Raw genomic sequence first — 135043 nt, forward strand, 5'->3', positions numbered from 1 at the left:
GAACAAGAGCTGGATTTATCGCCTGTCATCCACAATGTAGCTAGCTGCAGCTCCTCTCTTCTCCATTGGGAACAATCTGTCTAGACTGTGTAAGATTTAATGAAACTATTGTATTGGAGCTTCATGGATTACTATGCCTTTTTCAACTGTTCCAGTACGAGAACTAATGCAAAAGAGAGCTGCCATTGTGATGGGTGTTTCATTCAGCAGTGCTACACGCTAGGCAGCAGTTGCATCTCTGTAAAAGACATAGATTGAATTGAGAATTGGATTCAATGATTGGATAGTGCAATTGCAGTACTCGTATTTGTTCTCTCTCTCCCACTCTAATCTTACACATATAGCAAGTTTAGATTGTGCCCTATTCATTTAATCTGTGGGGATCTTTTCAATTTCAGCAGAAGTCATCCATACATAGGAAACATTTGCTCTTAGATAGACCATATCCTACTCTAGAACATGGTACGCCATAGTAGATTAGGTCCATTTCCACACTAAACATGTAGAAGACACATTATAAGAAATTTCTGAAACTAACCATTGTATGTAATATTGAAAACTATCTAATATTTTCTGTAATAATTGATGTTGTTGTTTTAATTTTTTGGGGGGAAATAAACATTTATTTATTCATAGATGTATACAGATGGGTAGTATAGACTGAATTTGAAAATCTTTCCCATCTCGACCACAATAATCAGTGACTAAAACGGCCTGGAATGCTTGGTACCAAAAAAACTTGAATGGAATGTTTGTTTTCAAGTGGAAATTGCTTAAAATCTCACCAAATTGAAGGTATATTTATAACATTTTCTGGGGGAGGACCCCTGGACCTCCCTTTGGTGAGGGGTATTCCATGCCAAACACCCCCTGGTGTGCCCTCAAACTTTAAAGGTTTTCTACTGCTATTTTATATACAAAATTTTTATCTGGCTACGCCACTGAAACTTTATATTATCATTTATTTATAATCATTTAGGAAACTTTATAAATCATTTATGACTTGATGATACAGTATATCTGATACGAGTATCCAAAACAAAAGCGTCTGCAGCATTGTTGTCTTCTTAAGAACAATTTTTTTTCTCAATTGTGCTCTAAATTGTGCCATAATTTATTCTAGTGATTGGACAAGAGATGAAGCAATACACTTGAATGTGTGTATTCATTAATGATATTGCAGTTGTGATTTGGTGACAATAAGTGGAAAAGATTTGGAGATCAAACTCAATGTACAACTAAAAAACAAACCACAAATCAACTCAAACCGAAAAACTATTTCTCATGGTTGAACATAACACAGAAGTAGACTATTGCAGCAGTCTTCATAGCTTCACAATGTGAAGAATTTGGAATGTGTCATAAGAATTTGGAAGTTCTTCAATTTTTAAACAATTATTCACTTTCAGAATTCCAAAGGGATTACGAATGCAATGTTTACTGTAGCCGACAAAGTGGCAGTGCCAGAGTTGATTTTGAATCCCAAGTTATGATCTAAGTTGAAGTATCTTAAGATCAAGTATCTAAGTTATGATCTTTTAAACAAAACTTATTGATATTTCTTTTTCAAGATTTCAATTAGTACAATGGGCAAATCCATTTCTTTGACTGAATTAGTGTACTTGTTTAATTGAGTTTACTTCGTTGATTATTAGTGTACTGAAATCAATAATCAAGTAACTATCAGTTTACTTGATTATACTTGCTTACTGCAAGGTCACTTGTACTGTTCTTGGCGTTCACCACTCACTTGAGTAAATCGAAGGATCGAGCAGTTGATGACCTTTTCCAGTATTCAATCTCAGCAGCAAGCTCCACTAGACAACTTAATGAGATTGAATCAGAGACTCACAACCTGAATAATTATTACCAGAAGATCTATACTATGGATATCATCTTCCAATGAATATTCAATGGCGATGTTGGAAATGACGATTCAATGTGAATAATAATGCCATCACGTATGCAATCAGCGAATGGTCCACTTTGGAGGAGATCAAAGTCAGCTGAGAGAGAAATTGTTAGCGAATAAGGTGGAGGAAGAGAGAGGTACTCATGATCAGTAGAGTCTGGAGAAGGACAGTGCGTTGAGTGTAATTCAATTGACATGGCTTGTAGCCTACATATCCGTGTAACGTGAATCTGAAAATCCTTCCCAGATTTTTTTACATGTTATAGATTTTTTACTCCTACCATGCAAGTTGTGAACCTTTGTGAAATGAACTTCCTCTCAACATTCAAAACCAGAATAATGATCAATGCTCTCTGATCTGGTGAACTCCACCCGTCCAACATCTATGAAAATCAATTGTTTTATCTGAGTTCATTTCATATTCATTTTACAGTAAATCATCATTTACTTACTATTTTACGTGTAAAATGGATCCAGCAAAAAAGCTTGTGTTGCTATAATTGACCGAGCGAAGTGAGGTCTAAGATTCAAGCCGACAGTTTGGCATTTCTCTTAATGTTTAAATGTTTATATGTTTATATGTTGCACATTTACGGCGAAACGCGGTAATAGATTTTCATGAAATTTGACAGGTATGTTCCTTTTTTAATTGCGCGTCGACGTATATACAAGGTTTTTGGAAATTTTGCATTTCAAGGATAATATAAAAGGAGCCTCCTTCGTACGCCAATATTAGAGTGAATATCAGACTATAGAATTATTCATCATAAATCAGCTGACAAGTGATTACACAGATTTGTGGAGAAGCCAGTCTATTGCTGTATTTCCATAAGGTCTATAGTTTCAATCAGGTACTTGTGGATGAGAATACTGCGTGAGGTCTACTTACTGTTCATAGAACTACTAGTAATAATATCGAGTGACCTGGCTGGCTCAGGTCTGGTGTCAGAGTTTTCAGGTCGCAACTATTTCAGGGCCTCTGACATGCCCCAACGACTGCTTTAAGCTGCTATTTGAGAATATTAGCTTCACACTCTTTATTTGAACCAAAGTTGCTCCCATGATACTAAAACCTGTCTCCCTTTCATTTTCCAGTGAATTAAAGTCAACATACAATGATTTCGACTATAACCCGACGAATAATAGGAAGGTATCTAAGGTGCTCAGAGCAATTCTACTACGAATTATTGAGTTTAATACTCTTATTATTTCATGTGAATTGAAAATTAATTTATCGATACTTGAATGCATAAATCAATGATTAGTTGATTAAAAATGTTATTGAATCACAATCAAGTAGACGATATTACTTTTCATCCAAGGTTATTTGAAAATGAGAACGAACGGAGAAAATACTCACTCATCAATGATCAATGTCATAAACTAACATAACTTAAATTTTAAGAAACAACTCTTATTCATTATCTCAATGTTTCGTTACACATTTATTCGAACTTGGAAATATTATAGAAACTATGTTGAAATTCGGTGACTACACTGTGACTACGATAACTACTTTTCTTAAGGCTACTAAAATATTACAGCTCAACAAGAAAGTAAAATTATGTAAGTCACCTCAACTGGGGTTCTATTATTGCTTTTCTCTCCAGCAAAACCCTCGCATCTACACGATTCAGTTCCTGGGATCAAAACCCTAGTCGGGGAGTTCTTGAACCAATTCAAAGTTGCCTTCTCATTTAACCGATATTCCGATACATTAAGTCCCTGTGATTGGTCGATCGGTGGTCTCTTTCCAGGCTAGAAGAATCTACAGAGCTACACTCGAACTTCACAAACCTCTGAAGTTCTGTTAACTTCTTCAAACTTTGCGAATCTATATTACAAATATTACTGTGCTGGCTGGATGATTAATTCAATTACAGCTCCTTCCAGTTGATGAGAGATATCTAATTATCCGTACGTAATTTTTTATTTTCTCTTGTAAGCCTGCTGTTATCTGCTAGTTCTTCTTTCAATCTATTGTAAAAGTTCTTTCTTCAAATGGATGATTCTACGTTTATCAACGATCACATTATCAAAAATCGTCATGATAGCTGGAAAAGCCAGCCTAGACCTGACAAAGAATGCAATGTCTCTTATCATAACAGATTATAGACTACTAAGTTGAATCACCTACTAATCTTGCAGAAATTTAATCTGTTTATTTATTATTATTTATATATTTATTCAATAAATTTAGAATTTCAGAGGACTTATCATCATCATTTCAAATACAATGGTTGTAAACGCAATTCCAAATCAGATAGTAAACAAGTTAAAAGATCTTGATCAAAATTGATCGAAGGAAACACCAGGAACGTTCAGGGTATCCAAGGATAAAAAATTATTCAGTAGGCTACTGGAGATTCATAGCACTGATAAAGAAGTACTCAGTTTTTCTCATAGTACTCAGTTGTTCATTACTTTGTGGTCATAGTCTACATAGAACTAGTATCACAGTTCACACTTTGGATCCATTTTAACATGGAAAACTAGTGAACTGACAACTTATTCTTTAAATAATATTTCTTTATTTTTTGCTGTTTTGAAGCAGCATGAACGAATTCCAAAGACAGTTTCAAAAATGTATAAACTCTAAATTCAGAACTATAAAAATTAGTTTGAAACATCAGAGCTTCCACTCACACCGGTTTATATGTGAATTCCATGAGACTAGAGACACCGATGCAAAAAAAAGACACGAATGCAATGTATTGGCTATATTATATTGAATCAATATTCTCTCAGGGCACTTTTTATTTAGAGACCTGTAAGTGCAAACTCGTGTTTGAGTTATTATTGTGGCAGCTCATAGATGACAACCAAACAAACCTTTTGAATATTCAACAATACTTTTCCCAAATGTCAACAATATACCGATGAAACAGACATTGATTTCCGCACTGATTTTACAGCTCTGTTAACTTTTGAACAATAAATTGTCTGGGAAAACACACGTAGGTTATCTGGCCCATTTTCGTAAAACAATTGAGGTACCTTATTTTATGTATTTGGGGGTGGTTTTTACGTTCAGTGGTGATTTGAACGGATTCAACTTTCTGTTTTGAGTTGAACAAATTGTTGTGGAGAGGGGGGTCAAATGCCAGCTGCAATCATTTCCATGGGGCTCTCAGATTTCGGAAAGATTTACATAACCGAATTTTTTTGAAGTTGCGGAATTTCTTTTTGGAGCACGTAGCACTTTTTTGTGTGGTATAAACATTCGCAAACACTCACACCACCACACAATAGTCAGTTATGTTATGGTCTGTCTATGTGTCGATGGGTTTGCCAAGCACAGTGTGGACCCGACTCACAGTTTTGCCAGATTCTCTCTCTTCCTCCTCCTCCTCCTCATCCTCCTCTTCCCCCTCTTCCTCTTCCTCCTCCACCTCAAGTTACTCCTCCTCCTTCCATTACACAAGTTGCCAGCACTCACACTCACGCACATCCGCACACAATTTAATGCTTCCCGCAGGCTCACGTAATAAATCTTCGAGCTAAAATTCGTTTTTTATCATCTCGATCCAATTATGGTTTGTTCTCGTCCTAAATACAAAGCGGATCTCTGCTTGCCATGCTATCCATTTCATGCAATTGTACAGAGCCACACAACACAAATTGATATGAAATTGAAAAATTGTGTTAGGATAATAGTGAGTTGATAGAATAGAAACATTATAAACAATAGAAGAGAACAGATTTATTACCTAGGTTATATCTATGAATCTGACACCCAAATAGTCAGGAAATTTGTCATCAAACATAATTTGCTCTCATTTTTCGTTTTCCTGGGAAACTTTCATTGAAGAAAGTTGAAAAATCTAGTTTTTGAAAACCTAGAGCTCTTTATATAGTTTTATTCTACACGAAGTCCATTTTTTTTAACAGGAGACTATGAAAACAGCTAAAAAAAAGCTAATCATTCTATGCTATTATGAAATCTCACAATTTTTTGATACTTATAGAAGTTTGTCGTTTATCCCACTCGAAATTGCACTTGAAATAACAACCAATCAGGAAATTCTAGGAATCGAGAATCAGAAACTATTGCTTTCACAGAAACTAGTCGTTGTCTCTCCAAAGATAAGGCTGACATTCTGTTTTTGGCCACTATTTTCAATAATCGTAACATGCTTGTATTTGGTTTTTGATTGAGTGTCTGATACCAGACACAAATGAAATATTTTTTCTAATGTTTCAAAATAATTAATCAGTATCTTTACTCTATGCTTTTACTTGGAACTCTTGAACTAATCTCTCTTTAGTCGAATAATGAAAATTGCTTTGTTACTAAATGGTTAAATGTTGATTTTAGTAACTTGACTTCAAACGAATTTTTATTCAACTTAGATAGGATTGAACTTTCACCAATCAAATAACAAAAATGACTCTGTTCTTCGTTGATCCTAGTAGTCCTACATTGACTTCAAAAGTATAAAACTACATTTTATTTTTGAATTCATATTTATACTAATACAATCCTACTAGATATCCTTTTTTTAATCAGCAATATCATTAAATAAAATCCTTGAAATTATCATTATAAATAACAGTAGGGTATTCTACTTTATCAACAAAGAAGAAATGGATATTGAATTCTATCCTCTATCTATCGCCTTGATAGTCAAATTTTGATTTTTCAAAGGATTCTGAGAAATAAGCAGTTAGTTGATAATGAAGGTGCTGCAATCAATAATGATCATCGCAGTCGACTGGACACCAAATAATGGAATTATTCGGGAGCATTCGAACATCTTGAGTAGCCAAGAAAGTGAATAATCGAAAAGTATTGCTTCATTATTCACTGGAGCGATCTTTCTTTTGCTTTCTTTTGCGCTCGTTTACTGTTGCCAGTGCCTGATGGATTTATAGCAGGTCCACGCCGTAATTCTCGTGAGTGCCCTACTCTCCGTTTCACCGATGTTAATTAGCAGAGAAAGAGAAAAAGTTATGAGGGAGACGTAGGGAGTGAGAGAGACAGCATGAAAAGTTAGGGTTGGAAGAAGATGGAGAATGTATGTAAGTGGGTTGGATGTCAGAGAAAATCTGAGCATTATTTACTCGCGATAAAAAACAAATTCTATTAGTCTTCCTCACTGAAACTGATACTAGCTCGCTTGAGAAAAAGTTGGGGATAATTTCGGATTCAGTACCAAACCATGATGAGAAGCGAGAACAGTAATTTAGTAACTCTGTTTCTTATGTAATTTATCTTGAAATAAGTTGTCTGTACAAATTTTGAACTGAGTTGCTGATAATAATTGAACGATTAATTTAATAAAACTGTTTAGAATGCAATAGTATTCACTTCAATATTCCAATCGGAGTCACAACTGAATTTTGAATCTGAATTCATGAATTATCAATGATCAACTTCTTCATGATCCTACAGTTAAATATTGGAGCTTGTCATTCAAAAGTTATAAATTGATGTATCAAAAAATGTATCTTGAAGTTTTGTCTTGCAACGAATTGTAATCACATATAAATTTATTTCCTTCCTGGTAGAATTGATTTACTGTTTCAAATTTGAAATTAATGTGATAGTTCATTGTATATGGGTCACAGTATACAATATTGAAGACTATTTGTTAAAAAGTATGAAACTTGAGTAATTGAAGTAATTACTTAAGTTTCTAAGTATACTTAGGTTTACTTGATTTTTTTTAGTAAGTTTTCAATAACTTACTGATTTTCATGATTACTAATTAATGATAATTACTGATTTTAAGTAATTGAAGTAATTGAGGTGCTACGGTGCCACACGATTATGAACCATTTAATTGTGAACCATTTTTGATGAGTTGGTTAGTTTGTCAAATTATTTATGAAAGATTAGTCTAGTGATATTCTTCATAATGTAATTTAATTGCACTCCACCTATATTACAAAAGAGTAGCCCGATCTGTACTGTAGCAATATACTTTGTTCAGAATATTCCAGCCAAATATTAGAACATTAATTTTTACAATTATTAAGTGACGAACATAATCGTTATAGTAATAATAAATGGTATTTTGTATATTTTTGAATAACTCAATTTCTGTATTCTTCCAGATATGATAAAATAATATCTCAGTCTAGTGTAATTAAGTCAGTGAAGCATTGACTTGAAAAGAGGTTGATAGACAGAGTCGAATCGAAATAGCATCAAAAGTTTTGATTCATCTCAATTCACTGACACCAAACTTGGTTTCCAGTTTCCAATCAAACTAGAATGTTGAACTTGCTTCATGATAGTATACGTGAGCCAGTCAATAATCTTATCGAATCCAACTCAGACATTGACATCACAATTGGAGCATCATTCTCTGGACTCTTCAAGTTGCATTTTTTACAAATAATCGTGAATAATATTAATGTGGCATTATATTATGGGCGAATGGCAGCCATTCTCAATCTGTATTTGTATTACAAGAAAGAGCTATTAGAACAATTTGTAATGTGCCTGCATTAACTCACTGTAAACCGTTGTTCATTGGATTGGGAGTCATGACTTACCTTGTATTTTTAGGTTTAGGCTTATAATTGTCTGCATCTTGTAAAATTAAACCTACATTTATTCTCAGCTCATGACAACATTCATTCTTATAACAAAAGAAATAAATCGAATCTAAGGAATGAGTTCTGCTCTTACAAATTCAGCTATATGAGTTTTAAGACCTTTTCAATAAAGTTTAAAGTTATAAAGTTTTATAACCATTTACCACCAAATATTCGAAGTTTGACGCTCAGGGAATTTGAACAAAGAATTAAGTTTTTCTTTATAAAAATTTGTTTTTATAGTGTAGATGAATATTTTAATGTTAACATGGAGTCTATCTAGATTTTTAGGTAATTGCTGATGTGATGTATGATCTCTAATATAGTTTGTAATATTGACGTGGCCAATACAAATTGTAAAGTGTTTGTCGGTGGCAATAGATTGATTTGATTTGAATCACTCCTCAATCAGTGAAAACGTCTAGTGTGACAGGAGTGAAGTAGGCTATTTTGTAGACTTCTCCAATATGAATTTCACATTATTGATGCTCTCTCACAAATCACTATGTTTAGTATCAGTAATCAACATTCATTTGATGAATTATGAATTGATGTGGCTTTGTTCATTAAAAACTGAATCAAATATGACTGTTCCTTTTTTGTGATTAATGAACAGCCTCTCACACTTTCCGATGGAATATTAATAAATTGGCATTGTTAATGAGAATAATATTCAAATGAATGTGGGAGTAGCCGAGGCCAGGAGACGGCTTATTAAAAGAGAGAAACAAACGCGTCGTGTCGCTAAAAAGGTTTTTAATATAACTGAAACTGTACTTCCAAGTGGAATCCATTTATAACGCTATTGTGCCAGCGCCCGCGTCATACAAAAAGGCATTGACAGAGCAGAATTCTTTCCATTCAACACCAGAATGAAACACTATTAGCCTTTTCAAACAAAGCTTCCAAAAAGTAGTCCAAACCAAAGCGGTTGTGAGCTTAGCGCTACAAACGAGTGTTTGCCCCGAAATGTTTCAAAATCAAAGATATCACGCGAACGAGCCCTACCACTGATTTGTGGCATGCTAAATTGAAATTTGTCTCATAGATGAACTCGAAAGCACATTTTTCACATGCTTTACATTGCACTATTTCAAATGCAATAGTGACTTTTATCATTCTAAAAAAAATTGTCAATTCAGTCGTTGTATAATATTAGTTCTACTATTATAATTTATGGTATAAGCGAGTTTATTTAACAGCTCCAGCCGTTTCTCGCATCTGCCATTTATTCCGATTTTTCCAGTCACCCTGGACCAGATTTCTACAAGATACAGACATCATACCTGTTTGTTCCACAGTTCGGGCAGTCTACCTCTCCTTCTTTTTCCAGTGGATCCTAATTCAGTATCCTCTTGGGCCACCTCTCATCTCTCATCCTCTGTGTATGTCCTAACCATACAAGGCGCCTCTTTCCAATCTGCTCTACTGTCATGTCCAATTTCCCTATTCTGTTCCTTATCTCCGTATTCCTCACTCTACACTGTTATAATTATAATATTGTAATCAATATTATCTGTATAGAATTTAAAGTTGAATCAATGTTGATACTGTCCATTTTATTAGATAGATAGTACCTACACTTTGTTTCATTTTAGCCAACAGGCCGAGAAGCGATATACATTCTACTGTACATTTTAGTTTCTAGTTTTTTTAATAGAAAGATTGCATGAGAATTGTTTGTTGTAATATTGGTTAATGCAACTTCAATTAAAGTTCATATTATGATAGGAATAGTCAAATATACTCACTTTTTAAGATATTGATAGGACATAGCAGTTCCTAGTTTTTTTTCAGTGAAAATGATAACGTATTAACACAGAAAGAAGACGGTTAGTTCCCGTTTGGATAGTTTCAGCACAATATCATTCGAAATCCCACCTCAAAAAAACTAACACAATTTTCGTTAGCCACAAAACAGTTTAATACAGAGCTTGACAAATCATGAACAAACCTCCTCTGCAGATAATGAACGAAAACAAAAATATGAAACGAAATTTTACTCAAATCGGTTGTCTCATAACTTTTGATCTAATTCATATGTAATAAAACACTAGAGAAATTGAGGTAATGATAAATGACGAGGAAAACTCTAAGAACCATATAGAGTAGCTTTTTTTTATTAATTAGTTGAAGGAAAAAGGATTTGTATGTCCTTGGTGGTATCCTCGCATACAATTCTCACAATACAACTTGTACTCAAATTTCCCGCCCTTACTCAAATATTCGCATTACTAATCTATAACCACAGAAGAAAAGGAGTAACCACCATTTGTTCTTACCTCAGTGCTATAACTGACGCTTATTTCTCATATGATTAGATAGTCATTTGACTTTATTCAGATCATTCGACTCTCCAATGCTTGAATACCAATGAACTTAGAATACAAATTATGATTTGTACCTTGATACAAACCATTTGACCCCCATACAAATTATGACTCACATTCGAATTTCATCTGATGTCAAAGGATCACACAATAGTCATTGCCGGTTATTATAATTATTATTCTGTTTCTTTTAAATCGTAACGTGTGAAATTCGAGTCGCTGTGCCGTTGTAGTGAGGGGAGGGGGAAGGCACACGCCACTCCACACATCTCATTTGTAACTCAAATCCCAGGCGAATGGGATGAGATCTAGCAGCGAACAGCAAACAGAGATGAAACGTTCATAATTTATCACTTGAATGCGGATGTGTGATGTGTGATTTCTTGTCAGATGTCTGCTTGCGATATAACAGTGCGGCACTGGCTCATAGTCTTTCATCCCATCACATATTTACGTTACATCACTTGTTATAAACATGTATGTGTGAAATATTTATATATATTTTTTTGTAAATGTTATATGCATATGATATGTTTGTTTGTGTGTTATGTTATAATTAGATATGCTTTCGGATATATTGACCTATATATGCACATACTTACGCATGTGTCATAAATACGAGTTGTGTGGTTATGTATTATACATTATTTGTGATTGTGTGTTAAATATGTGTGGGTATTTGTAATGTGTGTGTGCAGCAGATTGCAGTAAAACAAATCTCCCCTTCCAGAGGCACATTCCCTTCCATTGTCATAGTACAATAACTTTACATTCAGGTCGGAAGCAGCAATCCAATTGACTGAGACAAAGGCGCAGGAAAGCGACGGCTTTATCTGGCTGCAAGGTGTTTATGATTGAGACGCTGCATTCCGATTCAAATTAGTATTAAGATAAGTAGCATGACTATCATTCAGTTCCATTTATTGTAGTTATTATGAATGTTTGACTGAACGTTTTGTTACGGTTGCAATTATTATGGAGAGTGTTAGTAATATAGCTATTATTCGGGATCAATAATTATGAGAGAGGTTGATTTTGATTTTTCTCATTGGTGGGACGTGGATATGAATACAGGGTGAGGGGGTTGCATGGGCTCAATACAGTAAAAGCAATTGGATCACCTTCATTGAAAGTAGAATACATAGATTTACTCAAAAGTTTAATTGCAAATTGTGCTTGCCTTGAACAGTGTGTGACCTTGTGACCTTGTATTCCTTTTCGTATTATGTGTATCTATCCAGTTTCGCTTTGACACAGATATACAGTGACACAACGACTCTTAATTTTACCTGTGACATTGCCAGTTTATCAATGTAAGATATTCTATTAAACCAAGCTACTCCAATATTACAAGCTACTAGAATATTTCACCTGTGACATTGCCAGATTATCAATGTGAGATATTCTATTAAACCAAGCTACTCCAATATTACAAGCTACTGGAAAATGTTTTCAATTATGTTCTATGGTAGTGCGTTGTAGATCTCGCAATAGAGACTGGGATTCTAGATCTTCCATTGGCTAGTTTGTATAATATTTGTCAAAGTAGTTGTGTGTTTCATCGATAATGGTGTGATGCAATCCTTACGTTTGACAATGTGATACCACAGAGTAATGAACAACGTCCTTTCATATTTTGTGGTGATAGATACAGAAGAAATATAATCCATTTTTGAATTTTCAAGCTCTCTCTCATTTGGATGAGATTTAAAATTTCAAATTTGATATTAAAACAAGTCTGCTCTCGTTCCCTTTTCAGTTGAATGTATGAATATGTAGAACATTAATGTTTATGATGTCAGTATAACGAAATAAGTTGAATAAATCACTCATCTCAGCCAGAAGAATCAACGACCATGTATATTTATAGAATTTGTTCTGATAAAAACCATTAATTAGAAACATGGAAGCAATATTTGATTGTCACATGCCAGTTTATCAATGTGAGATATTCTATCAAGCCAAGCTACTCCAATATTCCAAGCTACTGGGATATTTTACCTGTGGCATTGCCAGTTTATCAATGTAAGATATTCTATCAAGCCAAGCTACTCCAATATCCCAAGCTACTGGAATATTTTACCTGTGACATCGCCAGTTTATCAATGTGAGATATTCTATCAAGTCAAGCTACTCCAATATTCCAAGCTACTGGGATATTTTACCTGTGGCATTGCCAGTTTATCAATGTAAGATATTCTATCAAGCCAAGCTACTCCAATATTACAAGCTACTGGAAAATGTTTTCAATTATGTTCTATGGTAGTGCGTTGTAGATCTCGCAATAGAGACTGGGATTCTAGATCTTCCATTTGCTAGTTTGTATAATATTTGTCAAAGTAGTTGTGTTTCATCGATGATGGTGTGATGCAACAATCATTACGGTTGACAATGTGATACCACAGAGTAATAAACAACGTCCTTTCATATTTTGTGGTGATAGATACAGAAGAAATATAATTCATTTTTGAAATTTCAAGCTCTCTCTCATTTGGATGAGATTAAAAATTTTAAATGTGATATTAAAACAAGTCTGTTCTCGTTCCCTTTTCAGTTGAATGTATGAATATGTAGAACATTAATGTTTATGATGTCAGTATAACGAAATAAGTTGAATAAATCACTCATCTCAGCCAGAAGAATCAACGACCATATATATTTATAGAATGTTTTCTGATAAAAACCATTAATTAGAAACATGGAAGCAATATTTGATTGTCACATGCCAGTGGAGAATAGATGAGACTCATTTATTACAAAATAAAAAATTCCCTCATCCACAGGCAGCTGGAAGATGATGGGAATATTCAATTTTTCAGAGTTCTGGTAGCCAGGAAAAATGAAGTCGGATGGCATTTACAGTAGGTCAGATCTGGATATCGATTTCACAACTTTGTTTACAGCGACAAGAATGATTGCTCGTCGTGCCTGTTCAAAACAACCACCTGCCGGCCTGTCCATTCACTCTTAATAATCTACAATATTTCATTTTGTCGATGGTTTTGACGTCCTCAGACTGACAATCTCACAAATCCGAACCGTATAACATACCTACAATTAATCTTTTGGAACAAATTTCTCTTTTCTTTCCATGAAAATATCGTTTCTGTTTGTAATCATTTATATATCGTATGTAATTTTTTGTTTATTGTATGTAATGTAGTCTTGACGTTCGACATTTCGACATTTGACATTATTACATTTTAACAATAACAGAATGACAGTTATCAAACTCTATAACGTGATTTGAAACGTTTAACATAGTAAACTCAAGATCCTGAATGATCCACCTTTGAATAATTATGATCAGTTACTATCAAATCTAAATGAACATTGATATGAGAGATGATTGCTACAGACGAGTTTGGTATTTGAACATGAAGTAGAAAGTAGAAACATAATCTTGAAATGAGTTTTGATCATAATAATGATAACGCTGCACTGATGGAAAATGATTCGATGAATGATCAACATTTGCGATTTATTGATATGTGAAGACTGATCATTGAATATCACCTGGAATTGTATTATTATACTTCAATGCATCCAATGACTCAATCAATCAACACTCTAGTTGAAGACTTATGAAAAGAAGTTAGAGTTTACTCGTACTCACAACAGGATCAATTCAATAAATTAATGACCAATTCAATTACTGTAGTCTACCTCTCATTCTCCACTCATATTAAGTGTGAAAATGATATTAGAAATAAAAGAGAGCATGAATTAGGAAAATATATTTGAAAAAAGCTGATACCCTTGTCTAACGCCTTGTACATGCACAGCTAGTATTTTATAAACAATAATAGATTGTAATGACGTCTATGTAGATCCAAACCAATCGAATAATTATGTAGATCCTCTGGAAACCAAAAATCAAGTATCCCTCTTCAAGTAGTTGAATTTAACAATGAAAAAAAATTATAAGTCCAAAAGAATTTTAATTATAAGCCTATTCAAGTAGTTTTAGAGGAAAGATCTTACAATTTCAAATCGATGAGAAATTATGTGTACATTTGAAATGAGGAGTTTTCATCACGGTTGAAAATAAACCATTGGAGAACAGTGCTAACAGTTTAGAAACAAAGTGGAGGAATAACGATGGGAAGAGTAGGATTAAACAGTGAAGGAGCAGACGACTTATACGAATTTGCAAGAGAAATGAGAATGAGTATGCATTACAAATCGGTTTTTGAGGGTGAGATCGCGCTCCTTGCTCGAGGGATGAATTACGGCCCGAGATAACCGACAGCTTGCAATTGGGGTCACAAGTGAAAAGCCATTTTGCTCCCTGAACTTCCATATTTCTAGAGATTAATTGCTCGGTATAAATTAATATTGGGAATATTTCCAAAACAAGCCCTCCGTTTCCTGCCAGATCCTCTGTTCCGATCTTATCTTCCATTTCCGGTACAGATTGGCTCTTAACTCCGGTTCCATGCAGCCACAAATTTTTGTTATCCTATGGAAAAGGGTCGATTAACCCAACCCTAAATCGCTTAGGTTAATTGCGATCCTGTTGATGATCACTTACATGTTGTGGGTAATTGAGAGGCATCACTCAATATTGAGTCACTCAATCTTTGAATCAGCTCACTGACTGATTGGCAATATTTGAATCGACCGTTATCATTCAGCGTCTAGTTTTGGATGATATCTGTATGGCTTTCTTCAGTTGAGGGATTCTCACGCGTTTTTGTAATTCGGTGTTCGTTACAGAGAAAATGTTGATATGGTAACAATGAAAAATTGCTAAAAGAAACTTAGATGTGTTAAGGAAAAATTCTGAGAAATAGATTCAAAAAACTCAACTCGTGACGAGTAAATATCACTCCCGATTATTGAGATACTGCATATTACCTAGTATCCAAAGAATTATTATGTGGATCAAGTTACAAGATTTCTATAATAAGGAAAAAGCTTAAGAATAATGTATATAGATTTATCAAAATTTATCGCGTGAAATCTTAGAAAGCCCTAGCTTTCTGCAAATTGAACTATAATAATTGTTTCATCACCTTCAATGAAGATCGACTGAGTACGTAAACCAAAGCTGAAAATAAAATTTAAAGTAATGATACACAGGGGCGTAACGAGGGGGTGGGGGTTGGGTGGTTCTAACCCCCCCCCCCCATTGATAGGCAAAATCGTATTTTGCTTATTAAAATCTGCACAATATTTACGTAAACGTAATTGCAACTTAAGATAGTGCGTTTTTACTAGAATTCATCTTCAGCGAAGATCGGTTATAAAGTTAACAAACTATGATATCTGTCTCTATATTTGCCTGGTTCAGTGTCTGAAAGTGATATTTGGTTGGAGGTTTGGTGGGGGTCAGGATGGTGCGTGAATGAAGCAAAGCGATTGAGTGCGTGAGTGTACAGCCGCTTCCAAACATATTTTAGAGTTGCATTTTTTTGCCTTATTGATCATTTTTCAAATGAGTTGAAGTCTCGTTTTCTGAACCATAAAAAATCCTAGCTAGCTTCATCTGCTTGATGCCATAAGTAGAACTCCCCCAACAAGAAGCAGATGAAGAACACATGAGAAATCTTGTTGCCATTGGAGAGCTCCATCTTCAGTGGGAAACAGCTAGAGAATTAAAAATGAATTCAAACAAGGGAATGGACTTTTTACAGCCTGTAACAAAGACATTTTTCAGACAATCCATTCCCTGTTAAAGATTTTTATAACTCTGCCGGTATCAACCAGTACTAGTGAACGATCTCTCCACCCTGCGTAGAATAGAAACATACCTACATAATTCGATAGGGCAACAAATATTAAACGGATTAACAATGCTAAAAGTTCACCGAGAAATAACTATCTCTCCAGATGAAATGCTTGATGAGCTGTCTAAAACATCAAGACGTTTGAATTTAGACTTAGATGAGAAAAGTGTTTTGATAATTTATTTAATTTGTTTTGACTATTAAAAAATGTTAAAACTAATTAATATTCCTTTGTACATGGTTAGGCTAATCTTTGATGAAAAAAATATTTCTATTAAGTATGACTGCATTATTATTACATTGATTTCATCTCACTGTACAAGCCCTCCCCCCTTATCATAACTTAGCTAACCCCCTCCTCAACTAGATCCTAGTTACGTCTCTGATGATACAATCATATTCCTACATATTAATTGCTCGGTATAAGTTTATATTGGTGAGATTTCCATAACAAGCCCTGTGTTTCCTTTCAGATCCTCTATTCCAATCTTATCTCCCGATTCCGGTACAGATTGGCTCTTATCTTCGCTTTCATGTCAACTAGGCAAGCTGAAGAATAAGTTGTTATTGAAGTTCCTCTTTATAGAAGCTCTTCAATGAATCAGAATACGTTGTACTCAATGTAACTCAACTGATCAAACATCAAATATTATTGTTCGAAACAATCCCAATCATTATATGTTTTATTACTCCAAATACTATGAATGAGGCTCAGCATTTATCTATGCATCTGTATTATTTATTTTGACATTTTTCAGAGGCAGCTATATTATTCATTTTAACTTTTGGTTATTCATTTCAGCAATCATCCACTTATTCGACGTCATTCATAGAAGCATCTACATACTATGTGGTCAATACGTGTTTGAAGAGGAACTGGTATAAATATGGATGCAGGTGAAGAGAGCTGGGAGCAGATAATAGGGGAGATAAGGTAAGGAGCAAACTTACATGATATGGAGGGCAGTTTCGGAGCACGTGAGATGCCTGAGGAAGCTTGCTCATGCGCAGTGAACTTCGCCGAGTTGTTTGCATGATATAAACTGTTATAGGAGCCAAATAAAGTGCTCACAAGAAAATGAGCGGATAAAGTTAATTGCATCCACCCTATTTTCCATATTAAGTGCTACAAGATAAACTGTCGGAGTGGACCTTCTACACTGCATTACACCAGCGCAGCCAAGTAATTAACGACTGAACCATTTTTGACGTTCTTCCCCAAACAAGCTGTTTTATTACACATCTCCAGAGACTCAACCGCCAGGAAAGCTATCAATTTGCTGCTGGAGCTCAAGATGATTTGCGCTGTTTTGAATAATTGGGTGAGTGGAGACAATTCAACACCAATTGGTACTCTTTGCACTGATCATTAACTTCAGTAATAAGCGTGAAATTGAAAAAACTGACAGAGAGACTAAAATTAAGTTGGCGAGTGCAACTGTATTTGTACAAGTATTTTGCTACACTCGTGTAGAATGGATGAATCAATCGATACGTTCATAAAAAGAGTGCAGTACATCAGATGCATTACAAGCATTATCCATGGAATGAAACAACAATTATCGACAATCGCAATTGATAATCAGTGAAAAAAATATTATGAAACATGAGTAGATAGGGAATCATGACAAGTTTTCTATGTTTTACTCTTTCACTTGTTTTTTCGAAGTAAATCAATCATTCTATTCTTCAAAAAGATTTGAAAAATACAATAAATAATTATGCTACCGCTAAACCAAAGGAAGTTTTTAAAGTCTTTTCCATACCGTACCTACTATCAATTTAGTGCGGAATGCACTGACTAGTATAACCATTATTCTATACAAGGCTAAAATATCCACTATAGGTCAAAAATGTATTTTCGTATTGGTTTTGACCTTGGAGACAGATTGAAGAAACTAAGGCATTTAAGAGTAGTTTCTATTCAGCACCAAACGACAGTTTTAAGGGGATTTTGTATCGCCTTCTGCCAAATTGAAACATAAAGCCGATACTTGTTTTCTCCCAACCCCGATTTGGGAACCAGATTGACGGCATAAATATAGGGCAATAAAAGCGGAGAAATGAGCTTCATGAACAACAGACTGGAATGGATGATATGATGCTTGAGGGAATAAATGGAGAAACTTTTTATTTGTTTCTACTGCATCGAATATACACACCGAGTTAGGCGGAGTATTCAATGGGACTTGTAGGGCTGGATATTTTGTCGTTCTGCATAGCCTACCGTACTCTCTAAGCTTCTTCCCGTCGTGGAGACTTTCTTTATCTCTTACAACGTACATATATGCGGTATTGTATCCCTGCTCGTCCAAATATTAAAAGAGCTGGAACGAACTATGAACTCTGGGCTAAGCCTTGGATCCGAGTTCAAGCTCTTGACAGAAGAGTATCTCTTTATCATTCAGAATATCTCTTGTTACAATGGCTCCTGTGTTTCCTACGACTTATAACAGGAACTCCACCGAGTGCATAGTATCTATTTAATATAATAATTATAGAAATACACTAGTACCCTGGTTATATTTCTATATTAAGCATTAGTTCTCTATAATTAAACATTTGAGTAGCTCTATTAAACTATTTTATTAGAAATTTCAATATAGCTTTATATGTTTGAGAATGTAATATTTTTATATGCATGATTCGTATTTGATTCTTGGAACTCTTATTCAGGGTGGTAATTTAATTACATCAATGTGACTCAACTCAGTTGGGTTGTAATTCACATGCCTTAATGATCTTGTTGAAAGAGACCAATATATACATGTATATACATGTTGAGCTCGATTGCGTGCTTTTGGTGGTAGAATCCATCACCCCTGATACAAATTAGTAATGATGTAAATATTGACAGGAAATCCACTCAACTAAGCAAATTTATCATCAGGTTGAATATTGTACATGTTTGCAAACCATTACCGTTAGAAGATCAGTTATATTTCTTATAATATTATCAATTCAGTGCCGGTTGCACAAAAGCCGGTTAAATATTAATCATGATAAATTCCACGAAAACCAATCAGACAAGCCGTCCCTTCAAAAATTTCTTCTCTAATTAGTTCTCATGAAATTAATCACGGTTAAAATTCAACCGAATCTTGTGCAACTGGGCCTTAGTATTGAATGAATTAATAAATATCACTAGTTCATTATAAAGCGGTGTAATGGTTGGATGGTAGAGAAGCATGAAAAGCGTGAGCATGCTGCGATCTATTGTAAGTACTTCTTATTAGAGAAGAGCTCTCAGATTATTATATTAATCCTTGTTTGTTTGTTGTTTGTTTGTTTGTTTGTTGTTTGTTTGTTTTTTTTTAATTGTTTGTTTGTTTGCTTGCTTGTTTGTTTGTTATCCTAAATTCAAAAGAATACAGGCCATACCAAATTCCGCATTTCTCTCTTCTGCATCTAGAATGTCATCAGGAATCAAATAAGGATAAAAAAATACGAAAAGAGAGCAAAGCATATTACATAAGTTGTAAGCAGCTCTCTGATATGGTCAACGAAAGCCAGTCTTCACAAACTAATCTTCAGAAATTATTCATGAGCAAGGAAAGGTTTCCCAATGTTGTTGGAGTAGGACGCGTTATCTGCTTTGTGTCATTTCATGATTCATGGTTTCTACTATGTTTGACTTTGAAATTGTGTATTTAATTCAAAAAAGAAAAAATAATACACATTTTTTATATATCTTGAATGGATTTATACTTTCTTTCAACAACATAGCAGTCTAATTTCAAGTGAATTAATATCAGAAACTACTACCTACTAAGAACGCAGAGGATTGATTTTAATGTGCATCTTCAACACTGAAGATTGTGGTGAATATGAATGTAATGAATTATGAAGAACAACAAAACGTTCGAAAGCTCTTCAACATACAAGAAGTAAATTTGCTATTTTCCACTCAAAATTATATCGCTAATTTCATACACAAACTTATTCAAATTAATTCATTATTTAGCAGCTCAAAGTGAATGTGAAGAATTTACATTTTGATATTTACGATTTCTTTATTGTTTCATCATTTGCTTGTGAACTATGTTTATACACAATCCTATGCTGGTAGTTTATGATTTAGTGTTGCCAATTTTGAAGAAATTATTAATTTGAAGGCTGATTTGTTGATTGCAAGTACACCTTTTATTTAGCTGCTATGATATTTTAGTTGCAATATCATCATCCGTCTCTAGAGCTAAGCATTTTCCAAAATAATCAACTTGCTTTATTTTGCTTCCATTTTTATCTCCACTATCAGAATTTCATTTTATGAGCCAAGGCTTCCATTGCCAGTTAGATAATCTTAAGACTGCCTTTTGAAATAATCAACAAAACCTTCATTTGGCGAAGGGTTTGATGTTGGCTGTGGCACTATTTTCTTTCTATCTCTATCTCCAGATCGTTCCTATCTTTTCCTAATGGACCTCCTGACTGAGAAGTGGTCTTTATCCTCGTCCTTTCTTGATTTTTCGTCTCTCCTAATCGATCTGCGCTCTTTTCTTGTCGACCTTCTTCTTCTGGACGGAGTCTTCCTGCTTCTTTTGGGGGCTGATGATGCTATTGATGAGCTTGAGCTTCCTTCCTATAAGAACAAGAAGATTATTCTTCCTAATTGAATTCTATCAACAAAAAAAGGTAAGCGGATCTATAAAAAATAACCAAGTAACAATAACCCAAAGTAAGGAGTATATGAATCATTTCTTCAACAATTTCTTTATAACAAATTTTCAAATCAGAACTGGCTAGTTTCCTATGAACTGGGAAAAAATAAATTCTACAGTACATAGCCTATATAGTCAATGATTTACTGAATATTCTGTAAAAAATTTTCCGTTAAACTTCTTGATAACAATCATAATATAGTGTCAATAAACAGTATCTGAACAGTGAGAGTTTCTTGATTTATTTAAAATATTTCAAAATTCAAAATATCTAGTTTCTGTTGTTTTTGAGTGTGAAAGGACTAAGTTTCAGAAAATTGGAATCATAACCTCATTTCGGACTTCAGAAATATCTAAATTTGGGAGAGAAATAGTTCAAGGAGTATCCTTAGTTTTTCTCTCCAATTCAGAGCTTTCTTGTGAAAATTAAATTAATAAATAAACACGTTTGAATATAAATAAGTGTTTCTCCAACTTGAAAATATTTTGGAAAAGATGTAAATTATTTGTCTTTGCTTATTGAATAAGATACAATCGTTCAGGATATATAATTGCATCATTGAATGAATGTATCATTGAAGAAATTGAATAATTTTAAAACTATTGAAAAATTAATGTTTGTATTTAACATTTCTTTGATCATTTTATGAATTAGATTAATAAGCTCATAAATAATAAAAAATAATATTGATAAAAATTGAATAAATATAGCTCAATATTACTGAATTGGATTGTTTCATTTCCCATTATTAGAGAGAAGAAAAACATAATGTTATGTAAGAATATATTCTATTATTACAATAACTCACAAGCATTGATGCCGACATCACTCTTTCAGAGTTAACAGTGGCTGAAGGTCGGCTTTGGTTACTAAAAAAAACAGGAAACATTTTTTTACATATTTGAGAGTATTCGACAATAATTATTATCATCATTGCAGATTAATAATCAATTTATCACTACAACTCTATCTCAAAAATGTCTGTATTTGAAAAATGTTGAAATTTCCATCAACGGCTTGAGAATTGGATGGCTCCCAGATGATAATAATTTTCATCTGTCAATCCAAGTGTGCTTTTGATGATGTTTTAAAACAATGTCATATTCATGTGAATATAGGGAAGCATTCATGTAACTACTATAGAAGGCTAAAGAAATAAACGATTATAAAACTGAGTCGAGCGCAATTTCACTGAGATAAGACATTTTATTTATTGAGGGAACAATATTGCAATACATACCGCAGTAACAGTATGTTACTCTATGATACTTCTATTTCAGTAGAATAATTCAAATTAAAAAAATCGTTATTATTTTACTCACTCAGGTTTAAGTTACTTACTCATTCAGTGAGGATACGGCTGAAACAAAAAAAAACTGAGTTTTCAAATCTTTATCAAAATTAGAATGACATAAATATCAGGAATGAAATTTTGTTCAAGAATATATACAGTTATAGTCAAACATTATTAAAAGAGTTTAGCGTAACTAAGTTATAAACTGATAGTGAAAAGAGAAAGAAAACGAGAATTTGGTGAATTAACTTACTGATTTGAAAGGTCAATAAAAACAAAAGTAATTTTGATATTGTTTCAATCTTTTTCTTATATGAAAATACAATACCTCATTTTTTTCCATGCAGTATTGGAAATGACATCGGACCAATGGCGACCCCCATTGCGCATACACTGTACCTAGTCGATAAAGTCGACTTTTGAAATTTCGTTGCAGTATAAATCGGTATGTTGGCAACGGCATCACGAATGTTGTTCTTGAGGTGTGCTATGGTCCGTGGTCGATCGACATAAACCAGGGATTTCAAATAGCCCCGTAAAAAATCGCATTGAGGAAACGCATGTGGAAATGAGCCTTGTCAAATGACCGCGTCTTCTCAGGCAGGTTGTCAATCAGCATATCAGATGTATTTTGACGGGCAACAAAATCGCGTTCAGTCAATTCTTGAAAAATATCCAATTTATAGGGATGAAGTTGAAGGTCTTCATGGAAAATTCGTTGAACAGTGGATTCATAAATTGAAATAGCAGCTGCGTGTATGCGAGCCGAACGCCGGGAGAGCGCACAACTGACTGCCTCACTCTTTCAATATTTTCTGGCACTTATGACACTTCCACACTCCTGAAATGAGTCAACCCACGACAGAATCGAATTATGTCCAGGAACAAGTCTGTGGGGAGGAATTTCAGATCAAGCGCGGAAGGTGATCGACCATTGGAAAAGAAGCTCTCAACTGCGAAGGCCCGCTGCTCTCTAGACCGCAGCATGATGGCTATTTACTTGAGGGAGGATAAATTTGAGAACTTCCCCCTCCTGCTTCTCTACACGACCAATTCAACGCTATTTTTTTCAAATAAGTAAGTTTCTCTGACGCACCTTGTTCTTATAATAAGATAATTGCACATAGATACAGGTTGATATGTAGATAAATAATTACCTAATGTATGTGGAAAATGATCGATCTGTACCGTATGTGTTATTGCTGTTGATGAAATCAATCCTAATTGAAATGTGTCGTTTCAGATTTACTTTCAAATTAGCAGAGATACGGTAATTAGACTAATCATTATTTTTCCAATCCATTGAAACATTCATGTGATTGCATACATATATTCGACAAATTAATTTGCCAGTTAAGGATACAATTATTCCAATTGGACTGTATTTGTGCAATTAATGTAATTGATTCTGTCTACTCTATTCACTCTAATAAATTAATAATAATAAAGTTGGATAATCAATATGCTAACTAATTTTTTTATCAATAACTTACAAATCAATCAATCTAATTTATGGATTCCCTCGTTCAAATAATATTTTAAAATATTAAGTTAAAATACCTGAATAATATAGTTATTTGCAGTAGCAAATTGGATACCATTATGTATCTTGACAAAAATATGATTATTCAGTGTTAGGTGAATAAATAAGTAGATAAATGGTGTTAGATTTTAGAATTGGAATGGAAATAAGCATGAATAGAATGAGGATTGTTCAGTGATTACAATGAATATCAATATATTTGGATAATTATTATGAAGATGGAAGAGTACCTAATGGTTAGTTGGCAGTTTATATATTTGAAAAGTACCTACCGTAGCTATCGTACTTATTAGAAAGAGCAACTGTAGTTATGTATACCTATAAGAAATATTCTCTGAAATAACTCAGTAGAATAGAATAGAATAGAATGACTGCCTTTATTTTATACCTGGGAGGGCGAAGTTAGGGCGCAGTGGGCCCTCTCTTACACTTAACCCTCATGTACTTAACCCTACAGTACGTAGTATATGTAACATTTATAATAGTTATGTGTGAGACAATAACCGTATCTTGTCTGAAGTAAAATTTGATTACTCACTTTCTACACTCTTGCTATTTTCTGCATCAGAACTGGCTTTCATACCAATCGTCTGAAGACATTTGTAGTATAATGAAAGAAGCGGTGTTCGACCTGTGAACAATAAAAAAAGATTTTTACATGATATTCATTCCTGATAGAAAACCTTGTTAATTAAGCTTAAAAATTGAAAAAAACTATGTATATTGTATTTTAAGCCGTCTCACTACAGTCCAATTTTCACAGCGTGGACTACTCAACTTCGATGCCGGTAGGCCAGTAAACTGTTTTCCCGGATATTTCAACTGATCACCTTCAAATTAAATTGATAAAACACTTTTTTCAATCTTCTTTCAAACAGATGGAAATACTCTGGTAATAAATTACAAATTCCATGGTGTAAAATATCTGTGTTCGATTGTTGAATGGCTTTGTCAGTGATGGCATATTATTTTTAAGGATATTTCGCAAATTAATGACGATGCTTTTTGAAACAGATACTGAATATAAGCTATGGGCTATGAAAATACAATGCAGAGGATGAAGACTACTTTCACCGGTAAAGTAATTTTAAAAGTAAAATACCTATATATAAAAAGTATATTTGGGAGGAGCAGAAACAAATATACGGTAGTAAATTAGTCAAGTACACATTGGACTTTGTTGGAGTCCCATAAGATGTCAAATTATTAATCGATAACTTAATAAGTAACTAAACAGAAACAATAAAAACTAACTCTAAAAATTGAATAGAGCATTATGTGATGTCACACTGATGGATAACTGGTTTATTTCATTTCCCACTTTTTGATAAATATGAGTAATACTGAAATTGAGCTTATATCGACTGATATCTCATCATTTCATGGACCTCAAAAATTGATATGTTTCTACCCATTGATATTTGGAAATAATCACAGACTCTCACATTATTCTAAACAAGAGAGGTCCATATTAAATTAGGCCACCAATGGGACATAAAGTGTTCGAGCAAGTCGCTGAGCATTAGTTCTTATTGCGTTCATTGCACAATGGTGGCCAGCCGGGACACCACATTCAGGTGGCCGGCTGGTGTCAGTCCAGCCACCATTTATGATGTCTCAGTTTGCTTTACACACTGACATCTCTGGTGGCTTTCTGGTGTCTCACTGGAGACACAGTCTAGTGTCCTAATGTTATAAAGTAAGATTGAAATTATTCAACAAATACATAGACCCTAATCAGCGTGAGAGGTTTTTGTGAAAGATATAATCATGAACATAGGTAATCTACTCACTTGAACTACATAAGCCAGCTTTCCTGAAAAAGTAAGTAATACATCATGAAATTATTGGTACGAGATTTTAAACTATTTTAATAAAAATAGACTAAGAAACTTCTACTTCAGTAAAATATTAGAATATAGAATATAATATATTATATTAGAATCAGTTAACTATTAGAATAATAGTTATGATATATGTAGGCCTATTGAAATAAATCTGAATTATTATTGACTATATTTAAACATGAATATTATAACGGTACCTTGAAACATTGGTATTTCAACAAAATTATAACAAAATTAATTGCTCCTTTCTTGAGAACAACTTTTCAATAGAGCATCTAAATTAAATGTAAATTAAGTTATAACTTTTTACTTTTCAACAAAATTACTATAAAAAATTAATTGTTCCTTCCTTGAGAACCATTATTCAATAGTGCATCTAAAGTAAAAGTAAATATTACTTTTTACTTTTGATAGAGCATCTATTAGCTACAAATAGATGAATATAATAAGCATCAATTTTCATCTGACTACATTAGATAAATATTTATTTATTACATTGAGTACAATAATATTATCAATCAATTTGCAATGACTAGTAATTTCGATAGTGAATTACTAAAATTCAATAATTTACTACAGTAGACGCCTACCGTAGTATTCGTAAATGTTAGGGTATGGAACGTGATTTATCAGTCATCTCCATCCACATTTTTCTCAATATTAAGGAAAATACAATGGCCACCATAGTAGCATATATGTCACAATATTTATTTGACCGAAGTTTCATAATTCAATAATATTATATTAAAAAAATACTTTATATTTCGAATGAAGTTTCAAAAGATGAAGTCAATCGACTACTATTTCGAATTCATTCTCAGAAGTGAAACTAATTCTAAAAAGAGTCACAAATAGTGACCAAATTATAATCATTACAATGGAATACCTACATGTCATATTTACAAAAAAGTGTCGACCAGATTTTTTTAATTAGAAATGCGTTGTACTTTTCTTTCTAATGATCCTACAATGCTCACTCACTTGAATGGTATTTGAATCTTATTATATGATTGAAATTTGACCAACAAACATCCATACAAATTTACTTCACTTCTAATATATTTTAATTCTCAACAACTTACTTCTTTTCATCGTCCTTGCAGCAGTTTTTGAGACAAAACACAAGCAGAGCTAGAATAATGAAAAATCCTAGTAACGCTAGAATCGGATCGTATTCAACAATGTCTCCCACATAGGGCAAGCTCTTGATGTGAGAGACGATTCCATAGGCTGAGAAGCGGCCAGATCCCTCGCCTGTGCCTATGTCGGTTATGGCTTTGCCGAAGCCATGGAACCCGGTCCCGGATCTATGGCGGTGAATGGCACCATTGTGCATTATACCATAGTCACGGCCACGGGACTCGCCTGGAGTTAAACCTAAAATCGATTTGTAGAAAAATTCATTACTAAAAAATTTAACAAGTTAAACTATAATTATAGTGAATAGGCCATTTGAGTTTTACTAGACCGTAATATAAATCACATCAAATTACATACACTACATCTGTATCTACTGTATAACTAAAAATTCAGCTTATCGAATAAATATTCAGCTTAAACTGAATTCAAACAAATTTTGGCTTGAACTCAAAATGTAAAATATAAAAATATAACAAATGATACTTGATATAGATTTAATCCAGTTCAAGATGAAATTTAGTTTAAACTGGCACAGTGCAAACGGCCCTAAAGATCTCAAGATGGGCCGACATGAAAAATAAGAGGCAGATTATGGATCATGAGAGAAAAATCAAAGAAATACTAGAGTATAAGGTACCTAGTATTAGTTTATAAAATAGCAATGTTGGTGAGAAATAAAGAACCTAGAGTGAATATTATGATTTTTTCTTTGACAGATCCATTCTATTTTATTTGACTTTTGTTTATATAATTGCATTTATGGCAATATGTAAATAAGAAATATTCCTTTGTATTCTCTCATTGTTATATTTTTGAGCCATAGCATTTGATAAATTTGGCTAATAACTTAATATCTTTGTTTTGCTTTTTCTTGTAATATTGTATATTGTTGTTCATGAGAAGCAATAAATTCTATTCATTCATAATATTCATAATATTGTTATATTAAAAAACATTAATATAAAAAAACACATAATATTGTTAAAAAAACATTTATTTAGAGGCAAGTCACACCCGTTACTAACGAATCCTTGACACAGCAAGGAATGATTATTTACTAATTAAGAGTAAGTAGCCTAGAAGATTTCAGTAGAATAGACAAAATATCAATTTTTGTATGTAAAAAATATCAAATTTCTATATTTAATGTATTTTTGTATTCAAAAACATACATACGTGTGACCTTGTTCTAGTTTATGAGAATATAGTGATGTACAAAATTGATTGTAATGAACAAAATAAATATTGTACCATGAACTCTTACCATGTTGATGCATAGTTTCTAGAATTCTCATGACACTGCCGAAACCAGGAAACCACTCTGTTTCCATATGACACTGCGTGGGAGTGTGGAGGTGGGGAGCAACCTGCAAATCATCAAAAAACAATTTCAACTTCATGTTTATATTTCAAGTTCTTAATGGAAGCAATCCATACCAGTAACAGACTGGATCCATCATCCTAGTGAGATATATCCGAGAAAATGTTTGTTTTCTTTAAGAAGCTTGAATAGAGAATAGCCTACAGTACGGTATGCGTGGCTGCCTCACTGCAATGTCAAAAATTATGCCAATTGATTCCAAATAACACTACTGTTTTAGTTGAACTTCTGTTACTTATACTCTTTTACACGTTGAATCAGCGAGAACAATACAGTCTCAAATATACCGTACGGTAATAAACTATAACAGCCTACTTTCATTGGTGTAAAGTGATTAATTTATTCTTACCATCTTGATATATAGTTTGATGTAAATATTTTAGAAGTGACCAATCCAAAATAAGGGTGATACCGGTACCTACCACATATTTTTTTATTGTTGTTGTTTCCCATGACGAAACACTAGCCTATGTGTATCTTCGTAAATATTTTAGAAAACAACCATTAAAAAACCTCACTTCATCATAAAAAGTAAATTATTTATAAATATTCACGAATAAACACGTACAGTGTCCAAACTACAACAAAGTTATATTTCATTTATCGAGATCAAATGTGTATCACATACTTTTCTAACTGTAAAAGTCATTACGTACCGGTAGTCATAGCCTACTTATTTCAAGAAACTAACCCAGTAATATTTTTGTTACATTGATTGATTTCCATTGAAACTCAAACATAGAGCATAGTTCCTGATTGATATTTTGAAATACCGGTAATGCTATCTCATCTCAACCAGGGAATGAAAGTTTATTCAATTTCGTTTGCAGTCTTCATAGTTTGTATTTTAATTTTGCAGTCTTCATTGACCGAGCGAAGTGAGGTCTAAGATTCAAGTCGACGGTTTGACATTTCTCTTAATGTTTATATGTTGCGCATTTACGGCGAAACGCGGTAATAGATTTTCATGAAATTTGACAGGTATGTTCCTTTTTTAATTGCGCGTCGACGTATATACAAGGTTTTTGGAAATTTTGCATTTTAAGGATAATACAAAAGGAAAAGGAATCTCCTTTGAACGCCAATATTAGCGTAAAAATCAGACTTTAGAAAAAATAATGAAAAATGTCACATTAAATATTATCAAGTTAACTTGAGAGAGAATTAATTTTGTAGTTCAAACTTGTCAATCTCGTACCGCCAAAACAAAATTTTAAACTTGCCGCCTTTTAATGTCAATAAATCAGGTTGAATAAATGAACTCGTTTGAATTGTAACAATAGTTTATTTAATTTTTTATAAAGTTTTGACAGTGTACAAATTAAATAACCAGATTATAACTTAAATTTAACTTTTATTTGGTTGATACATTGAATTATATAACTCAGATTTCAGTAGCATTGAGATTTATTTGCTCTAGGTAAAGGAAGTTCATAATATATCCTGTTTGTTTCCGTACCTTTTTTCACCTGAGATTCCACGAGTTAGAACAAAAAATTTGGTTGCTCCACATTTATTGGTAAAATTTTAATTAGTAGCTTATTATTTCATTTATTTGTTCAATTAAACATGAAGTAGAAAATTTGTTTATTAATGTAACTTTTGAAAGTGTCAATTTAAATTTTTTAAGGTGTTTAAAATTAAAAGTGGAATCTTAGGCTAAATTCACGTGAGTAAAAATTAATTAATCTAATCTATTTTCAGAAAATCAGTAAAATTTGTTCATTATTTAAAAATTAGGTCTTGTCAAAAAGAAAACATATTTCAGAGTATAGGTTTGATAGTAATAAGTTTTTTATTGTGTAACATTCTTTTATTTTGTAAACTTGAAAAGTTTTCAATAAAAGTAATCAGATGCAATGTATTTTATTTATTGCCTACGCATTGTCAACTTAATGAAAATAGTAAATTTGTTAGTTTAGGATCCAGAGTAGAATGATGAATATTTTTATTAGACAAAGAGGCAAAATCCTTCTTGGAAAATAAGAGTATCAAATGATTCTATCTCTGAAGTGGGGTTTCGGTGCCGATACAATAAAAGTAGACACACGAAACGCCCCAAATGGCATCCCTGAATGGGGAAAATCGAAACAAAATATTCACAAAGACCACAAATAATAAATGTTGAAACTTGAAAAGTTCATGGTTAGGTTAGAATTTGATAGTGACGCTAAGAGATACTTTGAATGATTTTGAGTAGGTTAGATTACAAATCAGTTGAGTTCATTGAGTTGAAATGCGAGGTAAATTATAGAAAACATTGTAAATGATTATATCTGTATTCAAAATACTGCGTTCTGATGAACAACTATCTACTAAGAAGTAAGACGAAGACATCAACCAAAATGGAAAAATTGATTCATGAATCTGAAGCGTCCAAAGATACTATAATGGTAGATGAATTAGAAGATAGGGAAAGTACAATGCAAGAGTTTGATACATCCAATGATACTATTGTATTGAATTCAAGTGATATGGAGTCGCAAGAACAACTGAACTTAACCCTAGTAGAGTCAAATGAATCCTTAGGTGAAGATTTTGTTGGTTTCCTCGATCAAAACGATAGGAATTGTGATAAACCTGAACTACAAGAAGTTGATGATTCAAATTTAAAGATTTCAAATGATCAAGTCAATAATTCAAACAATGATGCTCAACAAAACATTGAAGATTCTATTGCTCAATCTAGCGATTCACTTTATAATGTAAATTCTAAAATGGATATCTTGATGAAGTTTCTTGAAGAACAAAACAAAAGTATAAAAAATGAATTTAAAAAACAAGATGAAGCAATAAATGAAATTAAAAGTGAAATTAAAAGTGAAATTAACAGTGTAAAAAATGAAATTAATGGTTTAAACCAAAAACTTAACAGACAAAATGATAGGTTTGATGAGAAGTTTAATGAAATAAAAGCACAGTTTCAAACAATAAATCAAAAAGTTGAATGCCAGGACAAGAAAATTGAGAAGGTTAGGTCAGAACTAGACAACAAAATTACAAAACAAGAAAGTAGGTTAGATCAATACTGTATGAAAAATAACAAAGAAATCGAAGAAATGCAGGTCAAAACTAAAAAACTTGAAGTACAAGTAGGTCAGGTAACCGAAACAATGAACAATAATACAAGTCAATTGAAAGATAAATTAATAATATTAATGAAGAGATGGAAAATGTTAGGGCTAGTGTTCACAAACAATCAACCATGCAAATTAATTTAGAAGATAGTATCACTAAGAATCTGAATATTTTTGAAGTTAAGCAGAACGAAGAAGCTGTCAAAGTCTGTACCTTACAGTTGAATGTAGAGAAAAACAGTGAAACAGTTGATAAATTACAGAAAAAAATCTCATCACAAGTGAACTTTGTACCGCAAGTAAATAATTGCTTTCCTTCTGACAAATACGAATTTCAAATGTCGATTGACAGGAGAAATCCTATGAACTTCATCAATAGCTTAACTGAATATTTATCTCGTAACCATATTACTGAATGGGGAAAAATAAAAAGTATTTTGGACAATAATTTGAATAAAACTTATCAACAACAAGAATGGTGGGATTTTGTAAAAACCGATATTGACAGTTTTGAAAGCTTCAAAAACAAATTCATCTCGAAGATGTGGTCGCAAGACATCCAGAAGAAAGCACGACAAGAACTTCAATTTGGAAAATACCTCATTGGTAGTAAGTTAACTTTAAGTGAATATTTTATTTCCAAATTTAACATCTGTAAAAATTTAATTCCGGCTATTGACAAAGACACAATTTTTGAAATGTTGAAAAATCATTACAATGAAAATATAATTACCGCTGCAATTGTTAGAAATGTAAAGAATGCAGAAGAATTTATTAAGGTGTTGGATGCATTCAGTTTATTAGATGAATATAGGGTGAACAAAAATCAAAACAATCAAGAAAATCAAGATAAGAATCAGTCAAATGACAATCGAAGATTTGATCAGGTAGGACGCAATAATTTTGATAATAGAAGAAATAATAACAACTTTCAAAAATCAGGTTATCAACAACGTCAGGAAGATCGTAGACAATCAAATAATTCAAACATGAATCAAATGAATCAAAACATGAATCAACCAGGTAATTTTCATCCTAGAAATCCAATGATGTTTCCGCAGCAGTTCAACTACCCGCCGCCTGGATATGGAGCATCACAAATAATACATCATTAACTGTAACTTTCATGAAACAACAGGACAGATTCCAGTAGAGATGATGATGAATAAAAAATTAGGTCATTTAGTTTTCAAAAGTATTAGATTTCCTCCTGATAATAAATTTGAACTAGAACCCGAAGAACTTAGAAATAGAAGAGTATTAATTAATATAAAAAATAAAGGAGTAATCAGAAGATTTAAACAGAATATGAGAAATAAAAATCCATGTAAAATCAATGTAGGTGATCAAGTCTTGATAAAAAATTACATTCTATCTAACAAATTGAAGAAAATATCTGCGAAACTGTGTGCAAAATATAAGGGACCGTATGTTGTAGTAAAAGATTTAAGAAAGGGTTGTTATGAACTTGAAGAAATAAAAACTGGAAAAATTTTGAAAGTAAATAAGTTTATGATGAAGCGTTTTTACCATAAAGATGATTAATTTTTCTAAACTTACGTGATCAATGGCTTGAGAATCATTCTAAAATAAAAAATATGCAATTGAATACTATAACACTTTGTTAAATCAACTGTAGAAAATGAAACTTTGTTTAAAATAATAATGTAATTCAAACAAATTTTATTGAGTCATGAAATCTATTGTATTGGTACTGTTGTTTAGTATTCTTGTTGGTATGTATTAGTATTAGTAATTATTGATTTATAATTGTATTTTGTTTGAGTAAGAAATCCTGACCTTGAAGTCTTAAGGGATGCTCATAAATTTTGTGTAATGTAATTTGTGCTTATGAATGACCATGTAGCTTGTGTTGGTAATACAATGATTTAAATGACTTGATGAAACGTATTTTGAAAGTTTTGGAAAATTTATAAGTAATATTTAAATTTCATTGTGTTTAAATTCCTACTTTTATAGTAAATTCATAAACAAATGATTGACATTAATGATTAATAAAATAATGAATGTTCAAATTAATTGAAAATAAATTGCTGAAAACCATTGAAACGATTTAAATAAAGGAATAAATAATATAATATTGTTGTTAATTGATATATTTATTCTATATTCACTTGTATTCAGTAATAATAATGTGTACGTACTTGAAATAATAATATTGTTTAATTAAAATTGATTCATATGCTATTGATCACTAATATCCTATCTAAATATTAGTATAACTCTTCTGTCAATATTTTATTTTATGATTTACTTGAAATTTGTGGATAAATTCATGAACTTACAATATTCATGATTCATTTTGTTTGAAATATGACTGACGATTTATCAACTTAACTATATTTTTGAGTAATAGTCAATTCTAAAACTTATCTTTAAAAAATATATATATTTTTTTATTCTTATTAAAAATTTAAATAGTAATTTTTATTCTTAAATGCTCATACATTCTTGACGTGAAAGTGACTACTAGTGCATCGAATAACACTGCAACGTATAATACAAATGTGAATGATATCTTCGAATCTTCAATATTCTACGACAACGAAATTGCTGAAAATAAAATGGTAGTGGTATGGAACTTCGTCGCAGAACTTCAAGCTGAGATGTGGCCTAACTCCATTCCACAGCGTAAAGATGTCATTCCACATAGAGAGTGTTCCAGAAATTATAGTCACAAGAACTTCAAGATTTTGCATTGCAAGAAACCTTTACCTAAAATTTACCTTACCTTAAAAAGCTATTCCTTTCTAGATATTGGCAACAGTGAATCCTTTCTAGCAACTCACTCCGTTCCTTAAGTTAATCCTTTCAAAATTTTCCACTTGCACATAATGCAACTACAACTACAAATAAAAGTGCTATCTAAACGAGTATGGACATGTAAAAGTGAGAAGTAAAAGAAATGAGTGATTAAAAAATAACGAGATGTATCTACGAATGTGCCTGCAAATGAACTTTCATCTTCGTCTAAATCCAAAAATGTTCCAGTTGTAAAAAATTGTTAAAATTGATCTTCGAGATTCGCATAAAACCAAGTTTAATGGATTTTTGTAACATCTTCATCTAAATCCAAGTCAAATGGATTTTTGTAAACAATGTTCCTGCTTTACAAAATGTCAAATTGATCTTCAAAACTCGTAATAACTATCGAATAAAATAGTTATTTCTACAAGAACTTCTATCAAATGAACTTTCTCATTGATGCTAAAAAAAAAAAAAAAAAAAAAAAAAAAAAAAAAAATCATGACTGAAATCTACAATATCTTCAAGTTATTCACGATGTATCTACAAGTTATTACTGCATAAGATGTGTCTGAAATCTGTATGCTGTTATGTTATCTTCGAGAATAAAAAAGAAAAAAAATCACTCCTAAAAAATTTTAGAAGCACTAAGAAAAATGAAACGAGATGTTTGCGATGTCTACAATTTGTGACTATAATTCTTCAATGATGACTGATGACTACAATTCCATGGTACTTCAAGAACGAGTTGGTCTACAAGAACTTCTAGAGTTCTATACTGCTACCATCTTCGCATTCATTGGAATAAAAACATTCTTCATCATCATTGATCATCACATAAAACATTTCATCGCAAAAAACATTCATCGACGTAAATATATTGAAAGTGTCTTCATATATTGAACTATTCTTCGTAAATAGACTATAATTGAGTATGAGTATTTGAGAATGTTTTTTATAACATGAATATATCCACTATACATCATTGATTTATTCTATATTTGTTTTGTATTCTAATAATCTATATTCATTTATTATTAACTTATGGAATTTTATTCTTACAGTTTGACATTTGTTTGTATCTATAAGGTATTCATTTTGATGAAAATTTTGACAATATACATTCTAGATTGTTATGCATAAAAATGTAACGGAAATAATTTTGTAATTTTCTTATATGAATTAATAATCATTTGAATATTTTTTGACATACTTAAATTTTGCTATGAGAATTTAATGCAATTGCTTTTTATATAAAAAAAATAAAATAATAATTATTTCAGTATATTCGATGTAATAATCTTGATTTAGAATTTCTATACTTTGTGTAATTACACTTATAAAAAAAAAAAATCAATTTTAATTTTTTCAAAATTGAAAATAAATTTTTTTTATTGTTGAAGGCGGGCATTTGTAATGTTAGAAAAAATAATGAAAAATGTCACATTAAATATTATCAAGTTAACTTGAGAGAGAATTAATTTTGTAGTTCAAACTTGTCAATCTCGTACCGCCAAAACAAAATTTTAAACTTGCCGCCTTTTAATGTCAATAAATCAGGTTGAATAAATGAACTCGTTTGAATTGTAACAATAGTTTATTTAATTTTTTATAAAGTTTTGACAGTGTACAAATTAAATAACCAGATTATAACTTAAATTTAACTTTTATTTGGTTGATACATTGAATTATATAACTCAGATTTCAGTAGCATTGAGATTTATTTGCTCTAGGTAAAGGAAGTTCATAATATATCCTGTTTGTTTCCGTACCTTTTTTCACCTGAGATTCCACGAGTTAGAACAAAAAATTTGGTTGCTCCACATTTATTGGTAAAATTTTAATTAGTAGCTTATTATTTCATTTATTTGTTCAATTAAACATGAAGTAGAAAATTTGTTTATTAATGTAACTTTTGAAAGTGTCAATTTAAATTTTTTAAGGTGTTTAAAATTAAAAGTGGAATCTTAGGCTAAATTCACGTGAGTAAAAATTAATTAATCTAATCTATTTTGAGAAAATCAGTAAAATTTGTTCATTATTTTAAAAATTAGGTCTTGTCAAAAAGAAAACATATTTCAGAGTATAGGTTTGATAGTAATAAGTTTTTTATTGTGTAACATTCTTTTATTTTGTAAACTTGAAAAGTTTTCAATAAAAGTAATCAGATGCAATGTATTTTATTTATTGCCTACGCATTGTCAACTTAATGAAAATAGTAAATTTGTTAGTTTAGGATCCAGAGTAGAATGATGAATATTTTTATTAGACAAAGAGGCAAAATCCTTCTTGGAAAATAAGAGTATCAAATGATTCTATCTCTGAAGTGGGGTTTCGGTGCCGATACAATAAAAGTAGACACACGAAACGCCCCAAGAGTACAGTATAGGTACTTCAGAAGTCTTTTTTGAGCTAAATATTTAGCCTATTATTTTGTCAGTTTATAGTTTCATATTGAAAACAAAATAAAATAATACCAAGTATAAGACATCAAATCAAATATGAAAATAAGAATGAAAATGAATACAGAATAGTAATAGACGCATATATATTCCTTTGTTAAAACGGTATCAATTAATGGACTCAATACTTGTGTATAACCAGATTTTTCTAGACACATAAACTGTACCTATATTTCTTATCATTCCATCAATAAAAAAACTGATTAATTAGTTAATCTCGTTTTCTAACATGATCTCCTCATCACCACTTTGAAGCTTATTGAATTAAGATTGGAAGCAATGAAAGCGTTTTAGGTAAGAAGTTTTTGATTCTTATAGACTTTTTTCGATTCTTATAGCCAGAAGTTTTTGATTTGAGACTCACTCTCCATCTCTAGCACCATCATCATTATCATCCAGCTCATACTAGACTTGAAATACTTATGTCAATAAGTTGTCTGGAGAAAATTGAAATTGACAGTATTGGCTTTTTATCAAGAGTAATACTAGGATATCTCTCCAAATAGGATCTCTTTTAAAATAATAAACTCCAGTCTCTATAGCATCATATTGTCCAGGTAGAAGACGTAGGAATCTCTGGAGGTTATGTGTGCTTCAGCATTCTTGGAAAAATCAGATGTATAAATAAGATGCCGGTACTCACTTAGTTTGGCACAGAATGTTGTGGTCTCATACGATTGACATGCTGAGTCAGGTAAATGCAGCTCGTCACAGGCATACCGGTCTGACTCCTCAGGGATGAGGTGATAGTCGAACGATGACACCCTTGTGGGAATTTCCTTCATGTCACAGGGTTTGTGCCAACCCCTGCCATCTGTATCCAGGTAAGCCTTAGAAGAAAGAATCAGGATGGCTTTAGGCCCTCTTATTGATAGTTTTATTGTTACACAAAAAATGTTATTATTAGTTATTCATGACAATGTAAATATAATATTAGAGAATTAGTAATTGAACTTGACAGTAAAACTTGAATTTTAAAAAACACTTATGAAGTGGAAACGCACTTACTATTGGTATAGAGAGGTCCACGTTATAATGACAGTATTTGATCAACTTTAGTTTTTGCTATCCTTGTCTATCATTCGACAAAGCCAGTAAGTCTATCCTTTTCTAGGTTCACAACAATGACAATTATTATGGTTTTGACAGAGTAGAAATATCATTAATTAATGCAGAGAATCGGCAGCGCTATTCTTCTATCTTTATTCACTGCCATTATAACGTGGACCACACTATAGTGACGATCGTTTCGACCTTGTGTGGGTCATCATCAACTATTTTCATCATAAACTTGACAGTATAATTTAATTGTATAATTTTGTTTCTGTTTATCATGATTTCCTTGATTATGAATGTAAATTATACTCTTATAATGTTTTACATCCACACAGTAGTCAGTGTTCTGACTGTACAGCTGTAAATCATCAAGTCACCACAAGAAAAGTTGAATAAATAGTTGGCTCAAAACAACTTATTCTCACGAATGTTCAATCACAAGGTGAATCAAATACAAAAAAATTTCGAATAACATAATATGTGATTGTATCGTAATCTGTGAAAACCTTAACATTGCAGCATTGATCTTATAGAGTACCGTACAGTATACTATATATTGCTGCCAGATTTCATGGAATCCAGATAGCCTGTGAGCTAATTGTGTAAGAGAGAGCGAAAAAGAGAATGTAGGCCTTTTTGATATAATGAGCATAAAAAACGCAACAGGGTGATCCTACTGTTATATTGAAATGACATTGGTCATAAGTATCCGTGCTGTGAACTGTAGTACGGTACACGGACTATAGTATAAATAAATTAATTAATAATAAGTATTACCTTTACTCTATGGAACAGATCATAAAATGCTTTCACCACAGCATAATCAACATCTCCAGCATAATAACCCTCATTTACCATTGGCAGCGCTATGGACTGAAGGTAACCTCCTGAAAATCAATACAAACAAAAAATTGAAAATTTTCATCAATAATGGAGTAGGCTAGTGTCTTGAAATTCTAATATATTGTCAGAATCATTTCCAAACTATAATATGATTTATTTTAAAACTAGACATAAAAAAGCATTCTCTGTGCGTCTACCCTGTTCTTTCAATTAATTAGTATAGAATTATCAATTTTTGTGTGACTTCTATGAGATTGTTTCAACTCACCCAGAACATCAGCAACTGCTGGACGAAGAATTTCTTTTGAACTGGAAAGTTTGGGACTGAATTTTTGAATAGCTTCCCAGATAATTTCTAGATAATGTATTGTTTGACTCAAATCTTTTGGTATTTTCTTGGGCAGTAGATCTTGAGCCACACGTCGTGCATAGAGCTGAAAAATATGTTTTTGTGAATCATAATAAAAATATTCTGCCAAGTATTCTAAGGTATGTAGACTACTGTCATCAATAATACAAAATCCTTCAAACCAAATTCATCAGGGCAAGACGTCCTATAATAATAATATCGAGTGACCTCTGAGCCCTGGCTGGCTCAGGTCTGGTGTCAGAGTTTTCAGGTTGCAACTGATCAATTTCAGGGCCTCTGACATGACCTAACGATTGATTATTAGGCAGCCGGGACCGACTGTTTAACGTGTCCATCCGAAACACGGGAGTGGCCCGAGATAATATCTTGCCCGGGCCATGATTTGAACTCGGGCCTCTGAATCATAAAGCCAGCATCTGATCCACTCAACTATGGCCATTTTGTATAACTGTAACCGTGTTACAGACAATTCAGCTTCACACCGCCAGTATCTTAATATTGATATTTGAAGTCCTCTAAAATAAATGTAGTTAGAATGGTTGGTAGGTCCTATACTAAAACTAGTTCTATTGTATATTATAAAAATGCATATGCATTTCAATTGACCCATGCAGTATTATTGTTCAGTAACCTACTAAAAGTTGAATTCAAATAATAATTATAATTGTGATGCATTAATATTTTACGGTGAATCATAATAACCTATCCATATTTTTACAAAACGAGCATGCAAGTGGAAAAATAATAGAGAGGCTGCACTTAGATTTCTCACCAGTAGCTCTTCTGATTTACTCCAACACACTCTGTAGCTATCAGAGGGACTCCAAAGAACAGTTTTAACATTGACTGTATCAACTTTAGGATTTGCACAATCTGATTTTATACTATGAATAAGACATATTATGCAAATTATTTCTGAAAAGAATTTCATAATTTCCAATGTAGAGATGACATTGAACGAGATACAGTATTAGTAAATATTATGAGATCAAGCAAAAATACCGTCTTCCTTGCAGGTGATTAATTAGTCAGATGTATATTTCAAACAGCTTTGAATCTGTATTTTTACAGCCATCTCTACATTACAAAAAAAACTAGTTGAAAGGGTTTAAATAACACAGGATTTTATTATTGTGACCGTTGAAAGAGGGTTTTACACAGGTTCACGTACACTCATCACCATAATCTTTCAACTTACTCAGCAATAGGCTAATTTGTTAATTTCCACTTTATTGTGGACTGATATTATTTTTACAAATGTATCCCATAAAACAATAATTATTTTCTTCTATTATTACAGTACACTGATGTTTGGATGTTATCTTTTTATATGATTTCATGTATGTTTATGTTATCAGTACCTACCATACCGTATTTCAAGTTTATAAAAAACATTTGCTTATTCAGTAATTTAATAATACTAGTTAACCAATAAGTTGGTCATAGCATCTAGTAAAGTAAATTTCTTTCCATTTTCTAATTCTATAGTGTTTAACTAAATTAATTTTAATGATTGAATTTTGTTCAATTCCCGTTCATTTAATTGACAAAAACTGCGCGCCACATTAAGAGATCGATATTAAAGGAATCGACACTTCAGCTTCATCGACTCATCTTCGTCGAACGTAGTGTTAAATATCGATAGCTTACAACTGACATTTTGAAGATCGACTATCGAATCAAGATTGTGTGTTGTCTTCTTTCTTTGTACAAAATTTCTCAAATTTAGTCATGGCGTCGATCACGTTACTGAATCCCAAGGCGGAATTTGCACGAGCTGCACAAGCATTAGCTGTAAATATATCGGCAGCTAAAGGCATCCAAGATGTGATGAAAAGTAATCTTGGTCCAAAAGGAACCATGAAAATGTAAGTACTATCGTATTAAGAATTTGTTTGTCACTTCAATTACCATGTGGTCGTGGAACTCCCACCCATTGTTTTATAATTTTACTACTCATTTCTACGTTTAATTTTTTCAACATCAAAACTAGGCAATACATTCTTTATTTTAAAATACAATTTAGCAATGTTAATAAAACTATTTTTGTTTTTGAAGTTTCCTAGTTGATGCGTAACATGGTTATTGGTTAGGCACCTGGTTGCCGGAATTTGATTGGAAATAATTTTAGATTTCTATTGAATAAATTATTGATAGATTCACCTTTAAACATTAAGCATAAAATTCAATTCCTGTTAGAATTGCTGATTATTAGCTGATGATTGAATTATTAATTCGATTTGTGGATAAAAATTTTATAGGCCTATGTATCCATAATTTGTAGGTTAGAGATGGTTTTACATGTAGGCTACCTTGGGCTAAATAAATTTCCTTGTAAATGCTTTAGAACTATATTTACTATGAAGATAAGATACCCTTCATCAGCTGATAAAATTTATATTCGATAACCAAAATTTGAAGGTGGGCGTGGTGGCTCGTAAAATAGGTACCGGTAATTAAATTACCGTTTCTTCGTAACTTTGAGGCTAAAAATAGTACCCTAGTTTTTTCGACTGCTAAAAAATGTAAAACTATTAATTTTTTATCATAAACTACGGTATTCTCTTTCATTTTTATTGAATTTGAAAAATCTGTGGTCAAAACTAATTGAGTTAGGCTACTAATATACCCTACTAGTAGCCTTTTACTCATTATTGGAGTTCCTTTATTTTCAAGTTAACTTATTCTACTCTCAATAAAACGCTAACTATCCAAATTGCTTGTTTCAGGTTGGTTTCTGGATCAGGTGACATCAAAATAACAAAGGATGGAAACACCCTCCTACATGAAATGGTGAGTTCAGAAAAAGAGACAGTGAGTAATGAATGAACCTACAGTTTCAGGTGGGTTCCCAATCACCGGGAAGCGATTTAACTATTCATGAATCATATACAGAGGAGTTGGCTTAATCGGTCACCCTTCCAACGGGAGTAGCAGGCGAATGATTCTTAACTTATTCAAGCGACAGCTTATCAGAGCGACCACTGAGTCAAACCGCTCCCGTCTACTTGCCACCTCGCCATTTTGACCACAGGCGACAGCTTTTCCCCTCTTGAAAATATATCGCTCACATCACCTGGTCATCCCATCAGCATCTCACCTACTGGAATCGCAGGTGCCATCCTGTCGAAACCATACACGACAGAGTGTCGCTCGCTCGAGTCATCTGGTCATCCCGTCTGATAGTCAGTCACCACCGGAAAATTGGCACATCGTTCTTTTTATCACCGTCTGCAAAGTCTGGTAATAAATTTTCTCCTTAGACATTTGACAAGTTGTTGGCGTCTGCCGGTCACCTCGGGAACGCGCCAACTAATCTCCCCGACAGTAAAGCTACTTTTAAAACCACTTACGAGGGGATTTACTGACGGCGTCAACTGAGCTCCTGAGAGAGGAGCTTAACAGACGGGGAGCTTGGTTGTCAGCGTCCGAGGTCAGGAGCTTGGTTGTCTACGATCCCGACAACTAGTCCCCTCTGAACCAGATGGCCAACGGCCATACCACGTTGAATACACCGGTTCTCGTCCGATCACCGAAGTTAAGCAACGTCGGGTGTGGTCAGTACTTGGATGGGTGACCGCTTGGGAACACCACATGCTGCATTCATTCCGTTTTTGGTAGAGAGTTAGTGGGGAGGATATTTTTAATATTCTTTCCGAAGAATGGACATTGATATGTCCAAAGCTCCGCCAATTTATGTAGATGCATAACAATATAATTATCCATAGTTATTATATTACAAATTACTTTTTCATATCATATACTTTCAATAATTATTTTCTTAGTCTATATTATGTAAATTCCTCTATAATTTTGCTGTATTGTAAGCTATTGTATATAAGTGTATAAGCCAGTATATATTGTAATCTACATAAATAAAGTACTCAATCAATCAATCAACCAGTAGGGGATTTACTGTCGAGGAGACTAATTGACGTGCAAGGAGCTTGGTTGTCGTCACCGAACCCGACAATCAGAGTTTTGCTTGATGATATATGTTATATTCTATACACATGCAGGAATCACTTGCGAGATGTATTAACTCATTCTGAAAATGCTTGCGAATTGAATAAGGAACATTTCCAAGTCAGTTGAATTCGAAAAGAAAAATAGTTTATTTTTCCATTTTATGTTTGCAGTGATAGAAGTGACAACATCAACAAGCTTTTCTTCTAATAATCGAATTCATAGAATGTGTGAAATAGAGTCTGTGATTGTAGTACTTCCCCGCCCGCTTCAAGCTGGTTTCAATGTTCAATAGGGGATCAGCTGTCGGGGAGCTTAGTTGTCGGGTACGATCACGACAACTAGACCCTTCATAGATCTATACAGCAGGGGATTTACTGTCGGGGAGCTTAGTTGTCGCGAGCGTGTAAGTTGTCGGCGACAACTAAGCTCCTTAGTTCTAGTAGGGGATTTACTGTCGGGGAGACTAGTTGACGGCAATGGTATACTTTGCCAGGGGATTTACTGACGCCTCTGAGCAAAATAGAGAGGAGACTAGTTGTTGGGGAGACAGGTTGGCGGTGACCCGTCACCTCAAAAACACGTTTTAGAGGTGACATTCTGAAGGGATGTCCAGGTGACGGGATGACACCCAGCGTCTAACCCTATTATATTAATTCAAATATTGAGTTTGATTATCCTCGCTTTATTTAAAAAAATAAACTTAGTCAATAGTGTAACCTTCTGAACTTGCTTTTCACATATTTCAAAGTTATATTTTTCATAAGTTATCGTAATTAATTCAGTTTTTCCTTGCAAGTTCAAGCTTTCATGTATGATTAACAAATAATGATTATTCCATATTTCTATAATTTTAAATATACCTAATGTTGTTTTGTTTTCAATTTTTAGCAAATCCAACACCCCACCGCCTCTTTGATATATTTCTATGATTTACCTTTATTCCTATGATGTGAAATATCATTGAAATATATAAATTAAATATAATTATCATATTTATAATTTAATATATAAATCATAGAAATTTCTATGATTTTCAATATACCTAATGTTTTTTCGTTTTTCTATTTTTAGCAAATCCAACACCCCACCGCCTCATTGATTGCGCGTGCGTCAACAGCCATGGATGACATCATTGGAGATGGAACTACATCAACTGTTCTAGTGATCGGTGAGCTTCTGAAGCAAGCCGATCTCTATATTTCTGAGGTGAGCTTAAGTCTTCATATTGCTCTGCCAATTTAAATTTAACCTACATTACTTTACTCATTTAACGGTTTTGGAGTTATACTTTGGCTGAGTATCATCAATATACGCTTAAATAAACAAGTTTTAATCATGTTATGATTGTGTTTTTGATATTAATACATAGGTGCAAAGGTGCTTATTAAAAGCACTTGTCAATAATGTCCAAACTTGCATGTCATTTAGCTTAGATTACTTGTAAGTCACCAGCCTTTTCAAGGAGGCTACGAAGGTCTATAATTGTATTAACATATCTTTCGTACTCTTATACACCCTCGAAAAGTCCAGTAGGATACTCTGTAGCATTAGCATTATATTGACTGGGTATTTCTAAGTAATTGATATCAAGTCTGAGAGATATTAGTTTTTAGACGGCTCTCTCGAAGAAGAAGAAGATAGATAGGCCCGATGCTCTTTCCTTCACTAAACACTCCCACCACCTAACAGAGTTTTCCCTACTTTTGTCTCAGCATTCAATTGAGCGCAACATGCTTACTCCTCTCCACTACCCTGTTCAAGCTGCAAACTGGAAGGAAAAATCGCTCTCTCCTCTTCATTTTTAAAGTAATACGTCTCTGATTTCAGTTGGTCTATTTCTAATAAATTAGGCATATATTTGGTGAATGAAATAGCCCATTTCATACGCCTAATGTCATGTAAAAGTACAGGCAATAGTAGAAACTTTTCAAGCTAGGACTTTTTTGCTAGATCTTAGAATGTAACTAGAAATAATACAAGAACATGAAAATATATATGACTAGTGTCGCTTCACAAGTTATATTATACTGTTATAATGCTATAAAAGGGTCAAGTAAATTGAAATTCTCATTAGCCTACTGCGCAATGCGAGCTCAGTAGGTCTGTCACCAGTCTGCGTAATAAAAATGAGGTGTGCTTCATCATCTCCAATTGCTAAAATATCTCACAAGTATGAATTATTTTCACAATGATCGTACGTGATCAAAACAAATTACCGCACTCAATTTTATTATAAATTAATCCTATCTTAGTATATATCGTCCATTTCCTAAGCGACGACTGCAGCAGCAAGACTTATCTTACAAAACTAGACGATGGATGCTGAAAGATGAAAATATTATTCGTGAAATGGCAATCTTTCTAGTGATGAATGTTGCACCTACTCTATTTGTTAACATATTTATCTTTTCAAATAGCCCAATTTTGTTTTTGAAATTTTTATATATTATCTAGGAGTATGATCCAATTATATCTTATTAATCTTGAAAATATTTTTTTTAATTATGCGAAATTCTGTTTTAAATTTGCAGGGTCTCCATCCAAGAATTCTGACCGAAGGCTACGATTTAGCGAAGGCGAAAGCTCTGGAAGTTTTGGAAAAAATCAAAATACCAGTGCAGCCTACTAGAGCCCAGTTGATGGATATCTCCAGAACCGCTCTCAGGACTAAGGTTCACCAGAGTCTGGCTGACCACCTAACTGGGGTATGCTTCTATTCTATTTTCGTCATTTAACTATTTTTACGATTATTTAGATTTACCTCAGAATGATCTTCTCTCAAAGCTTTAACTTATTCAGTTTCTTCTAATAATAACGTAATTTATGCGCAACTTTTATGTTATATGTTATGTTTGAAGGGACGGACTCAAGGATCCAACGGTTCAAAGAACCCTGCACGTCAGCCGGTGCTTATTGTGTGTCCCAAGTACGTTTGTTGAGCAAACCAATGTCTGTGTCCTTTACAAGATCCAGGAGTTTTTCCCTATACTAACATCCCATTCATCAACCCTGGTTGCTCGCAGCCAGAGACCTTCTCCTTGCCCCTAGTCTCTTGCATTCCAGTGTAATATGCTTGGCAGTCTCTTCAGGCTGATAGGTCCTCGTGACCTACGTGAGTTCCACTCCTGACCTTCTTTGTAGGTCCTTCCGCTGAAGAAGGGGTCACCAAATTGCCTCTAGGGTGCCTGACGCCTGGCTATCCTCGACTCTTGACCCACGTATGTGCCTGGAGTTTCACCCATTGCGTAACTTAGTGTGTGCGAAGAAAAAGATATCTGACCTAGCAAGATGAGTTTATTTTATAAATAGATAAATAATTCAATGTGAGTTAAATATGATCAATAAAAAATGTTATACTCTGAAACACTTATTAATAATAGAAAGCATTTTTTTTTTTGGAATGTAAGCTATATAATTCCATTCTATTTATTCAATTATTCAGTATTACATATCTTTCAGAAAAGTACCACTGGCTTGAGCCCAAACGGTTCTAATTCTAATTTATACAACAGTCCAAATGTAGCAAGTCATGTGTCACTTTCACGTTTTTCATATTATTCAGACCAAAACTGCTTATAGCGGTGAATCATGACATAAATCTTTAATGACGCTTATTAATAATTGTGGGTGAATCTATGTTACACTGTATAAGAAGTGTAGAATCGTTCAAAAATTCAGTTTAAAACTATGCTTAGTATGGAAAAGTAGCGGTTCAGAAACAACAGAGTGTTTGAAATTAAATAAAAAATTTGAGTATTAAATGTTAAAAAATAGTGAGTAGGTTTTTGATTTTGTATTAACATTTTTTAAATAAGTGCAATATTTCTAAAGTTTTTAATTTATTGTGATACATTCTGTGATTCATTTAGAGTATAAAATCAACCTTCAAAATTCAAAATTTTAAATCATTCCTGGATTAAATCAAGTAACGAAGCAGTGTGTGATTACATAACCTTATCTTTTGGACAACATTAACATTTTATCAAAATTTTTGGAGAGAAATAGTACAGGCTCAGCCTAGTTTTTCCTCCAATATCATAATTGTATTATGATTATAGTATTTTATACAATAAATGAATGAATGAACAGAGGGACCAAATATTTGTAATGAGGCAGACAATGAGAAGTGCTATGAGTTTAATGTAGACTTGCACATTGTATTTGTTGACTTCAACTTCTGGCAGGCGTTCGACAGTGTAGAAAGGAAGCAGTTACCTACATCAAAATTACCTAAGTGTAAAATTATGTTTTTTTTTCTAATTTTGGCCTATGTATGCATATGCATATATATATAGTTACCTACAGTACTTAGCAGGTGTGTGGTTTACCAAGAAAGTTGGTGAGAATGGCCTTACAATGGAAGGTGCAAGAGCTTGTGTCAGAATAGATAACAAGTTAAGTAAAGAATTTAGAGTGAATAGAGGCGTAAGGCAGGGTGATGCACTCTCGGCAGTTATCTTTAACCTGGTACTTTAACCTGGTTCCCCCCTACACACAGACGGATAGTCTTGTAGGGGGTTTCCTTGCATATTTTATAATACGTTTGTGTTATGTAACACTTCTGTAATTATTTGGGAAATAAATAATTTTTGAATTGAATTTTTGAAATTTTGACTTGATGTTATCCTTGAAGCATTGCAGACATGCGGCAGTATTGTAACTAAGGCCAAAGTCCACATCGGACTGTAGCGCCAATGAAAGTAAAGTAAAATAGTAAGGAATACTAGCATTATTAACAGAAGTTAGCTTTATATGCCACATTTATTTTCCGAAAATGGTAATTACAAAGTTCATTGAACTACATCATTTTTGTCACTTGTACCTTTTTTGACAAAAGTGTTGTCAATTGAGTTTATTCGTGTTTTGTGAAAACTGGTCAAAGTATTACTGGATAGTTTTTGTGCCTAAGACCTGATCTATCCAGGAATGCTTGGGCATTGATCTAGACATTAGAAATAAATTATGGAAATTATGTATGTATTTTCCAATTTAATAAGTTGACCTTTTTCATTTCAGGTGTGCGTGGATGCTGTGTTGGCAATAAAGCCGAAGGACAATAAGAACATTGACTTGCACATGGTTGAGTTGATGGAAATGAAGCACAAAACATCCACCGAGACAACACTCATCAAAGGAATTGTCATGGATCATGGAGCACGTCACCCCGATATGCCCAAGAGGGTTGAAAATGCCTTCATTCTGACATGCAATGTCAGTTTGGAATATGAGAAGAGGTATGTTCCAACGCTTTATTGACAATTATTTATTTAATCAATCACAAATTTATTGTAATTATGTTGATTTTAACTCAACATTTTTTTCTATAATATTAACTCATGAAAGCCCAACGTTATCATAAATATTATGACATTGGGTAACTTGAACAAAAAAAAGTCTCAACTATTATAGTAATTTTTAGTGATGTACAAGATGAAAGTTGCTTACAATCCCTTAGGCAAAAATATTCCATTCTCTCCTGTCCATATTGGTCTTCCTTCTTTTGTGGTTTTCAATCGTGATTTATTATAGAAGCATAAGTTATTCATTCAAATGACATGTTTCAGTGGAAGGATGAATTAGTATTTAATCTGCTATTAGATTCTAATAGCATTGATAATATTTTATATATTTTGCAAAATAATCGTCCTGTTTCATAAATGTCGATTATAGTTTGATCTCTGGTCTATTATCTGGGTCTAATGTCCTGGTCTATTATCTCTAGTATAACATGTCAAACCAATTCTACAACCAGTCCATAGATCAATAAATTAAGTTATATATTTTAAAATTGTGAGAGCAAGGGTATGGAAGCTCACTTGGAAGTTCTACTAACTATTGCTCTTGTATAATAACTCGTATATATCGCTCTAATATTTACAATATTACTCATTGCAAATCCTTAACTCGATCATCATTTCAAACCCTGTTCAACCTCATTCATTTACCATTGTTCCAATCCATCAAACAGCTTACATGTTCATCAAACATCTTATTCTTACTTCTTCCAGTGAGGTGACATCTGGTTTCTTCTACAAAACAGCTGAAGAACGCGAGAAATTGTTGGCTGCTGAAAGAGATTTCATTGAAAAGCGAGTAGAGAAGATCATTGCATTGAAGAAGAAAGTCTGTGATACTGCCGACAAGAAGTTTGTTGTCGTCAACCAGAAGGTATGCTAGCAATTTTAATCTGTTGTATTTGTGAAAATATTTTTGATTGCATTATGAGATATGTTCGATTGTTGAATATCTGTAGAATAAGATTGATTTGCGAGTGGATTGTCAAATCCGTACAGATTACTCAGTTCTCTCACAAACCAACGAATTAAACAACCTTCATTTCATGAGGTTTAGTGTTTTATTAATGGTTAGGCCTATTCATTTTTGTGCTTTTCGTAGCACTCATAAGAATGTTCTTGATGCTGGATCATTATTATTCATACGCATTCTAAACTTGTAACTGCCTACCAATATGTAAATTGATCTGTGAAGTCCATATTCCATCCGTTTTTCATTGCTATTGATATTAATTGCAATATTCGGTTGCATCTGTTATAAAACAATCCATTCAACTATCCTATATTTATTTGTTATATCAATAACATTATATTCTTCTACTTCGTAGAGTTGTGGAGAACATGTATTTTTGGAAGTAATAGTTAAAATAAACCAATGGTTATATAGTAAGTTGTATTGATAACTGATGTTGTATTCAGAATACAGAACCCGATGAAGTTTTTTCTTTGCTGAGGGTGATGTCCACATGAGCTCTAGGCTCATGATTTGTTTAACCTTCCGGCAGTCGCGCTGTTGTAAAAAGTACAACAGTGTCAGTTTTTTGCTGCATAAAACTATTGAATGGGGTGGTGTCAGTGAATGTGTCACTATGCAGTTCAAAACTTTCTCCCCATCACTTCACTGAGTTGCAGTATCAACCGAGCAATGGTTCAGTTTCAAGGTGCCATTTAGTCGCGACAGTGCATAAGTATGATAGGGAAAGACTGTATATGGGGATTGTAAACGAACCAATAACACAGAATTGTTGGCTTTGCTTGGTGTACCTTATTGGGCTATGAAAAGATAATGATGCAAATGTTCATCGGCGTAAAATAATCCAATGAGATGGAAATATTAATTATATAATTAATTAATATGTTTTGACAGTAAACAGAGTGCATAACACATAAAAAAAATAGGATGTTGTAAAAATTTCAACACGCGACTGCTCGTGTGATTGAGTAGGGCGCGACTACCGGAAGGTCAAGCCAAGAAGCAGGTTTGTCTCCATTCAAAACCAATAGTTTCTTCGTATGTTAACCTAAATTTCTGTACAGTACTGTAGTTGAACTGTGGCAATTGTTGTTTTAAGGGCATTGATCCGATGTCATTGGACGCGCTGGCCAAGGAGGGAATAGTCGCACTGCGCAGAGCCAAGCGCCGAAACATGGAACGGCTGACTCTGGCCTGTGGTGGAATGGCCATGAACTCTTTCGACGACTTGAAACCGGAACATCTCGGCTACGCTGGACTCGTCTATGAACATATTTTGGTGAGTAATTCTCCAAAAATCTTGTCCAGACACCTTCAAGCTTGTTGCAGATCTAGTTAGTTGATTCAATTTTTAACAAGAAAAAATGTTATTGAAGCCTCATGACTTACTGTACTAAAATAATATACATTTGTATATTATTTTTCTTGTTTGGAAATGATTTTAAAACATTTTGTTTCAACATGTTTTGTTTATGAGATAAGTTGAAATGGAAACTCTGTTTAATCAGGACCTCCTATATACTACTAGGGTATACCAAGTAGGCTATATAGAAAGTCCTGGCTTAATCAAGGATTAATATTTTTATAATGAATAAAAAGACTAGACATTGTCCAACCATAAATTTGTTGAAAATCAAGATACCGATTTTGTTGCTACACCATTATTAATCTGTGGTAGACGTTTACCAGAGATTGATAATGGTGTAACAATCGAAACCTGTATCTTGATCTTTGATGAATCTGTGGCTGGACAGTGTCTTGCTTATTTATTCAGTATGGATAACTACCACAACATCATCTGCACAACTAGGCCTACTCAGAAAGTCATTGTTTTTAAATTTAATTTTTATCCAATAACAAAAGATATAATAATAATAATGATAATAATAATTTATTTGCCAAAAACAAAATTACATTATAAAACTTACTATAATTTAAATTATACATTACAATTCTAATAATTCAAGTTTTTTACAATAGAACAAAATAAATATTACTTGTTGGCACAGCCGGCAAGGAAAACCTGAGCGCCTGCTGCGAGTTCAAAAGCTGAAAATTAACGATTACATTCGTGGAGACAAATAAAGAATAAAAAATATAATAAGAATTTCGGTTTTAAGACAGAGTACAATTGATGAATATTCTGTGATTTTACATAATTGTGGTTGTTATACATATATATTTGGTTATTAGAATTTATACTTTAGGTAATGAGAAGTAAATGTGCTGTTTAGTCCAGTGATTTATTTCGTTTAAAAGAGTTTTTGTGATTTTATTACTGATGAATTTGAAAGGAATTTTATTAGAAAGTAGATTATAGTAGTATGTGAACTGGTGTCTACATACATATAGTTTTATTAGATTGGCATTAAATGCATTTGTAGTTGCTGGACGGGTAAGGTAAGGCGTTCTTCTGGACTCAAGATGTTGAAAATTTCTATTAAGGTACAAGATAGTTCTAACAACATACGTTTGTCTAAGTGTCGGTACATCAAGGTCAACAAATAATTGTCTACTAGGGTATAGTCTTGGTCAATATATAAACAATATCAATTTACAATATGATTATAATCTTGAATAATGGAATCTATTTCTAACTTGTTTCTTTGTTTACTCAGGGAGAAGATAAGTTCACTTTCGTTGAGGAGTGCAAGAACCCGTTGAGTGTGACCATTCTCATGAAAGGACCGAACAAGCACACTCTCCTCCAGATCAAGGACGCCGTTCGTGATGGTCTAAGAGCTATCAAGAATACTATTGATGACGGTCAGTGTTTGTGTGTTTTTGTATTCGTTACTTCTCTCATTCAAAGCAGCTTATAGATGGGGAATGTTGAGACGGAAAGTTACTCTCGGTCAGTGCTTGTCATTTTCTGTAAATTTCCATCAAGACCGATGTTTGGTAGTTGTAAATTGATAGAATTAGATGGAAATAGATTAAATTAATGGTTTGGTGAGACAGAAATTCACTCTCGACCAGTGCTTGTCATTACGTCATTGTCTATACATTTTCATCAAGACAGATGCTTAGTAGATGGTAAAAGACGTTATAAAAACCACTAGCCGACAGTAACTTTCCTTTCCTACACTCCCTGTCTATGTGCAGCTTTAACCAATGTAGCTGTTTGTGTGATAGTTTAGCTATTGTGCCCCAATAAGTTTGTAAGCCTATTAAAATGATTACTCCTCTATTTTCAATGCTGGTCGTGACCTGTAATCGGTGCTGTAATTTGCTGGTTGATGTTAATCTGCATATTTGTATTAGGTTAAATTGAAAATTGAATTATTTTGGTCTGGCGAGCTACCTATTGTGCCTGACTACTTACTGTCGTCAGATGTAAATAATAGTTAATGAATTTATAGCATGCTCAGTATATTATTATATGTCACTATATATCACTATATTATATTAAGCATACACTTATTATATGTTATATATTATAAGACCAATTTGACAAGTTACCAATCAAATGGGAATATTTCCAGACAATGATGCTATGTTGATTATATTACACTATACTACACCAATTAATGTTTATTTATTGTAATCTATTACAGATCATATTATAAATATGATTACGATGGAACAACAGGGTTGGCACAAAACTATTCTCCTAAATTTTTATTTTAACTAACGTGTGCCAAAAAATAGGTTATGAATAGCTTTTGATATTTAAAGTCCAATTCTCCATCCAAAATATATCAAGTAGATTATGTAGTAATTGATTATGTGCTTCAAATTTATCATAAATGTGATTCAATTAATTTTTCTTGTTTTTCACAGGCTTTGTCGTACCCGGAGCTGGTGCTTTTGAAATAGCTGTCTCCCAAGAGCTCCAGAAATATAAGAATGAAGTCAAGGGAAAATCAAAGCTAGGAGTGCAAGCTTACGCCGAAGCTTTATTGGTTATCCCCAAAACTTTAGGTGAGTTCTATATTTGTTTGATTTTAAAATTGAATAAGAGGAGTGTTGTAATAAGACTATTTCCCATGGTTTTCAAAAATTGCATTGCACTGAAACACCAAAGATCATCATCTTTTCTATCAAATTCAATGTGAATCCTGTTTTCCAGTCAAATCCTCGATTGCATTCCAATCCCATGAAAAGTAAAATTCCAACACTAACGTATCCTCCAGAGCTCCGCTCCATACGACGAGCATATTCAAGTTCTGAGTAGTCTGGGTTCAACAATTTCTTGATATTATACAGTAATCTTTTAGTTAGCTCTCGCACAGGAAGGGATATTCCGAAGAATTCTGCTCTATTTGATGTAATATAAAATAATGGATTTCCAGTACTCAAATATTGGTGATGTTGATTTCACTCGTAAATTTATAGCTGTATCTGTTAGCAATAAATTATCATTGCAAATTACTTGTTATTCTAGAGTGAGAGTTTTTTTTATTCAACAAATCATCTTTGTAAATTATCTACTAAAATGGTGATCTAATATGACATCACATTTACTGTAAGTCAAAAAACTTGTCAATGAAAAGACTCATTTGTTATTCTAAAATATGAGTTTTTTACTCAACAATTAATCATCTATAACTCTTGAGTAAATAAGCTACTAAAATATGAATGTATCTCACATGACATCTTATTCACCACAATTCAATAAAAACCATTGCAGGTCAATAAAAATAAGTTTATAACCTAATAAATTAGTTATTGACTACTAACTTTTATTTAACTTTTGATTCATATATTTTGTTCAGTATGACTTTCTCTTTGTTGAATTATTTATGGTCATCGTTGTTAAATTATTGATGTTTTATAGTTATTGGTGGTTAATTAATTTATTGTTCTGTAGAAAGCCAAATTGATAGGTGAGCAGGTGATAGTGATAATTGGTTTAATAAAATGTCATAATATAAATGGTAACTTACATTTTATTTTCTCCTTCAAGCTGTTAACAGTGGTTTCGATGCCCAAGAAACATTAAGGGCCGGTTCCCGAGCTCGGGATTTGGTTAAGTTCTAGACTTTGAACATCTGGAGTCAGAAAATTGACTTTCCGAAACGGGGCGTAGTCGCAGTCATTGTCATAGTCACGTTTGAATTAAATTTCGAAAAACTAAAAATTTGAACACAAAATAAAATAAAGAGAAAATAGTGGAAAGTTTCAGCTATTGTGAATTATTTAGGAATGTTTAATTTCGTCAAGGAAAAACGTTTCTAATTATAGAAATGAGAAAATAAAAACTGCGACTACGCCCCGTTTTGGAAAGCCAATTTTCTGACTCCAGCTGTTTTAAAGTCAAGAACTTAGCTAAATCCCGAGCTCGGAAACCGGTCCTTAGTTTGTACAGTAAATTTGTATAAGCTTGGTGAAAGTTGAAATACATGGCAGCTTATTTTTTATTTTCTCCTTCCAGCTGTGAACAGTGGTTTCGATTCCCAAGAAACAATTGTCAAACTCCAAGAGGAAAGTCAAGGAGGAGACATGGTTGTAGGACTCGACATTACCTCAGGAGAAGTCCTGAAACCGGCTGATGCTGGCATCTTTGAAAACTATTCTGTTAAGAAGCAAATAATTAATTCTTGGTAAGTTCTCAATGTCTATTATAATGTATGGTGAATTATGGTTTCTTGAATATTTTGCTTAGGCTAGTTTGAAAATTCATTGTGTTTGACAACAAGATCATTAGACAAATCTATGGACCTTTAAATGAGGGAGGAGAGTGGAGGAAGAGACACAACTGAGAACTTCGAGACCTTTATAGGGAGCCAGATGTAGTATGCGAGTTCAAGTGTAGAAGGATCAGATGGGCTGGGCATGTTTTGAGAAGAAAAGATGACAGCAATTTGAATCAAGTGTTGAAAAGAAATCCGGAAGGACGACAACCGAGAGGAAGACCACGACGGAAATGGTGGAGTCAAGTAAAGGCCGATATAAAGAGAATTGGAGCAACCGAAGAGGACGCAGAAAATCGAGAGAGGTGGAGGTGCTTTGTTGGTGCGGCTAAATATCTACTTAGATATGTATAACCATGGCAGTAAGTATAGATTAAAAATAGTTATTTGTATATTTCGATTGAAAAATGCTTTTTCTCCCTCAGGGCAAGTAGCCAGACTCAATCTAAATTAAATTAAACCAACTCGAACTAAATAATCCATGACTGCTTTTGATTGAATCTTGATGTGGTTTTTGTTCCAGTACCGTGATTGCGAGCAACTTACTTCTAGTGGATGAAATTATGAGAGCTGGTATGTCTTCGCTCAAAGGATAACTTACATCGTTCAACTAATATGAAGGAGTACTAACAACAAACTGAAATCAAGTCATGTTTTTCAACTGAAACTTGACAACCGTCGTTCTAATGAATCTTATCACCAGTATTGTACTCCCTTCCATATTCGCACTCAAAACATTAATTTTTATTCTATGTTTCTTTTGGAGTATGTGAATATTATTTGTTCAGTACTCCTCTAATTTTTCACATATTGAAGGGAGCTAGACATGAATGAGTGCCTAACATCGCTTCAAATTTCAAAATTATAACTGTATTCTTTTTCGTAAAGCTTGCTAATGTATTTGTTATAATTTTGGAATAAAATGTGCTTTAACTCAAGAGTATACTTTTCTTCCTGGTGATGCCTTGTTCTTTAGGTCTTATTGAAAAGTCATTCAGTTAGTTACATTTTGTCGGTAGAGAAACCTAATAAGTTAATAAAAACAATATAAAAATCTTGTAGTACCCTTTATTTTTTAAAAAAACTTTAAAATAGTTCAACAACTAGTTTCGACCCTAATTTAGTTCATTTTCAAGTTGAAATTGAAATAATAAATAATTAGGGTCGAAACGAGTTGTTGAACTATTTTAAAGTTTTTTTTTAAATAAAGGGTACTACAAGATTTTTATATTGTTGTTATTAATTTGTTTAAAAGAGTAGCCCATGTGAGTGATGAAGTGTTTTTATGAAACCTAATAAGCTATACCTCTCCATTCAATAAAGTGCGTACAGACTCATGTGCCACAAACACGCGCATTTTTCTTTTCATCGACTGATGTTTAGTTTATTATATCTGTATTTGTACAGAAACAGCAAGATACAGATAAAATGAGCATAGCATCAGTCCATTAGCTAAAAAGCGAAATGCGCGTGTTCGTGGCGCTCAAGTCTGCATGCACATAAATAGGCTATATATTCATCATGCATGTTATCAGCGAGAGGCTTTGAACATAAATAAAGAAACAATAAATAAACCACTGGAAAGTTAGATCAGCATATCCAATAATTGCTGATTGGATGGCGTATATAGTAAGCTTCCTTTCCAGCCAATCGGAGAGCTTTCTGTCGTGCCAAATGAAAAAAAAAACACCATTATAATACATTATTATGTAGAATACAGCGATCCGCTTGGACAGACATTTTTGGCGAGATTAATAAATTTACTGATATTGATATCGCTTTCTCAAAGTCTAATAATATCGATCTATTGAATTTGATGTGGCGGTAATATCGATATTACCGAAACGATAAATCGGTTGATAATCGACATTTACTCTTCGATATTCTCATCTTTTTTAGGTTATGTTGCACCAATACTTTCGACGTATATCTCCCCTAGACTGCGCTGTCCGTCAAACAAAATATTTCAAATTTCATGATAGACAAGACTATTCCATTTGACAGATAGATCAAATTTTTTTATGTTTTTTATTCATTAGGTATTGTATTGAATTCATCCTCTGTAGTCACATAACTGAAACTTACAATTTCATTCATATCTCTCTATTTTTGCTTTGAAACAAAAATAAACAAATGGACTTCTAGAATGAATAAGAAATCCATAACTGTATTAATAATTATCAAAAGTTGATAACAAAATTTAATTATAATATTTTTTTAGTTCTTCTTTAGTGTGTGTTATGTTGGTCACAGTGAGCGAAATCTTCTGCAACTCCGCGTGAGCTGAGCCGTATTTGAGGTTGGCTCTATTCTCTATTTAGCTAATGTTGATTAGATATTGATATACGATACAGTTGACAATGAAAAGTAACTTTTGTTTGTAAAAAATAAATATTCTGTAGTGTAATGGAATGATAAATACAAAATGAAGAGTGCAAGGCCACATGAACTTAACACTGTATATAAAGCAAAATTCAATACAATCAATGAAAGGCCAGTGGACGATATCTCATTGGAACTTTTTTATAGACCTCATACGATAACCTTGCTAGCGGTTTCAATTGCAGCCGTTGTTTACTTTTCATTCATCAGGTGAGAATGTAATTTATTATAAATCAATTTTAAAACTCAGTTATTGGGATGGATGAAGCTATAATATTAGGCTAAAAATCAATGATCTATCCAGGCAGTAAATCTTTGATTATAATTCTTTGCACTACGGTAACTCTGTGCTGTTAATCTCTAAGTAGCTATTAGCAGAGAATAAAGCATGTTAATTTTATTACATTTATTATAAAATGATGAAACACATCTTTCACTTTTTATTAGTGATTGCGTAATCCTTTGAGTGTGAATAGTTTAACCTTACAGTGATAAGGGCCATACTTGAAAGTAACCTATGTTTTTATTTTGATAATCTTATACTAGGTACCTAAGCTTAATTACTATTATTATTTATTTGAACCTCATAAAAATAGGTTAGTAGCATTTTAGGATACATTTAAAATCTAACAGCTAGATGAGAATGGGGGAATAAGAAACATGAAAATTCCACAGCATACACCAATATTAATGATGTTGATTTTTTTATGTCATACTTATACAACCAATAGCTGTTCAAGAAAAAATTGTCATGTCTTTAACTAGAAAATGAAGGGAGATAAAAACTGGTTTCTTATTACCCCATTCAAGTGTATCATTGCCCCACTTTGGGTAACAAGGTAGTCATTTAACTAAGTAATAGCAGTACAAATCAAAGGAGACTTTTAGGGACTTCTCCTTGGTGTATCTTGATGCCCCTCCAAATTTCAAGTTTTTCCCTCAATTCATTTCAAAATTATGAGTATTCAAAAATCAGGTTCAAAATGTCGAAGGCCGAAAGTTTTTTAGAACCTTTCAATTTACTTACTTGATGTAGTCTTCCCCATGGTCGTTGACCTGGGAATTGCCAAATGTCCTTCCTATCAATGGGGATTCACCGTCTATAATGCTGGTGTGTGTACTCTGTCATCTATGTACTCTGCCAGTGAATAGTAGGGCCGCCTCACGGTTAGGTAGTTTTCAGGCTTCTAGCAAAGAAACCGTAGTCCTGTGTTGTCTTAAGCTCCTTGGACAGAAAGGTTCAAGAGTCGGTTCCCAGAGTAGGCCAGCGACCTGCTGAATTTTGTGAGCTGGTGCTGCTGGAAACCAATGTCGGTTTTATTTCTTATGTTGTGGGCATGTCTATCTCCCCTCAATTCTGGTCTACTCCTCACAGCCAGGGTTGTTACTTCATATACGTAGAGTGAGACAACTGTGAGTACGGTACTTTATGCTGGATAAACAGCGGCCTGCAGTGATTCATCATATCCCTTCTTAGAATTGTTCTCAGAGCCCTTTTCTGTATTCGCAGAACTCTTTCCATACTTGTTTGAGATGCAGATCCCCATGCCACTAAACCGTACTTTGGGTGAGAAGCAAATAATGAGTGGTAAGCTATTAATGCAGTTTTTTCCTCAGTGTTACTTTGAATCCTAATTACAAAGATGGCCGATGAGAGTTTCTTGCACAGCAGTTCAATGTGATATTGCCGGTTGAGGTGACTGTCGATCTGTATACCCAGGAATCTAGTTGGCCCACTTGTCTGTGCTGCAATTGAAAATTGTTATAAAGTGAAATAAAAATTGTAAATAACAAAAACACAAAGACAAAAACTGATTAAATATAATTTTTACAATTTTAACAGTTATGTTTCTTATTACCCCGACATTTTGTTCGATTTAGGTAATAAGAAACAGCATTTTTCACGATAATAGGCCTAGAAATAGCTGAAAGAAAACAAATTGTATTAAGAAGCTCTATTAGTCTATAAAAAGGTTTGATGAAGAGATTGGGAGCAAACTAAGTAGTAAAGTTAGGAAAAATGAAAATTTCCGCAAAAACATGACTTTGGGTAGGTAAAGTTTTTGCAAGGGTCCACTTGAAGTATAGATTTTCATATCAAAAAAGTTTTTGAATCCTTTGAAATTGTTATATGATATGTAGGAAAGTTCAAGGTAACTATGTGAATTTATTCAAAATTTTAAACACATACATAAAATTTAAAAAGTGTATCTTACTACCCCTGTCTCTTATTCCCCCACTCTCCCCTTATTGGTTTGCATATTTTTCACTAAAAATTAGATTTTCTTTATTCAGTAATAAAACATACTTTTAGAACTATTATTTTATATCAAAATTAGAAAAAAGGACACTTTTGTGCTGAGCTTAGTGACCCTTTTGCAATCATTTATATAATTTCAAGGAAAGTAAAATAAAAATTTATTTAAAATAAAACTACTGTGTTTCTATAATTTGCACATTTTATGACTATTCATATTATTTTAGTTGAGTTTAATTATTTAAAATGTCTTTTAATTTCAGAGATGAGCATAACGTTGATGATAACATCAGAGCAGGAATATGCTGCGTGGTGTTCTTTTTTGTCATCATTTCGGTGCTAGCGTTTCCTAATGGACCCTTCACACGTCCGCATCCAGCTGTGTGGAGGATAGTTTTTGGATTAAGTGTGCTCTATCTGTTAATTCTCGTCTTTCTACTGTTCCAAAAATACAAAACTATCAAAAGTGTTCTAGTATGGGTGGATCCAGCATTGGAGCATTTTCACATTGATATGGACAAGGTGAGAGATATTGTTGTATACGAACTTGTTCTAGTATTACCTGAAGATATTAATAGCAACAAAGCAATAACCTAGTGATAGGCTTGTGGGTTAGAAATCTGATGTAGACTTTTTATATCACGACCTTTCAGCTAATCATTATCTAAAAGCTCAAAACCAGCCAAATTTAGTCATTTTTATCCATGGCCGACAACCGTAGGACACATTTCTTCAAAAAGTTAAATTAAACATCAACTTATATAGCTGTAGATAGCGTGTTCCATGTTGTTCTGCAACTAACATTGAGAGTCCCAGGACATCTGGTATAACGCAGTCTTAAAATTACTTTACAAGATCACTTATTCCATCCTTTTTAGTGACTAAAGGGGAAATTGAGTAGATTATCACGCAAGATCCTATGTAAACTCTTATTCTCCATCTCTGTTTTGTGGCAGTCTGTTGAAAATCTTGAGAATGGAGTAACAATAGTGTGTCCTTGCAAGTCTGGAATAGGGCTGATCAACAGTATCTCACCTTCTGGTGTTGTAAGAGTACAACTGGCCCCTCTCCCGGAAAACGTGAACATCGCTCCGTAAGAGCAGCAGTGAGCTAAACAAGTACTTTCTGTAGACCGTCAGGCAACCTTCTCTACTCAGATTGAACCGGAAATATTGGGTTTTAGTCGTCGTAAAAATTCTTCCAAAAAGAAACAAAAAGTTACAATTCTGACGGATAGTCAGGGAAAGCAGCTTTGCGATCATACGGGAGAATTTGGAGAGGATTTTGATGTATTGGTCTGCACAAAATCAAGTGCCAAGTTGAAGCATGTTGTCCAAGATGGTCTTTGTTTGATAAAGAATTTCACAGAAAAAGATTTTGTTATAGTAGCGGCTGGTTCAAACGACCTACATCGGGATGAACCGTTCCAGTTGACATTGAACCAAGCAATGCGGTCGCTCACAGAGATCGATATTAAGTCAAATCTCCTCTTGTGCAGTGTGCCCTACAGATATGATGATCCTTCTCTTAATGAATATATCTCCTATGCTAATTCGTATTTATCAAGAGCAGTTGGAAGCTATATAGGCTGTTTAAATATTCACTACTTGGATATTAACACATTCCTCGGAAAATCTCATTTCACAAGGCACGGGCTCCACCTCAACCGACGCGGGAAAAGGATTCTGGTCAACAGGCTAACGAAATTTGTGAAAGATTTTTCTGTTGCCAAACCTGTGTCCGCAAATACTAAAGTCGAGAATACCAGTTCACGTGCAATCAAATCTCACATTGGAAGAACTGTTGATACCGTGACCATTTCATCACCTTTGTGCCAAACTCTTGATAAAACATTTCATACTCCTCAATCATCCTCAAAAGCCGATCATCAAGATTTATCAAACAATTTCAAGACAATTCACACTCCTGTTTCACAAGCTTATCATAATATTTCAGACAGAACTACCTATCAATCTCAACATTTTTTAGACAGGTCTTCCATGTAATAAACAAATCAATTTAGACGTACACTGTAAGAAAAATAATTTTTCATTATTCTTTTGTAATGTACAATGTCTGGGCAATAAAATTAACGAGATTGAAATGATTAATAATAATAATAAGAATTTTGATGTGCTTTGTATATCTGAGCATTGGTTGAGAGCAAATGTCATAGATCTGATCAATATAAATGGATTTTCACTGGTATCTGCTTTCTGTAGAGCGAGTGCAAGAAATGGTGGTGTCGCTATCTTTGTAGCAAATAAACTTACTGATCATATCAGGGCCATTGATATGACTGCTTTTAACTGTGAAATTCATCATGAATTTGCTGGTATCATTGTAAAGAAACTAAATATTATAGTAATAGTAGTTTATAGGTCGCCAAGTGGTAATTTGAATCTTTTTCTTGAGTCATTGGAAAAACTTATATTATTTTTAAGTACAAAACATAAACATAAATATCATTTCATAGTTGGTGGTGATTTTAACGTAAATGTTTTATCTAGAAACCCAGACAGATCTGAATTAGTTAATATTTTGAAGTCTGTAAATTTGTATCTTACTAATTTCGAGGCTACTAGACTTGACTCAGCACTTGACAACATCGCTACAGACTTGAGTCCTGACTTATTCTCTGTGAAAGTAGAACCTGTTGCTTTGGGTGATCATGACGCTTTATGTCTCTATCTAAAATCTGATATCTTTCCCAGTCAGGCTAGAGGTGAAAACCCTATGAATAATAGTCTTCAAAAATTTAAATCAAGACCAATAACTGATGCTGGACTTGATAGTTTCTGTTGTAGACTCAGTTCAGTTGATTGGAGAGAGTTTCTTATATATGGAAATGCTGAATGTAATTTTAATTCATTTTTTAATAAGTTTCAAGAATTGTTTATTGAGTCTTTTCCACTATTTAATTGTAATTCAAGATCTAGTACTAGTAAGAAGAAACCTCACCTCACTTCTCCTGCCTTGGAGAGTTTGAGATGTTTTGTCCTCATTGCGTATGACAGGTTCAAGAATAATAGAACAGACTCAGCCAGATTAACTTATAATAACTTGAAGAAAATGTATAAAGCTGAGCTGAAAATGACACAGCTGAAATCCAACGCAGACTTTATTGAATCAGCCAATAATAAATGTGCAGCTGCTTGGAAAGTTATTAGAAAAAGTTCCAAACCAACACAATCTAGTATAACATCTGTTTCAGCCGAAGATTTCAATAACTATTTTGTGAAATCAGTCTCAAAAATGCGAGATTCTATTGATCCATCCAATGTGTTGGCTGAGGAGCTTCTGGCCTCTGCCCCTAGATCCTTGCATGAATTTGTTCTAAGAGAATTGTCATGTCAGGAAATTGCTAATATAGTCTCTAGAATGAAATCATCTTCAACTAAAGATATTTATCACCACTCCAGCTCTATGATGAAAACTGTCATAAATTTCATACTGGCACCATTAACAACTTGTTTCAACGCATGTATAAGAGATTCCATTTTTCCACTGAAACTCAAGCATTCCAGAACAGTGCCTATTCATAAAAAAGGTTCTAAAGATCTGCCTGAAAATTTTAGACCCATCTCAATTCCACCTATTTTTAGCAAAATTCTAGAATATGCTATTGCCGGTCAATTGTACGAGTTTTTCGAGAGTAATGGTTTGTTCTCAACTTCTCAATTTGGCTTTAGAAAAGGAAAGTCTACAGTTGATGCAGTCACCTCTGTAGTGAGCGATGTTGAAAATAGTTTTGACAATAAAAACTTCACAGGAGTTGTACTATTCGATCTGAGTCGAGCTTTCGATGTTGTCGATCATAATATTTTATCGAAGAAACTCCATCATCTGGGTGTACGCAACAAGGCACTTAAACTTTTGAAATCATATTTAAACAATAGAAGTCAGTCTGTATGTATAAACTCCAATCTCTCAAATCCATTATCTGTTCCTCACGGGGTCCCTCAAGGTTCCATTCTTGGGCCTCTACTTTTCATAGTTATGATGAATGATATTGAGTACAACATTGGATCAAAAGTTGTATGCTATGCTGATGATTCATCCATAATTACAATAGATAAAGACCTGAATACTCTCCAACAAAAAATGAACAAGTGTCAGGATGAGGCTGCAGTTTGGTTCAAGGCAAATGGTTTGCTGCTTAATAAAGATAAAACCCAGATATTATTGCTTGCACTGAGACAGGTTAGTGAAGGTGCAAAAAATGCTAAGCTTCTTGGTATTACACTGGACCAAAAGCTTTCCTGGAGTTCTCACATAGATAATTTATGTTCAAAACTCTCCAGGGTAATTTACTTGTTACGCAGTCTCAGCGACTCTGTTCCCAAAAAATACATGAGAACTTGCTATTTTGCTTTCTTCCAGAGTGTGTTTCTGTATGGCCTGGAACTATGGGGGTGTGCTCCAGATGCACAGAAAGTATTCTTACTACAAAAGAAAGCTCTTAGGATAATTTCTGGTGCAGCATATTTGGATCATTGTAGGCCTCTATTTGTTGGAGAGAAAATCATGACTTTGCATGGCATGGTAGTTTTCAGGCTCTTGATGAGTGTAAAGAGAAAGATAGGCTTGTTCCACTGTAGGGATGAAATACATAGCTACAATACTAGGAACAAATCCAAAATTGATGTACCCTACTCAAGATTAAGCAAGGTATTAAATAGTCCAAGTCTCATATCATTAAAGCTTTTCAATGCACTACCATATTCGGTTAGGGTTTTACACGAATCAAAATTTAAATGTTGTTTAGAGTCTCTCCTTTTGAAAACCCCCTTATATTCTATTTATGATTTTTATCAAGTAACAGTGGAAGATTTTGCCTAATTATGAAAACCTTATTAATCTTTGAAGAACCTCAATTAGAAGATATTCTGTGATTTTAGAAGATAAGAACATTATGTGATCTTACCGTACTCGATTATATTGATATGTTTGTGTTGAAAATCAATTAGCCTATTCTCAACTTATGTCTAGTTTTAGTAATATTTTACATGTTTTGACTGTGTATTTATTTGACGTTTCCAATTGCAATGTAAACAATGCTTGAAGGAATAAAAACATTCTTATTCTTATTCTTATTCTATACGGAATAAGCTCCGTACAATACGATTAGTTAGGTCTCCAATCTGATAAATGGAAAATCTCAATCGAATGCAAAAGTCTTAAACTCATGTCAGCATGATATTTTAGTAAAATTTGACCAATATTTTTAGATTGATGTTGATAATACAATTTTATTGAACTCCTCGAGGTATTCAGAAAATTCTTGAATTGGAGTTTCTACTAAGGAAAACTTTAGTAGCACACCCAAAACCCAGTACTGATTTGGATCCGCACAATAATAAACTTTAATAAAGTTCAGATCAGTTCAGGTGTTTAGAAATCAAAACTATAGATGTTCTTACACAGATACCTACTGTGATAGATATTCTTGAACAGATAATTGTATTATACTTTGAGAAATGCTTCATGCTTATTCGTTTCAAGCATGCTGGAATCTTTTTAACCAACCGGCTCATCATCTCTAGCATTTGGTTCTGCAATTCTGACTTTTCCAAATTGAATAATATCCAAGATAATCTGTCAACTACTAGGTCTAAAGCCAATTAACAATCAACAAACCTACTAAGCTTTATTACATATCACTTACTAGATAATCTGCAGAAAATCAATTCGACTTAATTTACTCTCAAAAATTATAGTGTATGTGAAATAGAGAACTGTACCTAACAACTTGATTGAACTATATAGCCTAACGTATATTTATTGAACTGTATAATATTATTGTTTGAACTTTATAACATTATTTATTGAGTTACAGAAAGTAGACTAAAAATCTATCCATTCCTTATCTACTCTTCATCAAGAATTTAAAAACCCTCCACTACTACAGGATTGAAGAATGTTACACACTCAACACATCCTCAACACTATTGAATAGTTTCAAATATTAATCAAATAGCTTATGATTTTTGTTTTAATTGTCAACAGTTCAGTGTCCAAATCAATCAAACGATATTTGACATATTCTTCCAACCTCAATTCGAACTATTCTCAATGCCAATTATAATTCGAATTAGTTTTTGGAGATGCTTAATTATTTGTTTTGTTTCCGCCAGAAACTCTTCGGTGTACAAAATGATTTGGATGAGCAATATTGTTGTTGAGCTTCTCTCACTTTTTGGCATCTGGTCATCTGGCATTTGTAAAGCAGCCAAAAGTGAGATTTCAGCATGCACTGTGATAATAAATATCGCAAGTGCATATGTTTGGCACAGTTTTAAACATTATTAATATTATGGAACTTCTAATATTAAATTTGATTTCAGCATATCTTATAAAACTTGATCTATTTCTTCTGATTTCGATATTTAATTCACCATTTTTCAAATTTTTATGATGATTCCTTAGTTTTATAGTACAAATAGATCACAAAGAATGTATAAATAATAGTATTTATTGTATAACATGTGTAAAATCTGAAACGAATGCGAAAGTCTTGAACTCATATCAGCATTTTTGTAAAATTTGGCCAATATTTTTAGATTGATGTTGATAATACAATTTTATTGAACTCCTCGAGGTATTGAGAAAATTCTTGAATTCACTAATGAAAACTTCAGTAGCACACCCAAAAACCAGTACTGATTTGGATCCGCACAATAATAAACTTTAATAAAGTTCAGATCAGTTCAGGTGTTGAGAAATCAAAACTATAGATGTTCTTACACAGATACCTACTGTGATAGATATTCTTGAACATATAATTGTATTATACTTTGAGAAATGCTTCATGCTTATTCGTTTCAAGCATGCTGGAATCTTTTTAACCAACCGGCTCATCATCTCTAGCATTTGGTTCTGCAATTCTGACTTTTCCAAATTGAATAATATCCAAGATAATCTGTCAACTACTAGGTCTAAAGCCAATTAACAATCAACAAACCTACTAAGCTTTATTACATATCACTTACTAGATAATCTGCAGAAAATCAATTCGACTTAATTTACTCTCAAAAATTATAGTGTATGTGAAATAGAGAACTGTACCTAACAACTTGATGGAACTATATATAACGTATATTTATTTATTGAACTGTATAATATTATTGTTTGAACTTTATAACATTATTTATCGAGTTACAGAAAGTAGACTAAAAATCTATCCATTCCTTATCTACTCTTCATCAAGAATTTAAAAACCCTCCACTACTACAGGATTGAAGAATGTTACACACTCAACACATCCTCAACACTATTGAATAGTTTCAAATATTAATCAAATAGCTTATGATTTTTGTTTTAATTGTCAACAGTTCAGTGTCCAAATCAATCAAACGATATTTGACATATTCTTCCAACCTCAATTCGAACTATTCTCAATGCCAATTATAATTCGAATTAGTTTTTGGAGATGCTTAATTATTTGTTTTGTTTCCGCCAGAAACTCTTCGGTGTACAAAATGATTTGGATGAGCAATATTGTTGTTGAGCTTCTCTCACTTTTTGGCATCTGGTCATCTGGCATTTGTAAAGCAGCCAAAAGTGAGATTTCAGCATGCACTGTGATAATAAATATCGCAAGTGCATATGTTTGGCACAGTTTTATACATTATTAATATTATGGAACTTCTAATATTAAATTTGATTTTCAACATATCTTATAAAACTTGATCTATTTCTTCTGATTTCGATATTCAATTCACCATTTTTCAAATGTTTATGATGATTCCTTAGTTTTGTAGTACAAATAGATCACAAAGAATGTATAAATAATAGTATTTATTGTATAACATGTGTAAAATATGATACATGTATCATAGAAATATTCAAATATTCAGTTTAAAAAAAGGTTTCATATTGGTAGAAATTATTATTGATGATAAACCAAAAATGTTTTCAATGATACAATTTCAACTGTAGTAAGCTTTGAATGCTAGTCTGAGCACATGGCATGCATCTGTTTCAAAGTAATTATTATGTTTCAAATAATTACATTATTCATTATCTTTCAAAATCCCATGGGAAACATTTCTGATATTTAGTACTCTATAATAATGCCCAGTAATAGTATTGTAAACATGTATTTATGAAACAATATTTGAATTATTAAAAAATAACTATTCATGATTTGAATTTTTTTCAGGAATATGGAGTAAATTGTTCTGTGATAACATTCGAAAATATTTGGAACCATATTGACATTTTTGCCCTTGCCCATTTCCTAGGATGGGCTTTCAAAGCTGTCTTAGTAAGGCATTTAGGAATTTTGTGGGCTATTAGCATCTTGTGGGAGTTTACAGAGGTAAGTTCATTGATAAGAATTTAGTAATTGAAAAATTGAAGTGTTAACAATTTCCCGCACGTACATTTGTCAAAAAATACAGTGCAAGATATATTTTCTACATCTTCTTGGAAAATACAAAATTATTTGGCTGTGTCGAAAAATCGGGAAGTTCAAGAAATGAGTGTCAAACTGATTTATACAATACGGTATATGATCAGTTTCACAAAGCTTGGTCAAGACATTTGAAATCAGGTACGATTTCACAACGAGTGCACTGGAAAGAATTATTTCTTTGGGAATATCTACTAGATAATTCCAGTGCACACTTGTAAATTGTACCCGGCTTGGCTATGTTAAAATGTCTTGACCGGGCTTCGTGAAACCGGGCATTAGTCATATAAAAATACATTTTGGATAAGTGCTTGCTTTCACATTTTTATTCGATCTTGAAATGGATTAGAATTATGCGTGGAATAGCTGGATTGAACGATAAGATTGCCAAAGTCATTAATTCATTACCGTAGTTATCTTTTGTGACCTTTGAACCATTTGTTAATAAGGCGCTTCGAATAGAGTCAGTCAATTAGAACTAGTATTCCCAATCAACTCGCGTCATTAATCAGCATTTCAAGTGTGATAAAACATCACACCATACAAAACTCCCACGAAAGAAAAAACTGTCAAATTTTAGCTAGGCCCACTCTGATGATATAATACTGTGATAAAACAATCTCGTTTAGCGTACAATAAAACATATTATTGGAAGAGGTTACTATTTACGATGGTCAAGAAATAAATTATCAGTGACTGTTTTTATAATTTGCATTAAAATGAATAAATCAGTCTGAATATCTCTAACGCAATATCTCTAAACTTGAGCTTGGGTATCACCATAAAATATATCCTATTCCTATAAAATATATCTTTCAATATTTTAGAGTGCAGTAGTAGTAGGCCAGTTGTGTCGATTTGAGATCAAATATTTGCGACGAGTCCTAAATTAACCGCACAATATGTGACCTGTCTGAATATGCATATTTTAATAAGGCCATCGTTTTATATTGCACTTTATAGTATGTACCTCTGTAATTGTGTAACAACATCATATTGTAGATAACATTAGGCCTGTAGAAAACAATATCAACTAAAGACGTGAGAAACTTTATAGTCAGAATTCAAAACTGAAATTACTGTACTTAAGCACTCAAGTTACTGACCGTATATTCAGTTCTGTTTAAATAATCAAATCCTTAGTTATAAATTAATCAAGTGCATCAAGACAGACACAACAAATTGATTGGGCCTACTGTACTTCCATCAAATTTTGGAAAGGGAATAGTTTTGGGCTAAGCCTGTTGGTCCTTTTCTGATCATTTATATGATCTGTATATTATTGAATGTACAAATAAGTAAATACATATATAGGATCTGATTAAACTGTAGGTTCCTGATAACTTTGGCCAAGTATAAGAACTCTTCATGTTTGTAATTTTAATTCATTCATTGTTACGTACCTTTTGAAAATTAACAGAGTCTTAAAAAAGTTAACTGTAACATTTCTATACATTTTTACTGCCTCATTCTTTCTTTGTTTATGTCTCTGCGTACTTCTCCAATCTTCATCTTCAAATTATTGAACTCATTCATTTTATTTGTATTTCTTTTATTGTTTTACAGATTGCGTTTGCTCATCTTCTTCCAAACTTTGTTGAATGCTGGTGGGACGCGTTGATTCTGGATGTCCTGTTATGTAATGGTCTTGGTATCTGGGTGGGCTTGAAAATCTGTAAATGTTTGGAAATGCGAGAATACAAGTGGGTCAGTATAAGGTGAGTGAGCAGTTGGACCTTCAATTATACGAGGGTGATTCAAATGAAAACCTTGAAATATAATTTATTCTTACAACTAAGTAAAACTTACATTTATGATTCTTCGACATAGTCTCATTGACGTGTTATGCAAATGTTCCACCGCTTTGGAAGCGTATGAATACCACGTTCAAAAAATTATTTTGGTTGTGCCTGTAGCAAATCGTGCACCGCGGTTTTCACTTCTTCATCACTTCGAAAATGCTTGTCTCCCATTGCATCTTCAAGCTTTCCGAACCCATGAAAGTCACTAGGGGCGAGGTCTGGAGAATAAGTTGGGTGAATTAGGCATTCAAATTTTATATCCTGGGTAGTTTGAACCGAGAAACGGGCTGTATGTGGTCGGGCATTGTCATGCTGTAAAAACACGCCTGAAGTGAGAAGTCCTCGCCATTCACTCCTGATTGCTGGCCAAAGTTGATTTCTCAAGAGATTTGAATAAGAAGTACTGTTTACTGTCATTTCCCTGTCAATGTAATGCTAAAAAATTACTCCGTTTACATCGCAGAAGAGAATCAGCATTAGTTTTGCTGCTGATCGCTAAGTTCGGAATTTTTTGTTTTGACAATGAGCTATGGTTCCATTCCTTACTTGCTCTTTTTGTTTCTGGTTGATGGTAATTTTTGTTTCTGGACAAACATGAATCAACTGTCATCCTACGATGAATTCCATTGGTTTGAATTTCCTTCACTGCTCAAGAAACGAATGACTGATCGCTGTTCGAACACGGTACGTATTTATAATGGGGCGGCCATATTGTAACTGAAGCCACCGCTAGTTGTGTCTAGCAAGGACACTTAACGCACCAGATGGTCATTGTGTAAAGTTTAACAAACATCCCTGCCATATACTGGATTAATCCTATGACTTCTCGGAACTTTACAGCACTTTTAAGGTTTTCATTTGATTCAACCTCGTATCATAAAACTTGGTCATTGATCAAGATGTGTTAAGTATATGGTTAGTTTCACACAACAGTACAAATCTATTTACAATCTATTTGAATCTACTCCGATTCCGAGTAGATTCATATTGATACTCACTTTTCTTGAAACTTGATAAAATTTATCAAAAAATCTGAAATTTAATAATAAAATGTTACTTGATCATATTTATTGTGTTTCAATTCATCTAGATGTTCAACATTATGTTAAGTTGGAGTTCAACCATTAGCCTTCGCTGAAGACGCTAGTGTGCTTTAGGACTAAGAGATCATTGTCATTGTAGTTAGACTAACACTAAGTTAGTCAAGAACAAAAACTAATGAAAGCAATGCCATGTAAATATCATGAACTATCATAAAACTTAGTCATTGATCAAGATGTGTTAATTATATTATATGGTTAGTTTCACACAACAGTACAAATCTATTTACAATACCACTCCCAAATTCAAAAGAGAAAACTTGGCTGTAATTTAACTTGTTTAAAAATCTTCTTGGGGATATTGTTGATTGTAGTAATTCACTCAAGCAAGCAGTAAATTGTGTTCATCTTGCTGACAGGAAGGTAGTCTTATGGTAGTTCAAGAATTAAACCCTATAGTTTTCTCCAGGGTTGTCAATACACCAGCTCCAAAATCAATCACAAACAGAATGCACAACATTGATGAACGTTTCAACTGTTTTCTGCTACATAACTGTAATGACGCATTTATAATAGTAGGAAAACTATTGTTATGGATGAGGCCTTTAGAAGGATGGCAGGAGGCGAGGAGTTTCTGGTAAACAACACAGAGAAGGCAGGGGGGGGCTTCATTTTGTTTTATTAGTGTAGAAACCCCCAACACTATCATTAAAGTAGTAAAGAACTGTAAAATATGATGCTATAGCCCAAAACATACGCAATATTTATCATAATGCAATTTTAAACTGAAGCGTGAATGTCTGAAGTCTACCAACTTGCAGATAAAACCACATTACACATTTTTAAAGCTGATAGCTTGAACATGCTCAAACCATAAAATATTCCACATTCTATAATATTTTCTAAATTATCAAAAATATAAATAACACAAAATAAAATAAAATTCTTCAATTCCATTCACCAATCCTATCCAATTCCCCATTGGCAAAGGCAGGAAATACGTGAATATGACGTCACAAACTCGTGAAGAGTGTTAGTAGAACAAAGTTTTCGTGTCGTGTGTCTCGTGTGATGTCTAAAAGTTTGTGCCGATCTCATCGTGTGTCAAGTGCCTCACATGATTCGGAAAAACCTTCTCTGATTAAAATTCTCGTAAAATTAATCACAATTAAAATTCAACCAGCTTTTGTGCAACCGGGCCTAAATACCGTTCAGTATGGACGACTAACACAATATCACCTTCACAACTACTCGGAGAGTTATTTGATTTATTCCAATCAATTTTCATATTTGTTTAATTTGTTTAATAATTCTTGTTTGTTATTTTTGTAGAGACATACACTCTACGACGGGAAAACTGAAGCGTGTGATGCTGCAGTTCACACCAGTGACGTGGACGGAAGTGCGATGGCTCGACCCCACTTGCACTTACATGCGATTCTTCGCCATTTGTCAGCTCGTCATTTTCTGGCAAGTGTGCGAACTGAACACATTCTTCTTGAAGCATATCTTCGAGATGCCTCCCAACCACCCGCTTGTAATAGTCAGACTTGTGTTCATTGGGATAGTCGTCGCACCTTCCGTAAGGTTAGTAAGTCATTCTTTGAAATTGAAATTTATTCACAACACTGACATATTTTACAAATATTTTTACAATGCAATTATTATAAAGAAACAGTATCATGATGGAAAAAAAGAAAAGAACTTCAGTAGCTTAACAGCTGTGGTTGAAGTTCTACACTATTGTTATTGTACATAATTATAGCCTATGAACGAGACAGTCACTTGATTTTGATAACTAAAAAAAAAGAATAAGCCTTTGTCAATTTCACACAAACAGAATTAGAGCAATAGTAAAAAACAAAAAGAAATAATAATAAAACCTGAAAAAAACTAATAAAATACAATTTCCTGAAGTACCTAAATATCTATACAATAAATATATAACATAAAAAGAATAAATAAAAAAATGGCTATATAAATAAACCTCTGTCACCAGTCAAATTTTTAACAATTGAGTCTAAAACCAGTCAAATTGAGCATCAGTAAAGTAACAAATAAAGGCGAAAGTTAAATTTAGTACAAAATTGTTTAAAATACTACAAGGAAATACTGAAGGAGAAATAGTATTAATTTAATAAAACCGATTTACGCCGGGAAAAAAATGAAGAAAATCTAATTCTCATTCTAATGATTGAAATAATATTTTTATTATTGTTCTATACGGATCAAGACGATAATAAATCAATTTATATTTGTAAGACTTTCTTTGGTGGTGAGTCTGATGTTCCACCTCTCGAACTGAAAGTAAATGAACACTTTCCAACTAAAAAAACAAATATGATTGGTAAAAATTTTAATTCGAAAACTATTGAGTATTTTTATTCCCATCTTGATTGACTGGTCGGTTTTGTTGTGCTCAATAACTAGTGCTATTGTTATCTAGTGTATTGTGTCGAGTGATCAGAAATTGAGATAACGTAAACCAGATGGAATTTATAGTTTACAACGAATAGTTTTTTTGTAATCGAATTTTCTGCACCTATTTTTCTGAAGCTAATTTTAGCTTTAGAGTAGTCTTCTGAGTATTTTAATAACAGTAATTTAGATTTCCGGTCACTAATTATATTGTCGACTATCTCTGTCAAAATTGAAAATAAACTTGAAAGCTACAAATTTCATTTTAAGTTTGCCATTGTAATAAGTTATTAGACATTATTAATAGTTTTCATTTTTTCTGATATCACCTGCTTTAGCCGAAAATACCTGTCCCAGTAGCACTCAATTTCTAAAGACAAGATAATATTAGAGTATGTTCAAATAATTAAGTTTGTAGCGTGAATGTTGATGTTGTGGAACTTTTTCATAATTGAATAGACTTAAAACGTTGTCAAAAATCCACTTCAATTTTTATTTAATTAAAGTGGATTTTTGACAACGTTTCAAGTCTATTCAATTATGTTCAAATATATTAGAATCTTTATCAATCTAATAAGTGCAATTATTCTCAGCTTGAGTTGTTTTTGATGCCAAATGACGATGATGATGACCAGAAGGTTATTAATTGGCCTAATAGCTGAAGCCTTTTAGCTGTTTTTTTTTATTCTTGTGTTTCTTGAGTGTAACTCCTTCACTGTGATTAATACAATACTGATTCTTAACAAACCACATATCTATGCTCTCCTACCATCTGCCTCATACAATTGAATTTGAGTCCAATTGTGAGAATATTCCCTATAGTTTTCCTATCAGATTATCTTTTTCTTATCAGATAATAATTTTCAGACGAATATGTCTTCAACTCTCAACTCAAATCAGATGGTTTTCGATAACGAAATACTTTCCAATAACTGTTTTATAGATATTTATATAGGTTAATTCAAGAGAGTTAATAGATTCTAATATTCCCTGACTAAGAAATAAATCTATCTGCAATAGAGTTCAAATTGTTGCGTTAATTTCTCCTTCTAATTCATTAAGGCCCGGTTGCACAAAAGCTAATTAAATTTAAACCGTGATTAATTTCACAAGAACCAATCAGAGAAGGCTTTTTTGAAAGGACGGCTTTTCTGATTGGTTCTTGTGGAATTAATCACGATTTAAATTTAACCTACGTACGTGCAACCGGCACTATTTGTATCAATTACGTAACAAATATAACCGATGGGTCTTAAGCTTTTTAATTATCTTTCATTATACGTTACAGAACTCAATTTTTCACCCATAACTTTTCTCCAACATTTCAGTGACATTAGGTACTCTTATTCATGATATTTCTTGATAAAATAATGTGGTAAATTGGAATCGTTCATGTATTGGAATATGAACATGGATTCGAATAATAAGTTTCTGATTTTGTCAAATATTTTACTTGTTTGCCTCATAAAAAAATGTCACTGAATTTATTGTGTTTTGTTTTTGCAGGCAATATTACATGTACGTGACTGACACCCAGTGTAAGAGAGTGGGCACTCAGTGTTGGGTGTACGGAGCCATAATGGCCACAGAGGCACTACTTTGCATTAAAAATGGAAAGGAACTGTTCTCACGGACTCAGAGCCTCAACATAATTTTATGGTTTTTGCTCATATCGTTATTCTCTGTGCTATGTGTGTATGGCTGTGTTCTTTGGCACAAATATGTTCAGGTAAGCATGAATACTACTCTCATAGAAATATTTTCACATATTTGGGACCTCAAGTGTTTTGGCATTTTTCCTGCTTTTTGTACTACTAATATCAAATCATACCTATGTACAAAAGAGATTTATGCCGTGAACAATAATTCTTAAAGCTGGCTGGCCTGCTTCTGAATACAGCCTACACCAATACTACCAACCGTATTTGAGTTAGGAACTTTGTTGACTCAATATTTTTTTGGAACAATAATTCATTCTGGAACTATAGTTCATTTAGGAACTAATAAATTGAAAATTTGGTTGAATAGGTAGCGTGTTTTTTAATGATACATGAAGTATCATATTTATTTTTCCAAAAATGCTTTTCAAATTTGTATTTTATTTATCTGTGTTTACCGATTATAATTCGTTTTTAATTATTCAATTCCCACTATTTAAGACTTTCAACAAAACATTCCACTCCTCATTTCATTCTGATCCTATTGTCAGCTGTTCTAAAGTGAGGTCCACGTTATAATGGCAGTATTTGATTAACATTGGTGTTTTGCTATTCTTGTCTATTACTCGAGCAGGTAGCGCTATCCTTTTTTACCTCTGCAATGTTGCCAGATCGTTTTTCAACAATGTAGAATTATAATTATTCAACAAAATATTCAATCTATTGTAAAAATATATTATTTAATCATCAATCAAATATTTTGATCATTAAATATAATTGATCATTTCCAACAAGAATGATAAGTTAATTTACATCAGATAAACGGGTATCACCTATATTCTATAGAAGGCAATAGCAAGGTAGAGAATTGACAACGCTGTTATTATATCTTTCTCAACTGCAATTATAACGTGGACCTTACCATAGTTTTACAATATTATTTGAAGATTACATTGAAAAGCTACCTTGATTGTATCTAGCATTTCAATAAATTTACAAACCCTTGATATATTGATATACAGTATTTACAAGCAATAGATTTATTGATCAAATAAAATGAGATAGGCCTACTGAAAACAATGTCAACAAATAAAATTTTTAAAACCAATTTTTTGAAGATACACCTATTTATAGTCTTATTTACAGTGCTTCAATATATTTTAAATTTTCCAAATATTTGTCTCAGAGCCACCAGTGACAATGATTCTAGATCTGATTCGAAATAAAACAGAATTACGATAATAAATTGTGATTCCAGCAATAACTGACATTGACTGCAATACAAATGTGTGTATAATAAATTTGAAAAGTTAATGAGAGAGACAAGTTTTGATTATTTATAATATTATTTCCAAAAGTTATCGGTGAAATTCCTGTGTTTTTCCCATGATACACTCACATGTTATTGCATGTTGAATTGTCTATCCTTGACTTATATCCTTTAATCACATGAATCAGTTTTGCAATTATCAGTGTGGCTTTTGTTCATAACTAACGCATGATTTGTGAAATTGCAGAATGGCGATAACGATTTTTCCCGTGAAACTTCACCTTGTAAATCACCTTCATTGAGTTTTTCAGAAAGTGAATCTTTATCAGCTGAAACAGAAGGTAAATATGCATATTTTAATATTGATTCTTTCATATTACAGTGTATTCATTCCCTACTCATGTCAACTCATAAGCTGATAAATAAATCTAAAAAATAAATTAAAAATTCACAGATATATTTTTGAATAAATTTATCTATGGATGGATGGATGCTCTATTTGCATATTATCATGATCTACACTAGATTTTTCTATATTGGAGACTGTAGATTGGTCCTATTCATTTGATAGGTGAAGTGGCGCAGAATTCTGTAGAGATGTTTTTCTTTAGACAATTTATAAGTAAAATAGATGACAATTTTTTCTACTCACTAAAATTAAAGAGAATCTTCTTCTTGATTAAATCTTCATTCCGGTCTATAAAATAGGTTTTTCATCATAATTTATTACTTGAATTATAATTTAAATTTCAAATTGTGAGTAAAATATGAATAAATAATTATTTTTTAGGATTAGATAAAGAAGTTTTGAGTTGAAAAGTTATTGATTTTCTCGATTTTTGAGCAATTGTTACATTATTAGAGGAAGAAGACTGTGTCGTAGAAATAATCATACCCTAAAATAAAAATAGTCGCCATTTTAGATATTCTTCACTATGCTTCTAAAATATCACTCAATTTCATCATAAATTAACTAAACTATTCAATCATGATATATTTCTACCAATATATATAAAATGAAAATATCCTAGTCAGTTTTTACATTTACTATTGCTGATTGTTGTTGACGTTGGTAGTTTGTCCCAGGAACTGAACAAATTCAATTACCTTAATTAACCAATGAACCGCAGAGCAATTTTAATTTGATATTGTACTATATTAAAAGCATTGAAATAGTCGCAACCAAACTGTTTAAATTTAGAGTTGATTAGAGATTGATAAGGTAATAATAATCTAATCTCGTTTTTCGTTATTTTTATAAATAAATCGTTGTGATTACATCAACTATCTCTATTCAATATGGAATAGAATTCTATCACAAAATACTTGTCATTGATTCTCTGCAATTTCTTCGATTTATAGATTATTTTGAATAATTCTTTCATTTTATTTAAAAAATACTTCAGGTTCTTATATTGTGGGTTTTAATAATTTTTAAAAGTAGCCCATGCTAGTGAAGTGATTTTTTTCATTTTCTTTTTTCAGCACATCTATTGGAGAATTCGGAACTTTATTCGACTTTGAAGAAAAGACACCCACACGCACCCTTGGACAATCATCAGTGAATCGTATAAGAACCAAAACAAAAAGAAACTTTTTAGTTGCCTGAAAAATTGCAGTATGGATGAATTGGTGATATATATAATATATATAAAGAAATAAAAAATGAGTACATAATACATGCGATTGTAAGTACGCATTCGCATAGCGTGAAAACATTACTTCAAAAATGACTTTTGAAAATTACGTTTCAGTTCATCAGTGAGAAACCTATAAGAGTTGGTGTTGTACATAATCTTCTTCAAGAAATGTTCCTTCATACTTTGCCAGGTGCGTTTCAGGAAGATTTTGACTTTCTCGATGTCCCTTTGACGCTGTTGTATCCATCGTTGTCAGCAATATATTCTTGACAATATTGCTGTTTTCCGTATCAGAGTACAACATTGGCGTGTGCTTTTTGACTACACTTGAGCGGGGGTCGAGGTATGGTAGAGCTCTTTTCAACTTTCACCGGGTTTGTTCAGAAGATTGCATAGCGGCAGCTCACTTTAGCCGACCTGTTTGAAATAGACAGCCTACATGTAGTCGTATTTGTGGAGGGGCGGTGCTTTATCAAATGTCTTCAGGTCGAGACGCGAAATAAACCGCAACAGCCAGACTGAACACAGGCTCCACGTGTCTGGTGAGTTGTATGTCCTTCGCAATCACCATGCTGTAGTCGTTCATCTGCTTCACTTTAGATTACACGTGTCTGCCATGAATGAGCTTGGTCTGTCGTCGTTTGGCAATAGTATCGTCAAGCAACAACACAAACGAGAGAGGCTCGGAAATTCTTCAAAATGTTGAAGTTTTTTCAGTTATTGCTTGACACCTTGTGAGACCAGAATCCCATGTTACTTATCTTGAATAAGCTGTGATCGTTTAGGGTAATCAGTAAACTAATAGGTCAATAGTCATAATTCTTACCGTTAGGAAGCAATATTTTGCTCCTAGGTATCTTAAATATTAATTATAACTATTGTACAAATCTGATATATTCGTCGGAGTTATTACTTGTGAAATTCTCAATTGTTGTGGCAAATAATGAAAAACGTATGTTTGCTTTATTGATTGTTTTTTTTTGCGAAAAAGATCGTTTAGTTTTTCTGTGAGTAAATTTACTTAGCTCACTTCTCCTGTTATAATGGATTATGTTTTTCTGTTTTTATATCAATTCATGCAGCTGTGTCAAAGTGAATTTAATTTGTTTTTATTGATATCTTGAGATAAGATATTAATTTACGGACATAGTGTATGATCTTTTCCTATTATTTATAGCTATCGATATTAGAATCCCAATTTTGATTTTGTTGTTTATGTCTTGAGAGAATAGTTTTCATTTCTATTTTTATGGTATATTAGAAAATAATGTCTAAAAGTTTAAAAAAATACTTTGATTTGCATCTTGATTATTATGGTCTATAATTATTTTCTTATGGTGGAGTTTTATTCATTATGTTTGCCAGTAATTTTTAACTAGCAATAGATAGATGCAAAAGATAGAAGAGTCTTAAGCAATTTTTCTCCGTTTTAATGTACTGTTTATAATATAAATTATCACCGCAGGTGATAGTAGTTAACGAGAAAAACTAGAGCGGGGATCTTGAATTTGCCAAATATCGAATAGTTATTTCTCCTAGATTTCCTAGAAATCTGACAGACTAGAAATGGATCCTTTGAAAATTATTTAGAATTATTGATCACTACTAGTCTTGGTCTGTCAATCGTATTAGGAATAGTATTTTTGTTTATTTGAATTCATACTAGCATAAGATCCCTATTATTCTTATGTCTATTAATAATGATCGGAATAACAGTCCATTTTTAATGGTATCCATAAAGGTTTGAAGAAGATTGTACATCGGGTCTATAATGATTGTATATCTTGATATTTTGCCATATTGCTCAATTACAAAACTTTTGTATTATTTCACTTGTTTCCCCAATCATTAACCATTTTATTTTGAGACTTTTAAAAATATATAAAAAAATTCTAAAGAAATATAACTCAAATCGATAGTATATGTTATGAGTTTTCCGTTTTGATAAATCTACCAACTTTTATAATCTAATAATATGCATACTGAGTATGCATTAATCTTCCAACATCTTAGAAGTTACCTAGTTAATTTGTAAATATGATTTGTTAGAAACAACTTGTTGATTAAGCGAATTTGTACTGAATACTCTAGTCGAGTGGATTTGTCTGTGTACCAGTAACTCACAATTGTTTTGTAGTATGTCTTCTACTCAGTCTGAGTGAATATTTGTCATAATATTGTATTGCATGAAAAATACAGACATTATTAAAACCTGTTTCAAGTTTTAGACCTAAATAATTATGATATATTCATTGTTTTGACTCATTATAGAGAATACTGAATAAAACAATTTGTAGACGTTCATTTCCAGTTTTCCTCATTCTCCCTTGACAGTACAGTAGAACGTCAATAATCCGGATTAATTGGGACCGGACCCCATCCGGATTATTAAATTATCCGGATTATCGAAATTTCGTTAAAAAACGGTCAGCACACACTATTCAAGAAACAAAGCTGCTAAAATTGCATATACATGTACATTAAAAATACGTTTTTAAAGAACTGTATCGTATTTTATTTACAGCAACATGTGTACAACGCACAGTAAAAACATCAGACACTACATATTTCAGTTTTTAAAAAAACCACTCCCTTTTCCTCGCTTCGCGCCATTCTACCGTCGCCTGCTCTAAAGTAAGGAGCTTAGCGCCGAGGGCAGAAGGTACATAAATTTTATTTCTTGCCAGAAACGAATCCGGATTTTTGACGTCCGAATTATCGACGTTCTACTGTAGTATTTACTACTGAAGCGTATTCCAATCTGCATGAGTTAATATATAATACAACTTACATAGATTTATAAAAGTAATTTTAAAACCGAAACCAAAAATAATGGCGTTTTTGGTCAAGTATTGCCAAGGGTTGGTTTGTGAAGCTTTAACAATTGAAACGGTCTGAAGAATAGGCGATTTAGAAATAATTCAGTAATCTTGGAAGCTTCAATCTTATCTACCTCAACTAAGCATGAAATGTCATAAAATTGTATGTTCTTATTCTTATACAGTACATAAAATTAGTAAAGGGTCCGCCTCTGATCTGATTGTCTTGATCTTATTGAAATATATGAAAAATTTTACAGTTGAATGCTCTCATAGCAGTATTTTAAAATGACTTTCAACTATATACTGGCCTCTTGTTAGGTCAGATAAAAAAAATGGTATTTTGAGGGTAGGTAAAGATTCAGAATGGTTATCTGAAAATGCAAGGATAGAATTCTATTTTTCTCAAACTCTAGGGTAAGGCTTTCCTGTTATAGTCTAAAATAATCACAATAATTTTGCAGATTATGACTGCTTAAATTAATTAAACATTTGCCTATAGTATTTTTTTTTCAAAATACACAAACTATCAAATATATATTGGATTAAACTATTTGCTCATTTTCTGTTATGGAGGCAAAATCCCATCCCACTTATTTCCTGAAACAAATGAAAAAGCTTGTGCATTCTTGTTCGTCAAAATTTTATAGAGAAATATGTAGGCTACCTTTTTAAGATTAAAATGAACTTTAATTATTTACCTAAGAAAAAATAGGCTATGGGCTAATTCTATATAATAGCTCATTCATAATTACCGTAGCCTATATTATTTCATAGAGAGAGTAGCCTATTGCACTAAAATTTACCAGGATGAATTAAATCACACTTCCTAAGGACAGATTGTGGACCTTAATGTTCAATAATTTAAATGTGGGTGCTACGATGAGTTATAATAGCGCCTCATGCCAGTGTGATAATTTTGAAAGATACCAGATAACAGTCATGATATGCCGGTTAATCTCTGTCTAGCTTTTCTACTTTCAATTTCAACAACTATCATAAATATGACTGTTGAAGACCTTTGTCTTTTTCATTTAATACTTTATGAGAAAAGATTTCTCTTCGAATATTTACAACAATGTTTACAAACAATACAATGAACATTTGGATCGTATAAAAATTCAAATTGATACGCCTCCAAACGAGTGTACAATGGACAGAATCGAATGACTTTCACGAACCAATCAGAGCCAAGCTTTCAGCTGCTACGTCGACCTGCTGCTATTCATTTCGTTCCAATTATCAACACTATACGGTGAGAGCGCAGCGCAAGCGGTCCAGTCCAGTTTTATTTTCAGTCATCGCTTCGTTTCGTATCATTTCAGAAGATATGATTGCAATCTCAAACTTGAAAGGTGTTAAGGCCTACGTTTGAACAGCTTTTCGATGAACTTGAGTGAATGTTAAGTGTAAAATGACGTTACTTCTCTACTCAGAATAATTTTCTGATGTGTGTGTGCAAATTGTTCAGAAATGTTGGGATTATTCAAGGATAAATTGTTATCTTCTGGACAGCTGAAACGGCTAGGTGAACACAAGTATAGTTACGAAAGTGTCAGTTTATTGGACCCAATATTGCAACCATGGTGGAATTGGTTAGTGAGCAAAATTCCAATTTGGCTTGCTCCAAATCTAATAACTGTAACAGGACTAATTGTAAATATTTTGACCACTTTGATTCTTGTCTGGTACAGTCCTGATGCGAGAGCTGAAGTGAGTATCACACGTTTCATAACCTATCAATTTTTTCTAATAGTACTAGGTCATGGTATTTGATTAGTTTACAACTCATAGCAGTCTGTTCAGTTTCTATATGTCACATATTATTTTTATAAAAACTTTTAAACTGTTTTAGTAAAATGGTAGCCTATTAAGTACTTTAGCTTGAAAATGGATTTGTAGGTTAAATACAAAACAAACTGGAAATAGAAACTGGATTGTTATAAATCAACAATATTATAAATTTTGTTTCTAATATCACAGTAATTTAATATTTAATTTGATATTATAACTAGATAATGACACATTTGATAAGTGGAAAACTGGTTACTTTAACGTTTACACAACAAAATGCAAGTCATGTGAAATCCCACATCCCAGTTGGTGTGCAATAACATACCAATTACAATAAGAAGATATAGTAAAAATATATAAAAACCATGTGACTGCATGAGGAGATTAAGACTTGAGCTAACCGAATTAGGAAATAGAATGATATTATGTTACAGGGCTGAAATTAGTTACATAACCTTTTACAAAGGGCAGCCTACCTATACTTCATGCCAAATCAATGTCTTATTTGGTATCACAAAATACAATGAGTACCGGTAAACAATGTTCTATCTATGTCATGAATAAGAAATCAAAAACGACTCATATAAATAAAATTACTTATGCCTTATCCTACTACGGTGTAGTGGACTCAGCGCTATCCATTCTGGAGTCCTATGTGGCTGGCAGGCAGCAGGTGGTGTCTCTGGGTTGAGCTTCTTTCTGTCCACTCCCAGTGAGCCACGGTGTATCTCAGGGATTAATCCTGGGACCGATCCTTCTTATAATTATGATAAATGAGCTCGACAGTGATGGTTCAACGCTCTTGTTTGCGGATGATACATCATTGATGTCATCCGGCCGTGACCTTCAGCAGGTGTTGGAAATGTCAGCTGAACATTTGCGGTCTTCTGCCAAATCGATTTTAGTTGAATGCAAACAAGACTCAGCATATCATCTGTAGCTTGTCAAGAAACCTTCCTGGTGATCAAGACCCTGTCAAGCTACTGGGTTTTGTTCTAGACAGTAAACTCAACTGGGTCAGCCATATTCAGCATGTGAACATAAGACTATCCAGAATTTGTTTTCTGCTGCTGAAGCTGAGGGGTCATGTGACTGAGGCCCATCTAGTCATGGTGTACTTACTTGTATACTTGTAGTGATCCCACTGGAAGCCTTTACAGCCGTGGTGGTCATTTTATTCTGTTCTATCTGGATGTCAGGCGTCCTCCCAGAACTCCTTCATAGAATGATAATTCTTTATAAGTAAATGGGTGTATCACGCGCTCTTCCACCGTTTCCTCGGCCTACTCATGTGGGGTCATTCAGCAAAGGTTGTGGACGTACTTAAGCTGCAACAACGGGCTGCCTGAATGATCACCGCGAGCGAATATCGTGCGTATTGCAAGCCCCTTTTTGTTAGACTGTGATCTGTCACTTCCTACTTTTCTGTCTGATGTATGTCAAGAAGAACCAGCAGTACATGTTGACTCGGACTGATGTGCATGAACATAACACCAGACATCGAGAGCTGATTGATATTCCCAGAGTACGCCTTCAGAGATCACAGGTGTGCTTCAGGAGTTCGGCATTGCGATATTTCAATAGGGTGCCTACAGGAGTAAAACAATTGGATCTGAGAGCGTTCGAGATTTGTATCCAAGCACTTGAAATGCAAGGCATACTACAGTGTTGGTGAATATATGAGTGATGATTTGTCGGAAATACTGTCTTGCTAAACATGCCTTATGTATGTTTGTTTTGTGTATTACATGTTTTTGACGCCATCGATCCCATATTATGGGTAAAGGATGCAGATTCAGGTATAAAGGTATTGATCTAATATATGAATATATATTAGAGACGACTGTAGTCTATTACTGTAGCCTATAAGTGTAAGATATTATCTCGACTATAGAAGCTATAGAAAATATATTGCTGAGGAATTGGACCTTCAAGCTGAATTCCAACATACCAGTGAAAAGTGAGCAGCACAGTGGAAGTATAACATCCATAAGTTTGACTATTCCAACTCAGCACGGCCGAGCAAGTCTGAGTAGTTTCATTGGAATCTATGGTATTAATATTCTTACTTTACCGGTCACTTTTACTGACACTGGAATGTGGGAATTCAGGTAAAGTTACCGGTTACATATTAAAGTCTTCACATTAAAAACCGATAGGCTAGCAAGAGACTGAAAGTGAAATGGAAAGGTGAGGAACTGGAGCACTGCCTAACCAAAGTATTTTCGCGTCAAGTTGGATAGCGCTCTTACCTTCAAACAGCACTGCAATGACAATAAAGAAAGTACTTGCCAGGAACAGCATAAGAAAGCTCACTGGATCATCTTGGGGAGTATATCTACAGGTTTTCCGCACTTCAGCACTTGCACTCAGTTTTTCAGCAGCAGAATATGCAGCACCAGTTTGGAGGAACTCAGCTTATTTTCCAATAAGTTGACACATCAGTCAACAAGACTGCCCGATTGATATCAGGATGTTGAAACCTACTCCTGTGAATGAAATATATCCCATAGTTGGTATAGCTATGAAGTAGAAAGTGGTTGCTCAAATCGAGAGAAAGAAAGAAAAGAATGACTCACGTCACACATTTCAAAACCTCAAAGAGCAACGACGGAGATTGAAATCCCATCAACGTTTTATTAAAACAACTAGCGAGCTGACGGTAACACAAGAAGTTCAGCGACTTGTTTTGTGGAGTAGGGAAGCTCCTTAACCAATCATGAAACTGAGAGGGAAAGGAGCTGCCGGTTTCCATCTGCCCCACACTACTTGGAAGCTTGAGAACAGGTGTCACTAGATGTAGGTTGGAGCTTGTGCGATGGGGTTATAGTGAGGATGCAATGTGCAAATGTGAACTGACTCAAAACTATGAACACCTCATGACCTGTCCAAATATGAAAATTCATTTCATGATGGAAGATACTATTTTAGCAAATAACGAAGCAGTTTCTGCGGCTGAATTCTGCAAATAGCAGTTGACTCGGTGTGACTTTAGACACGAAAAAAGAAAATATTCAATTCTGATCATTTTGTACTCACAATAAATTCTATTTTAATGGGTTTCTATAATAACTAGGCTGCGCTAGTATGATTCCAGCGTGAATATACTTGTATAGAGTATTTGGTAAATCTTTCATTTAATTTTCATAATTCAAATGCACAGACTTTTCGATCTCTCTGTATAATGACATAGTTTGCTCGAAATGCCTCAGAATCCTGGTTGTCCACCTCAATCAAAGTCTTAGCTGAAAGGATCAAACTACTCATGTGTGCAATCGTGTTTAGGAATGCACCAGTTCAAAAGACTCCAAAACTTCCTAGGTCCTATTGGTGAGAGCACTGATACAGCATTTGCTGGATTACTGTTGCTTGGCTTACATTGATCTTACTGCTGAGCAGAATACTAGACTGCAAAGATCACTAAATTATGCAGTCTGTTTTATTTTTGGTGGTTGGCGTGATGACCACATCACTCCTTTCTTTAAGGAGCTGGGGTGGCTCAAGCTGATGGAGTGCAGAAGGTACTTCCTTCTGGTCTTACCTTACAAGCTGATAGCCAGGTCTTACCTGGCTATCTTCGAGACTCCTTCAAACTCCTCGCTGACATCCAACCCAATCGTGGCCCTAGGTCTCATCACCTCACACTCCAAATACCACTTCATCGAACTGCTATTTTCAACTCATCTTTCCTCACATCCGCCTGCCTAGCATGCAACTCCCTGCCCTACCACCTGATCCAATCTAATTGATTGGTTTGCTTCAAAAGGAATATGTTCAAATATTTATTTGATGGTGACTAAGCGGTTTGTTCTAATGTAATAAATATTTTATTAAATATTTATTTAAATAATTATTTTTATTGTTCTAATGTAAATTTCATTTCTCTGCGTTCCATTCATTATCATTTACTTCAATATACTCATTCCTATTTCAATTAATTTATTTTATTTTCCATTTCTCCAATCTTTATTTCATCAATCTCATCACCTCACACTCCAAATACCACTTCATCGAACTGCTAGCTTGTAAGTTAAGACCAGAAGGAGGCTCTCCTAAATACGCCTTATACATGAAAATTTCATTTGAAAATGCCAGCATATTATTTCACATATTCATTCATATCATTATGTTGTTAGTTTTTTCCCCACATAATATTGAAATACTAAAGTTATGACTGCCGAGTGATACCCTTAAGCGCCGTTGAGTAGTAGCGTAGTTTTACACTTAGCCTTAATATCCTCCCACTTGTACCTGTCATATTGGGAATATAGGGAAGTGAATTGACACTTCCCTGTCAACTCTGTCCATCTAATTAATTACATTAATTTCATCATTTGTATGAATTCCCACGAATATTTTTCACTGTGTATTGTATTTAATTTATTAATTAATTTAGAAGTGCTATTTTTTTGTTTGATTTTATAAGTGTTTGTCATAGGTCTTGTCTGACCTGGCAATGTAAGATGTACTTGATAAATATCAAATATCTGACTCACTGTATTTTTACAGGCGCCAAGATGGGCATTTCTGGTTTGTGCAATTGGACTGTTTGTTTACCAAAGTCTTGACGCAATAGATGGTAAACAGGCAAGGCGAACGGGGTCGTCGTCCCCTTTGGGGGAACTGTTCGATCATGGCTGTGACTCCATATCTACTGGTAAGATTTTATTCATTCATCAATTAAAACAAATAATATATTGCCGTATCAGATTGTCAATCAAAGTATTAGTCAGCTACTGTAATAAAATCATACTAAAATCACCTAAAATTATATTCATGCTAATTATAATCATACTCAATTTATATCATTCATCATAATGAACAAACCATAAAAATGACTAGTAGATGATCAGCAGAGGAACACACCTTGATCACTTCTCATGATGTTCATTTATCTCAGCCTACGAATCATAAAAATGAAATAAGAAAGAAACATCAGGCTTGACCCCAAACTTGATGAAATTGTATGTCTAAAATCTAGTAATTGAAAAATAATATTAGAGATATCCCGACTAACTCATTTATGACGTTGTAACATGTACAGAGTGCGGCAGCGAAACTTACCTTTTTAAAAGTGAATAAAACTCTTTGTATGGATCAGGAAGTTTCTATTTATTTTTTGTAATGTAGACACATTTATAACGTTTTGTTCCAATTTGTTTTGAATATCAAATCAGGCAGGTGACGCCCCCATTCTCCATACACTAAGTAAACCGATTTCTGGCGTTTTTTTGCTAGCATTACAGGCGTTATGTTGCCAATTTCTTCCCTGATATTTGTCTCCAAATCTTGTAGGGTCCTTGGAAGATCATATAAACAAGGAATTTCAAAAAACCCCATCGATAATCACAAGGGTTAAATCGGGAGATCGGGCTGGCTACTCCAAATCGCTCCTAATTGAGATGAGGAGTTCTAGAAAGTGTTCCTTCTATTGAAGTCACGTTCAGAAAGTTCCTGCACAGTTTCCATCTTGTATGGATAGAAATGAAGATTATCATGAAGAATTCGGAAAGTCCAAGAGCAGACGCATGTTTGCGCGCAGAACGCTGTGGTGATCATAACATTGAAAATTTCACTGCCTCAATGTTCTCAGGTGACCTAATGGGCCGAGGGACTTCAGTTCTTCGTCTTGTCGCACTTGCAGTTTCTCTAAACGTAGTGACACACGTAAAAATTGATTCTTGGTCCGAGACAGTAGCCAAACGGGCTAAAGTTAGTTCAAAATGCGCGAGGGGTTGTGATCACAGAACATCCGCTCGAAAAATAAGTCTCAACGGCAAATTCAAGCTTCTCATTGTTCCAATACATGATGGCGACTGGACATTTCCGGAAGAAAAATTCATGGTCTGGCCTCTCTAACGAGAACAAATTCGCTCTTTTACGAAATTAGCTGACTGAATGGCGTTTACTCTAAAGGTGCATTTTCGTTTGTGCGTAAACTTCCGCAGTCGCATTTTAGACATTAATTTTTTCCAAATTTCAAGTGTGCTAAAACAGCTAATCAAATAACTTTTCATTATGTGTCTTTATCATTAAAGAATTAAACATTTCTAATAATATCAACATATTGCCATTTAAAATTATAAAAAAGTATAAGCTCAACCTGCCCAATTAAAACATAATTCAAATTTTTTTAAGGTTATGTAGACAAATTGAAATCTACCCAATCTGAGATTCTCTCCCTGTCGTGGTCGACGACAGCATTTACGCACAAACGAAAACCCAGCTTATAAAAGGAAATTTCGCTGCCGCACCCGGTATTATAATATTGCAAACATCTTGAACGGTCAACATCAAGTCTATGAATTCCCCCTCCAATTAAATTTAGTCTTGAATCATTAAAGTTTGCCTTCATGATTTCAATAATAATTTAATAGGGAATATTTACAACTAGCCCACCGATTGTATATTTTCTCAAGCTCTCTGAGCTTGCGATTGTCTAGTATAATATTCCAGCTTGATAAGTCTTTTCAATGAAATTCACCTGTTTACTAAGCTAGGCGCATTGTTATTTTATGAATGGGCCGATTGCGTCATTTACACGTGAATGTGCTGTGATCACAAGATCTAGTCTATTCTTCAATCGAAACAAATACAAACATTGTATAAATCAATAAATAACTTTGAACTGAGCGACTATCTCTTTTTATGCTAATCATCTTAGAAATATGCTTGGTGAAGATTATTGTCAGATCAACGAGGAAATTGTTATGTATGACTATAGTCAATATATTATGTTGACAAATGTTGAATATATAATTTATTAAATCTTAAATTTTGGACTAATCTTATTGATAGATGAAGTATAGTTGTTTGTTTGCATTTCTTTTGTCTTTTATAGTACTAATCTTAATGCTGATAGCAAACAGCAAAAACAACCTTTAGTATTTGTCATTCATCTGAAGTGCAATTCGCATTGATTCAAATGACATTTGAAAATCAAATTGAGTTCAGTGTGGATCATAGAAAAACTCATTATTACTTTAGGTCTATTACAACAATCATTAGCAAGCCTCAGTTTCTCGGAATTGCGTTTTTCTGGAAAATTAAAAAAGTTTAATCCATTTAAAAACCTGAACTCTGGTACTTATTATGTGGAATATTTGGGTATTATTATGTTTGGAAAATAACAGATTGGAATAAGTGTTAGTTATTATCACTATTCTTCTGTTTCATCTTTTTAAAACTAACAACAGTTTTCTCTCATGTTTTTCATTGATCTATTTATTCAGATATCTCTCACTACAATCAATTTTTCAATCTTCAACAATCTAAACTTTCTGAAAATTCTGTTGCATTGACCAAATTATCTATTTGAGAAGTTGGCATTGTTGCCTCGAGATGCACTCTTAGCATTGGTACTGCATAGGGAAAAATGAATGCAATCAAAAGATTGTATGTTCAATTTCAATGTAGTAGTAATTTTAATTGCATGCACTTGATCTCAAGTCGTGCTTGAAAATCAGTTCTGCAAATAATGAGTATAGTACGCAAGTATTATTGAACCTTTAATAGACATTATAATTCAAAATGTCTTGAACTAGAACCAGTTAGTATGAGCCTGATCGTCTCCACATTAAAGCAACTGAACTTTTAATGAAATTACATGTAAAAGCTGTTATACCAAACCCTGTTATTAAAATCATATCACACAATGATATTCTAGGATATCATCCACTTTGTACAGACTGAGCTATTTGTTTTTCTACTTGTAGAAATGCGGTAAGGATGTCGTTTTGTAGAACACAAGGAAAAATTATTGATTTTTGTTTTGGTAGCTTAATAACTCATACTTTTGTTAGTAGGTTATGATGTAGTCTGAAAAAGTTACGTCACCAGCCCTGTGTTTTATTTAACGTAAAATCTTTAGATAAATACTGGTTTATTAGTTATATCGAATGAATAAAATTCATTGTTGCATTTTTATTTCGAATTTGTTTTGCCTTAGTATTTTATCTACAAATGTTTTCACATCAGTGTTATTTGTTACATTAATAAATAAATAAAATGAATTTAATAATCTCTATTGAAATACTGAGTAAATCCATTGAAATTGTGCACTAAGATGGAAATAAATAATATGATAATTCAGTTTGTATGGAGGTTCATCACATGATAATGATTACAGTAAAGCTGCGTTTACACCAAAGTTATTAACAAAATGTTTATTTTTCCGTCCTTATAGATTCTATTAGATTGAACATAACTTATCATACACATGATGTGTGTTTGTCAAGCTCCGTTTAATCTAATAGAATCTAAAAGGACGGAGAAATAAACATTTTGCTAATAACTTTTGTATATACTCAGCTTAACGGAACTCTTCATGGTAGTTGATAGAATTTTAATTTGTATTTTCGTTGAATAATTATAAAATTGTGTATTTCTGTTGCAGTGTTTGTTGCACTATCCGCATGCATAGCTGTGCGACTTGGTTTCAACCCTGTTTGGATGTTCTTTCAGACATTCTGTGCAATCACACTTTTCTACTGTGCTCACTGGCAAACCTATGTGTCAGGTGTGTATTTTCTCATATTACAGTGTCCTTCTAAATAGACATAAGGCTGGCCACTAACGACTATTTCACTTCTGAAAAGCTTTTTTTTAGCAAGGCTGAAAGCAGGCAGACAACCATGGATAAGGGGGGACAAACCAATCATGCAAAAAAAAAAACAACCAACACAAACAAAAAACAAGAAACCATAAGTCAAAACCACACTATTGTGTGAGTAATGGATACAATTTAGCGACTGACCTCTTATAAGTACCAGCCTTGAGACGAACATTAGCAACGCGGACTATACCGTCACTTCCGGGTAACACCTGCTGAACAATACCCAAGGGCCACTGTAATGGGGGTAAGTTGGGTTGATTGACAATCACCACGGTTCCCACCTGGAGAGGAGGAGTCTTCTTGGACCATTCTTTACGACCTTGCATTTCATGGAGGTACTCTTTTCTCTATCGGCTCCAAAAAGATTGAATAAGCTGAGTTACAAGCTCATAAGAGACGATTTTTAGGAACGTCCTGCACGTCAGGCATTGGAAAGTACTTTGAATGTGTCAGCGTCAAAAAATGGGCGGGTGTTGGAGCGAGCGGTTCTCGCGTGGACACACAATGGTCTCGAATTAAGAACGCCATAAATTGGACCAAGACCGTGTTTCAACTCTTCGTAGGTGAGAAGTTGATCCCCAATCACACGAAACTAGTGGGATTTTACCGATCTAATATTCGACTCCCAATGTCCTCCGTAGTGAGGTGCACCAGGCGGAATAAATTCCCAATCAATTCGATAGTCGGATAATTGGATGATCAATGTTTTTTGAACCTGGCCACAAGTCTATCAAACATGTCTGAACAGACGTGTCTTCGAGCGAAAAATACATAAGGAGGAATGGCTTCGAACAAAAACAGCTGTTTTACAGCAAGTTATAACATAGAATAAACATCTAATAACAATAAATAATCCACTGGAGAATCACAAATTATTATGATACAAAAATAGTTTTACCTCAAATATAGAGCAGCAAATAAAACTAGTAGTTCTGTGAACAGTAGACCTCACGCAGTATTCTCATCCACAAGTACCTGATTGAAACTATAGACCTTATGGAAATGCAGCAATAGACTGGCTTCTCCACACATCTGTGTAATCTCTTGTCAGCTGATTTATGATGATTAATTCTATAGTCTGATTTTTACTCTAATATGGCGTATGAAGGAGGCTCCTTTTTCCTTTTATATTATCCTTGAAATGCAAAATTTCCAAAAAACTTCTATATACGTCGACGCGCAATTAAAAAAGGAACATACCTGTCAAATTTCATGAAAATCTATTACCGCGTTTCGCCGTAAATGCGCAACATAAATAAACATTTAAACATTAAGAGAAATGTCAAACCGTCGACTTGAATCTTAGACCTCACTTCGCTCGGTCAAAAATAAAAAATCGAAGACACAGATACCTAACCTTAACAATTTTTTTTTGTAAGCCTTTCGCCGATGACACAACTCTTGTCTGAACAGATATGTCTGACCGAAGAAATGTTGGACATACTTGTCCTGTTGTGAGCCTCAGGCTAAAGCGACTTGGTCGGCCCAAGCCGCCTTGATACGAACTTGTGACTTGATACGTATGACCATTATTAAAATGGAGGTAATTTGGTATCTTAATCCCAATTCAGGATAGGCGTGGAAGTGGCAAAAAGACGCGTATGATTGTTTCAAATTGAAGCCATAATTTATCAAAGAGAACTCAGAGTTCTGTAGACAGCCTTACCAAGCTTCAATTGTTTTCTATTAATATTTATACATTTTTGTGCATATTAAATGCACAACTTGTCTGAGAAAGTTAAAGCTTTCAAATTAGTTATAAAATTTGATAAATATATTTGCTAACATTCTTATTTATATTATATATGTATAATAATTTGTCTTTTAATTTAAAGGTACATTACGGTTTGGCAGAATCGACGTCACAGAAGCTCAGTTTACAATAATGGGCATTCATCTAGTATCGTTCATCTTTGGACCAAAAATCTGGGAAACACAGGTCAGATTTTCTTTCACAACTTTCAATTCTCTTGATCTATTGAATTTAAAGTTTGAATTTTGTTGAACATAATTTCCTACCATATTTCTGTTCAAATATGTATAGTTCAATTCCAAAGGGAACATAACTAAAAATTTAATAATTCAGGAGGGTTTTATTTTCCTACATCTTGATAAATCGATCAAAATATAGTTCGCCACGTCCTGGGATTCATAATACAATAAAATAATTATTAATATCAAAATGAAAGACAAATCTCTGAAATCTTTAGTTGTAATATTATTGATGACGTTCAGTTAATTTTATTGATTCACGGTAAAAGAAGGGCAGATTCTTGAAATTACTTTCCCACATCATTTTTCAATCGACATTTTGTTATTTAAATGTTTTGCTTCTCATTTTATCTCCTATAAGGTGCGTAGTGAATCGTGGTAATAATATATTTATCCAAATTCAATCATTATTCTGAGTGCCCTGAAATACCACCAAAAGTTCCACAATTAGTTCTGCATACTGCAGTAGATAATTTCTTTATAAAATTTTAATGAGATGATGATTAACTGCTATATCAATTCAGCTCTGATAGATACTTCTCCACGTATCTTTTCATCCATTTTTCCATTTCCATCACCTCGGCTCATATCTATCAGATAGCTGAAGATTTTCAACCAGAGTAGCCTATATTACTGTCCTTATCAATGACTTCCTAGTTATGGCGTTTAAATTCTGAAAGTGACAAAGCAATTATTGAAATTAAATGTACAATCGCAGTGAATTAAAATTTTTCTAATTATAAATTTGTATTATTTGATATTTTCAATTAGTAAATTCAATATTAACGTGGGTATGTTCATGTTTTTGAAGGGACGGATTCAAAGATCCAAAGGTTCAAAGGACCTCACACGTCAACCGAAGCTTATTGTGTGTCTGTAACGTGTGTAACATTCAATAATAGTTTTCTTTGTGTAACCCAAGAACTATTTTCAAAAATATTTCTATGCATTTTTTTCTAGAATTCTTTTCTTATCAATTTTTTTGTAGACTAATTTGATTCTACTGAATTAAAAGTATTTTCAAAAACTTGAATTATTCTAAGGATTTAAGGTCATGTAATAAGCATTTTACCCGGGTTCAGATGAAATTAATTATCAAGTGATTGTGTCCTCTCTTAGATGGTTGACCATTGCAGCTTTGATTATATCCTGCCGTGGATATTCTGGGTGTGTCAATTTTTGAAAACGAGTTCGATCTTTTTTGTATAAATTTCTACACCACTGGGGATTGCTTTTAATAAATTATGTATATCAAATCGATCTCTAATGAACGATTAGTAAATTTTCTGAAAATCCCTTGATTTTTGATTTTGTTGAAAAATTAGCTCAAACATTGTAGGCTAAATGGAATATTTTCTAGGTGCTGTTTGACTTTTTTGAACTGCGCTACACTGTAGGCATAATGACAGTAATTTGTGGATCGGTCGCTCTGTTCAATACGCTCACAGTGGTGTTTACTGGTGGGGTGGGCAAGAATGGGTCAACTGTTGCTGTAAGTCTTTCTAGAAATCTGATTGGTAGACGATATCAGCTCTTCGTATTCGGGTTTCATTTTGCATGCGCCAGCTCAGAGAGAATTGTCTTAGCTCATTCAATGTGTGAGTTTTCAATTGTCTCTAACAAATAAAATTGGGGGTTTCGCTATTAACTAAGATATCTGTGACTGCTTGTTTTCAGATCGTGAAATAACAATATTGTGGCTTTGAATTATTGGAGTACAGTTGATAAGGAACTCTCTGTCATTTGGTATCTGCACGCTTGTCGTGATGAATGTTATACTATTCATCTAGTTGGAATTCACTTGAAATGGGGTTTCGTTGTAATTATAGTTGTATTATCAACGGGTTTCTCTAGAGTCGTGATTATGGATCAAACACTTCATACACATACGTGTGAAGGTGAAGATGAGGCAAAGTAGAAGCAATCATTTTAACACTGTTGTAGAACACATTATCTAAACCACTTCACAAATATATGTCTGTGCACTAATACTGTTTTTGTATTTATACAGGTAAAGGAACATAATTTTGTTATAATAATTACGTTTACCTAAAACTAGTTCTTAACTAAATTATGTTAACAGTCATTGATATAAAACTCGCTCTACACAGTTTGATTACTGTCAAACTAGTCCTATAACACAGTTCTTGATGACAAATCAATCACATTTTCTGTATTTACATATTTAGTTGAATATTATTATGGTACTTCGAGTGCAGTTTAATGAGTTATTTGATTGATTATTTGCCATTATTAGGGCGGAGTTATGACTCCAGGACCTCTCTGCCACACAACCCTTAATGAGTAAAATGAATGTTATCTATTTACCAATTATTGTAGAAAATTGAAATTCAACCCCCTAAACAGCTCGTTATCATAATAGGAAATGCTATAGAATCCTAAAGTAGGGCATAATCAGAGTAAGTGTCTCACTGAAACAGGTCTTAATGAATAAGGTCAATTGATTGCTTTTTACTTGTACAGTTTTCCAACTTTGAAATGAAGATGAGTTCCAACATTTCAGTAAAGATTATTATTTTGAGCTCGATGATTTCCAAACTCAAAATTAAATATTTCCTTTCATATGTATATCGTATATTTGACGATAATCGGATGACATAAATAGATATTCTTAATCCGATCATGTGTATAATCTTCCTAGAGCTTGAATGCGCGTAAACTTGCTTCAGCTTTATGAAATAGAATTTTATCAAAAAAGCAAATCAACTTTGTATTATAATTTATTGCCAGGCTTGAAAATGTATAAGATATTTATATTTCATTGTTCCAAGTTGTAATAATAATTTTCCAATGATTATTTATCACCGTGTATATACAATATGAAATATATATATAGACTGATTAATCTTGGTTATCACATAGTATTCAGGTATCATACCTAATAGGTTTAATACCTTTTCTTATTTTTGTTGATCGCGTAAAAATTTATTTAAACTTACTTTTGCGGCCTCCTTTTGAAAAAGAATACATTTCGCTCAATTAATTGTATTCCATTCAATTCGTATTTTATTACTAAATTATTCTAAAATCAAAAGATTCCGTTATTTTAGAATCTTTCTTAAAACTATATAAGTCAAGATGTTTCAAAATTTGCTAGAATCCTTTGATTGAAGCTAGGTGAATTAAAGTTTCAAAGAAAAAAATTATTTCAAACGTAGATTCACTTTTTTATGTCATATTAGAGAAATAGTTATAGATTTTGTTCCACAACAACTGAACACTTTTCTTGTTTTGAATTCCGATTCATGTGATGCATTCGTATTCATTTTGTTACAAAATGTTCCATTATTTATAATATTTGATAATAAAGAAATAATGTTCGAATAATTAAATAATTTTTCATTATTTATAAAATATTTGATGAAAAATTGAAGGTATTCAAATTTCGTAATCTTTTCAAACCTCCCCCAATTTATCTTATCAGCTTTGAAATCCTTGTTTCTCCTGTCTTTACTTTACGTATATAATATTCAACTTTAATTAATTATTATCTCCACTATATTCAACCTTCAATTAATGTATATTTTCATACCCTTACTACTGGACCTCATTATATAATCTGATATGAATATATGAGCTGATATGAATATATACCTACTATAGGAAACTGTTCTCAAACTTTGTCCTGCGTTATCTCTCCAACTTTTTTATTTTAGTTTTTTATGATCACTCACATCATTATTCCTCTCAATAATCTTTAATCATTCCTTGAACATTTTTTTAACTCATACCTTTGAAAGAGGAACATCAGAGGACGGACGTATTGGGGTTCATTAGAATTATTCTCGAGAATCTCCCACCCCAAACTATTTCTCATCCATTTGATGAGCAATTTTCCAAATTCTATGTGACTGAAACGTTGAGTTTTTCTCTTAGATCGTGGGTCCGTATGTTGTGACTCTCCGAGACCCGATTCTTCTCGGTGTATCTTTGGGATACTTTGTCGTTTTCTGCACATTTTGTCAGAATTTTCTCAGCGGCGGAGCTGGCAAAAATGGGTCGACTGTTGCTGTAAGTTGATCTAACGAAATGGGGCGAAAACTGTGGGAAGGCGAATCTTTGCTTAACTAGTGGCTGATGCACCCGTTTTAGAGCCCGCATTTCACCTTTTCCTCATCATTTGTATATAATTTACATGAAGTTTCGATTATGCGAGAGCTTTGATGAGAGTGCTTGTTTTTATTTGGATAATTTGACGATAGTTTAGTAATTTTTCTTGTTTTTCTAGCTCAGTCTACTGTATTATTTCGAAAGTGTAATGTAAATATTCTTCTTGAGCTATTCTATTGAAATTGAACTCCGATCTAAATATTTGTATCCTCTTAAACTTGATAAGATTCTCTATAAGTTTGTGAGGAATGTGAATCATGAAACGTATGGTTATAGAGTGAGGAAATAATCTCTTATCAAACTAAATGAGGGATAAGCCTACAGACATGGAAATAGAAAATACTATTTTATTCGTTTTCTACATTTTGTTCACGAAAGTGGTATCTTGTTATAAGATACTTGTTCAATATATATTTTATTATTTGCAGAAAATAAAATAAGATCCAACAAATATATCATACAAGTGTCGCTATATGTAGTAACGTAGTAACTCTTTGTTCAATTGGCATTTAAAATACCTTCAATATTATTTTATCTATACATTCGTAATTTTCTCTGAGTTAAACAGTAGTTACAGTTAATAACATTATGGAACAATATCATTCAAGAATAGTTTGTTTAAGCTTTTTTGAATGTAGGCTGCCCCTTATCAAGCTATAGGATGCATTTATTCCATACGACTATAATTAGCTTCTTTGCTAGTAGAATTTTGAACCTGTTTCATAGAATCAACGAGAACATTATATTGTTAGAAAACATTTTAGCACAATTCCAGTCATTTTAAAACAGTCTCAGAATTTATTTTATTTGCTTTTAAAGCCGGTTTCCGAGTTTGGGATTTAGCTAAGTTCTAGACTTTGAACAGCTGGAGTCAAAAAATTGGCTTTCCGAAACGGGGCGTGATCGTGGTCCACGTTTAAATTAAATTTCGAAAAACTAGAAAATTGAACACAAAATAAAATGAAAATAGTGTGAAGTTTCAGCTATTTTGAATTATTTAGGAATGTATTTCGTCAGAGAAAAACGTTGCCAATATTATAGAAATGAGAAAATAAAGATTATCATAAAAACAGCGAACTATGCCCCGTTTCGGGAAGCCAATTTTCTGACTTCAACTGTTTAAAGTCGAGAATTTAACTAAATACCGAGCTCGGAAGCCGGTCCGAATGTAATCATTTATTGTGCCAGAGCCTTTAGAGAAAATTTAGAAAAACAGTTCCTTTCAACCATAGGAGTTATTCGACTGTCTAGAGCCTAACCTGCTCTATATTCTAGTGATGAAGTAGTGTAGTCGTTCGCGCCTTAATGATAGTTCTGAACTGGCAGATCATGCTTTCAGTGTGATATGATTGCGTGATTCAAATATTCATATCGTTTGGTAATTTATAAGTATATTGTGATTCACATAGTTTGGAAACGTTATAGTATAAATATTGTGTCACCTTTCACCAAAATAAACATTATTGATTTGTTTCATTCATGACAGTAGTTCTGGTTTGGCTTTTGTTAGACTTGATCCTCAACTCCGAAGTTTTTTGTGCATTAATTTTATCAACTGAACGTTTGCGTTTGTTTGACTTGTTTATCACCTCCGATAATATTTCCCACGTTTTTGTGCAATAATTTTATCAATTGAACGTTTGATGTTTGTTTGACTTGTTTCTCACCTCACTAAACAACATTTTCCATTTTTTTGTTGCAATTATTTATCAATTAAACGTTTGGCTTTTGTTTGACTCCTTTTCTATCGACTAAATTCAGAACTATTTAAGTTTGATTTCTGCAATCAATCCATCACTTGGCTTTTGTTTGACTTATCGCCTAGAACATTTTCATGATGATGATGGACTTTCCTAGCGATGTGATTTGAATTGAATGTTTTTGCGGTTGTTTAGCTGCCCTGGGCCAATGTTGAGCTGAAGCTAATGCCCGTATTTGTCGGTAGCCTAGTTGCCGTATACCTCTTGCAGGCCCACTTCTCAGTCATATTCACCGGAGGGGTGGGCAAGAACGGTTCATCTGTAGCTGTGAGTTCACACATACCCTCACAAACATATCTCTATCTCTCTTCCTTATTAAAAATAAAATATCCTCTTATTATAATTATTTGATATAAAATATATCTTTTAATATTATATCTAAATATAAATACAGTGTATGTATTCAAGTATAAATCTCTCTCTCTCTCTTCAAAAAACTAATCTAATATCTCTCTTTCTCTCTACATAATCTATACCTTTCTTACTCTTTCGGGCTGTGGGAAAGTGGAAGGCTGTGGGTTGATTGGAAGAGGGGACTGTCACTGTCTCAAATTAAATTTTATTATAAATACATTGGAATTTAGCCCGCAGCACTTGTAATGTAAAAATAAATTCCATTTTGTACCTTTCTCTTTCACTCTCTCGCTCCATCTATCTATCTACCTTCCTTTCTTTCTTCGTAGAATCTTCTTATGCCAATAATTGATTAATGTAAGTGTGGTAGAGTACTTTATATATTCATACAGTGTATGACTTGCTTCTTTACCCCTGGAAATGTGTATTGTCTCAAAAATAACATTAATGCTCTCTAACTTTACACTCGTATCTCAAGTTAACTAGAATGCAATTCAATTCACAATACAGTAATAGCTTCTTAACCTCTGAAAATCTTTAATATCTTGAAAATATACCATTAATTCTCTCTTTCTCTTACAATTATTTGTTGAATGGAAATGAATTGATTATTGTAGAAACTGGAATAAAATATTGCAATAGTTGAAGTATTTGATAGTTTTGTATTGTAATGTGACCGGGGTTTTTCGATTACCGTACCGCTGTTGTGGATGGTCTACTATACAAAACCAAACTTCTCCAACACAACAACAACTATTCCAACCGTAACAGTAGTTGAATTAACCATAGTTGTCATCATGGTAGGCAAAAGTGGAGTATGATCAAATCTTTACAATAACTACGAGTATGAATAATTATTTCATGAAAGTAGATGAAAATCTTTTTGTATACAGAAATTTATTCAATAGATGTATTCTCTTAGAACTGTTTCTTCATGAATTATTATTGGCATGGCTGACTTGAGTTTATCAAAACTGTAGTTATTGGTGGATTGCTTATCTACCCTAACGTAGGTTAATTATTTTGAAAATTAAAATCATTTTATAGGTTATATATAACTGTTCATAATCAATGATTGAATTTAGCTAATCAATTTTAGAGCATTACATAATGGAAATTATTAATGCTGGAATAAAACATGAGTAGGGTGTAGGCTAATAGGCTAAAAGTAAATAAATAATTTTATGCTATTCATTGAAATATTTTTTAAAAAAGGGGTTTAAAACTAATCATAGACTACTCACTTCTCAAAAAAAAATTCATACTTAGTAGCAAGTAAACTGTAAGTAGTGTTTTGATTTTTTCTGGTTATTGTTCGATAAAATGTTTCATTACTCGAATCTTCCTGGATTTGAAATAAGTGCATCAGCAACAAAAGATTAGCTTTTATATCTAAACGCTTTGCATGCTGGATTATTGTTTTGTAAATTCTGAATTTGCCCACTAACTGCTTGTTGAGGGAGAATATAGTTCTTCCGGTGAGTTTCTTTGGTAATCTTTTCTGTACTACGAATAAAATTGTAAAATCTTATTTCTTAGGAAAATAATACAAGGAGACTAACAGGTATTTGCATGTTGTTTGTAGTTGTTGTTGGTTGCTTCTGAATCTTTCTTTGTTTTTTGTGACTTTGCATTGATCTCTACTAATATTGAAATTGTATATATTGAATTCAGTGTTTAAGTTCAGTCCTTATTCGTTCTCAAATTGCATTCATATCCACTAATATTTCATTTGTATCAATTTAATTCAATGTGTTTTCATATTCTTTACTTCATCTCATGTCAAAGGTTGTAATATTAAAAAATATTTCTAAAACCCTTTAATACTGCTGAAAAAATGAAATAATCTATTGTTGAGCAGCTGAAAATATCACAATTGGATTTATTTCAGTACCACTGTAGTGATAATGCAGTTCATCGCTTCATCATTTTTATTGTGAATGTTTCTGTACTATTAGTTCAGTTGGTATAGATTCTACTCATACAAACATTCCTGTTTCTCAGATCTTCGAGTTTGTTATTATTCATAATATTAATTGTGTAATCAAACATCAATAATGCATCTTAATACTTAGATAAAAACTACACTTATTCATTTCGCTCCATAAGACTAAACAAGACACTAAAATTAATATTTTATTTCAAGGAATATAGGAAATTGGCAAAAGCAATCAAGATGTAAAACTAATAACTATTTGCTGCTATTGTCATAACACTTGAAGTAATATATATTATTTTTTTCGTTTTTCTCGGTTATTCATTCATCTGTAGATTCCGTGTGATTAGGAATTAATTAGTTTAAAATAAATTGAGTTGTGATAATTTCAAGAATTAAATGACTAATTTTCGTTTTTTCTTATTTTCTTTTTTATCTATCTTTACAATGAGAATTCAAATAAATTTCTTATGCAGACAAGTTGAAGCCTAGCATGACTATTGTTCACAGTGTACATCAATGTAATTCATAATTCACAAAAAAATAAATCAGAATAGAGGATCATTCACTGTCACAGTACTTGTAGAATTATTAATTAAGCTGATTCGTTTCTAGAAATTTGGTTCATCCTTTCTTTTTGTTGATCAGGGAACGAGTGTACTGTCACCAGTGATCCCTCTCACTCTCGCCGTGTTACCTGCTTGTATAATATTCATGAAGAGCGAACAAAACGTTTATGAAAATAATCCGGCTGTTTATATAATGGCTTTTGGACTGGTAGCTGCTAAAGTAACAAACAGACTTGTGGTAAGTTGATAATTAACTATTTCCAATCTGTTTTAACTGTTATTGATAAATTTAACTGATAATCTCGAATCTTTAACTGATTCTGATACTTGATGCTGGTTTCCTTGGAATTCATTGCGACTGTATTTGGGCAAAGAAGAGTTCAATTTTATTCGGCTAATCTGAGAATGATTGGAGCACTCAATTTTATAATGGGAGTTGTTTTTTAACTTGTTTGTTTGAATTCTGCATTTATGTATCCCCTCTACACACAGATGGATAGTCTAGTAAGGGGATTCCAAAATATGTTGTATATTGTATTTCATATTCGTGTATTATGTTTTTTGGAAATAAACTGAAATAACCCTATCTACATGAAAAATGAAAATATTGTTCATGCTCAAAATACCTGATAATATTTTGGTAAATTCTACTAAATTGTGTATAAACTTGTTTGGTCTTCTGATTATAACAAATTGTATATATCAAAAAAAAAAAAAATAATAATGTGAACTGCAATAATAATAATAATATTTTAGACGTTTAATTATACCATCCTTTTAAATTTAAGCAAATTTGTTTTCAAGAATAATAAATTGGGCCGTTATATTGGGTCAATTTACCTACGGTGTGCGCCATAAAAAAATTAGCGGTCTATTTGCAGATTCTATTATAGTAGAGGGATTTCAAGATTTCAAGGAAGCTTTTTTGCTCCAAAACCCCCTCCCCCCTCTCCCCCCTCGTCCATCCCGCCTCCTCTTCCCCCCGCCTGTAGGGTGGGGGGTGTTCTAAAAATAGATTTCCCCTTCCCCTTGCCCAGTGGAGGTGAGGGGGTTGAAAAGAGAGAGATATATCTTTCTCTCTCTCTCTTTCTCTCTCCCCTTCCCCTTGCCCAGTGGTGGTGAGGGGGATGAAAAGAGAGAGATATTTCATCAAATTTTGTTGCATTGCCTGGATATAATCTTTTCCGGAATGATAGATTAAATAAAGCTTGTGGGGGTGTAGCAATTTATGTGAAAGAAGGTATCAAAACAAAAGTTTTAATCACATCTAAACAAGAGTATTGTTCCAGACCAGAGTTTATGCTACTTGAATTATCCTTATCTAGTACTGATAAATTACTCGTTGGTATCTGTTATCGCCCACCAAAAATAGGTCATTTCACAGATTTCGAAAGTGCCTTGCTTTCTCTTATGCCTTGTTATAACCGTATACTAGTTATGGGGGATATGAACACCGACTTGAACATGACAAATCGTAACTTTGACTACTTTCAACTGACTACAATTTTCCAATGCCTAAACATGACTATTTTACCTCTTGATCCAACTCATCATACTAATGAATCAGACACACTCATTGACCTTCTCATTGTTAGTGATCACAATGAGGTTGTTCAAGCAGGCCAAATCTCAGTCCCAGCTATTTCTAGACATGATTTGATCTACTGTGTACTTTCCCATAAGATACCCAAGCCAGAACAGAAAATTATCACTTATAGAGACTTCAAAAACTTTGATGAAGCCGCCTTCCTGACTGATGTGGCTCAGACTCCATGGCATCAAATTGAAGCATTACCCTCAGTTGATGACATGGTCAAGACTTTCGAGAATTGGACTTTGACTTTGTATGACAAACATGCACCTTATGTGACAAGGAGGATTAATAGAAAACGACGAGTACCGTGGATGACTGAAGACATACTTAAGATGATGGGACGTAGAGACAAAGCACATAGAAAATTTAAAAAGACATTTGACTTGGACAGTTTGATAGAGTATAGGAGCCTTAGAAATAGGGTTAAACAGGAATTACGGAACTCAAAGATTAGGTACTTGAATTCGTTTATGACAAACAATAGACAAGACTCTAAATCACTTTGGCAGGGAATAAAAGAATTCGGGCTTGGCAAAGAGAAATCGAATCCACAAATTGACTTACCATTGAATAATATAAATGACCATTTCGTTTCACACTCTAACCAACGCGACGAAGTTGTCATTGCTAATCACATTGATGATCTTGAAGAGCAGGTTACAAACTTAGATTTACCAATCACTGATCAATTTCATTTCCATCCAATCTCAGAAGAAGACACTTTCAGAGCAATTCAACGTATTCATAGTAATGCTATGGTGTAGACAAAATTCCTATTAAATTTATCAAGAAGATGTTATTTGCTGTTTTACCAACCATTACATACATTTTCAACAAGTCACTTGAAGAAGGCATTTTCCCTGAAAACTGGAAGTTTGCTCTGGTTCGCCCTCTAAATAAAGTTCCATCACCCAATAAAGTTGAGGATTTTAGACCAATCAGTATTTTACCTGCATTGTCCAAAGTGCTAGAAAGACTCATTCATGCTCAAGTTGTAAAATTTCTAGACAACAATAGTAAGCTTCATAACTTTCAATCAGGCTTTAGAAAATTCCATTCAACTGAGACAGCTCTGCTTCGTGTCACTGATGATATAAGGTTAGCTATGGACCAAAGAAAATGCACCATCCTCACCCTATTTGATTTTTCTAAAGCATTCGATACTGTTGATCATACAGTCCTTCTGAATAAGTTGGCTATTCTTGGTTTCAGTCACAACTCGTTAGTTTGGTTTAAATCCTATCTATTAGGTAGGAAACAATGTGTATCTGTCGGTGACAAAAAGTCAACTTGGAAAAACGTTATGCATGGAGTACCACAAGGTTCAATTTTAGGCCCTCTCCTCTTCACTTTGTATGCTAATGACCTTTCTTCCATTATCAAATTCTCCAGTTTCCATACTTATGCAGACGACCTTCAAATCTATTTAAGCTGTCCCATAACAAAAATTAATGAAACAGTTGGAATAATGAATCAGGATATCAATTCGATAGTGGAATGGACAAAGAAAAATGGCCTTAAGCTTAATCCCATCAAAACACAACCCATTATAATTGGATATTCTCGTCTTATAAACAATATTGACCTTGAATCGATTCACAAAATTAGTGTAGACGGTAATGACATTCCTTACTGTAGCTCAGTTAAAAATTTAGGCATTATTATGAATAATACTCTTGACTGGTCAGAACAAGTGAACAAAACTTGTAAAAAGGTATTCTCAGCCATGCATGCATTGAAGAAAATGCACGATATCCTCCCTAGAAACATTAAATTATTATTGGTTCAATCTCTCATCTTCCCACATTAATGTATTGTAATTCTGTTCTTAACGATATGCAAGTCACTTTGAATGATAAACTACAGCGTTGCCAAAATTATTGTCTACGTTTCGTCTACTCTCTCCAACGCCATGATCATATCACCCCAGCCCACATTGCTAGTTCACATTAAAGCTTCCCGATCAGAGGCTTTTTCGAATAGTCAAGCTTGTTAGAGATATCTTGATATACGGTAATCCGAACTATTTTAAAGATGATTTCAAATTTGTCTCTGAAGGTAGGAGGATAGATGCTTCACATACTAGAACCGGAGAAAGTACTTTAAGGATACCCAATCATCGAACTACTATTTTCACAAAATCCTTCTTAGTCAGTGCCTGTCGTGCATGGAATGCACTTCCTGTTTCTATCAGGTCCATCGAGAGCCGAGCGAGCTTCATCCTAACTTTAAAAAAACATCTTTTGGAACAAATGACTGAAACTGTCCGGCCCTAGAACGATCACATGACATCCATCCCCCACCCATCCCACAAATACAAACCTTTAAACCATGTTATAGAACGAATTGTATATATATATATATATATATATATTATATAAACTCATGTTATTTCAATTATCCACTGCATAATGCTGTATATTACTGAAAGTTGATAACCCTGATCTACTTTCAGCCTACTTCATTTTATTAATCAATTATTTGATCTTATCTACCTATATAATTATTTTACTCTATCAATTTTCTGTTTTTTTCTCTTTAATATTCATATTGATTAAAACTTTTACAATATTAATAAATAAATCCTTAGTTTAAATAACGAAATTAACGTTTTGGTAGAGAGTTAGTGGGGAGGATATTTTTAATATTCTTTCCGAAGAATGGACATTGATATGTCCAAAGCTCCGCCAATTTATGTAGATGCATAACAATATGATTATTATCTATAGTTATTATATTACAAACTGCTTTTTCATATCATATACAGTTCAATAATTATTTTCTTAGTCTATATTATGTAAATTCATCTATAATTTTGCTGTATTGTAAGCTATTGTATATAAGTGTATAAGCCAGTATATATTGTAATCTACATAAATAAAGTACTCAATCAATCAATCAATCAATCAATCAATCTAAAAATGGATTTCCCCTTCCCCTTGTCCAGTGGAGGTGAGGGGGTTGAAAAGAGAGAGATATATCTTTCTCTCTCTCTTTCTAAAAATAGATTTCCCCTTCCCCTTGTCCAGTGGTGGTGAGGGGGTTGAAAAGAGATATCTCTCTCTCTCTTCCTTCCCCTTGCCCAGGTGAGGGAAAAAAAATTTCCCTTTTAGGAGGAAAAATACCCTCTCTATACTGACAGATTAAAGTGAATCCATATTTCTACATTTAATGCTATACTGACAGATTGAAGTGAATGCTGGATGAGGGAAAAAAATCTCTTTGAGAGGGAAAAATTCCCTTGGTGACAGATTAAAGTGAATCCATATTTCTACATCTAATGCTATACTGACAAATTAAAGTGAATGCTAGATGAGGGAAAAAAATCTCTTTGAGAGGGAAAAATTCCCTTGGTGACAGATTAAAGTGAATCCATATTTCTACATCTAATGCTATACTGACAGATTGAAGTGAATGCTGGATGAGGGAAAAAAAATCTCTTTGAGAGGGAAAAATTCTCTACTGTCAAATTAAAGTGAATCCATATTTCTACATCTAATGCTATACTGACAGATTGAAGTGAATTGAGAAATTCTCTCTCTCTCTCTCTCACATCTTACGAGGGCTCATGATGTTTAATGGCAAACTCAAGAGAGAGAGAGAGAGGAGGATACGCCCCCCTCGCTTCTCACAACCAGCAGACGGCTCTAGCCAGATGCTACATCTGCTTTCTCCTTCTTTTACTCGCTCCATCTCTTACCCTCACCCTTCTAAATTCCTTTTTTGCTATTCTCTATTACAAAAGGGGAGTGAAGCAGACAAGCGTTAACTAACTTCCATTTTGATCGAGCGTTCCTATACTGTACTAGTGAAATGCTTCTCTCTGGCCCAGCATTACGAAAGGCGAGTAAAGGAAGAATACAGACAAGCACTAACTAACTTCCATTTTGATCGAGCGTTCCTATACTGTCAGATTAAAGTGAAACGCTTCTCTCTGTCCAGCGTTACGAAAGGCTAGAGAATTCAAACCGCAGGCGCGTGCGCTTGCTCGTGACCGTGTCCCTCGTCTAGACACGTGCGCTCTGCAAGGTTCCCCTAGAATAACTCCTGCATCGAAAACCGTTACATTCCGTTACATGAAAAAATGTCTAAATCGATTTATCATCTGTGACATGTGTTTACCCGTTAAAGTTCATTATAGTTCACTCTCTCTCATAATATGTCATCCTTTTACAAGATTTATGTGCAAAAACCGATATATCATAGTCAAAAATGTCTAGACTGAAATTTGAAGCAGCAGGTGTTTAAGTTCATTATAGTTCACTCTCTCTCACGCAAGTGTTTACAAGATTTATGCAATCAATCATAGTCAAAAATGTCTAGACTGAAATTTGAAGCAGCAGGTGTTTAAATACTTCACTCTCTCTCATAATATGTCATCCTTTTACAAGATTTATGGAAAAACCGATATAGTCAAAAATGTCTAGACTGAAATTTGAAGCAGCACATGTTTAAATACTTCACTCTCATAATATGTCATCCTTTTACAAGATTTATGCAATCAATCATAGTCAAAAATGTCTAGACTGAAATTTGAAGCAGCATGTGTTAAAGTTCACTCTCTCTCACGCAAGTGTTTACAAGATTTTATGTTTTCGGCCCCAATATAAAGTCTTTATATTGGGCTAGATCCATTTTTTCTGTAATAATTTGGACTATCTGATTTTCTGTAAGGTTGTGTTCTTTGGCTTCAATCCAGTTCATATGAAAACTAACCCGGGCATAGTTGGATACAATGTCCAGGGCCACTCTGTGTATGAATAGATTTAGATAATCTATGAATGGAGCCGAACATTGCAGTATCATGACAGTACCCTCTTCCGAATTTTTAATTGCCTCAGCTATTTCATCACGAACGCTTTTCACAGCGACTCCCATCTCGTTTTTCTTAATAAAATCTCCTATATCATTTTTAGTTGCGTACTTTTCTGCAATTTGATTAATTAGAATAGCAATAGCATCTTTTGTAATGAATTGTTCAATACCCTCCATAATATTAGCTTTATTGCACTCGCCATTTCAGATAATCATTTTTCAAACTCTTCCTTTGTTAATGGAGAACTAGTCAATTTCTGCAAAGCAGATTCTAAATATTGCTTATCAATTGACGATGGATGTGTTTCATTTACTTTAGTAAAAATTTCTGTACTAAGCTGTTTTAATTTAGTATTGAGATAGTTTCTGTCCAACACCTCCAAATTCTTAATTTTATCCGATATGGCTTTTAATTTCTCATCTAAATAAGCTTTATCAACTTTATCGTTGTTAATACTGAGCAACTGAGATGAAAAGCTGTCTGTTAAAGTTTTCACTTCTCCTAGAGCAGATTCTAAAGTTAGAGTTCTCTCTGCAATAGCTTTATCGATATTAGCACTGAAATTTTGTAATGAACTTAGAATATGTTCTCTTTCAATTATGCTCACTCCAATATTCTTTGTATTTTCCGAAACGAGTTTGGTTATTTGCGAATCTAAATAAAATTTCACAGCTTCACTGATTCCTTGTTGATTTATCGATTCGATTATTTTCTGTGTTATCGAGTCAATATCACATGTAAGATTAGCAACAGCACCGCTAGCACTAGCCGTATCAATTCGACCGAATCGATGTAGAGTCATCGTAACACTAAACAATTAGTTTTGCTTCTTTTAGCTCTTCAATTATAGACGCAATCTCAATATCATGCCCGGTGTTGCCAGAAGCTTTTGAGGAATAGAGTAAATTTAATCTTTCCACTAATTCGTCAAAATTATCAAAGTATTGATAAATTCTATCATGAGAATTATTTTTTGCAAATTTCAATAAACCCCACCCCTTCTTTTTACTAATTTTTTTACTGGGAAATAACTTTTGAATCATTTGCAATTTAATTCCATGATTTCGTTTAACATAGCCTCTTCGATCTAAATGTATGCCTGTAAGTGTTAAGATTTTTTTATACTTATCCAGATCTCTCTGATTATAAAGATTCGAGTTTGGTCTCACACTGAATAATAACTCAAGTAGACCATGTGTTAAACGAAATCTTTCATTATTAATATCTATATAACCGTTATCAAATATTACTTGCTGATTTCCAATATAATACACGTCATCTTTAGAATTATATGAAATTCCATAACTGATTGAATTATTCAATTTTTCCGCATGAAATGTTTTTAGGTATTGTGACAGCACATCATCGTTTCTGCTAGAACCAAGTAAACTGTTTTCAAATTTAGTCGAGCTTAAAAAATTGTCTGTTGAACTCTCATAACTCTGCTTATCCTCCTCATTATCATCAATTTCCATACTCTCTTGTTCCTCTTTTACTTCTTCCTTTTTTGGTTTTACACCAGAGTGAAAACTAGATTTGTTTTTTCCCAGTTCAATTATAGGTTCTATCAATGGTGATAGAGTTTTCCTATTGTATTCCTCCGATCGCCTTTCAAAATTGACTAAGCTTTTATGCTTGTCTCTAATTACTTTTCTCAATTTCTTAATCTTTTCGATTAAACCAACGTTCATTCTATTCAGTTTTCTGCTGCTGTATGACAACATGACTGCACAAAGAATTAATCTCTACTCACCGGTAAGAAACGTATCGAGCGAATCTCGGTACTTGCCGCTATTAATTCCACACTCGCTCATAATAGTTACAAAATTATGAGGTTTACGATTCCAAACTGTATGACAAAGTTTAACGAAATCTTTATAAGAAATATCTCCTCCAACATGATCTCTGTGAATTAATTTCAGACTCAATAAATCTATCTTGAAGATTATAATCATATTTGCATTGTCCCTAGTGAAATGTTTCTGTGTAGCTCCATAACTCTGAATTAAATATGCAGTGTCAATATTTCGATGTCGTCCCATAGTAAAATATTCTCTTATCTGTGGCACATTGCTCAGTTGTAAGTCATCAAAAATTACTAAGCTATATTCTGGTATATGGTTCGGATGGGGAATTTGGCTCACATCCTCTTTCATGTGAAATCCGATATTTTTCAAACCTGCAAATACCTTCCTGAGAAAAACATATTTTGGTTGATATAAGCTCTTGCTAAATAAGTAAATGTGCTTAAATCTTGAGCCATTTTCAGCAAATACTAAATTAAATAAGAGATTTGTTTTTCCTCCAGCACTGGGAGAAATAATTAACATTCTTGCATTATGAGGAAGTAAGTCTCCATTTTTACAAAATGCAGGCTTTTCTTTATCAGTAATTAATTTATCAAAGTTAACAATTGGTATTTGACTCATGATTACAAACGTACAGAACATGATCTGATAAGGAACTGATAAGTTATCAGGGAGGAGGGTGAGCCACCACATGGGTCGACAGGCGCTCACTCGCTCCCTCCCACTGATAGAAGTTTCTCACTTCAACTGACCCTCTCTTTCCCGCACCCTCTTCACGAGAATGCATCTGTTGCTTAGCCTTAGCAAATTACGAATCTTTGGATTGAAATGAAAAGCATTTTTGATGAGGAGCTATTATATTTACAATAGATTATTTACACTGAATGGAATGTATTTACAATGAGATATTACAATAGATTATTTTTCATCTAATAGTTGATCTTTACTAATATAACTAGGCGTTGAAAATCCAATCCATTTCACTAGCAATCCTTTTTTATCACATTTTAATATTTTTTCAATCAAATACACTTGTCTCTCCGATTCGTTTAATTGTGTTTTTTTAATTTCTTCTGCATAAAACCTACCACTAATTACTTCTCCGTTTAGATCTCGCAAGCTATACATTACAGGTTGAGAAGGAAATATAGAATGAATTACAAAATACTCTGCACTCCAGATTATGTTATAAGATTTATCGAAAAGAACCCTTTTCTTTGAGATTCGTACAACATCTCCTAGCTTAAATTTCGGTTTTGAATTTTTCAATTTATATCGTGTATTGAATGCAGAATTCAATGACATTAAAACATGATTACGATCTTTCTTCCTCACATCCTTAGGTTTCATTCTAATGGATGAATGCGTTGTTGCATTATAATCACGAACTAAACTGTCTAGTTGCGATATCCAGTTTTTGGTTCCATGTTCAGTTAAATATCTATAAATTTTTGCTTTAAGTGTTCTATTAAACCTTTCAACTATGGAGGCTTTCTTATTTAATACTATATCTATCTAATAACGCTTTAACTTTTGAATTAAAGAATTCTGTTCCCTGATCTGTTTGGAACAGCTTAACTCCCTTATTTTTAGAAATAATTGGTTTGAGAGTGTTAAATACAGATTGGCTTGCCTTGTCTTTTAATGGTACACAATATGCAAATTTTGAAAAACATTAACTGCTAAGATATATTTATAACCCTTATTAAAACGCAATAAACTTGTCATCTCAATGAGATCGGCTTGAAGCAAGTCTTTTTCACTTTTCAACTCATATTTGCGAGTGGGATAGTTCACACGCGGCACGCTATGAAGCTCTACAGCTAGCTTAGATCTAATAATATTCATGATATTTACAACAGTCAAATCAGTGGTGTTGGATGATTGTCACAGGACATACTGAGCAATCAGTTAGAGTGTTGTGGGCACTCTATAATGTCCAAAAGGGAGAGTATCAACACCATTCTCAGCAATGTACCTCTTATCATCATAAGGACTCAAACAGATTTTTGCACATTCAACCTGATACATGGTGTGGTGGAACAAGAACTAATAACCAATTCATCAAAGTTGACAATAGCTAATCCATTTTTATTTATTTTTTTTATTTTTTGAAATATCTTTCTCTTCTACCATAATATTCTATGTTGTTAGTATGAAGACTTCCTTACTACTGTTCAATCAATTATATGTGTACATACTTAATCAGACTAAACCGGCTTCATATATTATTCTAACTTACACATAGCTTTACAACTAGAGTAGCTTGGTTTAATTCAATAAATCAACATAGAATGAGAAACATTATACAGCATTTATTTTTGATAATTCTTTACATAATTCAAGTATATAGTTTACATTCATTAAATATGGTATGCAATAATCAAAAATTTGTACAATATCGTCTTTATTTTTCAAACTTTTGTCAATAGTTATAATAATTTTGCATTTATTTATTCGTAACTTACAACTAATACATTTATTCCTTAAACCTCTACAAGTATTACTATTATTATTATTACAATTAATTTTCACATTCAAAGCTTTTAGTATTTAATAGTTTTATTCTCTCCTCAATTAACAAGTTCATCATAATTTCTGTAAAAAAGTTAAAGTTATAGTTTGTACAACATTGCTGATTCGCCACACATTTTCATAATTTCAAATGTAAATCTTACACTATCAATGTTTTTATCTGTTAACCTATCATCAATGAAATAATACATTTGAATATTCAACCAACCTAGTGAATTACAATAGCAAAATTCAGGAATTTCCTTTAATTCACATCTTCGATGTCTATCAACTATATTCTTATTTATAATATAACATACGCTTATATGTTCTTACTTCTGTTCTTCACTTTTACCAGGTTTTATAAATGTTAAATATTCCTCAAACGTTAGTCCTTCTTTTCCGAAATTATTCAATTCTAATATTGTTTTGTCAATAAGTTCGAAATAACAACATCTATATTTTTCATCGATTTTATTCGAAAAATAGTTCTTATCAAATGAAATTGAATCCATCTCCAATCTGAAATTAAACATAATATGCTATCAATCTTGTTCTAGCCCACTCTCATCTGAACAAATAAATAAAAAATTCCAGATAAGTTCATTTAATTGTTCTTTTGTTAAATGTTTATTTTTTTCTGTTATACATTTTTTAATTTTATTGATAGACTCTTTAAGATGTGCACAATCACATCTCCATGAATCGGGGCAATCTTTTTCCCTGTAAGCATCATATGATGTACCGTATAAATCACAAACTGAAATATGATTATAGTTATCATTATGCCAAACTCCTAATTTTTCATAGTCTCTCACAAATGTTAGATATTTCATATTCGTCCATCCTTTTTCTGCTAACTGGTCCAATAATTGCTGATGCGTCTCCAATAGTTCAGTTAGTTCACAACGATAACTTTGTATTCTCGCCATTTTTTCTAAAGAAACAGAATCATATTTACGTAATTCATTGAAATGCCTATTTATAATATATACTGAGCTTATATATTCATCAAATGATTCCGTTCGACAGCTCATATCTGAAAACATATTAAACTATAAGTTGGAATGATCAGTGTATATAATCAATTGTAAAATATTTACTTAGTTAGTAATTGACTCTTATCTATCCAAGACGGTTCACTAAAACCGAGCCACTTTACGAGATAACGCTTTCCAACTTTCTTTAATATTCTCTCTACAAGATAAACTTGCATTTCATCTAAAGTTAACTCTGATTTCTTTAATTCTTGTTCATAAAATTTACACAGAACCTTTTTGTGACAATATAATGCTTGTGAAAATCTGTGCTTTGCATGATTGTGAGCCAATGGATAAGAGACGCTTCGTTCTAAATAACGTTCTATGTGGTTCGTTCTATGTGGAGCATTCAACTTATATTTAAGAGGCAAATTCTCTAATATGGTGACACCTAAACATGGAGTCAAAGCAAAGCTGGCTTACCTATTGGACAGTGGAAGTGATATGTCTCGAAAGATTCTACAAGTGCTTGGTTTCCAAGGAGAATATAAAGAAGACTATAATGTGATAGTAGATAACAATAAAACTGTTGGGATCGATTGCTTGGCTTGGGTTAATAATAATGTGAGAGTAAAAATTTATAATAAGTTTGTATGTCAAATCACAAGCCCTGCTGTAAATAACCAGTTAGCTAACCATATTGTAGACTTTATTCCCTGTGCAGATGCAAGATTACAGGAAACCTTTACCTCTGATGCAGCTAAAATGCATGGTATTACACGTTTGGAAGCTACAATCTATAACTATAGTTTAACAAATAGAGACAATAGCAAAATCTTTGACCCTATTCAAGATAGCTTGTCACTCTTGAATGATTGTAGAAATTATTTCCAAAATGTCCCAATTTATTCTCTGTCCTCGGCTAAAATGTGGAGAAAACTGACAGATAATTTAAGAAATAGTTGTTGTTTGGTCTATAATGATCTTCTACAGTATGTTTACTGGGGAAATAGCAATACCAAGAAATTGACTGGAGTACAACATAGAAATAAAATAATTTCTTATGTTATTTCTGCATTCAGTTTCAATTTACTAGCTATAAATTATGTAGAGATTTTTGAGGATCCATCAAACAAAAATAATATCAGTTTCTCACATAAGTGCTATATTAAGAGTGGCGAGACATATTTCTCCAAGTCAACCACAGTTTTCTCTACCATATCCAAAGTTGTTGAGCTAGATGAGTTGGGTCTTGTAGCAACAGCTAACTTGATACCACAAGTCTTAAGAAAACGAGCAAACATGACTTGTAAGCTTCTCCCATACCCTGTTAAAGAGATACAGCCCTTGTCTCCTATCAGCCAAGAAGCGTAAGCTAGAACTGCATGAAATTGATCTAAAACGGAGGAAAACTGAGTTTTTTGAAACCACACAGTCATTTAGGGCACAGCATAAGCAGCTAGAAGAAATAGAAAATTTGAGAGAGGAACTTGAGCCATATTTCCATTCACATTGGCGAAATTTTGATCTAAGTGGAGTGTACAATGTGACTGCATTTACTGTAAATAATAAAGGAAAATTTGCATATGTAGGTGTTTTAGGAGAAAAGGAAGGTTCAAAAAATGTTTACTTTGTAAAGGGGTGCCATAAAAATGTTTCTATTAATGCATACAATGCAAGAGAAGACCTTAAGAAAGAGGGTTATTTTGTAATCCCTTACACTGAGAAAAAAGAAATTATTTGTCTACCAAGGGAAGAGAAAATTTGTGTAATTACAGTCAATGGTATGACAAGCTATAATGGTCATACATTTCCTAGAATAGAATCACTTAAGTTTCTGTCAGATGTATGGAAAAACTTGGAAGACACTCCCTTCATACAAAAAGAAGTGGAGCAGTATAATAACATCACAATGCTGGAAATTAAAGGGAAAGTAAAAGTAGGACGGTGTAAAAGATTAGGAGAGTTACCAGAAGGTATAGAGTTAGTCATTACTGCTAAATGAGTGGAGGAGGAGGACAAAGGAGGAGAACAAAGGACAATTTTTGTCCTCAGAGAAAAGGAAAATTGTCCTTGGAGGATAGTTTTTGTCCTTGGAGGGGAGGATTTTTGTCCTCGAAGGATAAAATTAAAGTAAAAATGAACTTACATGTGTTGATTTCACGAAATGACAGCTATCTCCTCGCCTATGCTTCTCTCAGTTCAGGTAGCTCCTCGACTGTGCTTGTCTCAGCTCAGGTATTGTCTCAGCTTAGCTATCTCCTCGGCTATGCTTGTCTCAGCTCAGGTATGTTTCCCTCACGAGAGCTCAACTGGGTATGTGGTTCGGAACTTGAGTTGAGAGGTGAGAAAATGCTGTGAAAACAATGAAATATTTAATAACTGAACTGAAATCATTCAAGAATGCTATTCAAAATATCTTGAAATGTTGTGAAATATTTAATAATATTAGAAATCAATCGAGAATGCTATTCCTCTATGTTGAAATGTTGTGAAATATTTAATAATATTAGAAATCATTCGAGAATGCTAATATGTTTAAGTGAGTTGGCATGGGGGATTTCAGCTTCTAGCAGGTGTTTTCACCCTCTCATGCAGAGTTCTAGATGAGATTTTTTTTTTTCCCGTCTTCTAACACATGGATGCTATTCGAAAAATGATCGAGTGTCAGTTTTTGTAATAGGAGAGAGAATACTTACAAACCGATAATGATGTGGGAGCACGTGTTGTTGGAGAGAAATTTGAATTTTTTTTGCCTTGTAGCACACTTCGCTCTCGCTCGCATGAGCCTGGAACAGAGAGAGAAACGTATGCTATATAAACAGAAGTGATGAGAGGAAAATTATCATTTACATCTGAGTCTACTTTGAGTGCACTTCATGATGAGTTCCCCATCAACATCTTCTCTATCATACATCCTGCCGGATAACCCGCCGCAGCGCGTGCTCAACTATTGGCAGCGCAAAGCTGCTGAGTCGTCCGCTGCTGCTGCTGCTGCTGCTGCTGCTGCACCCGCTCCGCTGGATCCAGCATCACCAGGTGGGGAGATCATCATCGGAGACAGCCCTATTCATCGGCTGGCTCCACCTGCTACCTGGGCACTGCGGCATGAGGTGCTAACAACACTGAACAACAAGCAGAAGCAGGGGAAGAGGAGGCTGCTGTTTGAGGAGCCTGAGGTTAGCGGGGATGAGGAGGAGCAGTCAATCTGCTCACAAACAAAGGTTAGTTTCAACAAATATTATTAACTTGTGCATGCACAGATTTTTTCTGTGATTGATTGTTAAAAAAAATCTGTGCACATACGAGTCTTTGATTATTTGATATGAATATTATTTGAACTGATTAGAATGCAAAGGAAATATTATTTGAACTGCTTAGAAATGGAATTATTGTTTAAAGTAATCGATCATGCAACAATGTTAGCAATATTTCCTTGAACTGATTAGAAATGGAATTATGAGATATTATTGTTTAAAGTAATCGATCATACAACAATGTTAGCAATATTTCCTTGAACTGATTAGAAATGGTATTATGAGATATTATTGTTTAAAGTAATCAATCATGCAACAATGTTAGCAATATTTCCTTGAACTGATTAGAATGCAAAGGGAATATTATTTGAACCAAATAGAAATTGATGCTAAGGAAATATTATTTGAAATGATTAGAATGCAAAGGAAATATTATTTGAACTGCTTAGAAATTGAATTATGAGATATTATTGTTTAAAGTAATTGATCATGCAACAATGTTAGCAATATTTCCTTGAACTGATTAGAAATGGTATTATGAGATATTATTGTTTAAAGTAATCGATCATGCAACAATGTTAGCAATATTTCCTTGAACTGATTAGAAATTGATGCTAAGGGAATATTATTTGAACCGAATAGAAATTGAATTATGAGATATTATTGTTTAAAGTAATCGATCATGCAACAATGTTAGCAATATTTCCTTTAAGTGATTAGAAATTGATGCTAAGGAAATATTATTTGAAATGATTAGAATGCAAAGGAAATATTATTTGAACTGCTTAGAAATTGAATTATGAGATATTATTGTTTAAAGTAATCAATCAAGCAACAATGTTAGCAATATTTCCTTGAAGTGATTAGAATGCAAAGGAAATATTATTTGAACTGATTAGAAATTATTGTTTAAAGTACTCGATCATGCAACAATGTTATTTCAATAACTGATATTACTCACTTTATGCAGAGAATGTCAATTCGATGATGACAATTCGATGATAATCTGATGTAGAGATCAATAATCTATCGATCTCTAGTATGATCTGAAACAAATAAGACACTAATCAAATATTTTTCAACAGAAACAAGCTGTAATGGACGACGACTCCTCACTCATCCCGTTAATGAAGGAGGTGGAGGGTGCGGGAGAGTTGGACTTTGTCCAACTCATAAACAAACCTCTACCCAAACCGTGGATCCCGCTGAGGGAGTTGAAGGAGCGCACTCCCTACCCCATAGTTGGCGTGAGGGAGGACACCAATAAACACGGTCGACGTGTAATTTTAAAAATAAGGAATGCAGGAAGCAAATGTGAGGTGTATCTACCTCAAAGATTTGCTTCCTGCATTGACGCGGGAAAGATTGAACATTTTAATAAAACTTGTAAAAATTATGTGTTGCTAGTAACACATAAGTCGCCAAATTGGTCAGATATAAAAATTGTTAATGCTTAACAATTTTTATATCTGTATACAATTTGGCGACCTATGTGTTACGAATTGTATAGATGTATGTATGAATAGATGAATAAATTGTAATATTGTTTCTATAAAAATTGTTTTCAATTCTTACCTGTTGTTGTTGTTGATAAGTTCGTAATGAATAGTAGAAACACACAGAAGAAGAAATGGTTCACCTGCTTACACTCTGTTGTGAATGATATTTAAATAAGGTGACTGAGTCTTTTATAGTTTGTTGTGAGCATGCTCACTAGTCTTTACCGCTACACACATGCACACACACACACACACACACACACACACACACACACACACACACACACACACACACACACACACACACACACACACACACACACACACACACACACACACAGAGCCGTACAGCCAAGAGGCAGCGGCTTCTCGCTTGCTCCCTCCTACATCTGTTTTGGCACGTGTTCCTGCAGATGTGGGTGGGTGCGCAATGCCAGCATCATTTCCCCCCTTTTCAAATCGCATTCACCTTTCAGATTATTTGCTATTTGAAATAATATTCTTATCATTCAAGTAATGTTATAAGCACATAGCAATCTGATACATGGTATGAATTCATTTCCAACTCGATTGAAAATTAAACCAATTCGATTAAATTCAAGTTGGTGTATTGATTAATTAACCTCAGTTAATGTTCAACCATTGAGTTGAAAGGTAATGAAAAATGGTATGTAGGAGAAAGCAGAGTTCGAGGAAACAGGGTAAAGGAATCTTGAGTTCAGCGGCAAGAGTTTTTAAAGGTGTGTCAGGTTTGGCAGGTAATGTGACATCAACTATTTTAAATAAGGTAATTGATAACCTGGGAGAGGAAATTCATATTCCGGGATACGAGTATTGTGGGCCAGGAACAAAGGTTAATGAAAGGTTAAAGAGAGGTGATCAAGGTATAAATTCATTAGATAGAGCTTGCAAGGTACATGATATAGCGTATACGCAAAATAGCGATAATAAAACTCGAGCGGTAGCTGACAGAGCTCTAGCAAACGCTGCATGGGACATTTTCAAAAATCCTCAAACACCCCTTGCCGAGAAAGCACTTAGCTATCTTGTTACAAACGTCATGAAAGCTAAAGCGGCGTTTGGTGGGTCTTTGAGAAAGAAGAAGAAGAAGAAGAAGAATGAGAGGAGAAGTTATAGTAATGATATTAGACGCAAAGCTATAGCTCAGTTGAAAAAGCATATTGCAGGAAAAGGCTATTTTTTGAAGCCTTTTCCTCAAATAACTAGTGGAGGGAGAGTTTTAATTCCACCCCTACCCCCATCATCATATGGAGTGAGTTTATTCCCTCAAGTTAAGAAACGTAGAACAACAAAGAAGAGTAGGAAGAAGACAAAGAAGAAGAAGGCATGAATATTGAAGGAGAATTGAGTAATTATGATTTGATTGATTGGTCGAAATTATTACAGATTCAGCTAAGAGGCATATATATGCTAGATGCATTACCCAAAAAAAATTCTAAAAAACGAGAATGCCATTGTGAATTTAGCAAGGGAAAGCGAGGATGGCACACATTGGGTAGCATATAAGAAAGTTGGCTCTAATGTTTGGTATTTTGATCCAATTGGAAATTTACAACCTCCATACGAATTGGACAAATATTGGAAAAAAGAAAATGGAGTAAATATATTTTATAATGTAGAGCATATGCAACCATTAAATAGCGATTTTTGTGGTCATCTTACATTATTGTTTCTTGCAAATCAGTTGTAATTAAGTGTTTGTGCTGAACACACAAGATGGTTGTTATTACATTAACCCTTTCGCTGCTGATTTAGAAGAGCAGAGAGATTTTTTGCAGTAACCTCTGTGCTGATTTAGGAATTTCGGAAAAACATTGTTTTTTTTCACTAGACTTACTTGTTATAGTCCCTAGTTGAGATATTAGCAGGAATTTCACCAAATTTTTACGTTGTGTTTGTCCTGGGTTCGATTCTGATAAGCCAACAAAACCACTACTAGTTCCTGGTAAACCAGCCATTCTGAATAAAAGTTCACAAAATATTATAAAATAATAATTTTCTACAGTCACAACTCACAAACAAAACCACAAACTGTGAACAAACCGATCTGATTCTGAATTGTAACATAAACAAACTACATAGGTTATGTAGCTACTAACTGCAGTAGGCTATGCAGAACATGACAGCTGACAGCTTAGAAGGTCGAAGAAATAATGTGGAGAGTTCTAATTAGTTCCTAATCGTTGCCAATAGATGGCATGAGTAGTACAAATCATAACAGATGCGACAGTAAATATACGGCAACAGCAATCGACTGGTAAAGTCAAAAACGTAGATCTACGTGCGCAGCACATCTTGTGAATTTACAAATTCCAGCTTCAAATATGGTGATAGATTAATCGAGTTGGATACCGGTGCATATGAAGTTGAGGATATTATAAAATCTTTAAAGAATAAATTGAATATTGATGGGAAGAAGAATAAACTTATTATACATGCAAACGCAAATACTATGAAGATTGAAATTCATTCTGATAAGCCTATTGATTTAACACGTTCTGATTCGATTGCTAAGATACTTGGTTTTGATAATGTTGTTTTGCAGGCAAATAAATGGCATTATTCCAAACATTTGGTTAACATAACAAGCGTTGACAGTATTGTAGTTGAGTGTAATTTAGCATGTGGCAGTTACTCTGACGGAAAACAAAAACATATAATCTACGAATTTTTACCAAAGGTTCCTAGCGGCTATTTAATAAACAAAGTACCATCACCGATTATTTATGTACCTTTGAATAAGCATCGAATTCAAACTATTAATGTAAAGGTAACGGACCAGAACGGATCGTTTATTGATTTCCGTGGAGATACAATTACAATTAGGTTGCACATACGTGAAAAGTAATGGGTTATCTTATTTTCAACCCACGTTCGAATATGTGCATGCACAATCAAGTCATTAGAGAAAGGAATGCGATAGCGTCAACACCTAAAAACAAACGTGCTTTGTCGGCTAAAAGCGCGAGAATATTAGAAAAGTTGGGTTTTATAGTTGATTGGCGAAATGTTAGGAGGAGGGGGAGCGGCAGCAATTAGTGAAATTCTGGATGTGGAGACAGACCTTCAGTTTTATAATGATATTACTAAATTCCAATTTCACACTCATACAGTTTATTCGGGACAGGAAATAAAAAACTCTGACGAGGCACGTATTGGCATAAATTCTTTAGATGTCTATTCTTTACCTTGTAAATCATTCATATTGATTGAGGGAACAGTTAACTGTACAAAACCGGGAACAGACCCAACCGATGCACCAGTTGCGGCAGACTATAAATTAAGCAGTAACGTAATCGGCAACCTTTTTGACAAAATACGATATGAATTAGCAGGCCAGCAAATTTCTAAATCAAGATTGATTGGATTAACATCCACAATTAAAGCTATTCTAGTGAAGAATACTCTCGATAAAAACACATATCACTTGGCTGGTTTTGACAGAGCAGGATATGAGCTAACGGATAATAAATTCACTTTCTGTGTACCGCTGAAATTAATCCTCCCGTTTTTTGAAGATTTTCAAAGAATAATTTTAAATTTGAAACAGGAACTCATCTTATTGAGGTCACCGACAGATCTAAATTGTGTTGAGTCTACAAGTGGAACAAGTGTTAGTGTGAAAATTACAAAACTGCAATGGAGAATGCCCTACATAACTTTAGAAGATCATGTAAGACTGAAATTTTTGAGACTGCTCGATGCTGACACTCCACTGAAATTAGGTTTCCGGCATTGGGAAATTTGTGAATTACCAAATTTGCAAAATTCACTTAACCATTCTTGGGCAGTTCGTACCACATCGAGTTTTGATAGTCCAAAATACGTTATAATTGCATTTCAAACTGATCGTAAGAATAAAATTAAAAAATCAATATCTAATTTCGATAGCTGTGGTATTTACAATGTTAAAGTATATTTGAACAGCGAGTATTATCCATATGAAAATCTGCTAGGTAAGAAGGAGGTATTATACCGCATGTTCCTGGATTTCACGCCCTCGTATTATAATCATTCAATCAATAGCGAACTCGGAACAGAAATTGACTTTAAAACGTTTTGTGAATCAACACCGCTGATTGTTGTAGATTGTTCACACCAACCAAGTCATTTGAAATCATCGACAGATGTTCGTATTGAAATGGAATTTAATAGTGCAGTACCTGCAAATACTTCCGCGTATTGCGTTTTAATTAGCGATCGTGTGATGGAGTACACACCTCTGACAAGCATGGTGAAAGAAGTTCAGTAATTTTATTGATAGAGCGCACCATCTATTTAAGGTGTGCATTCTGCTCAATTTAGTTCATTATCAGTTTCACCTTTGAACAGACAACATGTCCTATTCTTTGTGTTCTGATATTTTGGACAAGCCACAAACTCGCTCTATTGGTATTCAGTGCGATCTTGATAGTTTCTATTATGAAGCAAGGTGCAGTACACCGAAGCCGCTGCAGGTGGAGGAGGAGAAACGAGAAGAGGAGGAGGAGGGGAGGGAGAAAGACGAAGGATTCAACGAGCCCGCCGAAGATAAAGAAGTGGACAAGCAGGTGCCTACGAAAATTGCTACGTTTGATCTTCACTGGTTTAAACAAGATTGTAATCAAATTATTGTGAAAGAACTTGCCATAATTGATCAGTTTAATAATTATATTGTGTTCCATTTCAAATCACCATTATTTGCAAAGACAGAATTGAGTGCGAAATTGTATAACGATGTAACATGGTTAGAACGTCACTATCATAAAATAAAATGGGAAGATGGAGATTTAGAATACAGTGACTCATTAATACGTGATTACCTTGCAGGTTATGAGAAAATTTTCACAAAAGGAACTGAGAAAGCAAAGTTTTTAAGAAGATTGCATAGCAACGTTCAATGTATACCAGAGGATTTTCCAAAACCTGATTTCAGCTTTTTCACTAGTTCATGGTGTTATGCTGTGTGTAACATTCATAAAAATAGACCACATTCTCGCTGTGCTTTATTCTCTGCGCAACATTATAATTCTTTGTTGTTTAAAAATATGTATCAAACAAATAATTTCTTGTGCGAAAGCAATCGAATGCAAAGTATGAAAATGGCTCCGATGTACACGAATTCACAGAAAAGAAACTTTGCTCGTTATGGATTCTTCTACAATGGAAAGGATTTACAGTGTGTTTATTGCCTGCATGCATTGAGACTGCATAAAGCATGTACATGTTGTCTGTCGACAATTAATGAAGAAAGACCACTTAATTACTCTATAATAGTTCCCGCATACACTTAGTTTTGTTCATTCGCTCAACAACATGGATCCGAGAAAGTGGTTGGCTGCCGACAACGAATTGGAAGTGAGGTTAAAAAACTGTATTGATTGGTACGATGAGTGTGAAAGTGCAATTAGGAAATCAACTCCTGAAAATTATAGTTTGGCGAAACAATTGAAAGACATTTTTCTAAGCACGGTTAATTTAAATGACATAAGAGATTATCTATGTTATTATCGTCCTCATAATTTGTGTATAGATAAGCTAATTAAAATTGAAGATGAAATTATGAATAGTTGTGCTGAAATTTGTAAATAAACGTTTTCTGCCTTCAAATGATTTTTCATTCCAATATCCCATTCACAATTTTTAGTTTAGTTGCTGCTTAGAGCTAGACCTGACAACACGTGTGGCGTGATCTTTTTTATACAGACACGAGCCCCTATAACACGTGCATCTCATCAATTTAGAAAGAGAGATATATCTGTCTCTATTCCCCTCATCTGACACATGTCAAACATCTGGGAAGCCGTTAACATGCAGTGTTATGGTTTTTCAAAATTCAAAAAATTAACTCGTCTCTTGATGTCAATTTCATTTAACGAATTTGATTCAATTGCGAAGAATATTAAATTTTCAACAGGATGTCAAGATGTTGATTTACCGTTAACAAAAACAGAAAATGTACACTTTTCGATTTTATCTGAGATTTTCGAACTCCTCAATATTCTAGACAGCGGCCATCTACATTATGATTGTACAAATGATTCAGCATTATCTGTTGTTAAAAATTCTGATGAACTTTGGAAATGCTTGTACGATATTGCAGATAAAAAATGTAAAAGAACTTAGATCATTGTAGAGATTCACTAGTATAGCATTAGATGTGAGAGAGAGAGAGAGAATTTCTCAATTCACTTTAATTTGTCAGTATAGCATTAGATGTAGAAATATGGATTCACTTTAATTTGACAGTAGAGAATTTTTCCCTCTCAGAGATTTTTTTCCCTCATCCAGCATTCACTTCAATCTGTCAGTATAGCATTAGATGTAGAAATATGGATTCACTTTAATCTGTCAGTATAGAGAGGGAATTTTTCCTCCTAAAAGGGAAATTTTTTTTCCCTCACCTGGGCAAGGGGAAGGGAGAGAGAGAGAGATATCTCTTTTCAACCCCCTCACCTCCACTGGACAAGGGGAAGGGGAAATCTATTTTTAGAAAGAGAGAGAGAAAGATATATCTCTCTCTTTTCAACCCCCTCACCACCACTGGACAAGGGGAAGGGGAAATCTATTTTTAGAAAGAGAGAGAGAAAGATATATCTCTCTCTTTTCATCCCCCTCACCTCCACAGGGCAAGGGGAAGGGGAGAGAGAAAGAGAGAGAGAGAGAAAGATATATCTCTCTCTTTTCATCCCCCTCACCTCCACTGGGCAAGGGGAAGGGGAAATCTATTTTTAGAACACCCCCCACCCTACAGGCGGGGGGAAGGGGAGGCGGGATGGACGAGGGGGGGAGGGGGTTTTGGAGCAAAAAACTTCCTTAAAATCTTGAAATCCCTCTACTTATTATCTATAGAAAATCTGTTACTGGCACAAAAATATGTAAATATACCTAGCAATATTTCACCGATGTTTCTGAGTTTCTTGAACTACATAAAGAGGACAAGTTTATCTTGTAGAGAGGTGAAAACTCAATATTTCAAGTCATTTGAAATAGATCGCTTTGAAGTGTTCTCAGCCTAATTCAACTCGAATGATATGATTTGAAACCTATATTGTTTATATTGGATTACAATGTATTGAATTTTTATTGAATTTATCAGTTGAATTGATTTGGAAATCTCTTGACAACTCAGGCTGTTTAATTATACAGCATGAGTGAAAAGTTTGGAAATTGCTTTATATTTCTAAATTTCTTATTTAAGGATAATTGAAAGGTAGGCATGTGATTGTATCTTATTCAAGATACTATTACAGTATAGATACTATTATTCAAGATATTATTATACTATTTAAGGATAATTTAATGGTAGGTATGTGATTGGGGATCTTATTCAAGATACTACTATTCGGTGAACTCGACATTTTGAATGTAAGTTTATTTTTCAACTGGAAAGGTGATCATGCAAAACATGATTCCAAGAATAACTTTTTCAATGAATGGTGAAATCCGCACATCCATAACTCAAATATTTTCGAAGATATATATCAAGATATATACATTTAGATTAGATTAGATACATACAGAAGATATATACATTTGAATATATCAAGCAAAATATTGAATGAGTTTATTGAAAATCTGAACTGGCAAATTTCACAGTTTGGAGTGCTGAAAATGTGAGAAAATCTTATGATACGTATTTACTAAAACTTTAAACAGTATTTTATAATATTCATATTCACATGATAATTATTATCCTGTGAAACCTCAATATATAGGCTATTCGTATCTCAAGGGACTGCGAAAATTTCTATGCTCTTGATAATGAAGTTTCTCTCATATTAAGGGCCACATGGTAGCAAATCAACTCAAGCTCAGGATTAAATCATGCTATCCTAGTATTCTTATAATGGTTTACATTGTGGGTTCAAACACTACCTCCGTAAACAAAGCCATAGTGCATTCTATTGATGTCAGCACAGGTAGGGCTCCTACACCAATAAAATCACTAGCTGATATATATATCAGCTGAAATCAACGAATTGTTATTGGTGTAAGAGTCCTACCTGTGCTGACGTCACACGAATGCACTACCTACACTACTATACTGAATATTGAAGCGGGCAATAAGATTTTTTAACAGCCTTCCTAGACAAATTCAGGGAACACGGGACTCTTGTTTCTATACCACTTCGAAAAATAAACTCCTGGAAAAGCCACTCTACTCACTGCAGGATTATTTATTTATTTATTACAGAACAAAAAAGACTACAGACATTGAGCCCAAAAACAGTGAACCTCTTTTTGGGAGTCAAGCACCTCCACAGCGTGAATGACCATGTAGGTTATTTTATTGAGATTTCCGACACTGCCTATCTGGAAACCCCAGTCTTTGGCAACGACCTCAAGTATCAAGCACTACGGCTTTGCTTACGGAGGTAGTGATTTAAACCTCCAGCTGATCCAATCCCGTTCAAACTTCACTATTTTCGTGTGGTTGACTAGTTGTGCAATTTTAATGAATAACATCAATCTAAATCTAAATGATTATTGGATAATATATTCACTCAAAATTGTTGAATTGAAAGTAACGCGAATTAACAAATTGAGTAAATCAACACTAATGCTCGGTTTCACCAAGCTCGGTCAACATATTTGAACATGGTAAAATCTGGTACGCTTTATATGAATCATCGATAGCTTCTATTGCCATACGTTCCAGTGCACACTTTGGAAAATGTTCCCTATTTAACCATGTACAAATATGTCTTGACCGAGCTTGATGAAACCGAGCATTAGTGTTGATTTACTCAATTTGTTAATTTGCGTTACTTTCAATTGAACAATTTTGAGTGAATATATCATCAAATAATCATTTAGATTTAGATTGATGTTATTCATTAAAATTGCACAACTAGTCAACCACACAAAAATAGTCCGATGGAAATTGGAAAAGATGAGTACAATGTAGCCAAATAAGAGTTGATCACCGTGGTTTACAGCTGATTGCAGATAATAATTAATATTTTTATAATTTACCTGACGATTTGGCAACGTCTATGGGTGCAGGGAGGTGAGAAGGTACTCAGCCGTTCCAATTTCCATCCAACTTACTCGTGCGGCTGATTATAGTAGAAAATAATCATTTTTCAAGGACTATTCTTTTGGTCCAGTTAAATACTGTGTTCACTCTCTTCAGGGACACTGTAACATAATTTGTGGGCCCTGATGGGATCGGGCTGGTGCTGAGCTCCTTAGGGGCATGGCCCTCACAGGCTGAGCTCTTTTGGGGTTCGTTCTGGCCCCTGTCTCAGGAAGTACTGGATCCACCAGCCATTGGCGCTGGTTCTCATGGTGAAGGGGAAACAATAGCACACGAGGTGAATGTGTTACTTCAACCCTAGAAGTAGCCTGGCTTATGGCTGTACGGCTGGGTGGAAGCTCCAGACTAAGCTAAGACTTCATGGCTTGACCGAGTCGCCAGAACTCTCCGTCTCTAGGAGTAGCTGGGCACAGTGAAGCATCTGGTGGAGTTTCGGGGTCGCCAGTGAGAGACCAGACTATGGGAACTAGGGTATCCCCATCTCTGGTAGTAGCAGGCATGTGAAACTCCCGGAAGGCCAGACTTCGGGAACCAGACTGTGGGAATCGGGTAACGCCTCCGTCTCTGGAAGTAGCATCAAGTAGCATGTCGAAAAATCCTCTCACTGTCTTTTTCGAAACGCTGGCGTCCCCTTTTGGGCGCCTGTATGGTGGACGTGCAAACGCCCGCTGTGGAGACGTATACAATTGGGAACCACGAGTATTTTTCCTGCTCTGTAGACGAGTTTGAGGATACATCCGGGCTTGCCCAGCCCATGTACCGCCGGAACTGTATAGTGGTGGTTCCCCTCAATGCAAGCTAAACTCCTCCATGGTACTCGTCCACCGACTTGGCAGTGCCGAAGGGTAGTAGTTCGTGTGTCACATCTCACGGGATATGCGCATAGCAGGTGACCACTTGGTGGTGTGGCATTAACGTGTGGTTCGCGGCCAGATCCATGCAACATAAAGGTGCGTACAGACTTTCGCTCTGCTCCGCAACCGAACGTCACTCCAGCAGAGCGATTGATGATCGACTGGGGAGCAAGAGTGGTTCGACCGGGGAACGCGAGAAGAGCCAACATCTTCCATAACGTTCATGATGGGTGCGACTGCAGAGCGGGGGCGGAGCGACTGCGGTAGGATGAACGAGGGCGGAGCGTGCTCGGTGCGGGTTGGAAGCGCGTATATGTGTACGCAGCTTAATATTTATGTGCAAAAACAAAACATTGCTATAATGTCTGTATTTTTGGATTTGCAGGTATGGGTGACGTTTGATCTACTACGGTACTCGAAACAGGTGTGTCGAGAGATCTGCGATCACTTACACATCGAGCTGTTTAGGATAACGCCAAACCTTGCCCTATCGTCATCATCATCGTCACTGCATCCGAACAAGAATGGCAGTGCGGCGGCTGCCTCCGTTAGTTCGTCCTCCAGCCGTCAGGCGCGCTCTCGGCGTCCTCCACATCATCACTGAAACATGGCGTCCTCCGTTAGTTCGTCATCCAGTCGGCAGGAGCGCTTTCAGCGCTTTAGTTCACAATCTAGCCAGCAGGCGCGTTCGCAGCGTCAGCCACGTGGCTGTCTCCGTTAGTTCGCCTTTCAGCCACCAGGAGCGCTACACGGAAACAACTAGTGCGCTTGTAAGGACTTTGCTACCTCCTATCAATTAGCTGCTGCCGTCATCAAAGTCGATGATAAATTATTGTCAGGAGCTTACTATTTCTAGTGATGACACCTGAGTGTCCAGTCAAGTTGTTAGGTTTGATACAGAGTAATATGTTGTACGAACTATATATTTGGAAGCGTGTAAAAATGTAAACATTGTACACTTTATTTCTCTAGCGTAGCTGATAGCTTAAATGTTCAAATCCCTTGAAAATAGTGTTTAGAACCTGAATGTTGTGTTAGAACTCATCACAGTGGGATTGATAATAATTTCATGTTGTACGATCACTTTTTGTAATAAAATATTCGTTGAAAATCATGTCAAGGAAGAGTGAATGTCTTCCTAACAATATACGAGGTTTAGTCCTTAATTATTAGTCACTTCGGACCGCATAACACCTACCCTATTTCTCTCTCAATAAAATTGGCACAGATGAAAAATGTTTACACATATATTTGGCTCCTCTATGTTATTGATAACCTACTAGTGGTAGCGAATCCTGGGTAGAATTTAATCCATGGTCCGTAGTAATTACATTTTTGTATCCATATTATTTCTACTTGGTACGTCAAGCAACAATGTAGAATTATACATTCTCTAAACACCATGGTTCATTCTGAAACTTAACCTAAATCTACATTAATTTAGATAACATAGTGCAACGTTAATACCAACTAGCTTGATATGCGTTATTACCTACTTTGAATAAATTGACCGTACATGTCCCTTGCTATTGTTCATCTCAGTCTCTCATCTCCGTGATCAGAGTATAGAGAGCTTCTTGCTGTGAACAATAGTTATTTGAACTTCTATAAGTCAATTGGTTGTTGTAAAATCACTTCCATCGTACACTAATTGAAGTGCTGGCAATAAGTGACTTTCCCTCGTATGAAGCATTAACCATGACTCACACTCACATTACTATTGAAAAGGATTGTTTTTGTTTTGCATTTTGATTCAACATTGTTCAAATGTTTTAATATGACTCCACTAATGAGTTTCTTATTGTTTATTTGTTATTAATCTGGATAACAACAATATTCATCTTAACATAATAGAATTGATTTTGTGAGAATTTTCAATTGACACTGGTTTTTATGTAAGTTATAAAAGGTGTGATTTTTAATACGGTGTAATAGATTTATAGAATAGTGCACATCACCCTTCTCCCGAACTTTGCTGTGGTACCAATCACAGAGTAACATAGACAAGTTTTATCTCACCTTCATTGATATCTTTTTGAGAATAAGACTAATTTCATCCTGTTATCTTCTGTGGTTGAAGTATTCGAATCGTTATTTGTATGTATTGCTAGTTAAATTAATTGTACAGTAGCTATTTATTTTTCATCGAATAATACTTTCATTTTTAGTAGAATTGGACCAAATTGGTTTGGATTTATTTTTTCTATATTGCTGTTCCTCGAATTGTTCAACTGTTATTTTTCTAGTTCGAATTAGTTCGCATAGCTGATCAGTTATCTTATACTTTGGATTAATAGGGGCTTTCAATCGTATCTACTTATAATTCTGTTTTAATTCAACACAAACTTTACACCTACCTAAGCTAGAGGCTCTAATTAATCATTTATTCGTTTTCGTAAGATAAATTGTTCATAAACTGATAAAGCTTAGATGGAAATTACTGAGATATTGCAATTATTCAAATGCCAATGAATTTATTTGGATTTTTGTTTAATAATAAGCTTAGATTCTTCAGTAACGTTATTCACGTGAACTCAATTCACTCATTAAGTACAGTAGTGCTCATTGCGGCCAAATTCCACTCAATAAATCTTGAGTTGAAAAACCAATTTATAAAGAGCAACAACTTTCACAGCACAAATTATTATGATCTATTGCTTTGATACTTTTTTCTTTATTGGCCTCTACCATCTTCATAAACTCATTAGACATCCACTTCTGTTATATCTTGTTCTATCATTGTTTAGTTTTCTTTTCAAGAGAACGTGAATTATATTTGTGAATTTCATCATAGATATGCGATCCTTGAATATTTGTTTGTATGCTTTAAGTTTTTGAAAATAAAGATGATCGAGAAATCTTATAATGTGCTAATTAATTTTCACCTGATCCTTGGAAAAGTAATGAGAATCTTGCAATTTCAAATCATACAAAACTTTGTCGTCTCATTGCAATTTTAAATCATACAAAACTTTGTCGTCTCATTGCAATTTTGTAAATTACATCAAACTTTGAAGGTAAAGTCAGGTCACATAATTCCAATTTAATTGTTAGAGTTCTTGGTGCAGTTAGATGGAAAATTCAGTGCTCATCATTTGACTAAAGTAGCCTACTTATCTCTGGCAATTGTCTTCAGCAATGCTTGGGCGACATTATTGAGCGATATGAAGAAAAACAGAGCATAAGCTCATGAGCATGGAGCATAAGGTTTTGCTCATGAGCATTAGGTAGAAGCATAAGCATTTGCTCATTTTTATATGAATAAGCTTTACCTTATACTCTTACCTTATGCTCCTGAACTCTGGAGCAACTGCTCACGTACGGTATTTTAAAGATTTTTCATCAGCTGATTCACCTTTGTGGCCTTACTTTGTTTTTATAGTGAAATGTTAGAATGTGCTACTCACGTAAGCGCTAAATATGCAAGTATAGACACCTCTTGTGTTTGGTCCTTAGACCAGATATAGGATCTAGAATTCTATATCTTGTCTAAGGTTTGGTCGTCTGCTCACTATCTCTATGAATGAATTGAGTTTTAGGTTGGTTGAGTTCTGAATTTTAAAATAATAGCGTGAAAAAATGTCATCTCTATAATAATATTCATTATAATCTCAATATCCGTCTACACTCTCATCTCCTTAAATGCCTATTTCCTATTTGCCTATTTTATCTTTATATCGGATAGGTATCTCTTGGTTTTATTCTTTTGTAGGAATAATGGTGATATATATCCTATTATATTAAGCGAGCAATTTCTGTATATCTGTTTATATTTTTATATCTGGTTATTTATGTTCAACGGATCTCGAAAACGGCTCTAACGATTTTCACGAAATTTGGAACATAGTATAGGTTTATGATATAAAAATTCGATTGCACTAGGTCTCATCCTGGGGAAAATTCGCTGAACAACTTTAAAAGGATAATAATTCATCCTTGGCTGAAACAGCTGAGACTTTCGTCGTCTGTAAAAAGTGAGCGAGTGATTCTGTGGAAAATCAAAATATCGCATCCCCGAAATTCATAAGCTGACGTATAGCCAGATGTAAAATATAAACACGATCATTTTAGAGAATTGTGTTCTGTTTATTAATAAATAAAAATACCGTAACGAGCGAAGCTCGGTGCCCCGATATTTATGTTTGAATCTAAAAAGAGTTTTATAGTTCTTAACTATAGGTTGTGATTGTATCTGGTATAGTTTCCTCAGAATTAGTTGAGCCATTTTACTATGAGCAAAAGGTGAAATGCTGCTCCAGACTAGACTCACCTTTCTTGAAGCATTAAATTTGCTTCAAAAATTGAGTAAATGCTCTAGTTTATTCATACAATTTTGAGCATAAGCAAACTATTCAAACTATTTTTTTGATGAGCATGAGCAAAAGGCTTTGCTCACGTTTATTCATAGAAAATGAAGCATATGCTCAATATTTTAGAAGTAATATCGGGGGACCGAGCTTCGCTCTGGAGTACAAAAGCATACAAATTTTATACGGTAACGAAAGAGGAAATTATAATACATTTATAGTTTATAGAATGATATAATGTTTGCTACAATATTTTTGTTAATTTACTATTCTACACTAATAGCATCTAATTACTACTTTGGACTTTTCAGAGTAAAAATTTAGCCCAACATTGACAACTATATGATGAAGTTTTCACTTGAAAATTACTTCTAATCATTCCACTATCCAAAAAAGGACTGTTATTCATACACTATGATGATACTATGTCTCATCACTTTATAAACAAAATGCTACACATGCAAAGGCCACCCAGCAGCTGTGTGCATCTGTTAAAAAAAGTTTTAGTGTTGAAGAATTAGAAGGAAATTTAACTATTTGATGAATTTGGAAAGATCACGAAAATATGTTTTATTTTGAATATGATTATTATTTTTGATTAATTATAATTAATTTCACCTTCCAAACCCTTAAGGTTTCTTCATCGTTAAGGTCGTGTTTATATTTTACAGTTTGGCTATACGTCAGCTTGTGAATTTCGGGGATGAGATATTTTTATTTTCCACAGACGCACTCGCTCACTCATTTTCATATCCAAAAACGACGAAAGTCTCAGCTGTTTTTCCAAGGATGAATTATCCTTTTAATGTCGTTCAGCGAGTTTTCCCAGGGATTAGACCTAGTGCAATCGAATTTTTAAATCATAAACCTAATATGTTCCAAATTTCATGAGAATCGTTAGAGCCGTTTTCGAGATCCGGTCACATACAGATATATAAACATCTAAACATATAAACAGAAATTGCTCGTTTAAAATAGTACAGGATAAGCAAATGCTCATCTTTATCCATATTTATTACGTTTCTTCAGGGCTTGGTGTATTATGAGTTGAGTCCTGGCAGGTTCACCTATAATATTCCTTGATATGAGGACCTAGCCTTGGGAAACCTGGGCTCATTTCCGTAAATTTTTTATGAGCAAATAGAATTTTCATTTACTAGTGACTTGGCTACTTGCTGGTTGAGCCATGCTGATGAAATTTAAAGCGGCTACCTCCGTAAACAAAGCCATAGTGCATGAACAGGTGGTTGATGGTAACGTCAGCACAGGTAAGGCTCCTAAACCAATAAAAACACTATTCAACAATTTTTTTTTGGTGTAGTAGCCCTACCTGTGCTGACGTCACCAGAATGCACTATGGCTTTGTTTACGGAGGTAGTGCTACAGTAGGCAATACTATAGGCCAGGGCTCTCCAACCTACGGCCCGCGGGCCGCATCCGGCCCGCTGAGAGTTATTGCAACAGATTTTTCAAAATATATATTTATACACATTTTTGACAACTGTGAGTTCAGTACTCTTCTCTTACTAGCCAATCCATTTCTTAATAAGTATAAAATTAGCTGTAAACAAGCAGCTTTTTGGATCTACCTATAAGTGTGAGCAGACATTTTCAAAAATGAAGTTTTTTATATCCAAATACAGATCTTTCTTGTCAGATGATCATTTCAAATCAATTTTAATGATCGGAACCACAAAGTTTGATCCTAGATGGGCGGACATTTTAAGTGGAAAACAAATACAATCTTCTCAAGTATTCTCTTTCAGCTTGGTAACTTTTTGTAAATTCGTGTATTGTCAAGTTGTCTTATTACTATTAAAAAAGCTATTATTATTTTGTTTAACTTGCTAGATTCATGCATTGTCAAGTTTTCTTTTGGCCTTTTTACACTCAATAAAATGAATTGAATTTGAAATGAATTGGTTTGTTTCTTCCGGTGTTTTAATTAAACTTACTTAAAACTCCTCATATTATTTTAATAGAAATATAATAATTTTACACCAATCAAATCCACCGTCGTGTGTGTCCCCACAAGTCAAATTCCACATACATCCTTGCTATTGGCCCTCTAAGTCTCCCAAGAATTAACAATGTGGCCCTTGGATAGAAAAGGTTGGAGACCTCTGCTATAGGCTATAATAGGCTATAGCCTACTTGTACGTTCAAGAAGTAACACCATGTTCTGTAGCAGTGTAGTGTTGCCCTGTTTCTAATATAAAAATCTTAGTGCCGGTTTCCCAAACTGGTTAAATTTTGATTATTTCACGAAAACCAATCAGAGAAGCCTCCTTTTCAAAAAAGCCTTCTCTGATTGGTTCTCGTGAAATTAATCACAATTAAAATTTAACCGGCTTTTGTGAAACCGAGCCTAAGCAGGATATCTAGGAATGCTGATTGCTATTTTATTACTATTTACTACTCAGTGTTTTACCAGTAATGTGAATTCATTAACATACATACATACAATAATTTATAATTCATTCGTGAACTCATGATTCCTCACTATTTGCTTTTTTCAGACAAAAAACTGCTTATAGTTGAAAAAATGTAGAAATGTATGCTAAAGATAGTTTTTAGGAACTGTAAATAGGTACACAATAATTGACCGAGCGAAGTGAGGTCTAAGATTCAAGTCGACGGTTTGGCATTTCTCTTAATGTTTGAATGTTTATATGCTGCGCATTTA

General features: G+C 33.6%; 4 protein-coding genes and 1 non-coding gene across 6 annotated transcripts; 4 read left to right on the forward strand and 1 right to left on the reverse strand.

Moving 5' to 3' along the window:
* Positions 1 to 20397: 20397 nt before the first annotated feature.
* On the reverse strand, positions 20398 to 40122 carry LOC111058102. The gene is made up of 12 exons (XM_039422731.1): positions 39734 to 40122; positions 38860 to 39025; positions 38526 to 38635; positions 37336 to 37522; positions 29016 to 29023; positions 28271 to 28373; positions 26949 to 27243; positions 25813 to 25835; positions 24558 to 24650; positions 22524 to 22542; positions 21991 to 22051; positions 20398 to 21102 (listed from the first exon to the last, which is right to left on the reverse strand). The coding sequence occupies exons 1-12, from the start codon at positions 39890 to 39892 to the stop codon at positions 20926 to 20928; spliced, it is 1401 nt and encodes a 466-aa protein (XP_039278665.1). The 5' UTR covers positions 39893 to 40122; the 3' UTR covers positions 20398 to 20925.
* A 492-nt stretch (positions 40123 to 40614) lies between these two features.
* LOC111049192 (T-complex protein 1 subunit zeta) lies at positions 40615 to 55773 on the forward strand. The gene is made up of 11 exons (XM_039423221.1): positions 40615 to 40829; positions 41691 to 41754; positions 44002 to 44136; positions 45462 to 45635; positions 47947 to 48164; positions 48939 to 49098; positions 50297 to 50476; positions 51816 to 51963; positions 52981 to 53121; positions 54575 to 54743; positions 55357 to 55773. The coding sequence occupies exons 1-11, from the start codon at positions 40693 to 40695 to the stop codon at positions 55427 to 55429; spliced, it is 1599 nt and encodes a 532-aa protein (XP_039279155.1). The 5' UTR covers positions 40615 to 40692; the 3' UTR covers positions 55430 to 55773.
* Positions 42449 to 42567, forward strand: LOC120350727. The gene has a single exon (XR_005571004.1). It is a non-coding gene; the product is annotated as a 5S ribosomal RNA (ribosomal RNA).
* A 1314-nt stretch (positions 55774 to 57087) lies between the features above and the next one.
* On the forward strand, positions 57088 to 80020 carry LOC111049181 (phosphatidylserine synthase 1). Of its 2 annotated transcripts, XM_022335202.2 has the most exons (8): positions 57088 to 57425; positions 59736 to 59994; positions 67637 to 67795; positions 69455 to 69606; positions 72063 to 72317; positions 74655 to 74877; positions 76324 to 76417; positions 77562 to 80020. In XM_022335202.2, the coding sequence occupies exons 1-8, from the start codon at positions 57259 to 57261 to the stop codon at positions 77639 to 77641; spliced, it is 1389 nt and encodes a 462-aa protein (XP_022190894.2). In that variant the 5' UTR covers positions 57088 to 57258; the 3' UTR covers positions 77642 to 80020. The 2 variants fall into 2 exon arrangements, with proteins under 2 accessions (XP_022190894.2, XP_039279156.1); XM_039423222.1 differs by lacking the exon at positions 76324 to 76417 and having other exon boundaries at positions 57089 to 57425.
* A 1754-nt stretch (positions 80021 to 81774) lies between these two features.
* LOC111049155 (choline/ethanolaminephosphotransferase 1) lies at positions 81775 to 101956 on the forward strand. Its single transcript, XM_039423223.1, has 8 exons — positions 81775 to 82248; positions 86839 to 86986; positions 90725 to 90847; positions 92779 to 92882; positions 94296 to 94427; positions 96833 to 96967; positions 98962 to 99093; positions 101765 to 101956. Exons 1-8 carry the CDS (start codon positions 82009 to 82011, stop codon positions 101930 to 101932), a joined length of 1182 nt encoding a protein of 393 aa, XP_039279157.1. The 5' UTR covers positions 81775 to 82008; the 3' UTR covers positions 101933 to 101956.
* The last annotated feature ends 33087 nt before the right edge of the window (positions 101957 to 135043 follow it).

Source organism: Nilaparvata lugens, chromosome 3 (assembly GCF_014356525.2).
Source record: "Nilaparvata lugens isolate BPH chromosome 3, ASM1435652v1, whole genome shotgun sequence".
NCBI classification, from domain to species: domain Eukaryota; kingdom Metazoa; phylum Arthropoda; class Insecta; order Hemiptera; family Delphacidae; genus Nilaparvata; species Nilaparvata lugens.

Coding starts and splice junctions, on each gene's coding strand:
- LOC111058102 (XM_039422731.1), bottom strand. CDS start 39,892: ATGAAATTCTTTTCAGAAATAATTTGCATAATATGTCTTATTCATAGT. Junction 39,026..39,733: donor GTAAATCAGAAGAGCTACTG/GTGAGAAATCTA, acceptor CATATTTTTCAG/CTCTATGCACGACGTGTGGC. Junction 24,651..25,812: donor AGCTGGCTTATGTAGTTCAA/GTGAGTAGATTA, acceptor TATTGTTCACAG/GTCGAACACCGCTTCTTTCA.
- LOC111049192 (XM_039423221.1), top strand. CDS start 40,693: ATGGCGTCGATCACGTTACTGAATCCCAAGGCGGAATTTGCACGAGCT. Junction 40,830..41,690: donor CCAAAAGGAACCATGAAAAT/GTAAGTACTATC, acceptor TGCTTGTTTCAG/GTTGGTTTCTGGATCAGGTG. Junction 53,122..54,574: donor GGTTATCCCCAAAACTTTAG/GTGAGTTCTATA, acceptor TTCTCCTTCCAG/CTGTGAACAGTGGTTTCGAT.
- LOC111049181 (XM_022335202.2), top strand. CDS start 57,259: ATGAAGAGTGCAAGGCCACATGAACTTAACACTGTATATAAAGCAAAA. Junction 74,878..76,323: donor TTTGGCACAAATATGTTCAG/GTAAGCATGAAT, acceptor GTGAAATTGCAG/AATGGCGATAACGATTTTTC. Junction 76,418..77,561: donor TTTATCAGCTGAAACAGAAG/GTAAATATGCAT, acceptor TTCTTTTTTCAG/CACATCTATTGGAGAATTCG.
- LOC111049155 (XM_039423223.1), top strand. CDS start 82,009: ATGTTGGGATTATTCAAGGATAAATTGTTATCTTCTGGACAGCTGAAA. Junction 94,428..96,832: donor AGAATGGGTCAACTGTTGCT/GTAAGTCTTTCT, acceptor TTTTTCTCTTAG/ATCGTGGGTCCGTATGTTGT. Junction 99,094..101,764: donor AGAACGGTTCATCTGTAGCT/GTGAGTTCACAC, acceptor TTTGTTGATCAG/GGAACGAGTGTACTGTCACC.